This window comes from Anomaloglossus baeobatrachus, chromosome 9 (genome assembly GCF_048569485.1).
Source record: "Anomaloglossus baeobatrachus isolate aAnoBae1 chromosome 9, aAnoBae1.hap1, whole genome shotgun sequence".
Taxonomy (NCBI): Eukaryota; Metazoa; Chordata; class Amphibia; order Anura; family Aromobatidae; genus Anomaloglossus; species Anomaloglossus baeobatrachus.
This window is the reverse complement of record NC_134361.1, coordinates 127,490,132-127,634,310: the sequence shown is the minus strand read 5'-3', so window position 1 is coordinate 127,634,310 and position 144,179 is coordinate 127,490,132. Positions and strand designations below refer to the sequence as shown.

General features: G+C 45.8%; 1 protein-coding gene across 1 annotated transcript; it reads right to left on the bottom strand.

Annotated features, from left to right (window-relative positions):
• Positions 1–62,319: 62,319 nt before the first annotated feature.
• On the bottom strand, positions 62,320–141,524 carry STEEP1 (STING1 ER exit protein 1). The gene is made up of 7 exons (XM_075323996.1): positions 141,316–141,524; positions 118,125–118,242; positions 91,891–91,932; positions 88,009–88,147; positions 84,591–84,680; positions 79,692–79,784; positions 62,320–62,677 (listed from the first exon to the last, which is right to left on the bottom strand). The coding sequence occupies exons 1-7, from the start codon at positions 141,437–141,439 to the stop codon at positions 62,615–62,617; spliced, it is 669 nt and encodes a 222-aa protein (XP_075180111.1). The 5' UTR covers positions 141,440–141,524; the 3' UTR covers positions 62,320–62,614.
• Positions 141,525–144,179: the final 2,655 nt, after the last annotated feature.

Genomic DNA, 144,179 nt, shown 5'->3' with positions numbered 1-144,179 from the left:
AGTATGTAATTTTTGGCTTGCACTCATAATATATATATTAGTGCTCACTTCAGTTATCCTATTCAGTTATATGTAGTTTTTTTCTGAATGTGAACACAGCTCTGCCCCTTTCGGCCATGTTTTTTCCATCTCCTATATAAGAAAGTCCTTAGTTACCCCTCTCCACCCATAGCAGTTTTTAATTGCAATGAGATGACACACAGTTAGGGTCACAGAGCTAGGGACCCCAATATAGAGATATGCCTTGACGAGGCCTTGGGGCTCAGTTACATTGATCAATGCGATTGCTAAATATCTCCTTTTTCCTAATATTCATGGCAGGTATGCAATTCATTATTCACATGTTCAAATTAGCAAGTAGCATTTTTTCATTGTATATTCCAATATTTGTCCATATGCTTGAGGCATTATACTATTATCTAAGTTTGATGTGCAGCCTTATCCGTAAATAGTATGTAATTTTTGGCTTGCACTCATAATATATATATTAGTGCATACTTCAGTTATCCTATTCAGTTATATGTAGTTTTTTTCTGAATGTGAACACAGCTCCGCCCCTTTCGGCCATGTTTTTTCCATCTCCTATATAAGAAAGTCCTTAGTTACCCCTCTCCACCCATAGCAGTTTTTAATTGCAATGAGATGACACACAGTTAGGGTCACAGAGCTAGGGACCCCAATATAGAGATATGCCTTGACGAGGCCTTGGGGCTCAGTTACATTGATCAATGCGATTGCTAAATATCTCCTTTTTCCTAATATTCATGGCAGGTATGCAATTCATTATTCACATGTTCAAATTAGCAAGTAGCATTTTTTCATTGTATATTCCAATATTTGTCCATATGCTTGAGGCATTATACTATTATCTATGTTTGATGTGCAGCCTTATCCGTATATAGTATGTAATTTTTGGCTTGCACTCATAATATATATATTAGTGCTCACTTCAGTTATCCTATTCAGTTATATGTAGTTTTTTTCTGAATGTGAACACAGCTCCGCCCCTTTCGGCCATGTTTTTTCCATCTCCTATATAAGAAAGTCCTTAGTTACCCCTCTCCACCCATAGCAGTTTTTAATTGCAATGAGATGACACACAGTTAGGGTCACAGAGCTAGGGACCCCAATATAGAGATATGCCTTGACGAGGCCTTGGGGCTCAGTTACATTGATCAATGCGATTGCTAAATATCTCCTTTTTCCTAATATTCATGGCAGGTATGCAATTCATTATTCACATGTTCAAATTAGCAAGTAGCATTTTTTCATTGTATATTCCAATATTTGTCCATATGCTTGAGGCATTATACTATTATCTAAGTTTGATGTGCAGCCTTATCCGTATATAGTATGTAATTTTTGGCTTGCACTCATAATATATATATTAGTGCTCACTTCAGTTATCCTATTCAGTTATATGTAGTTTTTTTTTTCTCTGAATGTGAACACAGCTCCGCCCCTTTCGGCCATGTTTTTTCCATCTCCTATATAAGAAAGTCCTTAGTTACCCCTCTCCACCCATAGCAGTTTTTAATTGCAATGAGATGACACACAGTTAGGGTCACAGAGCTAGGGACCCCAATATAGAGATATGCCTTGACGAGGCCTTGGGGCTCAGTTACATTGATCAATGCGATTGCTAAATATCTCCTTTTTCCTAATATTCATGGCAGGTATGCAATTCATTATTCACATGTTCAAATTAGCAAGTAGCATTTTTTTATTGTATATTCCAATATTTGTCCATATGCTTGAGGCATTATACTATTATCTATGTTTGATGTGCAGCCTTATCCGTATATAGTATGTAATTTTTGGCTTGCACTCATAATATATATATTAGTGCTCACTTCAGTTATCCTATTCAGTTATATGTAGTTTTTTTCTGAATGTGAACACAGCTCCGCCCCTTTCGGCCATGTTTTTTCCATCTCCTATATAAGAAAGTCCTTAGTTACCCCTCTCCACCCATAGCAGTTTTTAATTGCAATGAGATGACACACAGTTAGGGTCACAGAGCTAGGGACCCCAATATAGAGATATGCCATGACGAGGCCTTGGGGCTCAGTTACATTGATCAATGCGATTGCTAAATATCTCCTTTTTCCTAATATTCATGGCAGGTATGCAATTCATTATTCACATGTTCAAATTAGCAAGTAGCATTTTTTCATTGTATATTCCAATATTTGTCCATATGCTTGAGGCATTATACTATTATCTAAGTTTGATGTGCTGCCTTATCCGTATATAGTATGTAATTTTTGGCTTGCACTCATAATATATATTAGTGCTCACTTCAGTTATCCTATTCAGTTATATGTAGTTTTTTTTCTTTCTGAATGTGAACACAGCTCCGCCCCTTTCGGCCATGTTTTTTCCATCTCCTATATAAGAAAGTCCTTAGTTACCCCTCTCCACCCATAGCAGTTTTTAATTGCAATGAGATGACACACAGTTAGGGTCACAGAGCTAGGGACCCCAATATAGAGATATGCCTTGACGAGGCCTTGGGGCTCAGTTACATTGATCAATGCGATTGCTAAATATCTCCTTTTTCCTAATATTCATGGCAGGTATGCAATTCATTATTCACATGTTCAAATTAGCAAGTAGCATTTTTTCATTGTATATTCCAATATTTGTCCATATGCTTGAGGCATTATACTATTATCTAAGTTTGATGTGCAGCCTTATCCGTATATAGTATGTAATTTTTGGCTTGCACTCATAATATATATATTAGTGCATACTTCAGTTATCCTATTCAGTTATATGTAGTTTTTTTCTGAATGTGAACACAGCTCCGCCCCTTTCGGCCATGTTTTTTCCATCTCCTATATAAGAAAGTCCTTAGTTACCCCTCTCCACCCATAGCAGTTTTTAATTGCAATGAGATGACACACAGTTAGGGTCACAGAGCTAGGGACCCCAATATAGAGATATGCCTTGACGAGGCCTTGGGGCTCAGTTACATTGATCAATGCGATTGCTAAATATCTCCTTTTTCCTAATATTCATGGCAGGTATGCAATTCATTATTCACATGTTCAAATTAGCAAGTAGCATTTTTTCATTGTATATTCCAATATTTGTCCATATGCTTGAGGCATTATACTATTATCTATGTTTGATGTGCAGCCTTATCCGTATATAGTATGTAATTTTTGGCTTGCACTCATAATATATATATTAGTGCTCACTTCAGTTATCCTATTCAGTTATATGTAGTTTTTTTCTGAATGTGAACACAGCTCCGCCCCTTTCGGCCATGTTTTTTCCATCTCCTATATAAGAAAGTCCTTAGTTACCCCTCTCCACCCATAGCAGTTTTTAATTGCAATGAGATGACACACAGTTAGGGTCACAGAGCTAGGGACCCCAATATAGAGATATGCCATGACGAGGCCTTGGGGCTCAGTTACATTGATCAATGCGATTGCTAAATATCTCCTTTTTCCTAATATTCATGGCAGGTATGCAATTCATTATTCACATGTTCAAATTAGCAAGTAGCATTTTTTCATTGTATATTCCAATATTTGTCCATATGCTTGAGGCATTATACTATTATCTAAGTTTGATGTGCAGCCTTATCCGTATATAGTATGTAATTTTTGGCTTGCACTCATAATATATATATTAGTGCTCACTTCAGTTATCCTATTCAGTTATATGTAGTTTTTTTTTTCTCTGAATGTGAACACAGCTCCGCCCCTTTCGGCCATGTTTTTTCCATCTCCTATATAAGAAAGTCCTTAGTTACCCCTCTCCACCCATAGCAGTTTTTAATTGCAATGAGATGACACACAGTTAGGGTCACAGAGCTAGGGACCCCAATATAGAGATATGCCTTGACGAGGCCTTGGGGCTCAGTTACATTGATCAATGCGATTGCTAAATATCTCCTTTTTCCTAATATTCATGGCAGGTATGCAATTCATTATTCACATGTTCAAATTAGCAAGTAGCATTTTTTTATTGTATATTCCAATATTTGTCCATATGCTTGAGGCATTATACTATTATCTATGTTTGATGTGCAGCCTTATCCGTATATAGTATGTAATTTTTGGCTTGCACTCATAATATATATATTAGTGCTCACTTCAGTTATCCTATTCAGTTATATGTAGTTTTTTTCTGAATGTGAACACAGCTCCGCCCCTTTCGGCCATGTTTTTTCCATCTCCTATATAAGAAAGTCCTTAGTTACCCCTCTCCACCCATAGCAGTTTTTAATTGCAATGAGATGACACACAGTTAGGGTCACAGAGCTAGGGACCCCAATATAGAGATATGCCATGACGAGGCCTTGGGGCTCAGTTACATTGATCAATGCGATTGCTAAATATCTCCTTTTTCCTAATATTCATGGCAGGTATGCAATTCATTATTCACATGTTCAAATTAGCAAGTAGCATTTTTTCATTGTATATTCCAATATTTGTCCATATGCTTGAGGCATTATACTATTATCTAAGTTTGATGTGCTGCCTTATCCGTATATAGTATGTAATTTTTGGCTTGCACTCATAATATATATATTAGTGCTCACTTCAGTTATCCTATTCAGTTATATGTAGTTTTTTTTTTTTCTGAATGTGAACACAGCTCCGCCCCTTTCGGCCATGTTTTTTCCATCTCCTATATAAGAAAGTCCTTAGTTACCCCTCTCCACCCATAGCAGTTTTTAATTGCAATGAGATGACACACAGTTAGGGTCACAGAGCTAGGGACCCCAATATAGAGATATGCCTTGACGAGGCCTTGGGGCTCAGTTACATTGATCAATGCGATTGCTAAATATCTCCTTTTTCCTAATATTCATGGCAGGTATGCAATTCATTATTCACATGTTCAAATTAGCAAGTAGCATTTTTTTATTGTATATTCCAATATTTGTCCATATGCTTGAGGCATTATACTATTATCTAAGTTTGATGTGCAGCCTTATCCGTATATAGTATGTAATTTTTGGCTTGCACTCATAAAATATATATTAGTGCTCACTTCAGTTATCCTATTCAGTTATATGTAGTTTTTTTCTGAATGTGAACACAGCTCCGCCCCTTTCGGCCATGTTTTTTCCATCTCCTATATAAGAAAGTCCTTAGTTACCCCTCTCCACCCATAGCAGTTTTTAATTGCAATGAGATGACACACAGTTAGGGTCACAGAGCTAGGGACCCCAATATAGAGATATGCCTTGACGAGGCCTTGGGGCTCAGTTACATTGATCAATGCGATTGCTAAATATCTCCTTTTTCCTAATATTCATGGCAGGTATGCAATTCATTATTCACATGTTCAAATTAGCAAGTAGCATTTTTTTATTGTATATTCCAATATTTGTCCATATGCTTGAGGCATTATACTATTATCTAAGTTTGATGTGCAGCCTTATCCGTATATAGTATGTAATTTTTGGCTTGCACTCATAATATATATATTAGTGCTCACTTCAGTTATCCTATTCAGTTATATGTAGTTTTTTTTCTGAATGTGAACACAGCTCCGCCCCTTTCGGCCATGTTTTTTCCATCTCCTATATAAGAAAGTCCTTAGTTACCCCTCTCCACCCATAGCAGTTTTTAATTGCAATGAGATGACACACAGTTAGGGTCACAGAGCTAGGGACCTTAATATAGAGATATGCCTTGACGAGGCCTTGGGGCTCAGTTACATTGATCAATGCGATTGCTAAATATCTCCTTTTTCCTAATATTCATGGCAGGTATGCAATTCATTATTCACATGTTCAAATTAGCAAGTAGCATTTTTTCATTGTATATTCCAATATTTGTCCATATGCTTGAGGCATTATACTATTATCTAAGTTTGATGTGCAGCCTTATCCGTATATAGTATGTAATTTTTGGCTTGCACTCATAATATATATATTAGTGCTCACTTCAGTTATCCTATTCAGTTATATGTAGTTTTTTTTTTTTCTGAATGTGAACACAGCTCCGCCCCTTTCGGCCATGTTTTTTCCATCTCCTATATAAGAAAGTCCTTAGTTACCCCTCTCCACCCATAGCAGTTTTTAATTGCAATGAGATGACACACAGTTAGGGTCACAGAGCTAGGGACCCCAATATAGAGATATGCCTTGACGAGGCCTTGGGGCTCAGTTACATTGATCAATGCGATTGCTAAATATCTCCTTTTTCCTAATATTCATGGCAGGTATGCAATTCATTATTCACATGTTAAAATTAGCAAGTAGCATTTTTTTTTTGTATATTCCAATATTTGTCCATATGCTTGAGGCATTATACTATTATCTAAGTTTGATGTGCAGCCTTATCCGTATATAGTATGTAATTTTTGGCTTGCACTCATAATATATATATTAGTGCTCACTTCAGTTATCCTATTCAGTTATATGTAGTTTTTTTCTGAATGTGAACACAGCTCCGCCCCTTTCGGCCATGTTTTTTCCATCTCCTATATAAGAAAGTCCTTAGTTACCCCTCTCCACCCATAGCAGTTTTTAATTGCAATGAGATGACACACAGTTAGGGTCACAGAGCTAGGGACCCCAATATAGAGATATGCCTTGACGAGGCCTTGGGGCTCAGTTACATTGATCAATGCGATTGCTAAATATCTCCTTTTTCCTAATATTCATGGCAGGTATGCAATTCATTATTCACATGTTCAAATTAGCAAGTAGCATTTTTTTATTGTATATTCCAATATTTGTCCATATGCTTGAGGCATTATACTATTATCTAAGTTTGATGTGCAGCCTTATCCGTATATAGTATGTAATTTTTGGCTTGCACTCATAATATATATATTAGTGCTCACTTCAGTTATCCTATTCAGTTATATGTAGTTTTTTTCTGAATGTGAACACAGCTCCGCCCCTTTCGGCCATGTTTTTTCCATCTCCTATATAAGAAAGTCCTTAGTTACCCCTCTCCACCCATAGCAGTTTTTAATTGCAATGAGATGACACACAGTTAGGGTCACAGAGCTAGGGACCTTAATATAGAGATATGCCTTGACGAGGCCTTGGGGCTCAGTTACATTGATCAATGCGATTGCTAAATATCTCCTTTTTCCTAATATTCATGGCAGGTATGCAATTCATTATTCACATGTTCAAATTAGCAAGTAGCATTTTTTCATTGTATATTCCAATATTTGTCCATATGCTTGAGGCATTATACTATTATCTAAGTTTGATGTGCAGCCTTATCCGTATATAGTATGTAATTTTTGGCTTGCACTCATAATATATATATTAGTGCTCACTTCAGTTATCCTATTCAGTTATATGTAGTTTTTTTCTGAATGTGAACACAGCTCTGCCCCTTTCGGCCATGTTTTTTCCATCTCCTATATAAGAAAGTCCTTAGTTACCCCTCTCCACCCATAGCAGTTTTTAATTGCAATGAGATGACACACAGTTAGGGTCACAGAGCTAGGGACCCCAATATAGAGATATGCCTTGACGAGGCCTTGGGGCTCAGTTACATTGATCAATGCGATTGCTAAATATCTCCTTTTTCCTAATATTCATGGCAGGTATGCAATTCATTATTCACATGTTCAAATTAGCAAGTAGCATTTTTTCATTGTATATTCCAATATTTGTCCATATGCTTGAGGCATTATACTATTATCTAAGTTTGATGTGCAGCCTTATCCGTATATAGTATGTAATTTTTGGCTTGCACTCATAATATATATATTGGTGCTCACTTCAGTTATCCTATTCAGTTATATGTAGTTTTTTTTCTGAATGTGAACACAGCTCCGCCCTTTTCGGCCATGTTTTTTCCATCTCCTTTATAAGAAAGTCCTTAGTTACCCCTCTCCACCCATAGCAGTTTTTAATTGCAATGAGATGACACACAGTTAGGGTCACAGAGCTAGGGACCCCAATATAGAGATATGCCTTGACGAGGCCTTGGGGCTCAGTTACATTGATCAATGCGATTGCTAAATATCTCCTTTTTCCTAATATTCATGGCAGGTATGCAATTCATTATTCACATGTTCAAATTAGCAAGTAGCATTTTTTCATTGTATATTCCAATATTTGTCCATATGCTTGAGGCATTATACTATTATCTAAGTTTGATGTGCAGCCTTATCCGTATATAGTATGTAATTTTTGGCTTGCACTCATAATATATATATTAGTGCTCACTTCAGTTATCCTATTCAGTTATATGCAGGAGGAGAGAAGTCTGGAAGCAGCCCCTATGTGGGGCTGGGGAGAGTGGTAGTCAGAGCCTCAGGAATAGGCCAGCCGCTTGTGGGACCCGAAGTGGACCGGGAGAGGGGAGTGGCCCCCCTTGTGCCAGCTGTCGGCACCCAGTCCGGACCAGTGTGCAAAGGAGACACAGACCTCGGGCAGGAAAAGAGCACCTGAATTACACAGCAGCGGGCCGTTGGCACCAGTTACCAGCAACTTGGTTAATTCCTGGACTCGTGTCAGTTATTGGTTTATACTGTGCATACTCCTGCACCACCTGGTCCAAGGCAAGGACTGCACCCAAACCACCTCTCACAATTGGGCCCCGGGACTATAACTCCCCCTACCCGTGGAGGGGATCCCACCATGCTGCCCCACACCATCAGTCCTGGGCACGGTCCCCAGAGGCAGCGGCGGTGCCACCACATAATCAGCGCTACCCACGGGTGGCGTGACGGACAATTCCCCCTACCTAATCCCCCTTTTATTGTGGAACCTATAATCATGAGTGGGGCACAATGAGAGAGATTCTTCATAAGCATTGGCCGATTTTAACATCTGACCCGGTACTTTCAAGTATGCTTACCGATACCCCACTCATGACAGCCAGACAGGCCCCCAATATTAAAGACATGGTAGTGAGGAGTCATTATGTTCCAAATATACAGAACCCCTTCAGTAACCGTGACCTACTCATTGGATGCTTCAAGTGTGGACATTGTCTAGCTTGCAGCAACATCATCCGCAGCAAGACCTTTTCTTCCTCTGATGGTAAAAAAATCTACACCATTCGCAAATACATCACGTGTGGCACCACACACGTGGTGTATTTTGCGACATGTCCATGCTCCCTGATCTACGTGGGGCTTACCTCCCATGAGCTCTGCGTCAGGGTCAGGGAGCATGTGCGTGACATAACAGCAGCCACGTCTATTGAGGATTGGTCATTGCTAAAAACACTCCCTCGCCATTTTAAAAAATACCATGCATGTGATGCCACGTTACTTCACATACGTGGTATCCATGCGATTAATGGCGGATCTAGGGGCGGGAATTTAAAACGACTACTGGCCCAATGTGAAACCCGATGGATTTCAACTCTTGACACTTTGGTTCCCAAAGGGCTAAACGAGGCCATTAGTTTCGCCCCTTTTTATAGGCCACCTCTCTGGTCTTCATCCTATATATATATCTTTTCACCATCACTTGTGAGATTTTTTATGAATTTTTATTATATATTCATATGTTTTTAATAACTGTATTTAAGAATATTGATAATATGCTTATACATAGATGCCCTATTTCTCCTTATATTTTCTCTGTTGGCTGCTTCACATAAATGCCTTTACTTATTGCATATGTTTTCAATTATGTTTACAGTGGATTACTATATAATGTCATCTCATATATGGCCCATTACATCATCACTGAACGGATTGAGTGCGGGATTGACAACCTGAATCTATCTTCTTATTATATATGGACTTGGAGATCCTACAAGTTATGAGAAGATTCCATTTAAAATACACTATGGGTTATAGAATTCTACAAAAATATGGACTTCTCAGCTTACATATACTTTGACAATGGAGACTCCGGGAATGTTTTGTTACCGCCCCTCTCTTATCATGTGACCGCCACCTCATTTCATTATATCACCTGACTTCCTGCTCCACCGCCCATCGATCTCGCTCCCCGGCCGGGCCCGCCCCCTTCACCGCCGCCACTGCTGGCTGTGGTGTCGGCGTGGGATATGGGTGACGCGTCCCCACTCCCTCGCTTGTACTCCTGGACCTGACGGCGCTCGCGTTGGTGTCGGGAGGCGGGGTCTGCCTCGGCGCGCGTCACCAAGGGCGCAGTGCACCCGGAAGCCAGTGGCTGATGGTATTATTTAATGCAGCCTTTCTAAGCCTCTACATCGCCTTTCCCTGATGAAGCTGTTGCCACTGTGATTCACCGTTTAGCGAAACGTACCTTGGAGGATGGCTTTAGGGCAGGTTGGGTGGCACTATTGCTCTGGGAGCTTTCTTTGTATGTGACAACTTTAATCCTATTAGGGTAATTGCTACACTATTATCCCCATGGTTCTATTATGACTCATGGTCCCTATTTGGCACATGCACTTTAGTGGACATAAATACTTAGCCAGAATCTGTTCACAGCATCTGATTCAATTTGGCTTTACTGCATTGTGACTCATTGTATTACATACTGTTGTTTACCTTTCATGGATTTTTTATTCTCTATGTAACTCTATATCCAGTGTTAAACCAAGGCACTCTGAGTCGTATAGTGCCACCACCCTTCCATGTGGTTTTAACCCTTTTAATCATGGCCCTGATTTTGTGTGTATCATTTTAATCATGCATTTCTAAATAAACGTTGTTATTATTTTGCACCATATATACTCCATTCCTCCTTTCTTTTCATGTATTCCATGGAGTAGGTGTTCACCACAGGGCCCCTCACTGGAGGAGGTCTCTGATGGTTTAATATCTATACTGGTTATGAGTAGAGTTGAGCGCGGTTCGCGGTTCGAGGTTCTCCAGTTCTAGGCTCGAGTGATTTTGGGGCCTGTTCTAGATCGAACTAGAACTCGAGCTTTTTGCAAAAGCTCGATAGTTCTAGAAACGTTCGAGAACGGTTCTAGCAGCAAAAAAACAGCTAATTCCTAGCTGGCTTTCCGCTGTAATAGTGTAAGTCACTCTGTGACTCACACTATTATGACATTTCAGTGTATAGTGTGCGTGAACAGCGCCTTCAGATCACTCCTGTTTCGCCATTTTTTTTTTTTTTCCTTGTCTTCCTTCCCTAAGCGCGCGCGTCTTGTGGGGCGGGCCAGCATGTCAGCCAATCCCAGACACACACACAGCTAAGTGGACTTTTAGCCAGAGAAGCAACGGCATGTGTGATAGGATGTCCATGTCACATGTCCCTGCATTATAAAACCGGACATTTTCCTCCAGGACGCCATTATCTCTTCTGCATCCTTGGTGTCAGACATCACTGTCGCAGCTCCGTCCTTTGTCCTATCGCTGATACAGCTGTATGCGCTCCATACACAGCGCTAGACAGCTTAGGGAGAGCACTTTCTATCACTCCTTTTAAGGGCTCAAACCGGCAGAGTCAGAGCCATAGGTGACAGGTCCTGAAAACAGCGACAGCGTCTGTGTAGCTAAGGTCAGGGATTTCGTCGCTGCATTTCACCATTAGGAGGGAATAGAAAGGCAGGCTTCCATTCCTCTACCCAGAGCCCCACAATCCTGGCACTGTACCCTCCTGTCCTCTGCACACTCCAACTCTTTTTAACTAAGCCATTATGCTAGCAAACAGTCAGTGTACCTAGTGGCATCCTAAACGAGGCTATTGGACTTTTGTGTAGTCACAGTAGTGCAAAGATATTTGCAGCACGTCTGCCTGCATTGCACACTCAAACTTTTTTTAACTAAGCCATTATACTAGCAAACAGTCATTGTACCTAGTGTGGCATCCTAAACGTGGCTATTGTACTTTTGTGTAGTCAAACTAGTGGAAAGATATTTGCAGCATGTCTGCCTGCATTGCACACTCCAACTCTTTTTAACTAAGCCATTATACTAGCAGTCAGTGAACCTAGTGGCATCCTAAACGTGGCTATTGGACTTTTGTCTAGTCACACTAGTGGAAAGATATTTGCAGCACGTCTGCCTGCATTGCACACTCAAACTCTTTTTAACTAAGCCATTATACTAGCAAACAGTCAGTGTACCTAGTGGCATCCTAAACGTGGCTATTGTACTTTTGTGTAGTCAAACTAGTGCAAAGATATTTGCAGCACGTCTGCCTGCATTGCACACTCCAACTCTTTTTAACTAAGCCATTATACTAGCAAACAGTCAGTGTACCTAGTGGCATCCTAAACGTGGCTATTGTACTTTTGTCTAGTCACACTATTGCAAAGATATTTGCAGCACCTCTGCCTGCATTGCACACTCAAACTTTTTTTTAACTAAGCCATTATACTAGCAAACAGTCAGTGTACCTAGTGGCATCCTAAACGTGGCTATTGTACTTTTGTCTAGTTAAACTAGTGGAAAGATATTTGCAGCATGTCTGCCTGCATTGCACACTCCAACTCTTTTTAACTAAGCCATTATACTAGCAAACAGTCAGTGTACCTAGTGGCATCCTAAACGTGGCTATTGTACTTTTGTCTAGTCACACTATTGCAAAGATATTTGCAGCACGTCTGCCTGCATTGCACACTCAAACTCTTTTTAACTAAGCCATTATACTAGCAAACAGTCAGTGTACCTAGTGGCATCCTAAACGTGGCTATTGTACTTTTGTCTAGTCACACTAGTGGAAAGATATTTGCAGCACGTCTGCCTGCATTGCACACTCAAACTCTTTTTAACTAAGCCATTATACTAGCAAACAGTCAGTGTACCTAGTGGCATCCTAAACGTGGCTATTGTACTTTTGTGTAGTCAAACTAGTGGAAAAATATTTGCAGCACGTCTGCCTGCATTGCACACTCCAACTCTTTTTAACTAAGCCATTATACTAGCAAACAGTCAGTGTACCTAGTGGCATCCTAAACGTGGCTATTGTACTTTTGTGTAGTCAAACTAGTGGAAAGATATTTGCAGCATGTCTGCCTGCATTGCACACTCCAACTCTTTTTAACTAAGCCATTATACTAGCAAACAGTCAGTGTACCTAGTGGCATCCTAAACGTGGCTATTGTACTTTTGTCTAGTCACACTATTGCAAAGATATTTGCAGCACGTCTGCCTGCATTGCACACTCAAACTCTTTTTAACTAAGCCATTATACTAGCAAACAGTCAGTGTACCTAGTGGCATCCTAAACGTGGCTATTGGACTTTTGTCTAGTCACACTAGTGGAAAGATATTTGCAGCACGTCTGCCTGCATTGCACACTCAAACTTTTTTTTAACTAAGCCATTATACTAGCAAACAGTCAGTGTACCTAGTGGCATCCTAAACGTGGCTATTGTACTTTTGTGTAGTCAAACTAGTGGAAAGATATTTGCAGCACGTCTGCCTGCATTGCACACTCCAACTCTTTTTAACTAAGCCATTATACTAGCAAACAGTCAGTGTACCTAGTGGCATCCTAAACGTGGCTATTGTACTTTTGTCTAGTCACACTATTGCAAAGATATTTGCAGCACGTCTGCCTGCATTGCACACTCAAACTTTTTTTAACTAAGCCATTATACTAGCAAACACTCAGTGTACCTAGTGGCATCCTAAACGTGGCTATTGTACTTTTGTGTAGTCAAACTAGTGGAAAGATATTTGCAGCATGTCTGCCTGCATTGCACACTCCAACTCTTTTTAACTAGACCATTATACTAGCAAACAGTCAATGTACCTAGTGGCATCCTAAACGTGGCTATTGTACTTTTGTCTAGTCACACTAGTGGAAAGATATTTGCAGCACGTCTGCCTGCATTGCACACTCCAACTCTTTTTAACTAAGCCATTATACTAGCAAACAGTCAGTGTACCTAGTGGCATCCTAAACGTGGCTATTGTACTTTTGTCTAGTCACACTATTGCAAAGATATTTGCAGCACGTCTGCCTGCATTGCACACTCAAACTTTTTTTTAACTAAGCCATTATACTAGCAAACAGTCAGTGTACCTAGTGGCATCCTAAACGTGGCTATTGTACTTTTGTGTAGTCAAACTAGTGGAAAGATATTTGCAGCATGTCTGCCTGCATTGCACACTCCAACTCTTTTTAACTAGACCATTATACTAGCAAACAGTCAGTGTACCTAGTGGCATCCTAAACGTGGCTATTGTACTTTTGTCTAGTCACACTAGTGGAAAGATATTTGCAGCACGTCTGCCTGCATTGCACACTCCAACTCTTTTTAACTAAGCCATTATACTAGCAAACAGTCAGTGTACCTAGTGGCATCCTAAACGTGGCTATTGTACTTCTGTATAGTCCCACTAGTGCACAGATATTTGCAGCACCTCTGCCTGCATTGCACACTCAAACTCATTGTTACTAAGCCATTATACTAGCAAACACTCAGTGAACTTAGTGGCATCCTAAACGTGGCTATTGGACTTCTGTATAGTCCCACTAGTGCACAGATATTTGCAGCACCTCTGCCTGCATTGCACACTCAAACTCATTGTTACTAAGCCATTATACTAGCAAACAGTCAGTGTACCTAGTGGCATACAAGAAGTGGCTGTTGTACTCCATTAGTGCCCCACTGGTGCAAATCTATGTGCAGCACCTCTGCATGACACCCTCCTGCTCTGTTTTTAATGAGCTATAATGATAGCAAAAAATACTGCCATTTAGTGGCATCATAGAACTGGCTGTTGTATTCCATTAGTGCCCCACTGGTGACAAGCTATTTATAGCACCTGTGCAGGACACCCTCCTGCTCTGTTTTTAATAAGCTATAATGATAGCAAAAAATACTGCCATTTAGTGGCATCATAGAACTGGCTGTTGTATTCCATTAATGCCCCACTGGTGACAAGCTATTTCTAGCACCTCTGCATGACACCCTCCTGCTCTGTTTTTAATAAGCTATAATGATAGCAAAAAATACTGCCATTTAGTGGCATCATAGAACTGGCTGTTGTATTCCATTAGTGCCCCACTGGTGCCAAGCTATTTATAGCACCTCTACATGACACCCTCATGCACATTTTGCTACGCTAATGTTATAGCAAACTCAGGGAATTCATTGCTGCATTTGATAATTCGGAGGGATAGAAAGTGAGGCTTCCTTTAGCTTTTCCTTCTGTTCATAGACAGCATCTCCAAGTTCTCACCCGAAGAGAAATTTCTCCTCCACGTCTAAGTGTGGAGAGGCAGCTAGTGCGCATGCGTGTGCCGATTTACCCCAGCTGCAGCATAACTACAGTGTTTCGCCTAGTGAGTATGCTCAGCCTGACTGTGCCATTCCTGACGCTAAGTCTTCATTTCGGGATACAGCGCATGCTCCCACACTAAGTGTGAAAAGCCTCTTTGCACAGGTACTTGCATTCCGTGCCGGGTCTAAGTCCTGTTTTGTGCCTAGACACCATGCTAAAGCTGATAGTCTTTTTTCAGAGACTGTATTTCATGCTACTGAGCATGCTCAGGCACTTACTGCATCAGAGACTAGGTCCGGTAATGAACTCTTTGGCCCTGCCCCTGATGTGGGGGTCCCATATAGACCACAGGGCATCAGGTGTCCTCCCAAATGGCTTGCAGAGGCCCACCCCTATGACTTGTCACCGCTTTATTGATGGTCAGACGATGACTGGTGAGGTGTTTGGGTCATGGCAGCCATGAGGTCATCATTGAAGTTGCGGTTCCAAATAGGACGCTAGTTATGCCACTCATGACGTGTCACTCTACTTTTGTCTCCAGGAGGTGCATTGTGGTTCACCCTGGTTTGGGGCGGACCCAGGTTATAAAAGGGGCTGGAGCCAACAAGGAGGTGCGCAGTCTTCTATTATGCTCCGAAAGAGCACACCTCCATGTGTTGAACCAATTGCGGCTTTAGGCCAGAGGTAGGCAGGGATAGGGTGTCGATGCAGGCCACTGTAGTGGGTGAGCATACCCCCTACAGGAGGGAGCTGAGATAACCCGGAATTGTAATTAATAAAAATGTTTGACTTTTATTGTATATTGTGATAGGGCACCCCTAGTGGCCGGGTGGGACGGCTGTCGCCACCGGGGAGGAGGAGCCGGCTGAATCACAGGGGAGTGTGTGTGTGTGTGAGAGGAGTCGGATCCGGATCCGGGATGGAAGAGTGAAAACATCGAGGGGCAGAGTGTGTGAGCGGGACCAGCAGGGGGCGCCGGAGAGTAAGGTGTGGAACGAAACCTCAGGGTGTGAAGCAACTGGTGTGGGTCCGGTGTGCATGAAACAAAAGAGTGGGAGCCCGGCGAAGTGGAGTACCCCGGGCATATCCCCACCAGAGGGTGCGTTAGGGCAGGCTGCCCCCAGCTCCACCGAAAGTGCCTGATTTTACTGCCGGATCGTGTTGTACAAATAAAGGATGTCGTTTGTTACCAGCACCCTTTGTCTAAAGATCGTTTGTACATCGTCCGGCGAATGCACCATCACACTCTGCCCCACCAAGCCAGTCCCCGACGTTCAGGTAGTGATGGAGTCAGGGGTAAGCCTTGACGCAACAAAGGCCATGACTACAAGGCCGGAGGCTCCCCTGGCTCATCATTACACCACCACCACAGTTGGTAACGCAGAACGGTTAAGACCAGCTCCTGTCCTACCAGTCCTGCTTGTGCAGCCCAGTGGCATTAACAGGCCTGCTGCTGCTGATGCGCCTGCTGTCCACAGGTGTGCCCCTACGCACACGGTCAGCGTACTCAATGGCCCCTGTGTTGTTAACAGGGAGTTCCTGGGCTGGGTGGGCATGTGGACCCTGTGACGCTAACAGGGCTCCCAGTCTCCATATCCGAATTGCGTCTAACTCGGTTCAGGCTACTATTAGTTTCATAGCCACACAGCTCTGTATCCTCCACCAAACCTTCCAATTGCCAACCTCTCCTTTTCCAACTGGGAGCACGGTGGACACTGACTGCTGATGGGGATATATACCTTTCTCTTTCTTTTCTTATTAATTTTCGTTATATAGCGGTAACATAGTATATACCACTTTATCCAAATCTGCCAGTCCCACTGTAACAGATGGTGTTTCTTCAGCAAATGTTACTGTTGCTTAACCACCAAATCCACGGACCAAAACTTTTTTCCCCTTTCCAACACACCTGTTCCCCTTTCCACCAGCATCTGTCCTTTTTCAACTCATTTTGGTATATGACCAAAAGTGCAACTCTGCAGGGACACCGTACTCAACGCCATCTCAGCACAGCAGCCATCCCTCGGTCCCTCCGATGTGGACAAGTAAAAGACCATTTCCTCCTATCCATGACAAAGCGTTGAGATTCACTCTGTGCAGCACTGGTGTTTAGTGGAAAAGCAGATCTAAGATTGCGTACCACATTCTGCAGATACTCCTGTATACGTGCGTCCATTTCTATGGCAGGAATTATTTCGCCAAATTTTGTCTTGTACAAGGGATCTAACAGTGTGGCAACCCAGTATTCAGGATTACTTCGAATTCGTACAATCCGAGGGTCATGTTGTAGGTAGTGCAGCAAGAAGGCGCTCATGTGTCTTGTGCATCCAGGAGGACCAAGTCCTTGGTGTGTTGGTGGCAGAGAGGTGAGAATAGTGCCTCCTTCCTCTGCCCTCTCCCCACAACCTCGCACAACCGAAATGTGAGCAAGCTCTCACTCATCTGCTGAATCTTCCATGCCCATCGCCAGTTCGTCCTCCATTTCTTCATGGGCTCCTGCACCTTCCTCAACACTTTTTGCTGATACTATGCGCCCTTGTTAATCCCTCTCCCTCACCATGACTGCCGCATAGGTGCCGCTGACCATCTGGACCTCGTAGATCTTGTTATCCCTTCCGCATATGACTCCTCCTGTACTTCCTCCCCTTCCTCTTGTCCCAACACCTGACTCCGAATAATAATTACAGTGTGCTCCATCATGTAGATGACCAGAATTGTCACGCTGAGAATGACATTGCCAGTGCTAAACATCTTCGTCGACATTTGTAAACTGTGTAGCAGGGTGCATAGGTCCTTGATCTGACACCACTCCAGCAGCGTGATCTGCACCACCTCTGGATCAAGTTATCTCAGGCTATATGTCATAACGTATTGCAGCAGGGTTCGGCGGTGCTGCCACAAACGCTGCAACATGTGCAGATTCAAATTCCTGCGTGTGGGCACATCGCATTTCAGGCGTTTAACCACCAGACCTAAAGACTTCTGTAGCGACGAAAGTTGTTGAGCTGCTGTGTGCGCACGATGGAAGTGAGCACATAGCGAGCGTGCCCGCTGCACAAGGCCATGTAGGCCGTGATGGTGTTTTAAAAATTGCTGGAGAATTAGGTTCAACACGTGAGCCATACAAGGCACGTGTGTCACATTGCCCTGACGATGGCCCGCAGCCAGGTTTGCATCATTGCCGCACACGGCTGTTAAGTCACCAACGGAGTACGCTCCGTCAATTTGTACTCCGGTCGCCAGGTGACAACGTGTTCCTTTCATGCATAGTGCTGATGATGGGAGAGGAGTCGATGCCAGCGGCGCAGGTGGACGCAGGTTATGCTCACCCACTGGGCTGCATTACCTTCACAGATGCAGAATCTCTGGCTGAATGTAGCTGATGGGTATCTCACAGATGAAATACCATCATTCAGCTACAACCAATGGGAAGACACCACACCCTTTTTTATGCCCATCCTGTCTGCAGACCACTGCCAGACATAGCTCTGCTTTTACCCCCAGTTCAGTTTTATGATTTTGTGTGCTTGTTACCTGACTACTTTTCCTGCTTGCTGTTTATGTACCTTGTTGGCTGATCCGTATTTCACCTCTGCTTGTTTTCTGATTAAGTCCTGGCCGTCCCATTCTGTTCCTGTTCCTCAATTAATGTTTTGACCCTGCCTGACTACTATTCTCTGGAACTGCAGCCTTCCACAGGTATTAATCACCTTGGGCCCTGTGTAATTCCTAATCCTTGTATAGGGGTTAAAGGGTTTCAGGGTTCTAGGGGTCCTGCTTGGTGAGTGGCTTCCCTCTAGCCTATCATTTACAGCCCATCTGAGTGTGTGGATCAAGGAAGGCGTTACACCGTGCTCTCTGCAGAAGGCCATGTGGGCCAGGATAGTGCTTTAAAAATTGCTGGACAACCAGGTTCAACACGTGAACCACACAAGGCACGTGTGTCACATTGTCCCAGCGAAGGGCCGCACCCATGTTTGCATCATTGTCGCACCCGGCCTTCCCTGGCTGCTGGTTGAGTGGAGACAACCATTGATGAAACTCGGTCTCCAGGGCTAACCGTCCACAACTTCTCAGCGGTGTGACTCACATTTCCCATACATTTCAAAGTAAACCTTTGACCGCCTGATGGCATTGAGCTCTGCTGCCAGCATAGTAAGGAGGTGTGTGGTATTCCTTGTGCGCAGTTACAAGGAAGGGTGGCCTGACCACACAGGGTTTGCGCCAAGGTGGAGGACCCACACGAGGTTGAAGAGGCAGAAGCAGTGTATTAACTTCTACATACAGAAGAAGGATTGAAACAACTCGTGGGGACGGCAAGACTTGTACAGCAGACCCTTCTCCATCTCTCCCCACAGTAACCCATTGCCCAGTCAGCGACATGTAACGCCCCTGTCCATGCTTACTGGGCCAATTATCTGTGGTGAAATGCACCCTGTCACACAGAGTTTCTCAAGGAATCAGTGATGTTTAGTGCGACATGCTGGTGTAGCGCGTGCACGCCTTTGTTGGAGAAGGAGTGGCGCCTGGGCATCGGCTCTTGGGGCACTGCGATGGGCATAAGGTCTCGAAAATCCTCGGTTAAAAAGGTTGGAAAGGCAGCATTTTGGTAGCCAACAGTTTCCAGATGCTGAAAGTCAACCTCTAAGCCATGTCATGCCCTTCTAAAAGCATGTAAAACACAGTAAGGGGACTCCAACCACAGTCTCCCTCGTTTCCACTAACTGGGCCACACACACCCCACTTGACTGGCATCGGTTGACCCCCCCTTTTGAAAAAGAAAAAGATGCTTTGCATGAAGCACTCTCAAAAATACGCGTGCCTTTCCCGTCCCCTGGCTGACCCAGGGGAAGAAAAGTCCTCTGAGAGCCATGACTTGTTCATCTTGGTTCTTTTAGAAACACAGCGAGGGGACTCCAACCACAGTCTCCCTCGTTTCCACTAACTGGGCCACACACACCCCACTTGACTGGCATCGGTTGACCCCCCCTTTTGAAAAAGAAAAAGATGCTTTGCATGAAGCACTCTCAAAAATACGCGTGCCTTTCCCATCCCCTGGCTGACCCAGGGGAAGAAAAGTCCTCTGAGAGCCATGACTTGTTCATCTTGGTTCTTTTAGAAACACAGCGAGGGGACTCCAACCACAGTCTCCCTCGTTTCCACTAACTGGGCCACACACACCCCACTTGACTGGCATCGGTTGACCCCCCCTTTTGAAAAAGAAAAAGATGCTTTGCATGAAGCACTCTCAAAAATACGCGTGCCTTTCCCGTCCCCTGGCTGACCCAGGGGAAGAAAAGTCCTCTGAGAGCCATGACTTGTTCATCTTGGTTCTTTTAGAAACACAGCGAGGGGACTCCAACCACAGTCTCCCTCGTTTCCACTAACTGGGCCACACACACTCCACTTGACTGGCATCGGTTGACCCCCCCTTTTGAAAAAGAAAAAGATGCTTTGCATGAATCACTCTGAAAAATACGCGTGCCTTTCCCGTCCCCTGGCTGACCCAGGGGAAGAAAAGTCCTCTGAGAGCCATGACTTGTTCATCTTGGTTCTTTCAGAAACACAGCGAGGGGACTCCAACCACAGTCTCCCTCGTTTCCACTAACTGGGCCACACACACCCCACTTGACTGGCATCGGTTGACCCCCCCTTTTGAAAAAGAAAAAGATGCTTTGCATGAAGCACTCTCAAAAATACGCGTGCCTTTCCCGTCCCCTGGCTGACCCAGGGGAAGAAAAGTCCTCTGAGAGCCATGACTTGTTCATCTTGGTTCTTTTAGAAACACAGCGAGGGGACTCCAACCACAGTCTCCCTGGTTTCCACTAACTGGGCCACACACACCCCACTTGACTGGCATCGGTTGACCCCCCCTTTTGAAAAAGAAAAAGATGCTTTGCATGAAGCACTCTCAAAAATACGCGTGCCTTTCCCGTCCCCTGGCTGACCCAGGGGAAGAAAAGTCCTCTGAGAGCCATGACTTGTTCATCTTGGTTCTTTTAGAAACACAGCGAGGGGACTCCAACCACAGTATCCCTCGTTGCCACTAATTGGGCCACACACACCCCACTTGACTGGCATCACTTGACCCCCCTTTTCAAAATGAAAAAGATGCTTGGCATGAAGCACTCTCAAAAATACGCGTGCCTTTCCCGTCCCCTGGATGACCCAGGGGAAGAAAAGTCCTCTGAGAGCCATGACTTGTTCATCTTGGTTCTTTTAGAAACACAGCGAGGGGACTCCAACCACAGTCTCCCTCGTTTCCACTAACTGGGCCACACACACCCCACTTGACTGGCATCGATTGAGCCCCCTTTTGAAAAAGAAAAAGATGCTTTGCATGAAGCACTCTCAAAAATACGTGTGCCTTTCCCGTCCCCTGGCTGACCCAGGGGAAGAAAAGTCCTCTGAGAGCCATGTCCACATTGTCAGTGGACAGACACGTGTGCTTATCTGCCAGCAGACCCCCAGCAGCACTGAAGACAGGTTCCGAGAGAACGCTGGCTGCAGGACACGACAAGATCCCCAAGGCGTACGTGGCGAGCTCAGGCAATTTATCCAGATTGGAAGCCTAAAATGAGCAGGGCTCAAGTTGCACAATAATGGAATCGATGTTTCCTTGCATATACTCATATATCTGTGTGTCCTCCTCTTTTTCCTTGTCCAGCTCTTTTGTTTTCGCATGAGTATATGTCCTTGTCACTTTCCCATGTGTTTGAGTTGTTTGTCACCTTTTGGACACCTTTGAGGGTGTTTTCTAGGTGTTTTTATGTGTTTGTGAATGCCTGCCATTGTTTTCTATGCAGTTCGAGTTCGGTTCGTCGAACGTTCGACGAACCGAACTCGAACGGGACCTCCGTTCGGCGAACCGCCTCGAGCCGAACCGGGACCGGTTCGCTCATCTCTAGTTATGAGGTCTTTTGTTTATCTAATCCCCCTTTTATTGTGGAGCCTTGGATCACAGACCGGGTCACGTCAGCGGGATACCTGCAGAAGTGACCCCTTGGCCCGGTTCTGAGTACCCCCCTATTCCTGGGCAACACAGCACTAGGTGGCAGCACAAAGAGCTCTAGGTGGCAGCACAAAGAGCTGTAGGTGGCAGCACAAAGAGCACTGACAGTGACAGCACTAGAAGGCAGCTCGGAGAGCATTAGGTGACAGCACTAGGAGGCAGCAGGGAGAGCACTATGTTCCCCACCACAGCTTTAAAACAAAGAACCCAATAAAACATTTATAAAAAAAAAAAACCACACACACACACATACACACATTATATCTGTGCATCTGTAGAGTAGTGCCATAATGGCGGCCCTGACCTACACTCAACCCTTTACCCCGCGAATTACGGTATGCAGAATTCATTAAATCTGTACAAAAGTTTGAAACCAAAGAACTTTTTTATTACAATAACATAAAATTGGGAAAACTATAACAAAAACAGTATAAATATTAAAACAAAATAAACAAAAACTATAAATTTTGATATTGGTTGCCAGAGTCGTTGAAATGTTGCCTCGGTGGGCTGAAAAATTGGTTAGTTGGAGGGAACATGGGATACTGCGTGGGGGGCAAGCTGGAGGTGTGGTGGAGGCTCCATCCTCATCCGTGGCACTTGGTCCCATGTGGAGTGTTGACGATGATCATGCTCGCACACAGTTGAGGAGTCTGTGAGTTTCCCCTCTGCCGCCTTGTTGAGGGCCTCCAGCATGACCCTTTCAACGTGACCTCTTTGTTTGTCATCAAGCTTACGGAGTCTTTCATCCGTAAGCTGGGCAAATCTGCAAATGGACGGTCTGCTGTGCTGCTCCAAAATCTTTTTAGCCATGTCCAAAAGATCGTTGGAAGACGAGGTGGTGGCCTGCCTTTTCCGGTGCGAGGAGAGCCGCCGCGGTAATGGAGCTTCAGGAGGCTCCTCCGAAGTCCCGGCGATTTCGTCTTCCCCGAAACCTGTAGCTGTTGGCACAGCTTCACAACGATCCTGCGGAAACAGAAAAATAATGTTAAACCCATATATCATGAGCAGCAGTCACAGGGATACACGTGCACTGGAAACTAATGGGAGGGGCGGACTAGTACTACAGGATATGAAATGTCATTAAACGGTATGAAAATAGAGTGGGGTGAAACTAGTAAAGGAGTATACTTATCTGAACTGGAAGGGATACATTTTGAAATCTGCAACAGTAATCATAGAAAACCGTAGTAACTATTTTCTATTTAATAATGCCATGTACATACAAAGTTTCAAAAAGGTACTTACATCTCCGACTGGGGTGTCAGGCCGGACCTCAGGCTGTGGTTCGTGACCCAATGTCAGGGATGACATTGTCCGCGGAACCTCTTGGTCTCTTGTGAAGGCCAGCAAATCGTAGTACCATAACTTTGGAACGTAAAGTTCCTCCGTTCCGGCACCAGATTTGCTGGCCTTCTCCACCTTATTTAGTTCCTTTTTGTAAACGGTCCGAAGACCCTGAATTTTTTTCCGCACAATGTCTTCCGTGATGGTCTCCATTGGGTTGTGTCTCTGGAATATTTCTATCAGCTGCGCATATGCCTGCTTCTTCTTGTATCGATTGCTATAATCGACTGACTTTATCCTCCACAAACATGGCAGGGATCTATACATATCGATCACCTCCCTTAAAAAATCCTGTTTATTGGAAGACATCTGAAAAAAACAAAGCAAAATAATATATTACTACATTGTTATATACTACACACTACGCACAAGAATATAACTGCTATAATACAGCCACCTATGTACAAGAATACAACTACTATAATGCTGCTCCTATGTACAATAATATAACTACTATAATACGGCCCCCTATGTACAAAAATATCACTACTATAATACTGCACCCTATATACAATAATATAACTACTATAATACTGCTCCTATATACAAGAACATAACTATATGTACAGCTGTATTGAATATATATATATATATATATATATATATATATATATATATATATATATATATATAATTACTATATACAGGAATATAAAAGCTATAATACATCCCCCTATGTACATAAATATAACAACTATAATACTGCCCCTATATACAAGAATACAGCTGCTATAATAATATCCCTATGTACAAAAATATAAGTATAATACTGCCCACAAATAATACCTACCTTTTAAGTCAGAAGAAGTTTGAAAATCCACGAAGAAATCAATAACAAAGTAGATGAAATCACTGCACCAAACTGCGTCTTGAAAAAACTCAGGTAGAATGAATGAAAACACTACTGCGTCTTCCTTTGTTTGACACAGTCACCCAATCAGGCGACGCTGTAGTGATCACCAATCGGAACAGAGGGGCGTGAAGAAAGGCACTGTAGCGATCACCAATCGGAACAGAGGGGCGTGAAGAAAGGCACTGTAGCGATCACCAATCGGAACAGAAGGACGTGAAAAGAGGCATCGCAAAACATGTCTAGGGGAAACACCATGCCTCTATCAAGGTCTGAGTCGTTGGACAGCGATGCGTGTGACACGTCCCCAACGAACGTCGAGATCGCTGTGATCGCTGCTAAGTCGCTGCTTTACATTACATGTTTGAAAGCTTACTAGCGATCATCTATGGTCGCTGTTACATCACAGGAAATGGTGACGAAACAGCGACGTCGTTGTCGCTATGTGTGAACCCAGCTTTAAACCCTTAAACTAATTGGTTGGTTCAGGTCAAATAATGTTTTTCCCACCATGAGCCCTTATTTGTGTAATGTTCCTGTACCCATTGTTCCCTTATCATGGTTATTTCCCAGGTATCATCCCTAGTCTAGAAATTCTCCATAAGGTTCTATGTGAGATGATCCAGCACTATGTGTGTTGTGACCCTCATTCTACTGGTACGATAGACTCTCTACACCGGCTGTTGTCTCCAGATGGGTTTTCCCTCAAGCTTCATGAAAGTTGCTGTGGTTGGAAAAAGCTGGATCTGATTCTGACTCATGGCTCATTCTGACTTGTCTTTTTAGGATCACCCAGTCTCCTGGCTTGAGACCACGTGCTCCTGACACTGATTTAGGATCTGGAATTGGAGGATACACATGTTTAACACTCTATATAGGCAGTTGTATAAGCCTCATACATCACTGGTCAGGACTGTATCTGAAGTATCTATGAGAAATATAATCACGTTCTAGGTGCTAAACCAGAAAATATCTTATATAAAGATCTAATTATTAAGGAAAACGAACATTTGTTACATGATTTGTCAGCGTTCACGATTATTTTGTGGATCGTTACATTTTTATGTTATAATCATTAAAATTCCAAACAACATACACCCATGTGAGTAACTATAGACACAATTAAATATTCCAATAAAGTAGGGGGCAGGGATTGGGGCAATAGTCCAAAACTCTCCCTACCTCGCAGTGGAGGTCGGCACCCTAAAAGGCGAATTGGCGTCCCCGCTGACCGACGGCTCACCCTCCCTATCCCTACACTGCTAAGCTAATACGTGCTGCTAATGTCAGTGAGGGAATATAGAAACCGTTAGATACAGGGGATAAAGAGGTTTCAATATGCAATTATATATATCCAATTCATTCCCAAAGATTAAATATTCAAACTCTGTATTTTAAATATCTGTTTGGTAGCTTAAGTCAATATAATATAGCAAATTCAAGGACCAAACCCTAAAACAAATTGAATAGTTCAAATGTATAACATGTATAACATGTATCTGTTTGTGTGCGTGCCTCTGGATAAGTGCCTCATAACTGTCAGAAATATACCAGAAATGAACCAGACGTGACCAGAAGGTAAACTTCAGCTCTTTCTAACTAAGTTTGCCACTGACACAACTTACTTGTTAAATCACATACTTACCACACTACTCCCACCATGTTCACCTATGCCCTCACAGTCTTTGCCCCTCTCCTCCTCACCCTCCTTCGCTATCCCCACACCCCAGCACCCTCTAAACAAATATTCATCTCCCCCTCCCTCCTGCCTTCTCATCTGTCCTCATCTGCTGACCTACTCCTGAACCTCAGATCGCTCCTAATATCACGCAGACCATGCCGTCCACTCTCCTTCTCCCACCTGCTCTCCCTTTCTCTACTCCTTCTCACTGCTGGTGACATAGCCCCCAATCCTGGCCCCCCATGGATGGTACACCCCTCTTTATCACCCACCCACCACTCTCCACATAATAGTAACTACCGCAATCTATCCAACATAAAAACTATTCCCCTCTCACCGACTCCGCCGCCCCCTCTCTCAGGAGCGCTCTGGAATGCCCGTTCAGTGTGTAATAAACTGCACATCATTCATGATCTCTTTACCTCCAGCAATCTATCCTTTCTGGGCATCACCGAAACATGGCTGACACCATCCAACTCTGCCTCCCCAGCTGCACTATGCTACGGTGGCCTGCACTTCTCCCACACTCCTCGCCCTGGCAATAGACAAGGTGGAGGAGTAGGCCTCCTTCTTTCTAACAACTACAACTTCACCACAATCCCACCTCTACCCTCCCTCGACCTGCCTTCCTTTGAAGTGCACTCTGTCCGAATCTATTCTCCCTCCAACCTCCAAGTGGCTGTCATATACAGACCCCCGGGCGCCACCACTGCCTTCCTCGACCACTTCTCTGCCTGGCTTCTACACTTTCTCTCTGCTGACATTCCCACCATCATCATGGGTGACTTCAACATCCCCACTGACACTCGCCAACAAGCTGCTTCCAAACTCCTCTCCCTTGCTTCGTCTTTTGGCTTAACTCAGTGGTCCACCTCTGCCACCCACAAAGATGGACACACACTAGACCTTATCTTCACCCGCCTCTGTCCCCTTTCTGACCTCACAACTTCCCCCCTCCCCCTATCTGACCACCATCTTCTGACCTTTTCAGCCCTGTCCTCCTCACCTACCCCCCCCTGTCCAGCACCTAGCACATCCCCGCAGAAACCTTGCACACCTCAACATGCACACCCTCGCCGACTCTATCCTCCCACTGTCCTCCATATCGTCCCTCCACGACACAGACAGTGCCACCACTTTCTACAACACCACCCTCACATCAGCTATTGATTCAGTCGCTCCCCTTGTGCATGGCAGAGTGAGACGAATCAATAGACAGCCCTGGCACAACAGCCTCACTAAAAAACTTCGGCAAAGGTCTAGGGCTGCAGAGCGGCGGTGGAAGAAAACGCACTCCCAGGAAGACTTCACCACATTCAAAAATGCAATTCACACATTTCGTTCAGTCCTCACCTCCGCTAAACACGATTACTTCAGAAACCTCATATCCTCTCTAACACACAACCCCAAACAGTTATTCAACACTTTCAACTCCCTCCTTCGCCCACCACTGCCCCCTCCAACCTCCCTCATTTCTGCAGAAGACTTTGCCACCTATTTTCAAGAAAAAATCGACCTAAGGCTATGTGCGCACTAGAGATGTGAAGTTTCTCAAGAAACTTTCTCGAGAAACTTCTTTGAGTGAAAGATTTCCGGACCTCCGGAAAAAATCCGCGTCAAATCCGCATGCGGATTTGACGTGGATTTGCCGCGGATTAGCCGCGGAATTGCCGCGGAATTGCCGCGATTTTCCCGCGGGTGGTTCCCTGCGGATTTTTGCAGGCTGTACTGCAGAAATCCGCAGGGTACCCGCGGAAATAATGGACATTTTCATTTTCTCGAGAAAGTTTCTCGAGAAAATCCGCATGCGGAAATTTCTCGAGAAAAATCCGCACCAGTGCGCACAGCTTTTTTTTTTGCCATAGAAATTGCTGGGAAATGTCTGCACAAAGATTGCAGACATTTCTCAAGAAATTTCCGCGGCAAATCCGCGGGCAAATCCACGGGTAAAAAGCTCTAGTGCGCACATAGCCTCATAAGGCAAGTCTTCTCTGCTCAGCCACCACAACCCCTTCATGTAACTGACCACTGCCCCTCTCCCATAAACTTCCTCCCCACCATCACCGAAGGAGAGCTTGCACGTCTTCTCTCAAAAGCGCACCTCACCACCTGCGCACTTGACCCCATGCCATCCCACCTCCTTCCCAACCTCACCACCATCCTTATTCCAGCCTTAACCCACCTCTTCAACCTATCTTTAACGACTGGAACCTTCCCCTCTGCCTTTAAACATGCAACAGTCACACCTATCCTAAAGAAACCTTCCCTCGATCCAACCTCTACTACCAGCTATCGCCCCATATCACTACTCCCACTTGCCTCAAAACTCCTGGAACAGCATGTCCATGCTGAACTTTCCTCCCACCTCTCCTCTAACGCTCTCTTTGACAACCTACAGTCCGGCTTCCGTCCACATCACTCTACCGAAACTGCCCTGACTAAAATCACAAATGACTTGCTTACTGCCAAAGTGAACAAGCACTTCTCTATACTCCTACTTCTAGACCTGTCCTCAGCCTTCGATACCGTTGACCACTCCCTCCTATTACAGACCCTCTCTTCCTTTGGTGTCAGAGATCTTGCCCTCTCTTGGATCTCTTCATACCTCTCAAATCGCACTTTCAGTGTCTCCCACTCTCACACAACCTCTTCATCCCACCATCTCTCTGTTGGCGTCCCTCAAGGCTCTGTCCTAGGACCCTTACTTTTCTCTATCTACACATTTGGCCTGGGAAAACTCATAAACTCCCATGGCTTCCAATACCACCTATATGTCGACGACACCCAGATCTACCTCTCTGGCCCAGATGCCACATCTCTGCTGTCCAAAATCCCGAAATGTCTATCTGCTATATCCTCCTTCTTCTCCTCTCGCTTCCTAAAGCTCAATGTGGCCAAAACTGAACTAATCATCTTTCCTCCGTCTCACCTACACTCTCCACCTGATCTATCTATTACAATAAATAACACCATGCTCTCGCCAGTACCCAAAGTTCGCTGCCTCGGAGTGACCTTTGACTCTGCCTTATCCTTCATACCACACATCCAATCCCTCACCACCTCCTGCTGTCTTCAACTCAAAAATATTTCCAGAATCCGCCCTTTCCTCAATTTGCAATCTACTAAAATGCTAGTGCATGCCCTCATAATCTCCCGCCTCGACTACTGTAACATCCTCCTCTGTGGCCTCCCTGCCAACACGCTCGCCCCTCTCCAGTCCATCCTTAACTCTGCTGCCCGACTGATCCACCTCTCTCCTCAATACCACCCCGCTTCTCCCCTCTGCATGTCCCTCCACTGGCTTCCAATCTTCCACCGTATCCAATTCAAACTACTAACACTGACCTACAAAGTTGTGCATAATCTTTCCCCTCCGTACATCTCCAAACTACTCTCCCACTACACTCCAACACGTCACCTCCGGTCCTCCCAAGATCTCCTTCTCTCCTCCTCTCTCATTCGCTCCTCACGCAACCGACTCCAAGACTTCTCCCGAGCATCCCCAGTCTCCTGGAACTCGCTGCCTCAACACGTCAGACTATCCCCTACCCTTGCAAACTTCAAACGGAACCTGAAAACGCACCTGTTCAGAAATGCCTACAATCTACAATGAACTCGCTGCCGCCCGACCACCGTGCGGAGCTGCCGCCCGACCACCGTGCGGAGCTGCCGCCTGACCTACACCCCACCTATTGTCTCCTCCCCATAATCCTATAGAATGTAAGCCCGCAAGGGTAGGGCCCTCTTCCCTCTGTACTAGTCTGTCTACTGTAACTTGTATATGTATTTTGTATGTAACCCCCTTCTCATGTACAGCACCATGGAATTAATGGTGCTCTAAAAATAAATAATAATAAATAATAATCTACTGTATCAATATAATAATAATAAGGCCAGGTAAAGTCATGAGGAGATCGTGTCCAATCACAGACCCTTCACTGTCCAATTGACACTCAGGCTAATAAAAATAAACGCATATTTGTCAAAAACTTAGCATGAAAGAAGCCCAACGCGTTTCTCTCCTCTTCACAATGGCAGACAGGGGTTCATCAGGGGCATCCCCAGGTCAGGACCGTTAGTGTAGCCAGTTTCCTAGCCTATCCAAAACAGCTGCAAATCCCCAGATACTGTAAGATCTCTATAATGACCTCTGCTATAGAATATGTACTTTTACTACTTTTAGGAACTCTATTTTTACATACCACCAGCATCATGAGTTTTTCAGCAGTAACATTTTCCATACTGGATATGTTTCAGAGCAGGCCTGAAAAGAAATTCACACAACATGCACAATCTCATATAAACCATGTGTAAGTTTATATGATTAATCTGCAATCACCGGAGTAGTAGAGCGGATGAGGGGTGTGTTTAACAGTTTTTCTACCTTAATAGGCACATGTCTTACAAGACTGGATGTGTCTAGCCATTTGGGTACTGAAGCAGTGGTGCTGCCCATATCTTGTCCACCACCACACTCTTTGTCATGTGTTCATAGTTACCTGGGCTATTATTGAGTAGCGAACTCATGGCAGAGAAAGATTACCGCCCTTTATCCACAGACCTTCCTCAGTTAGCTGGCTCCCTGCATCTCACACTCCTTTCCTTGCTGAATCGCTTGTTCCTGTAGGGATTTAAGAACACGAGGAGTGACAGGTGCCACCGAGGTATGGCACTGGTCTGCAATGGTAAAGGACTCTCAACTCTAGGCCCAATCAATGCTTCTTTGTTGTCTTCACCTATGCGAGCATCTCCTCCGGCTCCTTTGATAACAGGTGGGCCTCCACCGGGGCTCACACCCACTCTACGGTCTTTATAGGATTATCACGTCACACTAGAAAATATCTGCTACCTATATCCACATTTGACTATCTTACCCCCCTCCGCTCTACGAACCACAGCGATTGCAAATCTTCATCTCGTTCTCCTATTCCGATGGGAGAGGAGCGAGTGGTTGGATTTTTATTACCTCATGTTGTGTAACCTCAGCATATCCAGTGCAGAATCAACCAGCATCTTGGTATCTGGATCCATGTACGGAAAAACTCAAAATCTGCATTAGCAATGGGCTCATCCGAGACATGTTCAAAAACCTGACAATTCATGTTAATCAAAGCAATCATAAGCTTTATGGATGTCTGCTGTATCCTCCTTACAGATAACAATATAAAGTAAACTTAGAAGAAAAACTCAATCGATGAACAAATTAAAACCTTAAAAAATAGGTGTGACTTTCCACATCATCTTTCCCCCCTTTTTGAATCTATGATCCAAAACATAATTAGATTCAAAAAGTGTGTGGCACCAGAGTTCTACATTTAGGCATAAAAGTCACATTGTGTAGATTGTACATAACTCGGAACACCATCAACATTGTGTTATGTGTAACCTTATAATGGTAAACAATTTCAATGACTTTTCAAACTTCGCTTGATCCACAGAAATCTGCATTACAATCTTTCTTTCTATAAAAAGAAAGCAGACGATTCAATACATTAAATATCAAACACAGAATTCCATAAATCATCCACATACCTTAAACCAAATTATTGTAATTATTAATAAATTAGATTATTAATTATTATTACTATTATTACTACTATTATTATCATAATTATTATCAATAATAACAACAATAATAATAACAACAACAACGTAACACAACCTCTGGATATAGAGGCATTCATATTTGCAAAATTGAGGACATTATCAGCATCTCTGTGATACTGTACTATAACTTGAAGGGATAAAAGAATCTAGAACAAATAAACTGACCATGTGGGAACAGATATGAAATAAAAATTAATTTTCCAAACAAATCACCACAAAATGCTTATTTGCCATAGAAAATGATCTAACTAATAGAGATGAGCCACACTCTAGAGGCTCGAATTCGGTTTGTCGAACGGAGGCCGCGTTCAAGTTCGGTTCGGCGAGCCATTCGACGAACCTATCGAACCCCATAGAAAACAATGGGAGGCAATCACAAACACATAAAAACACATAGAAAAAACACCTTCAAAGGTGTCCAAAAGGTGACAAACAACTCACAAGACAACACAAACACATGGGAAAGTGACAAGGACAAATACTCATGCGAAAACAAAACAGCTGGAAGAGGAAAAAGAGGACGAGACACAAATATAGGCATGGCATGCCCTTCTAAAATCATGTAAAACACAGCAATAGGACTCCAAGCGGAGTCTCCCTTTTTTCCAAAAATTGGGCCACACAGACACCACTTCAGTGGCAGCACTTGTGCCCCAGTTGTACACTTCACAGGTACATTTGCATCAAGCACATTCAAAAATACGCCAGCCTTAACTGTCCCCGGGATGACACCGGTATAGGTAGCAAAGTCTTTGCTGATCCATGATTTGTTCATCTTGGATCATTTTTAAAAACACAGCAAGGGGACTCCAAGCGGAGTCTCCCTTTTTTTCCAAAAATTGGGCCACACAGACACCACTTCAGTGGCAGCACTTGTGCCCCAGTTGTACACTTCACAGGTACATTTGTATCAAGCACATTCCAAAATACGACAGCCTTTACTCTCCCCAGGATGACACAGTGTAGCGCCTGGTCCCACCAGACCCCGTGGGGAGCGCGCTCACAGTCCCAGCATGGCTCCCACTAGCACTCCCAGTCATAGCCCCAGGCAGCGACGGCCTTCCTCTTACCGGTCCCATGGCTCTGCAGGCGCTGCTCCTGCTCCCAGGCATGCTGCAGCCTCTTCCTGTCTCCTTTCCTTACACAGAGCTGCAGTAAGTGACTCTAGGCTGCGCGCGAGGCCACGCCCCCTTTCTTAAAGCGGTATGCCCTGTTTTCTGGAAGTGACCTCAGAGGTCCTATTGGGTATTTAGGTTCACCTCCCCCAGCAGCAGGCGCCCGAGCAACGCTTCCATTAGAGCCTGCCAGTGTCCAGACCCCTTGTGCTATTATCTGTTTTCTGTGCATTGTTACCTGGTTCTAATCCCTTGTCTCACTGTAGTGCCATCCGTACCATTCCGGCTGGGGACGTCACCGCTCATACCGACAGTGGACGTCACCGTGCCCTACCTACTATGGACATTATCTGTGCCGTACCTGCTGTGGACGTCACCGCTCATACCGACAGTGGACGTCACCGTGCCCTACCTGCCGTGGACATTATCCGTGCCGTACCTGCGGCGGACGTCACCTGCTGTGAACATCTCCGGTGCAGTTTCCGTGTTCTGCCGGCTGTGGACGTCACAACCTTGCTACACCTGGCCCTACAGAGACTCCTACTACCAGTTCCTGGCTGCCGTGCATTTAGGCCTTCTGGGGAGGCGCCGCACAGTCCCTGTATAGGGGTTCGCTGCTGGTCACCTTCTCAGGGGAGTCCGGTGCACGGTCCAGTGGGTCCACCTCCGGCCGCTCGCCGCTCCTCGGTGAGCGTAACAGTTTGCTCGGGCCCATGGACTCCGCCGGGATCAAGGTTAACCCGCTGACTGACCTGCAACAGGAGCTCTCCCGTCAACGCGAGACCCAAGCAAGATTAGTGGCTCACATGAAGTCTGTGGAATCCCGTCTGGCATCCATGCAAACCTCCGGATCCTCAGATGGCTCCCAGTTAAGTGAACTACAGAAGGAACTGTCCCGCCAGCATGAGGCCCAGAGACGCATGGCCGAATATATGGCGTCCGTGGATTCCCGTCTATACGCCCTGCAGAATCCGGCCTCCTCAACAACCCCCCGACTCTGTGGGATTATCGACATGCATGTCTCCTTCCCGCCTGGCCTCCCCACCCATGTATGGAGGGGATCCCCGTTCGTGTCGCGGTTTCATAAACCAGTGCTCCCAGCACTTTGAGCTGTCGCCGCTGCAGCGAGCGACTGATCGCTCGAAAATCGCATTTATCATGTCTCATATGACTGGTCAGGCTCTGGCCTGGATGAAACCGCTCTGGGAGAGGAATGACCCGACCGTTCAAGTCCTGTCCGTCTTTCTGACTACCTTCCGTAAGGTGTTCGATGAGCCAGGCCGTCTCTCGTCTTCTGCCTCTTCGCTCATGAGAATCCACCAGGGGAATCTCACCGTGGGACAGTATGCAATCGAATTCCGCACTCTGTCCTCCGAACTCAAGTGGAACAATGACGCCTTGGTAGCTGCCTTCTGGGAAGGGTTATCCGGTAAAATCACGGATGAACTGGCCGGCCGGGATGTACCTACCACCCTGGAAGAACTGATCTCTCTGGCTACCCATATTGATCTCCGTTTCCAAGAGCGTGCCAGAGAAGTCACCCGGGCGAGAAGAACCCTGCGCCTTGCACCCACCTTCCAAAGGCCGATGTCACCTCCCTCCACCCGGCCTACTGCTCCGCACGAGCCCATGGAGGTCGATTGCGTCAGTGAGTCCAGACTGCGACAGAGAAATCGAAGAATGGCAGGAGAGTGCTTCTACTGCGGAAGTGCCAAACATCTGATTCAGGACTGTCCAGTAAAGCCGGGAAACTACAGAGCCTAGGGTCCATCGGAGAGGCCACCCTAGGTCATGCCAAGTCCTCTCCTTTTCTCCATGTACCTGTATCCCTGTCCTGTGGTTCCATCCGGTTGTCAGAGCATGCATTCCTGGATTCAGGCTCTGCCGGGAACTTTATCCAACAAGCCGTGGTGGACCTACACCAGATTCCCGTCCGTTGTCTTGCTACCCCCATCAGTCTTTCTTCCGTGGATGGAAAACCGCTATCCGAACCCATCCGGTACATCACGGAGAACTGTACTATGCAAGTGGGGTTGCTACACGCTGAGACCATTGCCTTCCACGTACTCCCTGGCATGATGCATGCCCTACTACTGGGAATACCTTGGCTTCGGTCGCACAAGCCAGTACTGGACTGGGATTCTGGAGACATCCTGCAATGGGGTGTGTCTTGCCACAGCAACTGCCTGAAACCAGTGCATCCTCCGCACCGACCCGTTGAACTGGTCACCCTTCCCGGGTTACCCCCTGCCTATTGGGCCTATGCCGATGTCTTGACAAGAAGGAGACTGAGACGTTGCCGCCACACAGACCCTACGATTGTCCCATCGACCTGCTCCCCGGGGCAACCCCTCCGCGTGTGCGCATCTACCCTCTGTCCCGAGAAGAGACCCAAGCCATGTCTGATTACATAAAGGAAAATTTAGCACGAGGCTTCATCCAAAAATCCTCCTCTCCTGCCGGAGCGGGCTTCTTCTTTGTGGGGAAAAAGGACGGGGGTCTACGGCCTTGCATTGACTACCGCGGATTGAATAAGATCACGGTGAAGAACAGATACCCACTACCCCTGATACCGGAACTGTTTGACCGCTTTCTTTTTTATTCAACTTTTTATTTTGAAAAAGGTTTTTTAAAACATATTGTACAACAGAAAAGAAAAGAATAATACACAGATATGCAGTTACACGAATAAATGTACCATTTCACAGGTATGCTCATTAATGGACTATACCGCCAACACTCCAAGCGTGAAGTAGAAGGTGGAAGGTGTCCCCTGATACCGGTCTAAACCCCGAGTGTCGATCACTTCCTTCCCATATCCGACCCTACATCTGGTATGTGTCCACTAGGGCATCCCAAAGAGACCATGTCACTGTGAACTTATCCATTGTATTATGGAGCTGTGCTGTGAGCTTTTCCATATTCCTGACATCTTTTATTCTGGCATATAGATCTGAGACAGAGGGCGGGGCTACCCTTCTCCAGAACAGTGAAATTAGACACTTGGCCGCAGTAAGGACATGGAGTAAAAGCTTTAGTTCAGGTTTGCTAAGAGACGATGGGAGGGCATTCAGCAGGTACACTACCAGATCTCTGGTCACACTACCCCCCACCAATCTGCCAATCAAGGATTCCACCTCCTCCCAGAAGCCCTCAATGAGCGGGCATGTCCAGAATATATGGTATTGGGATGCTCCCCCAAAGCCACATCTCCAACACACATCTGGGTAGGTACGGTTAAATTTGTGTAGGAGTTCTGGTGTGTGGTACCATGTCATGAGGATCTTTACTTGGTTTTCCTTATAAAGAGTGCTAATCGAGGACTTAAATGTCCTAGCCCATATAACTGACCAGAGTGCATCTGAAAGGGGGCGTCCAACCCATCCCTCCCATCTCTTCATGTATGAATGCTTCAGTGCTTCCGGCGGGTCCCCGATTATCAGAATATTATAAATGGCCGAGATCAGTCCCCTGGTTGAAGTCCTGCCCGAGCAAAGAATTTCGAATGCTGTGGGACGTCGCGCCCCCGCCCATCCCATAATGTCTGTGAAAAAATGTGATACCTGTTGATATGAGGAATATAGGTGGAGGGGTAGGTTGTATTGATATCGTAAATCCGAAAATGGCTTCAATTTCAGTGTAACCGGGTTGACCAGGTCCCGAAAACAGTAGAGGCCCGCCTTCGCCCACTGCCCCATCACCCCCGAGTTCATGCCCTTTGTCAGATGTGGTGTGAACAAGAAAGGGGTCAGCAGGGAAGACTGTGAGGCCAGCTGGAAGTTCATTCTACACTGCCGCCACACCTCTCTTGTAAATGCCATCGGACCCAGGAGGTCTCTGGAGGGGGTTTCACTAGGGCGTCCCCATATTAGAGAGCTGGGGTGGAAAGGTGCCATCCAAAGCTTCTCTATTTCCGTCCACCTGTTAAAAGCCGGTAGGGTCGTCCATGACGCCAGGCTGCGCAGGTGTGCGGCATAGTAGTAAAGCCTAAGATTCGGACACGACAAGCCCCCTTTTGTACGTGGTGCGCATAGTACTGAATCTGGGATGCGGTGCCTTCCTGAGTGCCATATAAATTGCAAAAGTTTTGATTGGACTTTTTTCAGTACCCCCAGGGGAACCCGCACTGGGAGTGTTTCAAACAGATACAGAAATTTAGGGATGACTGACATTTTAATTGTAGCGATTTTACCCAAAAAAGAGATCTGAAGTGATGACCATTTTTTCAGGCTATTTTCCACTTCGCGTATCAGGGGCGGGAAATTGGCTTGGTATAATGTTTTATAATTAGGGGTTATTTTGACTCCTAAATATCGTAGGGAATCTGAATGCCAAGAGTACTTACAATTTTGTTTAAGGATCTGTAATTTAGTTTCTGGGATGTTAAGCGGCAAGGCCTCTGTTTTGTCGGAGTTAAGTTTATAACCCGAGAGTCTAGCGTATTGAGTGAGTACTGCGTGTAAGTTTGGTAGGGAAATGACGGGATTAGTCAGGGACAACAGGACGTCGTCTGCAAATAGGGCCACTTTAAAGGATTTATCCCGAACCTTGACCCCCCCAATGTCCGGATTAAGTTGAATATGTGCTGCCAGTGGTTCAATGCTTAGGACATATAGCAAAGGGGACAGAGGACAGCCCTGCCTAGTTCCATTTCGAATGGGCAGGGGATTGGAGTGTGCATGAGGGAGGCGAATTGTCGCCGCGGGGAGGGAATACAAGCCCCGCAGGGCTGAGACAAATGGTCCTGAGAGGCCAGAGTGGTCCAACACAGAAAACATGAAGGACCAATCCAGCCTATCGAAAGCCTTCTCCGCGTCTAGTCCCAGAAGAAGTGCTTCCACTCCTTCCCTATTCACCACTTCCACCAGATCTAAGATCCTTCGGGTGTTGTCCCCCGCCTGCCGATAGCGAACGAACCCTACTTGGTCTTTATGGACCAGCTGTGGTATCCAGTTATTTAGACGGTCCGCCAACAGTTTGGTGAATATTTTGAGATCAGAGTTTAAGAGGCTGATAGGGCTATAGCTCGCACATTCCATGGGATCCTTACCTGCTTTAGGTATGACAGTTATGTAAGAGTGTAAAAAAGTATTTGGGATGTCCTCACCCTTCATAAAAAGATTGAAAAGGTGAGTCAAATGAGGCGACAGTTCTCCCAGGAAGGTTTTATAATATAGATAAGTAAACCCATCTGGGCCCGGAGCCTTGTGGTTTGGGAGGTCTTTAACGGTCTGATGGATCTCATCCGGGGCTACTTCTCGATTAAGATCCTCCAGAGCTTCCTGGGACAGTTTTGGAAGGTGACAGTCAGCCAAATAATCATTCATTATTGTTGTTCTATCTGGGTGGGACATTGGTAGTGACGGAGGGATAGAGTACAGGGATGTGTAATATGCGTGAAATAGTTGTGCGATTTTTGTGGGATCATAATGAGGGATACCCAAAGTATCCTTTATGGCGCTAGGTGCGGAAGTTATCGTTTGGTCCCGGAGCCTTCTGGCCAGCATCGTATGTGGCTTATTGCCATACTCATAATACTTCTGGCGTGAGTAACGTAATAGCTTTTCTATTTTCCCGTGTGATATCTCTTTTAATTTAGATCTGAGATCTATTACCGCTTTCAGGCGGGTCTTAGAGGGGTGGGTGCGAAGGCGTTCCTCTGCTGCTCGGAGGTCTGTTTCACATTGACGATAAAGGTGCTGTGAGTCCTTTTTGAGCTTGGAAGAAATAGCTATGCACTCCCCTCTAATAACCGCCTTGTGGGCTTCCCATATCACTGGGAAAGATGGAGGGGTCTGAGAATTTTCCGCAAAGTAATTCTGTATAGCCTTACAGATAGATTCTCGAGAAGTAGGGTTAGTGAGTAGGGATTCATTTAGTCTCCAGTGGGTTCTTTTTGGGGGAACATTTGTTAAATTAAGGTGTAGTAGTAAAGGGGCATGATCTGACCACGTGATATTGCCTATTTGTGCTTGTCGGAGTGTTCTAAGAGTAAGAACATTACCAAAGACATAATCTATTCGGCTATAGGAATTATGAGGGTGTGAGAAGAAGGTGTATTGTCTTGCTGTCGGGTTATCAATTCTCCACAGATCAAATAGTTGGTATTTATGGATCAACTTGCGAAATCCCGTAGACAAATGAGATGACCTACTTAGGTTTGTGGATTGCGAGGGTGCTAGCATTTTATCGGCTCTGTGTGAAAACACCATATTGAAGTCCCCTCCTATAATGTGAATGACCCCCCAATCTGGCGGGAGGCGCGAGATGACCGAGGAAACAAATCTATTCTGATTAGAGTTTGGAGCATAGAGGTTACATAGGACTAATTTCATCCCATTCAGCGTACCCTGGATGATCAGGTAGCGACCTGAGGGATCTGCTTCCCACTTACTCACTTGGAGCGGGCAAGTGTGAGAAATTAGTATAGCCACCCCAGCTTTCTTTTTTGTATTTGTAGCCGAAAAGGATTAAGGAAACCAATGGCGGGCAAAGTTAAAAGAGCTTTTTTCCGTGAAGTGTGTCTCTTGCAGAAACACCACATCCGCCAGTGATTTTCGCATCTCCTGAAGAACCAGCCTCCTTTTAACATCAGAATTCAACCCCTTCACATTAAGGCTCATCAACGTAGCCATCCCGGTGTCTTAATGTAAGCTAATGTCAGGGCTAGTGTTTGAGACTGTCGCTTGATGTGTATGGTAGATATACTCCCTGGGCCCTTTCGAAACAGAGCGCCTCTACTATAGCGAGTTGCATACCTGTGAGTACAACCAGAACAAGAAAGAATAAACCAAAACATACCTACGTTCTACCAAAAATAGAAACTCTTCAATTATGTAATAAGGGTATGGAATCAACCCCAACCGTCCACTACCCCACCAGCAGAGTCGACTTACTTTTATACAAAGTTAGAGATACCTCACTAAATATAACCTGCACTATAAACCAAAGTGCGAATCAATTGGTATGACTCTGCAGAAGGGTTAGTGGCGGAACCTCACAAACTGGACCAGGGATCCAAACCTCCCCCCCCCCGGGGTTTTGTATAAAGGAGGATGTCTCAGGAAAATGGGAAGCAATATAAGCAAGTCAGTTGACCCCCTGGAATTCCCATATGAGATCAAAAAATGACTATAAAGTCACGGAGAAAAGCAATCAGGTAGGTCCTTCTGCTCTTGGGCCTCTAGATCGCCGTTTACGTGCTGCCGTGGCCAGCTGCCAGGTCTGAGGAAGCTGCTGTATCTGTTGGGGCAGAGTACAGTCTGGCAGGTCCAGGACAGGAAGGTCGAATGTCCGGCAAAATGACTCCAGATCTGCAGGGGTCCGAAGGCTGGCCGACGTCTCCCCTCGCCGTGCAGACAGACTGAACGGGAACCCCCATCTATAGAGGATATTGTTAGCCTTTAGGGATGACAGTAATGGGCGGAGGGCCCTCCGCTGCTGTAGTGTCAACCATGAAAGATCCTGAAACAGTTGAATCCTAGCATCTTGGTACATCGCTTGTTTTGGCGGTCGTGCTCTGAACATTATTTCCTCTTTAAGTTGGAAGTCCACAATATGACAAATAATGTCTCTCGGGTTCCCTGTCAAATTTTTGGGGCGCAGAGCCCTGTGTGCTCTGTCCATAGGAATTGGGCTATCAGGAGGGCGCTGAAGGAGTGAATTAAATATGGTCTGCAGAATTTTTGTAACGTCCTCCTTTATTTGGGCCTCCGGAACGCCTCTGACCCTTATATTATGGCGTCTGCCTCTGTTGTCAAGATCTTCAATATGACGCTCTAATTCTCTTATGGCGTCAGCTTCGGAGGAGGCATGGGACTGGAGGTGGCGAATGGTTGTTCTAGCATCATTGTGATCAGTCTCCAGCTGGTTTATTCTTTTAGAGATAGATACTACATCCTGTCGGACCGCCGCTATTTCAGACCTGCAGGTATCTTTTACTTCAGAAATAAGTGCTTGGAAATCCGTTTTTGTAGGGAGCTGACGTACAAATTCCCACCAATCTGCTGGAGGGCATGCAGGCTGCGGAAGCACGGGTCCAGCAGTCAGGTTTCCCGGTGGCCCCCTCTTGGAAGCTACTCTGCCAGGCGGGCTCAGTGGGGTCTTAGAGGTCTCTTTATATTGTGTTACAGGGACTGGGCTCTTTTGCCCTGCCTCCCCAGTTGATTTCTGGTGCCTTTGGGGCATTGGGGTGAGAGTCTCACTCTGTAATATTGGTGGTCCCAGTGGGGAGGACAGGGGGGCATCTTTATGAGATTCTGGGTCGTCCCACACAGGCTGGGGAATTATTGCAGGCTGCCGGGTCTCACTCCTGGCCTCCCGGGCCTCCTCCTGTGCCTCTCCCCCATCCCCCATTAAGCCATCCACTATCCCACTACCAGAGCTCTCCCAGTCCTCAGCTCCATCGCCCCAGGCTAAGTCACCGGTCTCCCCCTGTGGATTTGCAGTTAGAGCCGACGGACTCCAGCCGCCTCCACTTTCCAGGATCTCTAGTGGGGGTAGGAGCGGCATTTCCCCCATCTCCGTGTGACCGCCGGAGCTCGCCTCTAGGGAGAACGTATGCCTCCTACCCGGTCCTGCAGTCCATGGGCGTGCGACCTCAGCTTGCTCACCGCAGTCCTGATCCCGGCCGCGAGCAGGTGAGTCACCGCGCTTCTCCTCCGCCGCCGCCATCTTAACCACGAGGTCAGCTCCCCTCCTGCCGGCGTCCGCGGGATCTTCATCTCTTCCTCCGCTTGCGCCGCCGACCTCTCCAGTCTCCTCACCTCCTCCTCCATCTGCGGTATGCTCCGGTTCCCTCCGTCCGCTGTCTCCCATACCTCCCGGAGCCGCAGCAGTCTGTGGAAGCAGGGGATGCGGCGTTCCCGCCATCTTGGCGTCCTCCTGTTCTTGCTCCCCTGGCAGCTCCTTTACTAGATAGGAGTCCAGGGTGAGCGGCGCTGGGGTTCCCTGGTCTCTGGCAACCTTAAGGGCCTTTCTCTTCCCCATCCTGGGCACTCCAAGCTAGTGCAAATGGGCTTATTTTACTCCCGGGTGAAGGAGCTCAGTCCCTAAACGTCCTGCTCCATGAAGCTCCGGCCACGCCCCCCCTGTTTGACCGCTTTCAAGGTGCCAAGATCTTCTCCAAATTAGATCTCCGGGGTGCGTACAATCTGGTCCGCATTCAGTCGGGAGACGAATGGAAGAATGCGTTCAACACTCGGGATGGGCACTATGAATATCGAGTGATGCCCTTCGGGCTCAGTAACGCTCCAGCGGTCTTCCAGGAGTACGTGAACGACGTCTTCCGTGACCTTCTATACACCTGTGTGGTTGTGTATTTAGACGACATCCTTATCTTCTCTCCGGACTTGCATACCCACCGGAGACATGTCCGTCTTGTCCTGCGGAGATTGAGAGAGAATCGCCTTTATGCCAAACTCGAGAAATGCCTGTTTGAGCAGACCTCGCTACCCTTCCTTGGCCACATAGTCTCTGATACTGGCCTGAAGATGGACCCCGATAAGGTATCAGCCGTACTGAATTGGTCCCGTCCGGAAGGGTTGAAGGCTATCCAGCGATTCCTGGGATTCGCCAACTATTACCGGCAATTCATTCCACACTTCTCGTCTCTGGTGCGTCCCATATCCTCTCTCACTCGCAAAGGGGAGAACCCTAAGAAATGGACCCTGGAAGCTGAAGAATCGTTCATGTCCCTTAAACGAGCCTTCGCTTCTGCTCCAGCCTTACACAGACCCGACACTAACAAGCCGTTTATCCTTGAGGTAGATGCCTCCTCATCCGGAGCCGGTGCGGTTCTTACATAGAAAACGTCAGAGGGTAAGACAGTAACCTGTGGCTTCTTTTCTAAGGCTTTCTCCCCAGCAGAACGAAACTACTCAATCGGAGACCGTGAGTTGCTGGCAATCAAGCTGGCACTGGAAGAGTGGCGATACCTGCTGGAAGGGTCATTACATCCAGTTACCATCTATACTGACCACAAGAATCTGGCATATCTCCAGACAGCCCACAGGCTAAACCCCCGACAGGCCCGATGGTCATTATTCTTCGCCCGCTTTGATTTTGTTCTGCATTTCCGTCCAGCCGAGAAGAACCTGAAGGCCGTTGCGCTGTCTCGATCATTCCTGTTAGAGGATCAGGAAGATGAACCTCGGCACATCATTGAACCTTCCAAGCTAATGGCGGCACCAGTTGACATGCACCACCTTCCTCCCGGTAAGACATTTGTTGCTGAGGTCGATAGGGAACGTGTACTCCGGTGGGGACACTCTTCCCGAATAGCAGGTCATGTGGGTCAAAAGAAATCTCTGCAATTGATATCCCGATATTATTGGTGGCCAGGGCTACGTCAAGACGTCCAGGACTTTGTTTCATCATGTTCCTCCTGTGCCCGGAACAAGGTCCCGAAGACTCTTCCGGCGGGCCCTTTGCTTCCTTTACCCGTACCATCCGCTCCATGGCAACATATCGGCATGGATTTCATCACGGACCTGCCAAAATCGCCTGGCTGCACAGTCATCTGGGTGGTGGTGGACCGGTTCTCCAAGATGGCCCACTTCACACCACTCTCCGGGCTACCGTCCGCTCCGGTTCTTGTTGACTTATTCATTCAACATATCTTCCGGCTTCACGGCTTGCCTCTCCATATCGTGTCCGACAGAGGGGTCCAGTTCACCGCTCGGTTTTGGAGAGCAGTCTGCAAAATGATGGAGGTACAATTGGACTTTTCTTCTGCCTACCACCCTCAGTCCAATGGGCAAGTGGAGCGCATTAACCAAGTCTTGACTAATTATCTTCGCCACTTCATGGACGAACACCATAGCAACTGGGTCAACCTGCTTCCATGGGCCGAGTTCTCCTACAACAATCATGACAGTGAGTCCTCTGCTAAATCCCCGTTCCAGGTGGTGTATGGACAGCGACCCAAAGTGCCGTGCCCTGTGACATGTTCTTCCGGCAACCCTGCAGCTGATGACCTTGTGAGGTCCTTCTCCGCCGTCTGGGCTGAGACCAAGTCGGCTCTGGAACATTCCTCTGTCCGCATGAAGAAACACGCTGACAAGAAACGTCTGGATGTTCCTTTCTTTCGACCCGGAGATAAAGTCTGGCTCTCATCCAAGTATGTCCGCCTGAAGATGCCGTCCTACAAACTGGGTCCCCGCTTTATTAGTCCCTTTGAAGTGCTCCGACGGATCAATGAGGTGTCCTAAAGTTGAAGCTGCCGTCTACACTTCGCATCCCGAACTCCTTCCATGTGTCCCTCCTCAAGCCAGTGGTCCTGAGCCGTTTCCAGAGTGATCCTGGTAATACGCCTCCTCCTGTTGGTGATGACGACGTCTATGAGGTAAAAGCCATCCTTGCGGCTAAGGAGGTCCGAGGTAGAACCTACTATCTGGTAGACTGGAAGGGGTTCGGTCCTGAGGAGAGGACGTGGGTACCTGCGGAGGACGTGGATGCTCCTCGTCTCCTCCGGAGCTTCCTGAGGAGGGGGGGTCTTCAGGGAGGGGTACTGTAGCGCCTGGTCCCATCAGACCCCGTGGGGGGCGCGCTTCCTCACATGTGCCCAGTCCCAGCATGGCTCCCACTAGCACTCCCAGTCATAGCCCCAGGCAGCGACGGCCTTCCTCTTACTGGTCCCATGGCTCTGCAGGCACTGCTCCTGCTCCCAGGCATGCTGCAGCCTCTTCCTGTCTCCCTTCCTTACACAGAGCTGCAGTAAGTGACTCTAGGCTGCGTGCGAGGCCACGCCCCCTTTCTTAAAGCGGTATGCCCCGTTTTCTGGAAGTGACCTCAGAGGTCACCTGTTACCTATTGGGTATTTAGGTTCACCTCCCCCAGCAGCAGGCGCCCGAGCAACGCTTCCATTAGAGCCTGCCAGTGTCCAGACCTCTTGTGCTATTATCTGTTTTCTGTGCATTGTTACCTGGTTCTAATCCCTTGTCTCACCGTAGTGCCATCCGTACCATTCCGGCTGGGGACGTCACCGCTCATACCGACAGTGGACGTCACCGTGCCCTACCTACTGTGGACATTATCTATGCCGTACCTGCTGTGGACGTCACCGCTCATACCGACAGTGGACGTCACCGTGCCCTACCTGCCGTGGACATTATCCGTGCCGTACCTGCGGCGGACGTCACCTGCTGTGAACATCTCCGGTGCAGTTTCCGTGTCCTGCCGCCTGTGGACGTCACAACCTTGCTACATCTGGCCCTACAGAGACTCCTACTACCGGTTCCTGGCTGCCGTGCATTTAGGCCTTCTGGGGAGGCGCCGCACAGTCCCTGTATAGGGGTTCGCTGCTGGTCGCCTTCTCAGGGGAGTCCGGTGCACGGTCCAGTGGGTCCACCACCGGACGCTCGCCGCTCCTTGGTGAGCGTAACACACAGGGGTAGTAAAGTTCTTGCGGATCCTTGACTTGTTCATCTTGATGAACGTTAGTCTGTCCACATTGTCATTGGACAGACGCGTGCGCTTATCTGTCAGCACACACCCAGCAGCACTGAAGACACGTTCAGAGACAACGCTGGCTGCGGGACACGACAAGATCTCCAAGGTGTAAGTGGCGAGCTCAGGCCATTTTTCAATATTTGAAGTTCGAAATGAGCAAGGCTCCAGTTGCAAAGTCATGGCATCGATGTTCATTTGCAGATACTCCTGTATCATCCTCTCCAGCCGTTGACTGTGTCAGACTTCTTGTCTCTTGTGGCCTTGCAAAGGATGATCTAAAAAAATTATAAAACGATTCCATAAAATTGCTGTTACCAGCACCAGATACTGTGTTGCTGGTACGATTTGACTGATAATGACCAGACAGTCCCATGCTTGGCAAGTGACAACTGGGAGATTCACTCCATGCACCACTGGTGTTTGGTGGAAAAGCCGAGCTAAGATTGAGTAACAGCTTCTGCTGATATACTCCTGCATACGTGCGTCCCTTTCTATGGCTGGAATTATTTCTCCAAATTTGGACTTGTACCGAGGATCTAATAGTGTGGCAACTCAGTAGTCATCATCACTTCTAATTTTGACAATCCGAGGGTCATGTTGTAGGTAGTGCAACAAGAAGGCGCTCATGTGTCTTGCGCATCCATGCGGACCAAGTCCTCGCTGTGTTTGTGGCATAGAGGTGATAACTGTGCATTCTTCCTCTGACATCTCCCCCCAACCTTGTTCAGCTGAAATTTGACCAAGGTCTTCCTCATCTGCTGAGTCTTCCATGTCCATCGAGAGTTTGTCCTCCATTTCTTCATGGTCTCCTGCACCTTCCTCAACATTTTGGCTGCTACCATGTGCCCTTGTTAAGCCCTCTCCTCCACCGTCCCATGCCTGCCGCCTTGGTGATGATGAACGTCTGGACCTTGGTGATGTTGGTATCCCTTGCACATATGAATCCTCCTGTACTTCCTCCCCTTCCTCTTGTCCCACCCCCTAACTACGAATAGTGTTTAGCATGTGCTCCAGCATGTAAATGACTGGAATTGTCATGCTGATAAACATATCTGTGCAGAAGGGTGAATAGGTCCTTGATCTGAGACCACTCTAGCAGCGTGATCTGCCCCACCTCTGCATCTCGTTGGCCCAGGCTATACGTCATAACGTATTGCACAAGGGCTCGGCGGTGCTGCCACAGTCGCTGTAACATGTGGAGAGTCGAATTCCAGCGTGTCGCCACATCACATTTCAGGCGATGAACCGGCAGGCCGAAAGACTTCTGGAGCAATGCAAGTTAGTCAGCTGCGGCGGTTGAACGGCGGAGCCCTGTGCAGAAGCCCATCCAGGCCAGGATAGGGGGTTAAAAATTGCTGGACAACAAGGTTCAACACGTGAGCCATACAAGGCACGTGTGTTACCTTGCCCCGGCGAAGAGCCGCACCCAGGTTTGCAGCATTGTCGCACATGGCCTTCCCTGGCTGCAGGTTGAGTGAAGACAACCATTTAGTCCTGCATATTTCCTATTGAGCAAATGCTTCACTTCTGTTATCCATGGCTTGTTATTTGCAAAACACCTAATCTTTTTAACAGGCACCAGCATATCAATGCAGAAGTTAATGTAATCAGTCACTCTACCAACAACTTCATTAACATTTGTATACTCGTCCATTGTCCCTAGTAACACATCCAATCCCAAATATAGCGGTATTAAGCAGGGTCTATACAATGCAATGTAATGTGGTTACTGTATGGTGGTATTATGCTCATGGATAAGATAAAGTGGGGTCTCCCAGCAGCACAAAGCATTTCAGTAGAGAAGTGTGCTGACCTTAGGTCACAGACAGAGCTTCATAGTGGGAGAAGGGTCTCCCATCAGCACAGAGTAATTCAGCAAAATAACATCAGTCTTATAGGAGGTCAGAGGCAGAGAGTATTTCAGGAAATCAGCAAGCTGATGTGGTAGATCACAGATGGAGCATAAACTGTGAATGATGCAGGGCCCCCTGGCCACACAAAGGATTTTAGGATAGGAATAGTGTGATATTGAGGAAGGTTACAAGCTGGAATGTGCAGGTTCCACCCACAGCACAGAGTATTTCAGGGGTATGATAATCTTGTGGCAAGTAACAGACAGAGTTACACAGTGAAAGAAGAATTGTGTTCCAGCAGCAGAGTGTTTCAGGAGTATGATAATCTTTTGGTGGATCAGAGACAGAGTTACACAGTGGACGTAGGCTTATCTTCCAGCAGCACAGAGTATTTCAGCAGGTGAGTGACAAGATATTGTAGTAGGTTACAAGATGAATAGTGCAGGTTCCACCAGCAGCACAGACACGGAGTATTTCAGGGATATGATAATCTTGTTGTGGGTCACAGACAGTTACATAGTGGAAGGAGAATTGGTTTCCAGATGCACAGAGTATTTAAAGAAATGAATGTTGAGATTTTGCAGTAGGTCACAAGCTGGAAAGTGCAGGTTCCACCCAAAGCACAGAGTATTTCAGGGGTATGATAATCTGGTGTCTGAACACAGAGTTACACAGTGGGAGGAGAATTATCTTTCAGCAACACAGAGTATTTCAAGAAATAAATGTCGCAATATGGTACTCCCTCTCTCTTCACTCCTGATGAGAGCCCCCCAGACCTCCTGGGAAGATCTGCCGGAAAAATAACTTACATTATGCTAGTTAATCAAGATAAGCACTCAAGCATTACAAATTGCTTGACTCGAGTAACGAGCCCCCAAATATTTTAGTGCTTGCCCATAACTAATTAACACTCTTTCTGAACATTTGAGAATATTGCATGTAGTGCACATTTTGCAGTTTGTATTATACCTTGGAAGAAGGTATATCTCTACTCTAAAAAATAAAACAAACAACTGAACAGCAAATTAAGATTCCTAGGTATAAAATAAAAAAGTGCACCAGTTAAGGCTTTGCTCCTTATTCGCTGAACGATATGGGGAACTTACTTGGCTGGGGTTTTCCTTCCATTGAGACCAGGAATAGAGCACACCAAAGAAACAGATATTTAAAACTGGCACTAAAAAAGTGAAGAAAGGTGAGTGGTACAGACCCCGTAACTGACAAAAAAAAATCCTCCATGCTAATGCAGTCACACGCATCAGATCCTGAACTTTAGAAATCCCTCAGTAAAGGAACTTCTCTGTTGAGATCTCTTGCGTCTTGCTCCAATGTGTTTCCCTCACAATCTAGAGGTTCATCGGGGGCCTTCCTAGCATTAGATATCTATGGAATGCAGTTATTTGCACAAACTTGCACATTTATACTTTTCTTGTCAACAAATTGTGACATTTAATATATTATTTTCCTGACATTTTTGCTGAAGTTCAATGGAAACTTGAAAAAGTAAGTGACATTTAAAAATATGCTATAAATGAACACACTATAAGAAAAAAAAAAACTGAAACGGAAATTAAAGGCAAAGAGGACAGTTGTGAAGTAATAAGCGGAGTAAAGGCCCCGTCACACACAGAGATAAATCTTTGGCAGATCTGTGGTTGCAGTGAAATCATGGACATATTGTTGCATTTGTACACAGCCACAAACCTGGCACTGATTGTCCACAATTTCACTGCAACCACAGATCTGCCGCAGATTTATCTCTGTGTGTGACGGGGCCTTAAGAGTTAAGTTTCATGTAGAATGACACCCAGCTATGTGTCCTCTCTTCCTGTGGCTGCAGGCAGATATCTGGTGGAGATGAAGACTTACTGTGTACCAACAGATGCTGCTACTGCTGTGCAAAGTGAAGCTGTCAGACCTTATTAAGATGCCAAGTGACAAGGGACAGGATGCAGTATGTCAGCTGACACATCAGTATGTGTTATATACAAGTAAATGAGCAGAGACAAGAGGCAGAGAGATAAAAAAAAAAATACCCTGCAAGAGTCCTCACTATAGCCTCAAAGGGTAGACTTTAAAATAAATAAACAAACAAAAATAAAACAGTGCCTAAGCACTAGCGGGTGGGAATTAGCCTATTAGTTCTTAGCCACCCTTTAAACTTCCATCCAGATTTTTTTTCTGCCATGTTTATATAGTGGAAGGTGAAAACCCTCTTGAAGCCGAAGTCATTATTCCTAATTTTGGTGGAAAAAACCCTTTTCTTGATCAACATTCTAATTTCTACCCTCCTCAACATTGAAATCACAACATCAAAATTGACAACCCGTAGGGGTATGCAAATCAAAGAATATGATGAAGGTGCACAGATCTCGCCAAAACGTTTTGTCGCTGCTAGATTGCAGAGATATCCCTAATTGCTCTGTCTAGAAAACTGGAATGGATTTTTAAAGTGGATTAATAAAGCTATTTTTTTAAAATATTTTTGAGTACGACACACCTTACTACGAGTGCCTGCCGATAAGTCTTTGGCTTTACCCAGAAAGAAACGATATAGGATGATGAAACTATTTATTCCACATACTCTCCACTGATGCCAACACACTTCTTACATCGGTATTCCAAGTTCTGGAAGCCTAGCAAAAAGAAGGATTTCGGTTGTGCCTCAAACCAGGCATCCGTAGTAGCCATGGCATCAGAAATGGTGTGAAATGCTGTACCCTTGAGGGGTTTCTTCAGGTTTGGAAACAGATGATAGTTGGAGGGAACTACCGTATTTTTTCGGACTATAAGACGCACCTGACCATAAGACGCACCCTGATTTTAGAGGAGGAAAATGGGAAAATAAAATTTTAAGCAAAAAATTTGGTCATGACACACTTATGGGGTGAGGATCTGCTGCTGACACTTATGGGGTAATGTCCTGCTCATATACTCCCCATCCTGCTCATATACTCCCCATCCTGCTCACATACTCCCCAGGCTGCTCACATACTCCCCAGGCTGCTCACATACTCCCCATTGCTGCTCATATACTCCCCATTGCTGCTCATATACTCCCCAGGCTGCTTATATACTCCCCAGGCTGCTCATATACTCCCCAGGCTGCTTATATACTCCCCAGGCTGCTCATATACTCCCCAGGCTGCTCATAACAAATCCCTATCCTGCTCATATACCCCCATCATCCTGGTGTATGGCCGCATCCTGTGGCACATAAAAAAAAAATTAACGTTCATACTCACCTTATCTCACCTCACTCCCTGCAGCACCGCTCCTCTTACCATCTATGTCAGCGGCAGCACCGCTGAGTGGAGCCGTCCCCATTCCCCTGCAGCATCGTGATCTCCTCCTGTCTGTCCCGTGTGGACACGTGCGCACAGCGATGACGTCATCGCTGTGCACGGCGCTAGTCTCCACGCAAGTCAGCTGACCGGAGGAGACAGGAGGAGAGCGCGGTGCTGCAGGGGAACAATGAGTAATGTCTACTGATTCACTGCACCCCGCGCTGATGATGATGATGTGCGGGGAGCAGTGAATACAGCCGCACATGATCACTCCAGGCTGTAGTTGTCAGGGGTGATCATGCGGGCCGGCTGTTTATCCCCCGCCCATCATCCCGCCCACCTGTCAGTGCCAGCTTCAGCGCTGAGAGATGATGGGCGGGATGATGGCCGTGCATATTAAATGAGCGGGTCCACGTGGTCACGGCAGGCTGCTACAGCCTGCTCGTGCCCCTAATGACCCGCTCCACCGCAGCACCCTCATTCCCCGCAGCCCTGTATTCAGACCATAAAACACACCCCCCACTTTCCCCCAACATTTGGGGGAAAAAAAGTGTGTCTTATGGTCCGAAAAATACGGTAGATCTGGTGAACAAGGCGGGTGGTCAACTAGTTGGAAGCCCAGCTTTGCCATGGTCGCTTGTGCAGTATTAGTGGAGGCTTGTCTTGCAGGACAATATTTCTTTGGACAGCGTGTCACGCCTTTTGGCCTTCAGAGCTGCCTTCAATTGGTCCAATAGTTCAATGTAATACCTTGCATTGAACCCTTTAGAACAGTGTTTCTCAACTCCAGTCCTCAAGACCCACCAACAGATCATGTTTTCAGGTTTACCCTCGATATTAGAAAGGGAATAATTCCATCACCTGTGCAACCTTAAGGCAATCCTGAAAGCCTGCTTGAGGAAAACCTGAAAACATGATCTGTTGGTGGGTCTTGAGGACTGGAGTTGAGAAACACTGCTTTAGAAGGTAGTCCACTAGCAGCACGTCCTCCTTATCCCAGAACACAGACGCCATCACCTTAGTGGCTTATTTTTGTACCCTGGACTTCTTTGGATGAGAACTACTGTCCTTCCACTCGTTTGACTGTTGTCCATCCAACGGAGACGACGTCCACACTAACGTTTTTTGTGTACGTCGAAAAAACGGACAGTGAGGGATTCCTTTGCCGTCCGTCATTTGGTAGAATGGAAGCCTATGGGCACAGGATCCGTCGTCATCCATCAAATGTTTTTTTGTTACTGAGCATGCTCAGATGGGTATAAATCTTGCTCTCTCTCTATCTCAAGATGGGGGTGATATAGGTTTTCAACGGCAAATAACCTTCGGCCTGAAATACCGTGTACGACGGATCTGTTTTTTTACAGGGATCTGTCTCATCAGTTTTTACACAATCTGCGACGGAACCATCGAAAAAACGTATTGTGACTGATGGTAAAAAACTGATGTGTGAAAGGGGCCTAAGGCTTTCAAGTGATGTAAGATTTGTTATCATAGGAACAAAAAAGATCACAAAGCCAAAGACTTATCAGCAGCCCCTCATATTTCTGCTGGATTCTGCCTTGTTGGTTTCTTTTACTTGTTTAACTTCTTCACAACCGCCGATTTTGCTCTTTCCTTTTATTTTTTCGCCATTTTTCTTCAGAGACGTAACTTTTTTATTTTTTCGTCAATATGGTCATGTGAGGGCTCTTTTTTTGGGAAACGAGCTGTACCTTTAAATTAAACCATTAGTTTTACCATATAGTGTACTGGAAAATAGCAAAAAAATTCCAAATACGAGAAAAATTGAAAAAAAAGGTGTGATTGCACTATTGTTTTTGAGATATTTTATTCAGTGTTCACTATATGGTAAAACTGATGTGTCAGTGTGATGCCTGAGGTTGGTGCAACACCAAACATGAATAGGTTTACTTTTATCTAAGAGGTTAAAAAAAATAAATCAGAAGCTTGTCCAAAAAAAGTGGCGTACGTTTTGCGCCATTTTCCACGACCCATAACATTCACATTTTTCGTGATCTATGGTTCAGTGATGGCTTAATTTTTGCTTCTCAAGCTGACATTTTTAACGGTACCATTTTTGCGCTGATGCTACGTTTTGATCGCCTGATACTGCATTTTGTGCAAAATTTGTGGCGACCAAAAAACGTAATTTTGGCGTTCGGATTTTTTTTACCGCTACATCGTTTACCGACCAGATTAATTGATTTTATATTTTGATAGATCGGGCATTTATGAACGTGGTGATACCAAGTATATGTATATTTTTTTTAGCCTTTAGCTCTTTAATTTTCAAGGGGGCGAAAGGGTGTTGGAACTTTTATTTAATTTTTTTTTTTTTTTTTTAATTTTTCAAAACTTTTTTTAATCTTCTTCTTCTTCTTCTTCTTTTTTTTATTGTATTGGTAATCCTAGGGGGCTATAAGGATTAGCTGTCTGATCGCTCACTCATTTCTCCCGATCAGAGCGCACCGCTCAGCTCGGGAGAAATGATCATCCCTTGTAACTGCCAGTACTCGCCTGTTTTTTACAGGACCGGAGTCATGTGAGCTACAGAATGCATCACATGCGCCTGTGTGTTACAGGAGGCATCACATGACCCTGCGCTAACATTACAACCACCGAATCCATGTGATCACATCAAGTGACTTCCGGTATCGGCCTGTGAGTACAGATCTACCTGCGATTGCTGTTAACAAGGCACTGTCACATCAGGACAGCGCCATTTAAAGGGTTAAAAAGCATGGGCGGAACGCGCTTCCACTCGTGGCTGCAGGCACACGTCAGCTGTCAAATCAACTGACATGTACGCGGATCCCCGCCTGCAGCAGCGACTACGACAGCAGGGATGTCATATTACTGCCCGCAGTCGATAAAGGGTTGATTTGTTATGCAATTTCTCCTGTGTACATCGATAACCCATATGTAGTGGAAAACAGAGGGCAGTGCCCTTGAGGTGCCAGAAAAGCAGACTCCCCCCATACATGACCCCACTTCAAAACGACACATCCTCAAATTCATCTGGGGATGCAGTGACCATATTGATATCACACATGCCTCACATAATTTTATACCATTGGGTGGTGAAGAATTAATAATTACATTTTTAGCACTAAAATGTTGTTTTAGTCCCACGTTTTTAATTTTTATGATTGAAAAAAAATGGACCACTCAGTTTGTTGTGCGATTTCTCCTGAGTGCGCCAATACCCTACATGCAATCAGGAATTACTTTTCAGGCACAGTGAAAAGCTCAAAAGTGAAGGAGTGCCATATTATAGTGCAGATTTTGGTGTTATGATTAGTGGGTACCATATCGCATTGACAGAGACCCTGCAGTGCCAGAAATGAAGAACCCCTCCCCCCCCTATAAAAGACCTCATGTTACAAAATACACCTATGAATTAATTCAGAGAGGCAGTGATCATATTGATACCAAAGGTGTGTCCCAGGATTGTGCTCCATTGTATGGTGAAGAAAAAAATAATTACATTTTTACCACGATGAAACTTATGAGGGAGGGAAGGAGCACTATTAGACAGGTGAAGAACATTTTCCTAGAATAGTTTGCAGAATCCATATACAGAACCCCTAAGTGCCATAGCACTTTTCCGAAGCCTTTGTGCTGACAGTAATATGGAAGCCCCTTATATTTCCATTGACAGACCGGAGTGGAGACTAGCTTTTGTTTTTTTTTTTTGTGTGGAATGAGTTGAAGATTTTATTAAGAACATTTTCTTGACATTTTGGATCACAATTAACCTGTGCTCTAGGTTGAGCACTTATTTTTGAATTTACATTTAAATCTCCAAATGATGTGAACCAGATGAAACCCACTATAGATCTGCTCACCATAAAGAGGAAGACAGTGATACTCTGGACTTTGACCTCTGTTTGACAGTGTCCGTCTTTTCAGAAGAACTATGGTCGACTGCGCTTTTATGAACGCTTAAAAAGTCGGACACTGCCAGATTATAGACAAGATATAGTCCAAAGTGTCTCTATCTGCCTCATTATGGTGAATGTACACTACAGTTCAAAAGTTTAGGGTCACAGATATTTTCTTATTTTTAAAAGAAAACCACATTTTTTTTCAAAGAAGCTAACATTAAACAGAAATACACTCTATACATTGTTAATGTGGTAAATGATTATTCTAGCTTCAAACTTTTGGTTATTAATGCAATATCTACATAGGTGTATAAAGGCCTATTTCCAACAACCACCACTTCAGTGTTCTTATGGTACATTGTGTTTGCTGTGTTAGAAGGCTAATGCATGTTTAGAAATCTCTTGAAAACCCTTGTGCAAGTATGTTAACACAGCTGAAAACAGTTTTGCTGATTAGAGACGCTATAAAACTGACCTTCCATTGAGCTAGTTGAGAATCTGGAGCATTACATTTGTTGGTTGCATTAAACTCTCAAAATGGCCAGAAAAAGAGAACTTTCATGTGAAACTCAACACTTTCATGTGTCCTGCACCCTTTGCTTGTACCCAAAGAATCTTATCTTTATTTTTGCCGCCGTGTGGGTGTCAGAAGTGTCTTTTCCCCTGGCCAGTATTTGTACTACTGGGCTACGACGGTTAACTGTCCTATGATTATGACCACCCTTTGACTTTTCGCTCAGGGGGTACACTTCAAATAGCGTTTGCAGCCTCTCTCTAAAGTCGCTCAGGGTATGTGACTCCCCTGAGTATTGCAGTAACCTAGCCGCTCCCGAGAGGTATGGCATTGTGAGCAGCATAATGGGCACTGCAGCTGGGGCTGTAGCGGCAGCCTCATCTCCACCTGGGGTGGACATCTTCCTCCTCCTTAGTGGATCTTACCAGGCTCCGAGTTTCTCTTCCGGTTGGCGCAGGGTTAACTGTCGCTTTGATGGCAGGCTTTCTTCGTGCTCTTTTTGTGGCACGCCCACTTTCTCTCTGCTTGTCACAGGTTTAATGGCGGTGACAGTTTACTATTGCGCAGTTTATAAACACAGTACTTAGGCACACAGTACCTGGTGGTACTGGGCACGAGAATCCTGTTCGTGATGCCAAAATTGACACGTCCACTCCAGGGCCGGGAGCACTCGGAACCAGGCCGGACAAGTCCGGGGACGTCAGCAGTGGCGGGGTCCGGCTCTGTGACCCTGGCAGTGTTTTTAATAAAGGGGAAATGATGATGGGAGTTGTAGTCAATATTAAATAAAGTTTGTGACGCCACCTGTGGATTGTGGCTATGGCGCTGCGGCTGCTGGACGGGACTCCCAGGGCTGATGTTGTGGCAGCTGTGGTGTTTCTGCTCCCCACAGGTGGAGCGGGTAACCCTGGGGCAACAGTTAGGAGAGTCTGTGGTAGGGACTGGGTTGACTTTAGGGTGCTGGGCCAGGTGGAGGACAGTAACAGACACAAACAAGGATTTCTTTACCTTCTCCTTTACTTGGCTTAACTGAAGTCCAGGGAGCCTGTTACAGGTGGTGGTGGTGGTCCAGTAGCCAGGATGTAGTCCGGTAAACTTACACTGGCCAGGAGAGTAATGAGGCCTGATCCCTACGCTCTGTCTGTTTATGCAGGGCCCCACTGCTTTAGCTATGCTGAGGCCCATTCTGCTGTTCTCTGAGGTAATTTTTACCTCACCCGTATGGCAGGCTACGTGGACCGACACAGGTGTCGCTTTGCTGGTCGCTGCAGCTGTGCCTCTGGGGGTGTGGTGGGCAGGAGACCTGAAATACTTCTGTCCTCCGGAAGCGTCCACCGGTAATCGAGTGGTTCCGAATTCTGGTATTCGAGCGGTGACTTCGGAGTGAGCTGGCTACGCTCCACTCCCCGATGTCCTTCTCCTCTTTGCCTCACTGTGAACCGTACTTTACTGGGCTGAGCGGACCGGCTCCAATTCTAGCGCGTACGTCCACACTACTCGACCTCTCTCACTCAGCTCTCCTCAGGACTGACTGACTCCTACCCCAGGTCAGAGCTTAGGGAATGCTCCTTAGAACTCCAGCTTTAGAGCTCCCCCTGCTGGCTCGGAGGAAGAATTGTGTTGTATGATGGTACTCACTGGCCAATGGACTCCCCCATCTTCCTCCAGGGGCAGGTTTACCCTTTTTAGGGAGGGCAACACTACTGTGGCATCCAGACCACAAGGGTGCCACATTATATTTTCTATTCATTATGCAACTCATTTGATAAATAAAAGTATGATTGTTCATGAAAAAGACAAAATTGTCTGGGTGACCCCAAACTTTTGAACTGTAGTGTACCATTGGGGAGTTCCATGTGAATTACATATTTCAGACATTTACAGTTAGGTCCAGAAATATTTGAACAGTAACACAAGTTTTGTTATTTTAGCTGTTTACAAAAACATGTTCAGAAATACAATTATATATATAATATGGGCTGAAAGTGCACACTACCAGCTGCAATATGAGAGTTTTCACATCCAAATCGGAGAAAGGGTTTAGGAATCATAGCTCTGTAATGCATAGCCTCCTCTTTTTCAAGGGACCAAAAGTAATTGGACAAGGGACTCTAAGGGCTGCAATTAACTCTGAAGGCGTCTCCCTCGTTAACCTGTAATCAATGAAGTAGTTAAAAAGGTCTGGGGTTGATTACAGGTGTGTGGTTTTGCATTTGGAAGCTGTTGCTGTGACCAGACAACATGCGGTCTAAGGAACTGTCAATTGAGGTGAAGCAGAACATCCTGAGGCTGAAAAAAAAGAAAAAAAATCCATCAGAGAGATAGCAGACATGCTTGGAGTAGCAAAATCAACAGTCGGGTACATTCTGAATAAAAAGGAATTGACTGGTGAGATTGGGAACTCAAAAAGGCCTGGGCGTCCACGGATGACAACAGTGGTGGATGATCGCCGCATACTTTCTTTGGTGAAGAAGAACCCGTTCACAACATCAACTGAAGTCCAGAACACTCTCAGTGAAGTAGGTGTATCTGTCACTAAGTCAACAGTAAAGAGAAGACTCCATGAAAGTAAATACAAAGGGTTCACATCTAGATGCAAACCATTCATCAATTCCAAAAATAGACAGGCCAGAGTTAAATTTGCTGAAAAACACCTCATGAAGCCAGCTCAGTTCTGGAAAAGTATTCTATGGACAGATGAGACAAAGATCAACCTGTACCAGAATGATGGGAAGAAAAAAGTTTGGAGAAGAAAGGGAACGGCACATGATCCAAGGCACACCACATCCTCTGTAAAACATGGTGGAGGCAACGTGATGGCATGGGCATGCATGGCTTTCAATGGCACTGGGTCACTTGTGTTTATTGATGACATAACAGCAGACAAGAGTAGCCGGATGAATTCTGAAGTGTATCGGGACATACTTTCAGCCCAGATTCAGCCAAATGCCGCAAAGTTGATCGGACGGCGCTTCATAGTACAGATGGACAATGACCCCAAGCATACAGCCAAAGCTACCCAGGAGTTCATGAGTGAAAAAAAGTGGAACATTCTGCAATGGCCAAGTCAATCACCAGATCTTAACCCAATTGAGCATGCATTTCACTTGCTCAAATCCAGACTTAAGACGGAAAGACCCACAAACAAGCAAGACCTGAAGGCTGCGGCTGTAAAGGGCTGGCAAAGCATTAAGGAGGAAACCCAGCGTTTGGTGATGTCCATGGGTTCCAGACTTAAGGCAGTGATTGCCTCCAAAGGATTCGCAACAAAATACTGAAAATAAAAATATTTTGTTTGGGTTTGGTTTATTTGTCCAATTACTTTTGACCTCCTAAAATGTGGAGTGTTTGTAAAGAAATGTGTACAATTCCTACAATTTCTATCAGATATTTTTGTTCAAACCTTCAAATTAAACGTTACAATCTGCACTTTAATTATGTTGTAGAGGTTTCATTTCAAATCCAATGTGGTGGCATGCAGAGCCCAACTCGCGAAAATTGTGTCACTGTCCAAATATTTCTGGACCTAACTGTACAAGTAAATCCCGATGGAAGCGCTCAGCACAGGATAAATGTGAGCTGAGCCTTAAGCGGGCTTCACACGCAATGGCATCACTAACGAGATGTCGTTGGGGGTCACGGAATTCGTGACGCACATCCGGCCTCGTTAGTGACGTTGTTGCGTGTGAAACGCACGAACGACCGTTAACGATCAAAATTACTCACCTAATCGTTGATAGGTCATTCTAATCCCGATTATCGTTGCTGTTGCAGGACGCAGATTGTTTGTCATTCCTGCAGCAGCACACATTGCTGTGTGTGACACCGCAGGAACGAGGAACATCACCGTACCTGCGGCCGCCCGCAATGAGGAAGGAAGGAGGTGGGGGGGGATGTTCGGCCCGCTCATCTCCGCCCCTCTGCTTCTATTGGGCGGCCGCTTAGTGACGCCAAACGAACCGCCCCTTTAGAAAGGAGGCGGTTCGCTGGCCACAGCAACGTCGCTAGGCAGGTAAGTATGTGTGACGGGTGTAAGTGATGTTGTGCGCCATGGGCAGCGATTTGCCCATGACGCACAACCGACGGGGGCGGGTGCTTTCACCAGCGACATCGCTAGCGATGTTGCTGTGTGTAAAGCCCCCTTTACTTTGATCTTTGGGAGGCAGAATAAACTAATCAGCAGCTGGTAAAGAAATGGTTTTATTTTTTATGCCGTTCTCGGTTCAATATAGGATTAGACCGTTTCATTCTTCGGGTCAGTACGATATCAGATTTACATAGAGTTTTTATGTTTGGCTACTACTGCACGCTAAAACAACACATTAAAAGTTCTTGCATTGCCATATTTTGAGTGCTATTTTTTATATTTCTGCTGACAGTTGTGTGACGGCTTGATTTTTTTTATTGGTAGCACTATGCGGTACAAGACATTTTTTGATTGCTTTTAATTTCAATTTTGGGGACGCAACATTTTTTTAATGCCTCACTGTTTGGTATTAGTAATAAGAGCTTTATTCCTTGGGTTAATCCGATTATAGCGATACCACATTGATATAGTTTTATTTATGATGTTTTGCCTCTTTCACAGTAAAAACAATTTTATGTAAAAAAAAAAAAATATATACTCCGGTATAGCTTGTTTTTCTGCTGATAAAGATGAGTGGAGGCTTGTTTTTTTGCAGGACAAGACTACCTTTTTAGGGATTCCATACTTATTTACATTTGACTTTTTGACTGCGTTTTATCCCACTTTTTTCTGGCAGTGTGCTGAAAAAGTAATTTTTGCCACAACTTTTACTGTTTCACGATATTCACTGAATGGGTTAACTGGTGTGAGATTTATAGGTCAGGTCTTTCTGGACGCGGTAATACCAAACGTGTACTTTATTTATTTTTATTATTGCATAAATATTTATTGCCATCATTTTCTTTTTTTTTGTTCTTTAATTGATAGATTTTTTAAAAATCATTTTGCAATTTTTTTTATTTTTTTACTTGATCTCTCTATGGGACTTTAGCTAGTCTGATTACTGGTCTAATGTACTGCAACACATATATTACAATGCAGTAGAACTGTCAGTGTGACACTGGCAGAATGCTTGTTAACCCCTTCACGACCTTGGACGGATCTATCCGTCCAGGATCGTGTCGGGTTAAGCCCCGCCCCCTGCCGCGGGCAGGCGGCGTGGATCGGCACACATATCAGCTGTTTTCAACAGCTGACATGTGTGCCTACTAGCCGCGGGTGGAATCGCTTCCACCCGCGGCCATTAACCCCTTAAATCTTGCTGCCAAAGTCTGGCAGCAAGATTTAAATGCGCGCGGCCATGTTTGTTACTCACCGCCGCCCCCACCGGAAGTCACGTGTGTTATCACGTGACTATCGGTGGTTGCCATCGTAGCACAGGGTCATGTGATGACGCCTGCTGCTACGATGTTTCACTTTCATTTTCCCTCGGCCGAGAGCAGAGGGAAAACCAAAGTGACTGAATCTGCTGATTACAGCGGTATAGCTGTGATCAGCAGATAGCGATCAGCAATCGGATTGCTGATCGCTATAGCCACCTAGGGGGACTAGTAAAATAAAATAAAAAAGTAAAAAAAAAAGTTTTAAAAAATAAAAAAAAAAACAAAAACCCTAAAAGTTCAAATCACCCCCCTTTCCCCCCATTGAAAATTAAAGGGTTAAAAAATAAATAAATATACACATATTTGGTATCGCCGCGTTCAGAAATGCCCGATCTATCAAAATATAAAATCAATTAATCTGATTGGTAAACGGCGTAGTCGCAAAAAAATTCCAAACGCCAAAATTACGTTTTTTGGTCGCCGCAAGTTTTACGCAAAATGCAATAACAGGCGATCAAAACGTAGCATCTGCGCAAAAATTGTACCATTATAAACGTCAGCTCGAGACGCAAAAAATAAGCCATCACTGAGCCATAGATCCTTAAAAATAAGAACGCTACGTGTTTCGGAAAATGGCGCAAAACGTGCGCCACTTTTATTGGAGAAACTTGTGAATTTTTTTTAACCCCTTAGATACAAGTAAACCTATACAGGTTTGGTGTCTACAAACTCGCACCGACCTGAGGCATCACATAGATACCTCAGTTTTACCATATAGTGAACACAGTGAATAAAATATCCCAAAAACTATTGTACGATCACACTTTTTTTGCAATTTTTCCGCACTTGGAATTTTTTTGCCGTTTTCCAGTACACTATATGGTAAAACTTATGGTTTCATTTAAAAGTACAACTCGTCCCGCAAATAACAAGCCCTCATATGGCAAGATTGATGGAAAAATAAAAATGTTACGCCTCACGGAAGAAGGGGAGCAAAAAACAAAAACGCAAAAACGGAAAGTGCCCGGGGGCTGAAGGGGTTAAACTATGCTCTAGGAATGGTCTGACAGGCCACGGTAGCCGACAGATTAGGATGTCATTATTTGACCTCCTGCTGTCATGTTAACCATTGGGCCCCTTTGATCGTGTTATGGGAGTCCCGATAGAGTAAAGGCCGCTTTACACGCTGCGATATCGGTACCGATATCGCTAGCGTGGGTACCCGCCCCCATCTGTTGTGCGACACGGGCAAATCGCTGCCCGTGCCGCACAACATCGCCCAGACCCGTCACACTACTTACCTGCCTAGTGACGTCGCTGTGACCGGCGAACAGCCTCCTTTCTAAGGGGACAGTTCGTTTAGCGTCACAGCGACGTCACTGAACCGCCGCCCAATAGAAGCGGAGGGGCGGAGATGAGCGGGACGTAACATCCCGCCCACCTTCTTCCTTCCGCATAGTGGCCGGGAGGCAGGTAAGAGAGCTTCCTCGTTTCTGCGGCGTCACACGGAGCGATGTGTGCTGCCGCAGGAGCGAGGAACAACTTCGTTACTGCTGCAGTAACGATAATTGAGACTGGACCCCCATGTCACCGATGAGCGATTTTGCACGTTTTTGCGACGATGCAAAATCGCTCATAGGTGTCACACGCAACGGCATCGCTAATGCGACCGGATGTGCGTCACGAATTCCGTGACCCCAACGACTTCGCATTAGCGATGTCGTAGCGTGTAAAGCCCCCTTAAGAGTAGGCTTCTTCTCACCCTATCAAGTTTCTAAATGCTGCAATTACTATTGATCTCAGCATCTAGAGGGTTAAATAGCTAGGGGCGGTGCGGGCACTGGCCCTATCTGGGACAGCCGGAACTTGCTTATCACTTAAGCAGAGCTCCGGCTCACGATTGTGTGAGCACAGCTCCTGTGCGCACACGAACGTCAGGATGTACAGGTGCGTCCATTTGCGGGAGTGTAGTGGAAAATTGATCGTACCAGTACGTCCAATGTCGGGAAAGGGTTGAAACCCCATTTCTAAATTTTGCTAAGCTTTGTTGTCTGCTTTACATCTGTTTTGAGCTTTTTTCTATTTTCTATTTTGTTAAAAGCACAGAAGTAAATCTCATGAGGAAAAAAAGGATCTTGTACAAATTAAACTGAAAAGGTCCCATTCACTGAAACAGGATCTGCCTGGTTTTAGCTTTGTGCTGCAGTACCTTTACCAACCAACCCTAGTTGGGAAACCGTACAATAACCACATATGCCACAAAATGCCAGGGTCGCCAAACAAATACATCTTTGAAATTCAAAACTTTTACTAAAAGAAATAAAGACTTTTGTTTTTAATTTACAGAAATCAGAAAAAAACAACAATAAATACTTGCTTGATCCCTCAAAAATAGGGGCTCAACAATGCTTTCTGGTCCATATTGTGCTTTATATGGATTAGAGCCTCTGCGATCTTGGGCAGCATACTCAGAAGAGACATACTAGTGGTGGCCATGTCTGCCGCAGCGGCCATAGCACAAGTAAGCAATATGTGATGGCTGATGAGTTATTCTACTTCACGTTCCAGGAGTGCATTTCATTTATTTGAACTGGTTGTCAATCAACGTTCCCTTCATTTTGGCCTTCTTCGCTTCTAATTCGGCCTGTGGAAAGAAAACACCAGTAAATAAAAGAAGTATAAACTGAACCTTGACCCAAACATCTGGCGTTCAGAAAGCCCCTGGGTAATCACAGAAGTGGAACATATGTCACATGTACCTAAGAAGCAGCATCCATTACGACTGATTCAGGTCTCCTAATAAATGACTTGATGTTTATGCAGGGCGGGATGGCATAGAAAATGGGCTAAATTAATGAGAGATGCTGCAACTGGTTATGTTTACAGTATCAGTGGTATCAAGAAAGAGGATCACAGGGGACATTTACCTGTAAGTGTCAGAGCTGAAGGATTAGGAACCTTCTGTTCAAGTTTTTTTTACAAAAATACTGCATTAACCATTTCAGAATTACAATAATTTTAGCTCAATTTGCATAGGCTCAAACATAATTGGAAAAAAATAAATGTAAATAATATTTTTATATTAACACTTGGATGCAAATATCAGTAAATGGCTATAGTCTAGAACACACAGACACCAAATACTGAGTTTCCTTCCTTGAGATACTTTGCCAGGCATTCTTCAGTTGCTGCTTGTCTTTGGGACTTTCTGGCTTCAGTTCTTTCTTTAGATGCTTCTAGGTTACTTTTGCCATATGTTTAGGTCTGGAAGTACAATCAGTCAGGTCAGCAGCTTCTGACTGAAGCAGAAGATATTGCTCTGGACAGGTCAGACTTCATTCTGCATCTTCTATCTGCCGTAACCAGTAATCACAGTCCTGTTGGCAGCCATACCTGTCCATACCTCCATTATCCATGAGCCCTTGTCTTCATCGGTTGATTGACTCTTGTTAAAGAACAGGGCAAGACTTCGGCCGCTTTCTAGCAAAGTCTAATCAGATCTTTGTTTTCTTGAGGGTTAGAGAATACTTGCATTCACAGTGCAGTCTTGATTGTGGACTCTGGCAATGATACTCCGGCTTCCATGAGAGTGCTCTTTGCTAGCTCAGATGTTAGAAACGGGTCTTTTTTGCCAAGGGATGAATTCTGGGATCATCCACCTTAGTTGTCTGACCTGGACTACTAGTCCTTTACATGTTGCTGTGTTCACGAAACTCATATCTGATTAAAAATGGATCAGATTGTTGATTTGCCTTCTCTTAAAGTCTTGCTATTTCTATGCAAATGTGGTAGTTTTGCAAATTGTGTTTTTCAAACTTCTTTTATTAAAAATATACCAACATAATCTTTATTCTGGCAGTGTTTCTTTACCGTTACTTTTTGGGTGTTTGACGGGGTTTTTTTTTTTTTTTGCTTTTTTTTTTTAAAACACGGCATGCTTGGTGGTTCTTCATAGAAACAGGCCACACCAGACCATGAAACACTTTACAGTGAGTTTTCCAATTACTTTAGAGCCTGTGGAAATGTGGTACAATACAAATACTGCCTGTACGTAAATCACTAATGCAACATTGTGTAAAACCGCTGGAATTGTAGCTGAAAGTCCGTCCACACTTTATAAACAAAAAACTGTTTAATCACCCTCTCAGGTTCATCGCCAAGACTCCACTCCTCATGCACCTAACCCGTGAGCTCAGCGGCTCGTGCCATTAACTCGGGCACAGCTCACTAACTGGCTGCAGGGCTGTCTAGGTAACGTCAGCGTTGCAGACAATAAAAGTGACAGAGTAGCAGTGAAGACTCGGTGCTGGACCCAGGGATGGTGAATAAATCACAATTTGTTTTGTAAGACAAGCTGTACTTGGAGACAGAAGATTTCTGAAAGTGTAAAACTGCTTTAATGGTTTTATTTCAAATGCCACTGTCCAAATACACCTGGGTCCACCGATATACAAATTTGTTATTTTGGGAATAACCCCTTAACCCCTTCAGCCCCCAGCCTGTTTTCACCTTAAAGACCCGGCCATTTTTTGCAATTTTTATCAGTGTCACAGGTTATAACTCTGGAACGCTTCAACGGATCCTGGCGATTCTGACATTGTTTTTTCGTGACATATTGTACTTCATGTCAGTGGTAAATTTAGGCCGATATATTTTGTGTTTGTGAAAATTTCGGAAATTTGGCGAAAATTTTAAAATTTCACAATTTTCAAAATTTGAAATTTTATGCCCATAAATCTGAGAGATATGTCACACAAAATAGTTACTAAATAACATTTCCCACATGTCTGCTTTACACCAGCGCAATTTTTGAAACAAAATTTTTTTCCGTTAGGAAGTTAGAAGGGTTCAAAGTTCATCAGCAATTTCTCATTTTTACAACAAAATTTACAAAAAAAATGTTTTTAGGTACATCACATCACATTTGGAGTGATTTGAGAAACCTAGGCGACAGAAAATACTCAAAAGTGACCCCATTCTAAAATCTGCACCCCTCACTCTGCTCAAAACCACATCCAAGAAGTTTATTAACCCTTTAGGAGCTTCAAAGCAATGTAGGAGGGAAAAAAATGAAAATTTTACTTTTTTTTTTTTTTTTTTTACACAAAAATGTTACTTTAGCCATAAAATTTAGCATTTTCACAACGGTATCAGGAAAAATGCACCATAAAATGTATTGTGCATTTTCTCCTGAGTACGCAGCACTCATATGTGGTGGAAATCAAATATTTGGGCACATGGCATGGCTCGGAAGGCAAGGAGCGCCATTTGAATTTTTTAGTGCAAAATTAGCTGCACTCATTAGCGAACGCCATGTCGGGTTTGATGACCCCCTGAGGTGCCTAAACAATGGAGCTCCCCCACAAGTGACCCCATTTTGGAAACTAGAGCCCTCAAATAATTTTTCTAGATGTTTGATGTGCACTTTGAACCCCTGGGGGCTTCACAGACGTTTATAACGTTGAGCCGTGAAAAGAAAAAAAAAAAAGTTTTACCACAAAACTGTTGCTTCAACTAGGTAGCTTTTTTTTCAGAAGGGTATCAGGAAAAAATGCACCATAAAATGTATTGTCCATTTCCTCCTGAGTACGCAGATACCTCATATGTGGTGGAAATCAATTGTTTGGGCGCACCGCAGGGCTCAGAAGAGAAGGAGCGCCATTTCACAGCAAAATCGGTTGGAATTATTAGTGGACGCCATGTTGCGTTTTGAGACCCCCCTGAGGTGCCTAAACAATGGAGCTCCCCCACAATTGACCCCATTTTGGAAACAAGACCCCTCATGGAATTTATCTAGCTGTTTAGTGAGCACTTTGAACCCCTGGAGGCTTCACAAACGTTTGTAATGTTCAGCCGTGAAAATATTTATTTATTTATTTTTTTTTAACCACAAAATTGTTTTTACAAACAGGTAGCTTTTTTTTCACAAGGGTATCAGGAAAAAATGCACCATAAAACGTATTGTGCAATTTCTCCTGAGTGCGCAGATACCTCATATGTGGTGGAAATCAATTGTTTGGGCGCACGGCGGGGCTCAGAAGAGAAGGAGCGCTATTTACAGCAAAATTGGTTGGAATTATTAGGGGACGCCATGTTGCATTTGGAGACCCCCTGAGGTGCCTAAACAATGGAGCTCCCCCACATGTGACCCCATTTTAGAAACTAGACACCCCCCCATACAAAAAAATTAGTTTGGCGAAATAAAAAATACGGACGTCAGTAGAAGAAAAAAAAAAAAATATGAGCGCCTGAAACTGACACTAAAGGCAGCTTTACACTCTTACGCTCTACGATATCGGTACCGATATCGCTAGCGTACGTGCACGCCCCCATAGTTTGTGCGACAGGCATATCGCTGCCTGTCGCGCACAAAATTGTGCGGACTCGTCACACTACTTACCTGCATAGCGACGTCGCTGTGACTGGCGTACCGCCTCCTTTCTAATGGGGCGGTCCGTTCGGCGTCACAGCGACGTCACTAAGTGGCCACCCAATCAAAGCGGAGGGGCGGAGATGAGCGAACGAACATCCCGCCCACCTCCTTCCTTCCGCATTGCTGGCGAGACGCTGGTAAGTGGAGGTTCCCTGTTCCTGCGGTGTCACACGTAGCGATGTGTGCTACCGCAGGAACGAGGAACAACATCGTTACTGCAGCAGCAACGATAATCGAGATTAGGAGGGGATGTCACTGTTAAGCGATTTTGAACGTTTTTGCAACGATTCAAAATCGCTAATAAGTGTCACACGCAACGACATCGCTAATGCGGCCGGATGTAACTCACATATCCGTGACCCCAACGACATTGCATTAGCGATGTCGTAGCGTGTAAAGCGGCCTTTAGGCAAGTGCTACATGTGAGAGCGATGCACGAATCTGGCATTGCATCATCCGGCACAGCCGCACACTCCTGTCTGGAAGAGAGCGACCATGCCGGATGATGAGATGTGAGACTCGTGCATCGCTTTCATGTGTGGCACTGTAATATATAGGTCAGGTAAAGAGAAAACCGGTTTAAATGCCGCGCTAAAAACCACTGATGCTGTAGATGAAAAAGATTTCTTTTATTTCATAATTCTACGTGTTTCAGAGACATTCCGTCTCCTTCCTCAGGATAGGAAATCATATTACAAAAAAGGGGCAACAGAGCCTATATAAAGGAAAACCAGTAGCCACATATGAATCTGAAAAGTGAACAGCCCATATGACTCAGAGCCGATGACTCACCGCCACATGGAGAAGAGGAAAAAAAAAAAAAAAAGAAGAAGAAAGCACACAGGGAATCATCACAAATGAACCGAAGGAATTACCGTGAAATAACATGAACATCTCAAGGAGAAAATTAGTGGATCAGTGAAGGATCAATAAAAAACATAAAAATAATAATTATTGCGTGTTACTTAATAAAAGAGTATATGGAAAAAGAAAAAAGTGGGGACAAGGGGAAAATGTAAAGCACAAAGCAGATGGTGTGCGAACCCAGAAAGTGTAGGTGATAGCACGGGGGCCAAACCTCTCCACTAAACAGGAATATGGTCACCGTGGATTTGTACTTGGGGAAAGTGAACATAAATAATATGTGGAACAAGGTGGTGGGATTAAAATACATAGAAAGTGCATATTTGCTAAAATAAATCTCTCTTATGTCTTTTGAATATATAAAAACGGCATATTTACATGTGAAAGGGACAGGAAGAAAAAAAAATTGTTTTTATAAAACTTGAGTTGCAAGAAAATATATATATATATATATATATATATATATATATATATATATATATATATATATATATATATATATATATATATATATATATATATATATATATATATATATATATATATATATATATATAATATACATATACACACATATAATATGCACAGCCGCTGTCCATCAGAAGCGTGGTGCTGAAACTGCATCGCGCTGATGGGCTGGGGGAGCTGCACATATTATATCTGCCTGCGCTTACCTTTGATCGCACAGGATCCCCCCTCCCCCTGTGTTAGCTATAGCCTCCCGTGCTGCTGCCCATAGTAAAATAATAAACTCTTTACTCACCTCCTCCAGCGTCTGCCCGGTCTCCATCCTGCTGCTGTGATTAGGCACGCAGAGATATCTCTCTGCTGTCCCGATCACATGACCTGCACTACAACCAGGAAGTAGGAAGTGCAGGAGACACTGGAGGAGCTCACCCCGAGGAGGGAGACACAAGACAAGACAGTGCTGCAGAAGGTAAGGAAAGAGTTTATTTTACTAAAAGCAGCAACATGGGGGCGATATGCCACAGTGGGCCCGTCTGCCTGCCACAGTGGGCCCGTCTGCCTGCCACAGTGGGCCCGTCTGCCTGCCACAGTGGGCCCGTCTGCCTGCCACAGTGGGCCCGTCTGCCTGCCACAGTGGGCCCGTCTGCCTGCCACAGTGGGCCCGTCTGCCTGCCACAGTGGGCCCGTCTGCCTGCCACAGTGGGCCCGTCTGCCTGCCACAGTGGGCCCGTCTGCCTGCCACAGTGGGCCCGTCTGCCTGCCACAGTGGGCCCGTCTGCCTGCCACAGTGGGCCCGTCTGCCTGCCACAGTGGGCCCGTCTGCCTGCCACAGTGGGCCCGTCTGCCTGCCACAGTGGGCCCGTCTGCCTGCCACAGTGGGCCCGTCTGCCTGCCACAGTGGGCCCGTCTGCCTGCCACAGTGGGCCCGTCTGCCTGCCACAGTGGGCCCGTCTGCCTGCCACAGTGGGCCCGTCTGCCTGCCACAGTGGGCCCGTCTGCCTGCCACAGTGGGCCCGTCTGCCTGCCACAGTGGGCCCGTCTGCCTGCCACAGTGGGCCCGTCTGCCTGCCACAGTGGGCCCGTCTGCCTGCCACAGTGGGCCCGTCTGCCTGCCACAGTGGGCCCGTCTGCCTGCCACAGTGGGCCCGTCTGCCTGCCACAGTGGGCCCGTCTGCCTGCCACAGTGGGCCCGTCTGCCTGCCACAGTGGGCCCGTCTGCCTGCCACAGTGGGCCCGTCTGCCTGCCACAGTGGGCCTGTCTGCCTGCCACAGGGGCAGTGTGCCAGCCATAGGGGAAATGTGGCATCACTGGGGGACGTGTTCAATATAAGGTGGCCATATCCAGATTAAGGGGGCTAATTTTAGGATGAGGGGGCTATGAGGGACATATACCCTATATTATTTGTTAGACGGACACTGGCATTATAAGACTGACCCCATTTATTAAAAAATTCTCTATTCCTTCACCAAATTTGGGGGTGCGTCTTATAATCAGGTGTGTCTTATAAAGCGAAAAATACGGTAGTTTACAGAAAAAAAAAAATCAGGACGCACGCATGGATGTGCTGCAAAAAGGAGGGGGGGACTAGGTGGGATGGAAAAGAAGCTGGATGGAGGATGGGAGAGTGCACGGCAGAGGATGGGAGAGTGCACGGCAGAAAATGGGAGAGTGCACGGCAGAAAATGGGAGAGTGCACGGCAGAAAATGGGAGAGTGCACGGCAGAAAATGGGAGAGTGCACGGCAGAAAATGGGAGAGTGCACGGCAGAAAATGGGAGAGTGCACGGCAGAAAATGGGAGAGTGCACGGCAGAAAATGGGAGAGTGCACGGCAGAAAATGGGAGAGTGCACGGCAGAAAATGGGAGAGTGCACGGCAGAAAATGGGAGAGTGCACGGCAGAAAATGGGAGAGTGCACGGCAGAAAATGGGAGAGTGCACGGCAGAAAATGGGAGAGTGCACGGCAGAAAATGGGAGAGTGCACGGCAGAAAATGGGAGAGTGCACGGCAGAAAATGGGAGAGTGCACGGCAGAAAATGGGAGAGTGCACGGCAGAAAATGGGAGAGTGCACGGCAGAAAATGGGAGAGTGCACGGCAGAAAATGGGAGAGTGCACGGCAGAAAATGGGAGAGTGCACGGCAGAAAATGGGAGAGTGCACGGCAGAAAATGGGAGAGTGCACGGCAGAAAATGGGAGAGTGCACGGCAGAAAATGGGAGAGTGCACGGCAGAAAATGGGAGAGTGCACGGCAGAAAATGGGAGAGTGCACGGCAGAAAATGGGAGAGTGCACGGCAGAAAATGGGAGAGTGCACGGCAGAAAATGGGAGAGTGCACGGCAGAAAATGGGAGAGTGCACGGCAGAAAATGGGAGAGTGCACGGCAGAAAATGGGAGAGTGCACGGCAGAAAATGGGAGAGTGCACGGCAGAAAATGGGAGAGTGCACGGCAGAAAATGGGAGAGTGCACGGCAGAAAATGGGAGAGTGCACGGCAGAAAATGGGAGAGTGCACGGCAGAAAATGGGAGAGTGCACGGCAGAAAATGGGAGAGTGCACGGCAGAAAATGGGAGAGTGCACGGCAGAAAATGGGAGAGTGCACGGCAGAAAATGGGAGAGTGCACGGCAGAAAATGGGAGAGTGCACGGCAGAAAATGGGAGAGTGCACGGCAGAGGATGGGAGAGTGCACGGCAGAGGATGGGAGAGTGCACGGCAGAGGATGGGAGAGTGCACGGCAGAAAATGGGAGAGTGCACGGCAGAAAATGGGAGAGTGCACGGCAGAAAATGGGAGAGTGCACGGCAGAAAATGGGAGAGTGCACGGCAGAAAATGGGAGAGTGCACGGCAGAAAATGGGAGAGTGCACGGCAGAAAATGGGAGAGTGCACAGCAGAAAATGGGAGAGTGCACGGCAGAAAATGGGAGAGTGCACGGCAGAGGATGGGAGAGTGCACGGCAGAGGATGGGAGAGTGCACGGCAGAGGATGGGAGAGTGCACGGCAGAGGATGGGAGAGTGCACGGCAGAGGATGGGAGAGTGCACGGCAGAGGATGGGAGAGTGCACGGCAGAGGATGGGAGAGTGCACGGCAGAGGATGGGAGAGTGCACGGCAGAGGATGGGAGAGTGCACGGCAGAGGATGGGAGAGTGCACGGCAGAGGATGGGAGAGGGCAGCAGAGGATGGGAGAGGGCGGCAGAGGATGGGAGAGGGCACGGCAGAGGATGGGAGAGGGCACGGCAGAGGATGGGAGAGGGCACGGCAGAGGATGGGAGAGGGCACGGCAGAGGATGGGAGAGGGCACGGCAGAGGATGGGAGAGTGCACGGCAGAGGATGGGAGAGGGCGGCAGAGGATGGGAGAGTGCACGGCAGAGGATGGGAGAGTGCAGCAGAGGATGGGAGAGTGCGGCAGAGGATGGGAGAGGGCGGCAGAGGATGGGAGAGGGCGGCAGAGGATGGGAGAGTGCACGGCAGAGGATGGGAGAGTGCAGCAGAGGATGGGAGAGTGCAGCAGAGGATGGGAGAGTGCAGCAGAGGATGGGAGAGTGCAGCAGAGGATGGGAGAGTGCAGCAGAGGATGGGAGAGTGCAGCAGAGGATGGGAGAGTGCAGCAGAGGATGGGAGAGTGCAGCAGAGGATGGGAGAGGGTGGCAGAGGATGGGAGAGGGCGGCAGAGGATGGGAGAGGGCGGCAGAGGATGGGAGAGTGCACGGCAGAGGATGGGAGAGTGCACGGCAGAGGATGGGAGAGTGCACGGCAGAGGATGGGAGAGTGCACGGCAGAGGATGGGAGAGTGCACGGCAGAGGATGGGAGAGTGCAGCAGAGGATGGGAGAGTGCAGCAGAGGATGGGAGAGTGCAGCAGAGGATGGGAGAGTGCAGCAGAGGATGGGAGAGTGCAGCAGAGGATGGGAGAGGGTGGCAGAGGATGGGAGAGGGCGGCAGAGGATGGGAGAGGGCGGCAGAGGATGGGAGAGGGCGGCAGAGGATGGGAGAGGGCGGCAGAGGATGGGAGAGGGCGGCAGAGGATGGGAGAGGGCGGCAGAGGATGGGAGAGGGCGGCAGAGGATGGGAGAGGGCGGCAGAGGATGGGAGAGGGCGGCAGAGGATGGGAGAGGGCGGCAGAGGATGGAAGAGGGCGGCAGAGGATGGGAGAGGGCGGCAGAGGATGGGAGAGGGCGGCAGAGGATGGGAGAGGGCGGCAGAGGATGGGAGAGGGCGGCAGAGGATGGGAGAGGGCGGCAGAGGATGGGAGAGGGCGGCAGAGGATGGGAGAGGGCGGCAGAGGATGGGAGAGGGCGGGGTGGATGGAGGAGTAGAGGAGGATGGGAGAGGGCGGGCAGCAGATCAGGGTGAGAGCTGGTGGAGAGGGCAGCAGATCGGGAAGGTGAGATGGGGAAGGGGGCAGCAGATCGGGAAGGTGAGATGGGAGACGGGGCAGCAGACCGGAAGGTGAGATGGGGAGGGGGCAGCAGATCGGGGGGGGTGGGAGATGGTAGAGGGGGCAGCAGGTGAGCATGGGAGAGAGCGCGCAGCAGATCGGGAAGGTGAGATGGGGGAGGGGGCAGCAGATCGGGTGGGGGGGTGGAGATGGTGGAGGGGGCAGCAGATGAGCATGAGAGAGAGAGAGCGCACAGCAGCTCACGGAGGGGGGCAGCGGCGGATGGGGGAGAGCGGTGGCAGATGGAGGTGGCTGCAGGAGATCGGCGGCGGTGGCAGGGGCGGCCGATTGGGGGGGTCAGAGACTTACCAGGGCACTTGCAGAGATCGCTCCCCTCAGCTTCCACGGACGGAGTAAAGCTGAGGGGGAGTGGTCTCCGGCCCCAGATCCACGGTGATTGGAGAGATCGGTCACAAGGCCGATCTCTCCAATCAGAGCTTGGGGCGGGTGAAGACCAATCACCCAGCTCCAGCCAATGATCACAGCTACAGCTGTTCTGATCAGGGCTGGAATTCAATGTTTCAGCTATTTTCAATGGCAGAAACATTACAGTGGCTGTGATTGGCTGACGAACGCCGCTCAGCCAATCACAGCCTCCGTAGGTCCGGGGAGGAGGCACCACCCCTCCTGCAGGTCAGGCAGAAGTCCCCTCCTCCCCGAATCTAAGGTTTGTGTGCACAGATTGCACTCACCGGAGCTCCGGGACCGCGATTTCGCCATGACGTACTGGGTACGTCATGGCTCGTTTAGCAGCATGTCACCATGACGTACCCAGTACGTCAAGGGTCGTTAAGGGTTTAAAGGGAACCTGTCAGATCCAATATACACCCAGAACCATGAGCACAGTCCTGGGTGCATATTGCTAATCCCTGCCTAACCGTCTATGTATACACTAGCACAGATAAAGGGATCTTTAGAAAAAGTATTTCTAAAGATCTTCTTTTGTATGTTAATGAGCAGGTGGACTAGTCCCAAGGGCATTGCTTACCTTGCTAATCGGCCCCATTGGCATATTAGTGTGCCTCTGTGGTTGTACTAACATGCTAATGAATGTGCAGCATCAGAGGATGATCTCACTCACCTCTCCGCTGCCATCACTGTCAGACGCTGGATTTGGGCTCAGTGTGCATGACACCGGACTTTCGATCTATATTTGTTGTTGCTAGATAGAAGCTATTTGATCTGTATATGATCATCTACCTATATCTCCCAGCCCACTTTCTGTAGCGGTGTGTGCTGCAGTCTCTGCTGTGCTGCAGAGTTTCCAGGGCACCACATCCTTTCAGCCTCGTCAGTGTGAGAAGCCTGCACACACATCAGTGAGGAGGCGGGTACACATGACATGGGACGCCGAGCATGGTGTCTCCAGGCAGCGCGGGCATTGAGGCAGCGCCGAACAAACTGCTGCACCTAGACTGGAGGGCTATTTATAGCCCTGATTCAGAACCCTCACATACGCCCCTCATGCAAAAGCAGCTAGCGAAACGTGCGTCAGGGAACTCCGTACACATTGCTGGACTTTGCACTGGTAATTAACTCCTTATTACCCTTCTGTTCTGATATTGTTTCAAACCACCATGTTTGTTCAGCTTATGCAGCTGTGCCTTCTGTTTACTGTTCAACATCAATTCATAAGGATTTTTCTGTCTTTCGCTATATTTGAAAGTGTCCTTTAGCACAAAGTACTTGCTATTGTATATATTGCACTAGGCATTACATACTTTGCTTTCTGACACAATAATGTTTATTTTGAACCTCTACTTAGTAGAATCTATTGTATGGCTTTAGTTTTTTCTAACTTTTTTTCAATATTATATGAACTGCACTAGGCACTTTATGTAGTGTTGCATTTGCTTATATGAATACTCACTGGTATTGTTTTTTGTGAATTTTTTCAGTAATACATTTTTGTAATGTATTTATTCATTGAATATTTATTTTTATCAGAATGTTTACATACATGAATTTCAGCCTTAAGTACAGTCTGTACATTCTACCTTCCTTTTTAATGTAATTTTTAGGATTGTTTAATAAAGATTGTAAATTATTAGATTTCCAAAGATTTCTTTGGTATTTTGTTGTTTTTTTTATTTTTGGAATATATAGTTTATGGCTTTTGTTTTGGTTCAGACTATAAATTATATAATTTCAGACTATAATTATAAAAATATAATTTCAGAACCTTCTAACATATAATAAAATTAGACCCTATACAGCTTATTGGACACCTTTTTATGTTTATATAATTAAACTACCTGTGGTCCCCTCTATCTCTGATAACCAGCAAAGAAAGCAGACAGCTGAGCGCTGACATTATTAGGCTGGCAAGGTCCATGGTTATTGGGCCCTTCCCAGCCTAAAAAAAGCAGCTCACAGCCACCCCCAGAAGTGGAGCATCACATTAGATGCTCAAATTCTGGTGCTTCACCTCAGCTCCTCCCGATGTGCCTCGTGTGATGGCAATCGAGGTAATGGTAGCTGGGGTTGATGTCAGCAGTATAGTGTCAGCTGGCATCAAGCCCTGGAGTTTGTAATGGATGGGCGTCTATCAAACACCCCCATTTCTAAACCAGTAAGTAAAAAGAAAAAAAGAAGAAAAACCATACAAAAAAATTGCTTATTAAAATGAACACTCCCCCCACGCTTTCCCTGGTTCACCATAGTATAAAAATATTAAAATAAAAAATAAATAATAGTTTCCACACAGGTCAGACGTAGTGCAGGGAATCTGAAGCAGTCCACAAATTGAAATCTGAAAAACATAAACGAGAAATAAAAAACAAGAGCCGGTCCCTCATTCACCAATTTATTAGAAAGCAAAGTTTCCACACAGGTCCGACGTAGTCCACCTTAATCTGACATAGTCCAGAGCACTGAGTGAACAGACACGTCTGAAGAGCAGTGAGTTCACCGCTCTGCAGAGGCACTTAGTATAGCGAGCGGTCTTCAGACGTTCCTGCTCACTCTGGACTACATGGGATTCAGATGGACTATGGCGTATCTGCTTTGGAACTTTGCGTTCTAATAAATTGGTGAATGAGGAAGTGTCTTGTTTTTAATTTTCTCTTTTTATGTTTTTCAGGTTTCCATTTGTGGACCACGTCAAATTCCCTGTACTATGTCGGAAACTCTGGACTACATTAGAATGGCATGGGATTTATTTTATAATAAAAAAAAAAAAAATTCCATATTTTGCGGCTCATAAGAAACACTTTGAAGCAAACAATGTGGTCATGACGCACTGTTATGGGAGGAGGTATCTGCTGTTGACAATGTTATGGGGGTTGTTGCCTTCTCACCAGGCTGCTTGCCTAGTGTCCTGTAGCTAAACCAAGCCTTGTGCAGGTCTACAATTTTGTCTCCTGTATCTCTGAACAGCTGTTTGGTCTTGGTCATGGTGGAGTTCGGTTGATCGAGTATGTGGACAGGTGTCTTTTATACAGGTAACAAGTTCAAACAGGTGCAATTAATACTGGTAATGAGTGCAGAGTAGATGGGCTTCTTAAAGGAAAAGTAACAGGTCTGTGAGAGCCAGAATTCTTGCTGGTTGGTAGGTGATCAAATACTTATTCCATGCAATAAAATGCAAATTAATGATTAAAAATCACACTGATTTTCTTGATTTTTTGGATTTTCGGATTCTGTCTGTCACAGTTGAAGTTACCTACCATATAAATTACAGATCTCTCCATTCTTTGTAGGTAGGAAAACTTGCAAAATCAGCAGTGTATAATATTTATTTTCCTCACTGTATATGTCCCTAATCCTGGTATGTGTCACTTGTCATCATCGGCGCATCCTGTTAGATATGTCTCCCACCTTGGCTGAGACATTAAAAAATAAACAATTATATTCACCTTACCTCCGTTCCCCTGCAGTGCGCTGTACTTTCCGACATCCCAACATCCGATGTCACACAAATCCCTAGCGGCCGCTGTGACCTTGGGTGTGCACAGTGATCTGCCTGTGTGAAATTACCCTGGCATCACACTGCACATCCGAAGTCTGCCTGGTCAGTATTTGTCAGCTCAGCGCGATACACAGCAGTGTAGCACATCTGCTGTGAAAAGAGCTGGGTTTTTGTCTGTGCTGTGATTTTCTCCCTGTGTGCTGCTACATGCCAGCTCAGTATTATACGCTAGTGCAGTTGCACACAGGGAGAAGATCACAACGCAGACCGGAACCAGCTCTTCTCACAGGACATGTGCTGCGCTGCTGTGGATCGCGCTGAGCTGGAATGTAATGTCACATAGAAGTTCATGTACGAGCCACTGCCCTCCAACTCAGCATGGTAACAGATAACAGAGGGAAGCGCTCAGCCAGTCAGCCTTCGAGTGTGCAGTGTGACGGCACATGGTAATAGAAAAAAGGTTTTATGTCAGCTCACCAGTTAGGTTGTTATTTGAAAAGTCCAAATCTCTTGTGATCCATGCCCAGAAAGGTAGAGGTAGAGATGTAGTAAGAAGAGGGAAAAAAAAAAAAAAAAAAGCGAAGAATCCACGTGGGGGGGTATATATTATATATATATATATATATATATATATATATATATATATATATATATATATATATATATATATATATATAAAAAAACGTATTTTTCGCTTTATAAGACGCACCTGATTATAAGACGGACCCCCAAATTTGGTGAAGGAAAAGAGAATTATTTTTTTTTAATGTTAAATGGGGTCCATCTTATAATGCCAGTATCCGTCTAACAAATCATATAGGGTATATGTCCCTCATAGCCCCCCATCCTAAAATTAGCCCCCCTTAATCTGGATATGGCCCCCTTATATTGACTATAGCCCCCTTGTGCTGGGACACGTCCCCCTGTGCTGCCCATGGCCCCTATAAATGGTACACCTCCCCTGTGTTTGATATGGCCCCCATGTTTGCTGCCCATGGCCCCTATAGATAGTACACCTCCCCTGTGTTTCATATGGCCCCCATGTATGCTGCCCATGGCCACTATAGATGGCACACCTCCCCTGTGTTACATATGGCCCCCATGTGTGCTGCCCATGGCCACTATAGATGGCACACCTCCCCTGTGTTAGATATGGCCCCCATGTGTGCTGCCCATGGCCCCTATAGATGGCACACCTCCCCTGTGTTAGATATGGCCCCCATGTGTGCTGTCCACGGCCCCTATAGATGGCACACCTCCCCTGTGTTAGATATGGCCCCCATGTGTGCTGCCCATGGCCCCTATAGATGGCACACCTCCCCTGTGTTAGATATGGCCCCCATGTGTGCTGTCCATGGCCACTATAGATGGCACACCTCCCCTGTGTTAGATATGGCCCCCATGTGTGCTGCCCATGGCCCCTATAGATGGCACACCTCCCCTGTGTTAGATATGGCCCCCATGTATGCTGCCCATGGCCACTATAGATGGCACACCTCCCCTGTGTTAGATATGGCTCCCATGTGTGCTGTCCATGGCCACTATAGATGGCACAGCTCCCCTGTTTTAGATATCGCCCCCATGCTGCTGCCCATAATAAAATAAAACACTCTTTCCTTACCTTCTCAGCGCTGTCCTCCTCGTGTCTCCCACCTCGCAGTTGAGCTCCGGCTTCCTTCTTCCTGGTTCTTGCTGCCGGTCATGTGATCGGCACGGCAGAGTGATATCATCTCTGCGTGCCTTATCACAGACAGCAGCAGGAGACCGGAGATCAGCGCTGGAGGTAAGTAAAGCTTTTTTTATTTTACTATGGGCAGCAGCACGGGGGCCATATCTAACACAGGGGGGGGGATCATGTGCGATCAAAGGAGGGCGCAGGCAGATATAATATGCCCCGCTGCCCCAGCCCCTCAGCGTGATGCAGTTTCAGCACCAAGCTGCTGATGGACAGTGGCTGTGCATATTATATGAGCGGGAGCAGGAGATCAAACTTATAATCAACTTGGCACAGGGTAATGGCACAAAAGCAGATCACGGTGCACATTCGAGGTCACAGCAGCTGCCAGGATGTTGGAAGGAAACATGGGAACTTCAGGGCCCATTAAAATGTATCCGCGGACATACGATTGCTCCAGTCACTGCATACGATTGCCTGCCCACCCCGCCCCAGCAAACCAGGTACATCTGCACAACAAAAAGACTCCCCCCGAACTTCCTTCCATATTTCTGGAAAGAAGTTAAATCTTAAAGCCTGCAAAATACAGTAAATTGGTGAACCAGGGAAAAGTCGGGCAGTGTTTTTTCAAATAAACTGTTTTTGGGTGTTGTTTTTTCCCTTCATCATGTCCGCTCCGTACGTGAGAGTGACTGCCCTGTTCCTGGGAGCGGATGCCTACAGACCGTGCTGCCTGAGGAAGGTTCTCCAGGAATACCTGAATTCTCCCTCGGTCGCGCGGGCCAGAGGAGGATTGCTGAAGATGCTGCGACGGCCGCAGTCTGCATCTCCTTGTGTAGCAGCTGCCTCCCTTCTGGTGCGTACCGCTGCCACTGCAAACAGATTCAGACGACCAGGTTTTGCCAGCTAATCTGAGAGCAGCATAATGTAGAGTAGGCGACTTGGATTCCAGATGTGTCACTTACTGGGTTGCTTAGCAAAGTTTTGATAAAATCACTGTTTAATCAGCAGTATATTATCATTAGAGGACTACTTGGTCTGCTACCAGGTAGTCCAGCATATTCATGAGCTCTGTATAACTGCGAGATCGGCAGAAGAGGAAATATTGATTTTATCAAAATGACAGCAAACAGCTCAGTAAGTGACGCCTCACTGAAATCAGGCTCTCTGCCCCAACGTTACGTTGCTCTCTGATGGGATAGTAATAACTTGGTGACAGAGTCCTTTTAACACCAGGGCATGATGACAGCTGACATCAACCCCAATGCATCAGGGTACTCTGTAAGAGCCGAGGCAAGACCCCAGAATTGGAGTATTAATATGATGCGCCACTTCTGGGGCTGGCATTTTTAGGCTGGAAAGGGCCCAGTAACCAAGGACCTTTCTAGTCTGATAATACCAGCCCCAAGCTGTCTGCTTTATCTTTGCTAATTACAAAAATTGGGGGGGACCCCAAGTAGTTTTCATCATTTATTTATTTCATTATAAAAATCTGTCCAATTAGCACCACTGGTTGCAATTTTATTATATGTTAGGGGGTTGTGCAATTATATGTCTGTCTATATATATTCTATATCTCTATAGCATTCATTGAGGTCCAAAAACGCTAGAAAAATATAGCTGAAAAACCTAAACAAAAATGTAAATCGAAAACGTACATTTCTGCAGCTGGGTTTTTCAAGCCAATAGATGCAGAAATTTCTGCACCAAATACCCAGCGTGTGCACATACCCTAAACTTGTGTTTTCAAGCAGTTTTGTCTGCATAATGAAAAGAAAAGACTGATGCAAACATAATTGACAGTCACACATGACATTGGCATAGTCGGATAGGTTTACAGTGTGAAGTCGCCAGGTCGCACTGACTACATACCAGCTCCTGCAGTCGTCTCTTGCTCATGCCTTTTCTCTCCAATTGCTTCTCAATCACTTTAGCATTCTGGGCATAGGAGTCCGCCACCTCTCTCTGTAAAAAGCAGGGAAAAACTCACAGTAATTAAGTAATAAAATGAGACTTTAAAGTGTGTGATGTCCAAAATGTTGGTAGACAGGAGTTTATAATAAAAAAAAAAAAAAAAAAATCCCTATACTTTATCAGAAAAGCTGTAAAATAAAATAAAATAAAATATAGCGTCGCACAATCCGCTCTACCCTCACCTACTGTATCCTCACATATCCCTTGCAGACTGTGAGCCCTCATGGGCAGGGACCACTATCCTCCTGTACCTGTCTGTGCCTTGTATTGTTTATGATTATTGTACTTGTCCCTATTATGTATACCCTTTCACATGTAAAGCGCCATGGAATTGATGGCGCTATAATAATAATAATTATTATTATTATTTATTATTATAGCGCCATTTATTCCATGGCGCTTTACAAGTGAGAGAGGGTATACGTACAACAATCATTAACAGTACAAGACAGACTGGTATAGGAGGAGAGAGGACCCTACCCGCGAGGGCTCACAGTCTACAGGGAATGGGTGATGGTACAATAGTTGAGGACAGAGCTGGTTGCGCAGTGGTCTACTGGACTAAGGGCTATTGTAGGTTGTAGGAAGAGGTGGGTCTTGAGGTTCCTCTTGAAGCTTTCCACGGTAGTGGAGAGTCTGATGTGCTGAGGTAGAGCATTCCAGAGTATGGGGGATGCGCAGGAGAAATCTTGTACGCGATTGTGGGAAGAGGAAATAAGAGAGGAGCAGAGAAGGAGATCTTGTGAGGATCTGAGGTTGCGTGCAGGTAGGTACCGGGAGACTAGGTCACAGATGTAGGGAGGAGACAGGTTGTGCATGGCTTTGTATGTCATGGTTAATGTTTTGAACTGGAGTCGTTGGGCGATGGGAAGCCAGTGAAGGGATTGGCAGAGTGGCGAGGCTGGGGAGTAGCGAGGGGAGAGGTGGAGTAAGCGGGCCGCAGAGTTTAGGATAGATTGGAGGGGTGCAAGAGTATTAGAAGGGAGGCCAGAGAGGAGGAGGTTGCAGTAGTCGAGGCGGGAGATTATGAGGGCATGCACTAATGTTTTTGCAGATTCTTGGTTAAGGAAAGCACGGATCCGGGAGATATTTTTGAGTTGTAATCGGCATGAGTTGAAGAGGGCTTGGATGTGTGGCTTGAAGGATAGAGCAGAGTCGAGGGTTACTCCAATAAAAAAAGGAACTCCCCAAAAAAGCTTAAAATTGGTATAGGTCAGGACAAGGTGTATATACACACACACACAATAGAGAATCCGAAATAGGGAATAAATGTAATATATTAGACTAACCGCTGTAAAGTTTATAGATGCCATAGGGTTTACCCTACCTAGCGGTGAAGGTTGGCACCCTAAAAGACAATGCAAATGATGGCGCTCCCACTTAAACATGGGTCTGCCCCTAGTATGCCCGATATATCCCTTAATTGATAATATACAAAATAAGTCTATACCAAACAAGACACCAATGCAGCTACAAAATAGCTGTACCAAAATAGCCCTTGGCAAAAATGGACACTACGTAAGTAATTGTTGTTAGGGTACATCTGGCAAAATTAGCTATTAGGTCAATATACAACCATGTGAATAGTTATCGGATAAATATGGTTTAAGATACACATAGAATGCACCCCTCAAAAACACACCAAAGTAACACAGATAAAATCAAGGGGCTATGATAAGAGGAAATGATGGTACTTCCCTACAACTGACGAACCAGAACATGGAGGGGAAGCGCATCAGGGAGCCGGGTTAAAATAGACTGATGTCCAGGTCAATGAAAAGGGAAAAAACAAAACAAAAACAGATGATGCTGTGCCTGATACAAAACTGTTGGTTTAAATAGTATATGGAGGCAGATTCCAGATTCTAGAGAACAAGGCAAAGGATTAGCCTGTCCCATAGTGCGGAACACACATGCTCCGGATCATGCAAGCACTAGTCATGTGACTAATTAGACAGATTACGCAAATCACTTAATAGGTCACATGGCAGTGGTGATGGGCGGACGGCTAATTCAGTGACACAAATCATATCATAGAACACATGACCTATCATGTGACTGAAAAAAAGGGGTGACCTCTTGTATAGTGATCAAATGACACAATTCACATCATTACTCACTAATGCAAGGCATGGCAGTACAGGCGCGTCACAAATCATGTGACAGTGATGCAGCCCTTGACTTTGTCTGCTCTAGTTTACCAAGTGGATTGTAACAACCGTGGCTAGAGTGGCCCAACATAAAGCATGAGCAACGCATAACTAAGCCTTGCATGCATAATAGCAAACTGGCGTACAAACAAAAAAGGGGTTGAGCCCCCTGGACTTTGGGATCCTAATTTAAAAGTCCATTGGCACTTCTGTAATATCTTTTTCTTCCAATCCCCCTTCCTCAGACTCTGCCTAATGACTTTATTGACACAAAAGGATACTGCTCCCTCATCCCCTGATGGAATTCCTGTATATGACCAGTGATAGGTGTCCTTTTTATGTCAGATATCACCAAGATGTTCCCCATTTCGTCTTTTAAGCCCCCTCTTTGTCTTTCCAATATAATCACATGGCCAAGTGCAGGTGGTCTTCTACGACTCCAGTGAATTTGCAATTATCAAAATCCCTTATATAATAATGTCTATCTGTGCAGGCGCTAAGAAAATGTTTAGGAGGGTTTAACCCAATTGCAGAAACTGCAGTCTTCACATCTGTATCTAACAATAGGTTTCTGTCAAGCCATGTGCCAGGTTGCCCCCAGCCTACTGTAAAAGCTATGCACCAACTGATCTCCAAGGGAACTTCATGTCCACCTGATTATCAAATATACCAATCACTCTGAAGGGTCCCATCCTCAAATTTAGTTCTCCCTCACAGAATCTGTTCTTCAGATCCCTAGATTGTATATAAAAAAAAAATCATGCCCCATAGAGCAATTCCTTTTCATCCTTACATATTGCCCTGTAGGATGCTTTATTTGAGATGTACAGGGTTAAAGCTATCCCACCTAAGTAGACTATTCGTAGGGGTGAGCTCTCTATAGATGCTTAAAGAAAGGGTCCTTTTTATCCTTTCTGAATAAAATATCCAAAAACGGTAGACATGAATTATGAATCTCACTACTAAATCTAAGACCCAATATATTAATCTTGATACATTCTTGTGCAGACCCTGACCACAGGACAAAGATATCATCTATATATCTCCCTAATACATTATCATAGTTAACCACGAGGGGGAATCATCCGGGAAGATCACAGTCTCATCCCACCAACCCAGGAAAAGATTGGCTTATGATGGGGCACATTATTATTATAGTCCCATTTATTCCATGGCGCTTTACATGTGAAAAGGGGTATACATAATAAAAACAAGTACAATAATCATGAACAATACAAGGCACAGACTCGTACAGGAGAGAGGACCCTGCTCACAAGGGATCCCAGTCTACAGGGGATGGGTGAGGATACAGTAGGTGAGGATGGAACTGGCCATGCAGTGGTATGGTGGAAAGAGGGTTACTGCAGGTTGTAGGCTTGTCTAAAGAGGTGTGCCCCAGAGTTGGTGGAAGTACTTGCCATCAAAAAGGAAGTAATTGGGGGTCAGAATGAAATGAAGGAGTTTGACAACCAGGATATTATATGAGATTATGAACTGCTCTAGACCTGAGATAATGCTGCACAGCTTCAATTCCCTTATCGTGTGGGATGGTACTACATTGGGATTCATTGTCTATGGACTCTAGAAAGCTATTTTCATCAAGGGTGGCACCTTCTATCTTCATTAATAAGTCCGATGTATCCTTTATAATGGATGAGAATGCCAAAACAAAAGGATTCAAAACCTTATCAAGATAAACACTCACAGTCTGGATGATCAAATTAACCCCAGAGACAGTAAAGCGTTCTTTTAACAGATCCAACCTCTTATGAATATTTGGTAGAGCATATAAAGTGGGAACCATGGGATCAGCTGGCAGCATAAAGTCAAACTCATTTTTAGATATTATTAGTCAAGTGTCTCCACTAGGAGGTATCTCATGATATCCCTAAAGAAAGAAGTAGGATTATCATACAAGGTCCTATAGGTATATCATTAGTCTTCACAAAGGTGTAAGACATTGACCTGGACATCTCACAATCCAGGATGACGGAATTTCTCCTTGTCATATGTTTTTGTTATTATATTTTGATTTTTCTTCAAATTCCACAGAGCAGGCCTTTCTGTTCTCAGACAAATTACTGTGATCCTGAGCACCGCAGATAAGCTTTAGTTTATCCTCAACTACCTCGACAAAAATATTGATACTAGATAGATCATTTGTATTTTCCATTTTATTGCTAGTTAGTTTGACATCAGAAAAGGTGCCAATACTCAATACTGTCACATTCCCCTCCACTAAAAGGTACCCTTCAAAACAATGCATGTTAACCCCCAGCTTGTTGCACTCTTCTTTGTCATGATTTATGAAAAATGTGTTCCACTTGCGTTTTCTCCCAAAGAGGTGGATATCTTTCAACCAATTAAATGTGTTAAAAGGGACAGCCTCATAGAAACATATAAAGCTGTCACGCTCTAGTGTGGAGATCCGCGGCCAGTCCGTGCATTGTGGTCTGTGCATGGACCGTATTGCTCGGACGTCTGAAAGAGCCCTAAGTAGTTATTGTTCTAGGTACATCTGACAAAATTAACCATTAGGTCAGTATACATCCATGTGGATAGTTAGGGGATAAATATTGTTTAAGATACACATAGAAAGTACCCTTCAAAATCACATCAAAGTAACTAAAGGTAATAATGCACCTACCGCCTCTATCTCCTCCTCTTCTTCATCAATGGTGGAAACCGTAACAGAGCTGAATTTGCCCATGTCTTTGGTGCGTTTAGTCATCATCACCTAAAAAGAAAAGGGAATATTATTAGTAGCAGATAAGTGATGTAACGCTTGCATGGAGATGTCACAGCACATCTGACCACAACAGGAACCTGTCCTTGAACTTTGTCTAAATGCAGGACTCAGCCGCTGAGTTCACTTAGTGCTCAGGGAAGAAACTGCACGCTGACTGATTAACTGTCTCTCTGCCTTATATAATACCACATTCTGACCCGATACATCATGTGCTCCTCCTGTTAATACAGCAATCAAGAATATTTTAATCAATACATTAACCCTTTACCATGGGCAATTTTCCATTTTTTCCTTTTTGCTTCCCTTCTTCAGAGAGCCGTAACTTTTTATTTTTCCATTAATCTTGCCATATGAAGGCTTATTTTTTGCGGGACAAGTTGTATTTTTAAATGAAACCATAAGCTTTACCATATAGTGTACTGGAAAACGGCAAAAAAATTCTAGGTGCGGAAAAATTTCAAAAATAGTGCGATTGAACGATTGTGAATTAAATATCCCAAAAACAATGTTCACTATATGGTAAAACTGATGTGTCAGTGTAATGCCGCAGGTCAGTACGAGTTCATAGACATCAAACATGTATAAGTTCACTGTTATCTAAGGGGTTTAAAAAAATTCAGACTTTTGTCCAACAAAAGTGGCGCACTTTTTGCACCATTTTTTGAAAACCGTAGCGTTCTCATTTTTTTAGGATCTGGGGCTCAATGACTGCTTATTTTTTTGTGTCTCAAGCTGACGTTTTTAACGGCATCATTTATACGCAGATGCTACGTTTTGATAGCCTGTTATTGCACTTTGCGCAAAATTTTCAGCGACCAAAAAACATAATTTTGTTGTTTGCAAAATTTTTATTTCTGAATGCGGCGATACAAAATATATGTATATTTTTATAACCTTTTTTTTTTTGCAATGGGGCAAATGAGGGGTGATTTGAACTTTTAGGTTTTATCATTTTTTTTTAAATTTTGTAAACTTTTTTTTTTTTTTACTTTACTAGTCTCCCTAGGGGACTATAACGATCAGCAGTTTGAGCGCTCATTTATTTCTGTAGATCAGACCATGATCGCTCTGATCTACAGAAAAGCTGGTCTGCTCTCACACACGGCCCTCTGCCGGCTGGAAGATGAACTGACTCATGATAGCTACAGGAGTCATCACATGACTCTGTGCAACCATCGGATCCACGTGATCATGTCACATGCCTTCCGATGGAGCCAAGTGAGTGCTTACCGCAGCTGCGATGTACACCGTGCTGTCACATTTTGACAGCGTGGTGCAAGGGGTTAATAAGCAAGAGTGGAGAGCAGATCCACTCGTGCCTGATAGCTGCACACGTCAGCTGTTCAAATCAGCTGACATGTGCGGAGCTCATCGCCGGCTGCCCGCGACAGCCAGCAGGGAGTATACCGACATGAGGCAGGATGTACCCAGTACTTCCAATGTCGGTAAGAGGTTAAAAAAAACCAAAGAATGACTCAAAAGTCCATGATTTACACAGATTGCATGACACCTAATAGAAGCAATTACTTAAACCTGATCTGCAGACACAATAAAAAAAAAAAAAAAAAAAAAAAAAAAAAGGCTCAGAAAAAAAAGGCAAAAATTCAGGCAGAAATTTGTAAAAATTAATTTTTTATTATTATTAAATAGTAATTAAGAGTTAAAAAAATGAAATAAAAAAGGTGAAATCTCTAGAAAAGGGGCAAAACATTATTATGGGAATAGGGAATTATACAAAAGTGATTAATAGGAGCCGAGAATTACATACATAAATACCTTTGTACAGCATCAAAATCGCATGACATGTAAAAAGATTACAAGTGGCGATCGCGAAATGTGCGTCGATGTGTTGGGGGCTTGCCGCCTTGGCTTCTGGCTAGCAGCGGATTATTAATACAGAAGATAACCCTTGTTTAGCACTATAGCACTAGAGGAGTCACTTGTGTCTTTATTAATTCTCTTGTTACTTCTGTATTTTTGGGTTTCCTTATTCACTGCAATAACAGCCACTTGCGCTTCATTTTAACGTGCGGTTTTCTGTTATATCCGCTCCCAGGATTTCCCCAGGGTGCAGGGTTTTATTAGGATCTCCACTTGTAATCTTTTACATGCCATACAACTTTTTTTGCTGTACAACAGTATTTATGTAATTCTTGGCTCCTATTAATAACTCTATAATTCGCTACTACAATAATGTCGGTGTCCCTTTTCTAGATATTTCCCCATTTTTGTTTTTTCTAACATTCTTTTAATTATTATTCAATACACAAATTAATCTTAACCAATTTCAGTATGAATTTTTAACTTTTTATTGGAGACCCCTTTTTATGGAGTCTGCAGATCAGGTTTAAGTAAATAAAGCGCACTAATCACCAGGATTTTCTTATATAGCCCAAAGCCAGTGTTATTCTGGCGCTATCATGCGGATTCTATACATACCTGTAGTTGTCAGCTAGGCTGTAATGTTTTAGAAACACAAGCAAGTAAAGTTTGTAAAATGAGCAACTTTTTGAATGGCAGCAGCTGCCGATCAGCTGATAGCTGGGGTGGGTTTTGATAGTGATTCCTGTCCCCCCTGTGCAGATGTCATACCGATGTGACCAGAAGGGGTGGAGCCTCAGCCAACATAGCTGATACCAGAAAACAAAATTATTTTTCTGTTGGCTGAGGCCCTGCCCCTTCTGTTTCACATGGGTATGACATCAGCACAGGTCCTTCTAGCCACATAGTAAAACAATTCTATAATAGAATTAGCATAAATAACAGATAGGAGGAGGACAGACAGGCCAGGAAGTGACAATCACTATTAAAACCTACTTCATCTACCATTTGATCGGCAGCTGCTGCCTTTCAAAATGCTGCTCATTTCACAAACTTTACTTGCTTGTGTTTCAAAACATCCGAGCGGACAACTAAAGGTATGTAGAGAATCAGCATGATTGTGCCAGTATAGCACTTTAGGTTATATAGGAAAATTCTGATGATTGGTGCGCTTTAAAGAAGCAAATATAGCCTTTGAAAATAAAGAAATAACGTTCTTTACCCCTCCAATCTAGCATTGCTCTGTGGTCTCTACAGAGATAGGAAATAATAAAGTGCTAAACAGCCATCTGACCTTGAAGGAAACAGTGGCCTCAGTAGTCATGTGACTGACAGATGGAACTGCATCATATCCGCTCTTGACAGAAATCATTGGTGTGATGTGGAATTGGAGTGGTAATAGTGATTTCTTAGACTTACAAGGTTACATTTGATCCTGCAAAGTTTGAAAACTTTCAGAGAACCCTTTGATTGCACTCATAGCTTAGATACGTACCTTTTTAGGTGGATCAGGTTTTTGGGTGTAGATATTAGTTTTGCCGAAACCTTGTCCAAACTTGACCAGAGCTCCATTAAAAATAAAGGTTGCGGGGGCATTCTTTTGCTGGTGCTGGTAGAATAGAGGAAGGCTGCACCTATGGATGAGCACAAGCACATGGTCAAGGTCAAAACCATTCCAGTGCTACTTACTATTACTATAAATATACATTGTGCAGGGAACAGCAGGGTCTGCCAATCAAAGTGATGCCTGAGCACCTAATGCCATGCACGTTCAGTTTACAAAGGATGTCCGTTTTGTTCTGATTAAAAGGGGAGCATTTTACATTGCAGTCAATATTTTTTTTTCTTTAAAGAGGACCTGTCACTTTCTTAACAAAATTAGGTCAAATACCTTGTAGGTAAACCCAGTGAGCCATCTCAAGACCTTCAAAATCTTATTGTTGCATCACATACTGATGGCATTGGTTACAGAAGAATTTCTAAACTACTGAAGGCTCCAGTGAAAACTTTTGGGCTTATAATCTGGAAGTGGAAGAACATAATTTTACCATAAATTGGACCTGACCAAGTGCTCCCCCACAAGAATTCAGACAAAGGAGTGAAAAGAATTATCAGTAGAGTTGTCCAAGAGAAAAGAACAACCAGGGGCGAGCTACAGGAAGACCTGGAATCTGCAGGTACAATTATTTCAAAGAAAGCAATAAGTGGCAGCACAATTCAGGGTGTTCTTGCATTCATGAACAGCAGGGAGTCTGACCACCGCAACAGATGATTGATAGTTTGCTCTTTATTACTGTGGATAGGGGAAAATCTGGTGGGGTTAGCCCACCACCAATCAACATGAATACCATCACACTGCGTGCACATCATTGGCACTTCTGGCTTAAATTGTTCATCAGATAAGATGTTAATTTTAGAAACTCCAGCAAAATGATAACTTATACACAGTGCTATAATCACTGTGTTGGTTACTACTTTATGCTGGTACCAAATGCTCCCCAACCTTTCCCAATGGGTGACATAACAATTTGTTACATATCAGGTTTGGGTGTATAAAGTGGGCTCAGGAGCTTGGCGCCCTCCACACATAGGGGGTGCGGAGTGTGGTGAACAGCCAGCCAGGAATTGGACCTAGATCAATGAAGAATAACAGCATCCAGCAAAGGAGAAATGTCCAGAATTCTTTATTCTGCCAGGATGCAATGTTTCAACCTGTGTAGGCCTTTCTCAAGCATACTTAAGAAAGACCTACATAGATCGAAACGTTGCATGATGGCACAGTAAAGAATACAGGACATGTCACCTTTGCTTGATGCTGTTATTCTTCATTCATTTATGGCAACTCCAAGTAGACTCCTTGGATATTGAACGTGCCTCCTTATGTGGCTAATTGCCCAGACTTAGGTCCTTGAAAGGATTACTGTGGACCGTTCTTTTCTTTTTGACAGGAATCGGACCTAGCTCTGAGCACTGTTGTTTAGCTCCTTAAATGCCATGGCCATTTTCTCACAGTGGTATTTAAGTGGCACAATTCCAACGATGGGCAGTTGCAAGAGCTCATCTGTGCCAATGGGTTGCCATTACAGCCAGAGGTTTAATGAAGGCCACATTGATGCTCCTATGAAGCCCAGAACTGATATGCTTTGATCAGCATAACTCCATAACCAAATGCAAAACTAGCTTTAAGGCCCTGTGCGCACTAGGCGTTTTTACCCGCGGATTTACCCGCGGTTTTGCTGCGGAAATTTCTTGAGAAATGTTTGAAATCTTTCTGCAGACATTTCCCAGCAAAACCTATGGGAAAAAAAAATAGCTGTGCGCACGCTGCGTTTTTTTCCTCAAGAAAATTCTTTGTGAAGATTTTCTTGAGAAAATTTCTTGAGAAAAAGTGCATGTCACTTCTTTTATGCCCCGGTATTTCACTCCATTCACTGTAATGTAATCGCGAAATTCCGGGGGTATACCGCAGGTAGCAAATGATGTGCAGTATACCCCCGGTATAGCCGCGATTTACCTGCGGTAATGCTCATCGCTGCCTGCAGTTTTGCAGCAAGTGGTCATTATGACAGAAGAGGAAGCGGAGCAGAGTATACACACACACACACACACACACACACACACACACACACACATCACACTCCCTGGACGCCGCACAGAAGCGCTTCCGTGTGACCTCCAGGTGCCCGTGCAGTCTGTGTCCCGCTCCAGCCCCGCGGCTGCCCACCCTGCAGTGTGTCAGTGTCTGCCCGCAGTGCCAGCAGCTTGTCACCCTGCAGCGCAGGCAGACACTGACACACAGCAGTGCGTGCAGCCGCGGGGATGCCGAGCGCTGCTGTCAGGAGGTGAGAGGAGATCATTACCTGCTGTGACGATCTCCTGCCTCCTGACGTCACCGTTGTCACTGCCGTCTATGCCCGCGGCCCGAGACTGTCACTGGCGGTGACGTCACGAGCTCTCGCGATACTGCTGAGAACGCGGCGGGCACAGAAGGCAGTGACAGCGCTGATGGCAGGACTGCAGGAGATCATCACAGCAGGTAATGATCTCATCCAACCTAGCTCAGGTCACAGCATTGCTCTCCCAGCCAATGGGGAACATTCTGTTCTTCACTTACTGGGACAGTGACTATGGTATGGATCGTTGTGGGACCCCCCCCCCCCCCTTATTGGATTACGCCGGACCTGGATTTCATTGTCCTTGTCAATAAATTGGTGAAAGAGGGAATGTGGGGAGTGTTTTTTCAAATAAAACTTTTTTTGTTGTCTATTTTTTATTTCTTACTGACTGGGTTGGTGATGTCGGGTATCTGATAGACGCGTGCCATCACTAACCCCAGGGCTTGATGCCAGGTGACATTACACATCTGGCATCAACCCCATATATTAGCTCGTTTGCCACCGCACCAGGGCAACGGGATGAGTTGGGGCGAAGCGCCAGGATTGGCACGTCTAATGAATGCGCCACTTCTGGGGCGGCTGCAGCCTGCTATTTTTAGGCTGGGGAGTGTCCAATAACAGTGGACCTCCCTAGTCTGAGAATATCAGACCCCAGCTGTCCGCTTTACCTTGGCTGGTGATCCAATTTGGGGGGGGACCCCACATTTTTTGTTTTAAATTATTTATATAATGTAGAATAACAGCGTGGGGTGCCCTCTGTTTTGGATTACCAGCCAAGGTGAAGCTGCCAGCTGTGGTCTGCAGGCTGCAGCTGTCTGCTTTACCCTAGCTGGCTACAAAAGATGGGGGGACCTCACGTCATTTTTTTTTTTATTTATTTATTTTTTGGCTAAATACAAGGCTAGGCACCCTTTAGTGCCACATGAAAGTCACTAAAGGGTGCCAGCTTAGAATATGCAGGGGGGTGGGACATTATATAGGTCTTTCTCATCTATCTATCTATTCATCTATCCATCTTTCCATCTATCTATATTATTTATTGCAGTTCAGCATAAAAAAAACGCAGGGACCAACCTGCGGAAAAACCGCGGCAAAAACGCATGCGTTTTTCCCGCGGTTTTGGTGCGGTTTTTTACCGCAGGTGCGGTAATCTTCAACTCCCAGAAGTTTCTCAAGAAATTTTCTTGAGAAAAATCACTTTTCTAGTGTGCACATAGCCTAAAACTATTTTAGCTTACTTGGAAATTCTTTCCCCTGTTATTCAGAACATTACATTGTAAAATTAATGATTCAAAACAAAAAGATATAAAATAAAAGTCACAGATCTTGTAAGGAACGGAAAAAAATTGAAACTACTTTGTTGTGAAGGGGTTAAGAGGACTGAGATTGTCTTTATATGCGCTTGAAATGGAAAAAGACAAAGTTGTTTTTTTTAAATATGAATATTTATAAATTGTATTATTAATAGATTGTCTGCTTACTTGCTGCATTTCTTCCGATACTGCCGCTCAATGCCATCTGGCCTGTGAAAAATAAAAAGAAACATGACAAATGTTAATTTATTAAACCTGACATACTGAGCTGTCTCCCATCACTGTGCTGGTGGAGGGCCCGTCACTTCTGAGGTAAACACTTCTGCATGCTGCAATGTTCCTCTAGTCACAAACCTCAGGGGAACTGAACGGACCTTACTGAAGGTCAAGGAGGTCTGTCAGGAGGAGGGGATGCCACAGTGCAATTTCCAAACCATACAGCTACAGTATATGACAAAAGTTACTACACCCCTCACATTTTGTAAATATCTAACTTTTCAACACTGAAGATATGACGCTTTGATACAGTAAAAAGTAGTCAGTGTACATCTTGTATAACAATGTAAATTTGATGTGACCTCTAATAACTCAACAGCCAGCCATTAATGCCTAACTGCTGGCAACAAAAGTGATTACACCCCAAGTGAAAATGGCCAAATTCTGCCATATTACCCATTTTCCCTCCCTGGTGTCGTGTGACTCAGTGTTACAAGGTCTCAGGTGTGAATGGGGAGCAGGTGTATTACATTTTGTGTTATCGCTCACACAGTCTCTCACACTGGTTAATGGAAGTTCAACATGGCTCCTCATGGCAAAGAATTCTCTGAGAATCTGAAAAAAAAATTGCTCCACATAAAGAAGGCCTAGGCTAGAAGAATATTGCCAACACCCTGAAACTGATCTGTAGCACGGTGGCCAAGACCATACAGCGGTTTAACAAGACAAATTCCACTCAAAACAGGCCTCACTATGGTCGACCAAAGAAGTTGAAGGCACGTGCTCAGCATCATATCAAGAGGTTGTTTTTTTTTCAAAATAGACGTATGAGTGCAGCCAGCATTGCTACAGAGGTTACAGGGGGGTTAGCCTGTCAGGGCTCAGACCATACTCCACAAACTGCATCAAATGGCTGTCATTCCAAAAAGAAGCCTCTTCTAAAAATAATCCACGAGAAAACCGACAAATAGTTTTCTGAAGACAAGCAAATTAAGGACATGGATTACTGGAACTATGTCCTGTCGTCTGATGAGACCAAGTTAAACTTATTTAGTTCAAATGGTGTCACCCGTATGTGGCAACGACCAGGTAAGGACTACAAAGACAAGTGTGTCTTGCCTACAGTCAAGCATGGTGGCAGGAGTGTCATGGTTTGGGGTTGCATTCATTGAGGGAACCATGAATGCCAAAATGTACTATGACATACTGAACCAAAGCACGATCCTCTCCCTTTGGAAACTGGGGCGCAGGACAGAATTCCAGCATGATAATGACCCCAAATACACCTTCAAGACGACCACTGCCTTGCTAAAGAGACTGATGGTAAAGGTGCGAGACTAGCTAAACTCCAGACCTAAACCCTACTGAACATCTTTGGGACATCCTCAAAAAGGATGGTGGAGGATTGCAAGGTCTCTAACATCCACCAGTGCCGTGATGAGGTCATGGAGGATAGATGAGGACTCCAGTGACAGAATAAAAACAAAATCCAGAAAATCACATTGTATGATTTTTAGGCTATGTGCCCACGCTGCGGAAAATGCGCAGATTTTGCCGCGGATTTCTCGCGGAAAAGCCGCGGATTTCCGGAAAATCTGCACCTCAGGCACTTCCCAGCCATTTCTATGGCATTTTGGAAATGCTGTGCCCACGATGCGGATTTTTCCGCAGCGGATTTTGTGCGGATTTTGATCCGGAAAAATCTGCAACATGTCAATTATTGTTGCGGATTTTCATCCGGATTTTGGCTTTAAAATTGTGAAGAAATAAAAAAAAAAAATCTGCACCAAAATCCGCAGCCATTCCGCGGTAAATCCGCGGCAAATCCGCACCTTTGAAAAGGTGCGGATTTTGCGGGAAAGCTGCGGATTTTGATGCAGAAAAATCCGCAGCTACATTCTCCCGTGGACACAGCCTTAAATACCATATTTTTCGCTTTATAAGACGCACCTGATTATAAGATGCACCCCCAAATTTGGTGAAGGAATAGAGAATTTTTTAATAAATGGGGTCCGTCTTATAATGCCAGCGTCCGTCTAACAAATAATATAAGGTATATGTCCCTCATAGCCCCCTCATCCTAAAAGTAGCCCCCTTAATCTGGATATGGCCACCTTCTATTGAACACGTCCCCCAGTGATGCCACATTTCCCCTATGGCTGGCACACAGGCCCCCTATTGCAGCACATGGCCACCTGGGGCAGGCACACAGGCCCACTGTGGCAGGCACACAGGCCCACTGTGGCAGGCACACAAGCCCACTGTGGCAGGCACACAAGCCCACTGTGGCAGGCACACATCACCCTCCGTTAGATATCGCCCCCATGTTGCTGCTTTTAGTAAAATAAACTCTTTCCTTACCTTCTGCAGCACTGTCCTGTCTCGTGTCTCCCTCCTCGGGGGTTGAGCTCCTCCTGTCTCCTGCACTTCCTACTTCCTGGTTCTAGTGCCGGTCATGTGATCGGGACAGCAGAGATCACAGCAGCAGGAGGGAGACCGGGGAGACACGCAGGAGGAGGGGAGTAAAGAGTTTATTATTTTACTATGGGCAGCAGCATGGGGGCCATAGCTAACACAGGGGTGCATGTGCGATCAAAGGTAAGCACAGGCAGATATAATATGCCTCGCTGCCCCAGCCCCTCAGCGCGATGCAGTTTCAGCACCACGCTGATGGACAGCGGCTGTACATATTATATGAGCGGGAGCAGGAGATCAAACGCTGCCGCCCGCAGCTTCACCTGCCCCCACCAGTGTTCAGCACTGCTCCAGAGCTGCCCGCACCTCCACTGGACTCTGTAAATATATACACCCCCACCTCCCGTATATTCGGATTATAAGACGCACCCCCTACTTTCCCGCAAAATGTGGGGGACAAAAGTGCATCTTATAAAGCGAAAAATACGGTAATTAATTTGCATTTTATTGCATAAAATAAGTATTTGAGCACCTTCCAGCCAGCAAGAATTCTGGCCCTCACAGACCTGTTAGTTTTTCTTTAAAAAAACCTTCTCCTCTGCACTCATTACCTGTATTAATTGCACCCATTTAGACTTGTAACCTCTATAAAAGACACCTGTCCACACACACTCAATCACCTCTCCACCATGGCCAAAACTAAAGAGTTGCCTAAGGACACCAAGGACAAAATTGTAGACCTGCACAAGGCTGTGATGGGCTACTGAGCAATAGGCAAGCAGCTTGGTGAGAAGACAACAACTGACGGCACAATTTTTAGAAAATGGAAGAAACACAAAATGACTGTCAGTCTTGATCGGTTTGGGGCTCATGCACAATCTTGCCTCAAGGGGTAAGGATGATTCGGAGAAAGGACAGTAATCAAACCAGAACTACACGGGAGGACCTGGTCAATGGCATGAAGAGATCTGGGACCACAGTATCAAATATTACCATTAGTAGCTGTAACACCTGCCTGGATCCACAGACTCAGACTGGCTCTCACAGACAGGCTAGAGGAAAGCAGCAGAAAACAGAAAAGACGTACCTAATAGATGGGATCCCCACATATGAAGTATCAAAAAAAAAATCAATATTTTATTATAAATAGAACACACATGGAAACACATGACATATGGTGCAAAAAATACAGATATACAACCAAATACACAAAGACAAATACAAACATCTAAAATCAATTAAAAGCACTGATGCACTTGAGTGATACCCACATTGAAAAATATTTTTAGTCCAAAACCAATGAACTATGGTCAATATTCACAGGCCCTGTAATAACCCTATATGTATGCCACAAAGAGGAAATTCCACAAATTAAGTTTGAGGCCTGCGCCGGGGATCCCACAGGTATTCATATAAAATTAACTGGCTGACCCATGGCAAAGTGAACAGCCAAGATATATGTATGAGATTGGGTTGTAAAATTCACAAAAACCAAAACAGAAAACCCAGCAGGCATTCCAGCATGTTTCAAGCAGTCAAGCAACCGGGCTACAATAGAAAAAGGAAGTCCAGGGAGCAACTGAGGAAAATCCCACAAGTAAACATACCAAACCTCAGCAAGGCACAGCAAGGTAAAAAAATGTTAAAAAATCGTCCAGGGCAGGGCACGAGGGGGTAATGGACCAAATATGGGTGACCCCACGCGTAGCGCTACCTCTTGGTAGCTTTCTCAAAGGCAGACAAGGGTTTATTTTCATTCTCTGGATGGAAAGGGTTCTTAGCAGCATTTAAACATACGTTATATCACAGAATTCTAGTGTGTCATCCATTCCCATTCACACTGGTGTATAAAATCCAGCCTCTCACCTTACAGTCTCAAATTACTAACATTTGTGAAAAAATTGGTCCTTCTAAAGAGCTCACCATATTGCAGTGATGGCATCCTGTTACCGTACCACACTCCAACATGTCCCATCAAGAAATTTACGCCCTCCAAAATATTCCACATTCAGTGGTGAGTGAGATTATTGAAGATCTGCAGCAATTCAGCTATGTACTGACAGACCCTATAGGGTTACAGGGCAGTGTCGCACAAAAGTCACAAATACTCTGCTGACACAATAAGAACAGAGGTCTGAACCTCACAAAAAACCTGTATTACACATACCGCAAATTTGGGAAATTTTGGATGTTTAGGGAAATCTCCATTTTGAAATGTTAAGAATTTGTTTAAAGGTTTTAAACTGATGACTGTGCTGCAGGAGCTATTGTTTTTTTTTGTAGAAATAGTGAAATAAAACCTCTTTCTTCATCTGGGGGAGTTGGCAGTGTGATAGTGTGATATTGTGGGATATGTACCATTTTGTGTGGGTTCACGTTTTGGGCGTGGTGGTCTGTCTATTCGATATATTGTTTGTCCTGTTAAGTCAGGTTATATCCCCTTGAAGGGCTTCTGTCCCTAGTGCTGGGGGAGGGGGCCTGGGATCCACCTAAACTCTCTGTTTATCTGGGGGATTAGTGATTCTGGGTGAAACTTAGGCTATGTTCACACAGAGCTTTTTTGGTAAGATTTTTCCTGACCAAAACCTGATCTTGTGGCAGGAAATCTCCTTTGAGTCATCTGCATTTTTGGTGCATTTTTCATGCGTTTTTTAGTGGCATTTTTGGTGCAGATTTGGTGCGGATTTGCTGCTTTTTTTCTCCAAAATGGGTTGTATCAATGAAAAACCACAGCAAATCTGCAGCAAAGAATTTACATGCTCATTCTTTAAAAACCTGACCAACAATGCAGGTATTTGACAAAACAGTCAGGAAAAAAAACCTGATGTGTTTGTGTGTGTGTCACAATCATTGGAAAGGAGGAGGGGAGGGAAACCTATCCAGCACCATGTCTTTAAAAAAAAAAATTCACATTTATTAATTCCAAGTAAAAAAAAATGTTCATATATGGGCTAAAACAATCTCTCCATATGCCTTATAGCGCCTTACATGTTTCAGAGAAGAACTCCTTAATCACAAGCAAATACTATGCAATACTAGGCAATAGTTTGCCTATGATTAAGGAGTTCTTTTCTGAAACATGTAAGGCGCTATAAGGCATATGGAGAGATTGTTTTAGTCCATTTAAAAAAAAAAATTTACTTGGAATTAATAAATTTGAAGCTTTTTTAAAGACATGGTGCTGGATATGTTTTCCCTCCCCTCCTCCTTTCCAATGATTGTGACAGGTGTGGACGCCAACCACGGATACCGTGCACCGACCCAGGTGGAATCTAGACACAGAGACTGGTGAGCTGGATATATTGCATTTTTGTTATCTTTACTTTGTGTGTGCGCATGAGATTTCAGAAGTCTCAGACTTTGTTGGGACTGTAAGAAGCAGCTTTTAATTAGCATGGATTTGCATAAAACCAAGGCAAATCTGCAGCTAAACAACGCAGCAAAAACTTACCAAAAAAGCCCTGTGTGAACATACCCTTACAAGAGAGAAGAAGCAAGATTGAACATCTGAGGGAGATGCTGAGGCTGTGGCCAGCACCACAGAGAGACTGTGAGAAACCCAGATTTCCCTGGAGAAAGACTGCTGGAGGATTGTGACTTAACTCCGGGACATTTATGCCATTTCTGGACTATTTTTATCCTCCGTGTGGTGGATTATATGATGCTCATTCTGTACTGCATGGAATAAATATGCTTTGGATTGTTCACTCATCTCTCACTCTGTTGATTGTGTGATATTGGAGAAGGACACGTCACAGGCAGTAAAACCCTTTTTCTAAAAAGGGAGAACATTTCCTTTTCTATGGCATGCTGACCTAGATAAGACGAGAACCACAAAGCTAGTAGAAGCAAGAGAACGGGAATCGAGCTTTACTCCTGAATGAAGTCCATATTCCTCCCATTGTTAACTCCATCTGCAGCCCTCCGTTTCACCTTATTTGCTGCGAAAGAGAAGTTTGATAATAAAAATAAATCTTATTTTGGGTGGAAACTTTAGAGGAATACCTCTTTTTAACACCAGCGTAAAATTTCACCCAAGACTGCCCTGAACAGGAAGCCTCTATTACAGTTGCACAAGTGACCTTTTGAACGTTCCCCCCCTGACCAACTGTTCCGCCATATAGCCCATCTAGCGGAGTTTGATAGGATCCTCAGCTACATCAGCTGCACTAATGCATCCATAGACGCATCCACAAGGAAACCTGCTGCTCCGCAAAGCAATGGCATAGAAGTAAATTAGCTCTAGAAGCTTTCTCTGAGTAAGTATTTCTAATTGATTGAGCCACACTGGGATCTACGCAAGTAGATGATACATGAAGCTTGAAGGCAGCGTAGCAGAATCCAAAGCTTTTTTAAGGAAACTTCACTCTATCGATATGATCCTTAAGGGACCTCATGTCCTCAAAAGGCAGACTAGTTCTACGGGATATTTTGGCAAACAAAACCTCAATTTTTGGGGCAATGTCCCAGATACTAGTGTGGTCCTCGTTGAAATGGAAATATTTTCTTTTTTTACAGATAAAGGGGGGAAAAAGTATCCTCTCTGGTTTCTACTATTCTCCTTTTTCTAATGGAACAAATTGTTTAATGGATGGAAAAACTCAGTTGTCCTTGGACAACACAGAGCCCCTTATTAAAGCAGATCATTCTACTATGGAAACAAGATCCAAAAGAAGACACATCCAATGCTATTTTTTTTCTGGCTTTAACCGTTTTTTTTCAATTGGAGCAAAAAAACTGCTGTAAATAAAATCAGTGAGGGAGGAAAACGCGAGGACATTTCTGCCAAATTCTGAGGCTTTTTTAATAAAGCTGCAATGGATGGATCAGTCTAAAGAATCTGGAAAAACCACTGACGTTTTAGTCAGCAAAGCACACAAAGACGACTTTCATATAGTTGCAAATTGTTTGATGAATGTGATGAAATGAAAAGAAAAAAAAAAAAACAACAACAAATTAATGGAGATATTCATGTAAAAAAAATTGCAAAAATCGCAGTGATGAGTCAGGTCCATAATATTTGGAAGCTAAAAAATACAAGTTTATTAATATCGGTTACAGGGCTAGCTATGAATATTAATGATTAATGTCTGCCTCCACTATTAATAATTCATATTTCGATAATTACTCTGTCTGTCAAGACCGATATATTAAAGCGGAACTGTTGCAGGGGAGTTCCGTATATTGTTAGGCTATGTGCACACGTTGCTTTTTTTTCAGCGCGGAAAAAACGCACCCTCTGGCAGAGGGGAGAATTGTAAACAATGCTTTTTGAGAAAAAGGCATCGAAAACGCATGCGTTTTTCATGCGTTTTTTAAGACTTGTCAATGTTAATAAAGTTGGTTGAACACAGACCTTTGGGAAAAAAAAACCTGTGATGTCATTTCCTTCTCCACATTCTGTTTGGATAAATGGGAGGGCTTGGAATGGAAGGAGCACCATTTGAATTTTGGAAAAGTTGAAATAAACTTCGCGCACCAAGCCCCTTAGGTACCTATACGTCAGAAAACCCCCACAAGTGACCCCATTTTGGAATCTGCACCCCTCAAGGATTTTATTCAGGAGTATATTAAGCATTTTGAATCCACAGCTACTTCACCCAAAATGTTGCTGTAGCAACAATATTCTCACTTTTAGGCCCGTTTCACACGTCAGTGAAAAACACTGACGTTTTTCACTAGCGTGTAAAACACGCACATGTCCCTCCGTGTGCCGTGAATCACGGCACACATGGGTTGTCTAAGTGCAATCCGGGCTCCGTTCTCCGTGGCCCGTGATTGCACTTAGAGATTAACTCACCTGTGCCCGCTCCCGCTCTCCATGGTGCTGATCGCTCCCGCGGTGCAGCATCCGGCCGGCGCTGACCCCCGCAGCAGCTGCTTCCGGGTCGGCTGTGTCGTGCATCATGAATATGCGCGACAATAATGAGCCGGCTCAGAAGCAGCAAGCTGCACGGGCTGCAGAGGACATCGCTGGACGCCGGGTGAGTTAAAATGATTTTTATTTTAAAAGCACGTTTTTTTCTGGCACGTGTTTCACGGATCACACCACTGCGTGGTCCGTGGGACGTCAGTGATGCCAGAAAAAAATGGACATGTCTCCGTGCGGCAATCACGCACACGCGGGTACGCCGCACGGAGACACGTGCAGTGAAAAATCACTGACGTGTGAGCAGACCCATTCATTACAATGGGTCTGCGTATGTCAGTGATCCTGGTACGTTTAAAAAAAAGCACAAACGTGAAAGAGGCCTAAGGCTATGTGGCCATGATCCAGCGACACGGCGTCTAGTACACAGTGCCAGCCTTCCTGCAGCTGCCCATGCCCACGATTTGGGTTCAGGATGCTGTGGACTTTAGCTCTATGCTACCTGCAGAGAACACTCTCGTCTCCGCAGCATAAATTGACATGCTGAGGCTCGGGAAGCTGCGCCACCGGTCAGTTTATGCTGCGGAGAAAAGAAGCACAGTGGGCATGGGATCTCCAAAAACCCTTCCACTGTGCTTCTACTGCACAACGCAGCGTTATGGACGCAGGGAAAACACTCAGCGCCCATAACGCTGAAAACCCTGATTGTGGGCACACAGCCTAAAAAGCGTCAATGGATGAAGGGATGTCAAATATATAGAACGTCCCACCCCCGCCTGCATATTCTAAGCTGGCACCTTTAGTACCTTTCATGTGGCACTAAAGGGTGCCTAGCTTAGTATTTATCCAATAAAAAAAAAAAAAAAAAATGAAAAAAAATGGCGTGGGGTCCCCCCTATTTTTGATAGCCAGTCAGGGTAAAGCAGACAGCTGTAGCCTGCAAACCACAGCTGGCAGCTTCATCTTGGCTGGTGATCAATTTGGAGGGCTCCCCAGGCTTTTTTTTTATTTATAAATAAAGAATTAAAAAAAAAAAATAACGTGGGGTCCCCCCAAATTAGATCACCAGCCAAGGTGAAGCTGACAGCTGGGGTCTAGTATTCTCAGGGTGGGAAGAGCCATGGTTATTGGACTCTTCAAAGCCTAAAAATAGCAGGCCGCAGCCGCCCCAGAAGTGGCGCATCCATTAGATGCGCCAATCCTGGCGCTTCGCCCCAACTCATCCCGCGCCCTGGTGCGTTGGCAAACGGGGTAATAAATGGGGTTGATACCAGATGTGTAATGTCACCTGGCATCAAGCCCAGCAATTAGTGATGTAACGGCGTCTATCAGATACCCGACATAACTAATTGACAGTAAACAAAAGCAAAAAAAAAAAATGACAACATTTTTTATTAGAAAAAACACTCCCCAAATCATTCCCTTGTTCTCCAATTTAATAAAAAAATTTGAAAAAAATGGGTCCGCAGAAATCCATATGGACGTCCCACGTCGCCTCTGGACCTTCTAGAATATGGGGGCACGCTCAGGGAACGTATCCCCCATTTTCTAGGAGGGCAGACCCTTCATTTGAGGAGAGTGGGTGCCAAAAATCTGCACCCACTCTCCCCGGGTCACAGCTGCACAGTGCGAGCAGCCAGCACAGCTCTCTGAACACAGTGCTGGCTGTCAGCTGCTCTGCACATGTGACCGGCCGGCGTGCACTGTGAAGGAGGAGGGGGCCGCGGGGGATCAGCGCTGTGACCGGACAGGTAAGGGGGAATACCGGGGGAATAGGGGGTGACCGGGCAGGGCCTGGGGGGCATTTTTCTGTCGCATGTGTTATTGCACATGCGACAGAAATCATAGGAGCAGGGCGGCCGGTGCGCTACTGTGCGCGCGGCCATGTTGGATTTTCGGGAGGGGGGTCGGGGCGGGCACTTTGGAGACACCGGGGGGCTTTCCTGGACTTTGCCAAGAAGTGAGGTCAACAGGAAACCTCTTGACCTCACTTCCAGGTAAATGCCTGCGTTTTGGCATGCCGACAAAGGCCGCGGACCGCAACAAAATAGCAGCTCACTGCGGTGTAGCTGCGTTCTGACCCCACATCATTGATTCAATGGGGGAGAGAACGCAGCTACACCGCACAAAAGAAGTGACATGCTGCTTTTCTTTCCGCACCGATTTTTGGCATCCAAAACGCTGCGTTTAGAAACGCAGCATGTGCACTGATTTTTCGGCTTTCTCATACACTTTGCTGGGAAAGCTGAAAGCATGCAATTTGCCACTGAAACGCTGCGGTTCTAAACGCAGCGTTTCCGCGGTAAAAAACGCAACGTGTGCACACAGCCTTAATATCAGCTTCGACTAATAACTTATATCAAATATGCGTAACACTTTACATTGCTATGCTAGCCTTATATATATCTACATACACACACACTAATTATATATATATATATATATATATATATATATATATATATATATATATATTAGGCAGACATCATTATATATTATATATATATATATACACACACACACGGTATATATTATTCATACGTGCGTGTATATAATATATATATATATATATATATATATATATATATATATATACACACACATATATACACACACACACACACACACACACACACACACACACCAAACGTTCGGACACAGCTTCTCATTCAAAGAGTTTTCTTTATTTTCATGACTATTTTCATGAACATTGTAGATTCACATTGAAGGCATCGAAACTGTGAATTAACTCATGTGGAATGAAATACTTAACAAAAAAGTGTGAAACAACTGAAAATATGTCTTATATTCTAGGTTCTTCAATGTAGCCACCTTTTGCTTTGATTACTGCTTTGCACTTTCTTGGCATTCTCTTGATTAGCTTCAAGAGGTAGTCACCGGAAATGGTTTTCACTTCACAGGTGTGCCCTGTCAGGTTTAATAAGTGGGATTTCTTGACTTATAAATGGGGTTGGGACCATCAGTTACAAGTCTGGTGGATACACAGCTGATAGTCCTACTGAATAGACTGATAGAATTTGTAATATGGCAAGAAAAAAGCAGCTAAGTAAAGAAAATAAGGGCCATCATTACTTTAAGAAATGAAGGTCAGTCAGTCCGAAAAATTGGGAAAACTTTGATAGTGTCCCCAAGTGCAGTGGCAAAAACCATCAAACGCTACAAAAGAAACTGGCTTATTCAATCTGCGGTACAGCTCACCCCAAACCATCTCGACTGGGTTCAGGTCTGGTGACTGTGGAGGTCATCTGTGTAGCACCTCATCACTCTCCTTCTTAGTCAAATAGCACTTACACAGCCTGGAGGTGTGTTTGGGGTCATTGTCCTGTTGGGAAGAAAAAAAAAAAAGAAAAAGATAGTCCAACTAAACGCAAACCAGATGGAATAGCATGCCGCTGCAAGATGCTGTGGTAGCCATGCTGGTTCAGTATGCCTTCAATTTTGAATAAATCCCCAACAGTGTCACTAGCAAAGCACCCCCACATCATCACACCTCTATACTTCACGATGGGAACCAGGCATGTAGAGTCCATCCGTTCACCTTTTCTGCGCCGCACAAAGACACGTGGTTGGATCCAAAGATCTCAAATTTGGACAAATCTGACCAAAGCACAGATTTCCACTGGTCTAATGTCCATTCCTTGTGTTCTTTAGCCCAAGCAAGTCTCTTCTGCTTGTTGCCTGTCCTTAGCAGTGGTTTCCTAGCAGCTATTTTACCATGAAGTCCTGCTGCACAAAGTCTCCTCTTAACAGTTGTTCTAGAGATGTGTCTGCTACTAGAACTCTGTGTGCCATTGACCTGGTCTCTAATCTGAGATGCTGTTAACCTATGATTTCTGTGGCTGGTGACTCGAATAAACTTATCCTCCGCAGCAGAAGTGATTCTTGGTCTTTCTTTCCTGGGGCGGACCTCATGTGAGCCAGTTCCTTTGTAGCGTTTGATTGATAGTGTCCCCAAGTGCAGTGGCAAAAACAAAGTTTTCCCAATTTTTCGGACTGACTGACCTTCATTTCTTAAAGTAATGATGGCCACTCGTTTTTCTTTACTTAGAATTTGTAGCCAACAGTCTATTCAGTAGGACTATCAGCCGTGTATCCACCAGACTTCTGCACAACACAACTGATGGTCCCAACCTCATTTGTAATGCAAGAAATCCCACTTATTAAACCTGACAGGGCACACCTGTGAAGAGAAAACCATTTCTGGTGACTACCTCTTGAAGCTCATCAAGAGAATGCCAAGAGTGTGCAATGCATTAATCAAAGCAAAAGGTGCCTACTTTGAAGAACCTAGCATATAAGACATATTTTCAGCTGTTCCACTTTTTTGTTAAGTATTTCATTCCAGATGTGTTAATTCATATAATTCATAGTTTTGGTGCCTTTAATGTGAATGTACAATTTTCAGAGTCATGAAAATAAAGAAACCTCTTTGAATGAGAAGGTGTGTCCAAACTTTTGGTCTAATATATATATATATATATATATATATATACACACACCTCCACACACACATCTATACATTATCTATCTATATCTATCTATATCTATCTATCTATCTATCTATCTATCTATATCTATCTATATATATATATATATATATCTCTATACCAAAAGTTTGGACACACCTCATTCAAAGAGGTTTCTTTATGTTCATGACTCTGAAAATTGTACATTATATATATATATAACACACACACATTATATATATATATATTTTGTGTAATAAACTATTTAAGTGGCAAAAAAAAACAGTTTTCAACAAAAACATACTAAATAACATTTGTGCAGTGTATGAATTTGTTGTAAGAAATAGAATTGCTTCCATCAGATCCTCCTTCATAGATGACCTCAAATCTGACCTAATAATTTTAAGGCTGGAGAACAACTTCTCTACACTAACTTGGGTTGGAGACAAAGCCATAACCACATGGGCAACATCCCTAACAATTTCCAGGTATAAAGGAATTTCCCCATGCACAGTCAGTTTTGATGAACGGTTGAATTTTTCTATTTCTTTAAGAGCAAGTGAAAAATTCTGCTGAAATCTGGTCAATCTGCTGCTATAGGAGACGGAGTGAAATCTTTTTCCTTGCGGCAACGCTTTGCCTGCTCAATGTCATCCAAATACTTGTCAAAGTTAAACTCCTCATCTGATGAGGATGAAGATATGGCAGCAGTAGCACTGTCAGGACCCAAGTCCTCTTCTGCCTGGCAGTCCTGTAGGCCACTCATTTTAACAACTACCTCAGTCAGAGCTTCTTTTCCTTTATTAAGCTGTTGATCATCAAGCAGTATACGATGACTTGGGTCCACCTAAACAGCTGCCCGAAGAATTTTATTTTCCAATAACTGTGTCTCTCTCAGTTTCATTGAAGCAGAAATGCCATCTGCGATTTCCTTCAATTCAGCTACCTGTGTCCATTAACCTTCATTTAGGGTTACCTGAGGGTTCGCCATATCTATAACAAAACGGTTTTAGTTCTAGCAATACCATTTTATACCGACTCCACCAAAATGAACACAGACTCCGAATCCGACTCCACAGCCCTGATTGTAATGGACAATGCTTCAAACATAAGAACAATTAAACTGATGAATGGGAGTAAATGAACCACAGCTAGAAGAAAATTTAGGATTCCATATGTTGATGAAAGGCCACAGAGCTCTTCATGTAACTGAGGAAGAAACTGATATTACAACAGAAGAAAAGCAAAATGATACTTTAGGATTAGATGATCTTGTTAAAGCTGCTTCAAAACACTTTCATATTCATCACATGCGCTGTGTTGTGCACATGCTGCAGCTGGCAATAAAAGATAGTCTGCAAGAGGGACATGCTGGAAATCTGATTGGAAAAGTGAGGAAATTGGTTATTGCCGCCAGAACCCCTAAAATTGATTCCATCTTGAAGAGACATGCTGGGAAAGGGGCAATTGTCGATCAAGCCACTCGGTGGGGCAGCACTTATTTAATGATTGAGCGATTGCTTGAACTAAAATCGTTTCTTATAGATATGGTGAACCCTCAGGTAACCCTAAATGAAGGTCAATGGACACAGGTGGCTGAATTGAAGGAATTGCTTAATCACCCATTTACAGAGACTAAAAAATTACAAGCTGAGGATTTAACTCGTGTCATTTTCATAAGGGAGTGGAAGAACTTGCTATTTTGCCTGTTCAAAAGAGCAGGTTTAATCGCAGATGGCATTTCTGCTTCAATGAAACAGAGAGAGACACAGCTATTGGAAAATTAAATTCTTCTGGCAGCTGTTTATGTGGACCCATGTCATCGTTACTGCTTGATGATCAACAGCAAACTAAAAGGAAAAGAAGCCTGGATGAGCGGCTACAGGACTGCCAGGCGAGAGAGGACTTGGGTCCTGACAGTGCTACTGCTGCCATATCTTCATCCTCATCAGATGAGGAGATTAACTTTGACAAGTATTTGGATGACATGGAGCAGGCAAAGCGTTGCCGCAAGGAAAAAGATTTCACTCCGTCTCCTATAGCAAGCAGATTGACCAGATTTCAGCAAAATTTTTCACTTGCTCTCGAGCTCGTGCTGCGAGAGTGTCTTGGTGGCAGGTGCATTGAGCTGACAATCAGCTCAATTAAAAATCGGCAGTGATTGACGCGATGAATTTCAAGAAAATGGCCGCAGAGGCAGCGCATGCACAGATTGACACAATGGACTTCAAGAAAATGGCCGCGGAGTCCTATCTGCACAAGCGCCGCCTCCACGGCCATTTTCTTGAAGTCCTTCTCGTCAATTGCGGGCGATTCAATGTAGCTGGCAGTCAGCTCAATGCACTTGCCGCTGAGACATCCTTGCAGCCCGCCTGCCGCCGAGACACCCCGGCTGTGAAACCTCCACAGACCGCTCTTGCCCGCAGATCAATGGCGCCCACCGCAATCCCCCTGAGTGCGTCCTGTGACCTGCCTCCTATGACCCTGCTAGCCAACTATTGCCATGGTAAGCCATACCTGGAAAATTCAATTGCGTCCGCCGCAACACCCCCTCCTCTGAGCCTGCAGCATTGCCTACCCGGCCTCCTGTGACCTTCCTGAGCTGCTCCACCACTGCCGCTCACCCCTGATGAGCATTAGGATTAAGACTCACTAGGATTATAAAACGGACCCTTATTTTAACATTAAAAAATATTTTTCCTACTTTTATTCCAAATTTGGGGTGAGTCTTATAAAACGAAAAATACGGTATATAAAAAGACTGACCCGCACATCTAACAGGTGTGAAAAGGTGCTAAATGAAAACACATAACTACAAAACACATACAGCTGCACTGTAAAATGCTAACAATTAATAAGGGAACTCTGGTATTGCATTAGTGCTATAGGAATATTTGGAAAAAAAAAAATGGATATTTAGCTTATGTATTGGCCAATGCATATGAGCCCAGTCACCATGGAAAGGTAATCTCTGTATACTGGGAACCTAACTTGAAATGCCACTATCTGAGTTAAAAACCTAAATGTGTGGGCAGCTAGACTCCTGCTATTGCAGTAATGCAATACCAGAGTTCCCTTATTCATTGTTAGCCTTTTAGTGTGCAGCTGTATATGTTTTGTAGTTATGTGTTCTCAGCTAGCACCTGTTCACACCTGTTGGATGTACAGATCAGTCTTTTTATGTATTTATAGTGCAAAAAATAAGCCCTCACACAGCCCCAGAATCCGAAAAATAAGAACGCCACGGGTCTCGGAAAATTGCACGATTAGCTCAATTCTTTGTTTAAAAAAAAATAAATAAATATATGTTTTCACCGCAACTATACATGTTTGGTATTTCCGAACTCATACGGACCTGGGGAATTAGGCTAGTCTCACACTTGCGTTCAGCGGAGTCCGTCACTATGGAGAATAGCGCAGTCAGTTAACGCACTGCGCTATTCTCCATAGACTTGTATGGATGACGCACTGTAACGCAAGTGTCAGCGTTGCATCCGCCGGACGACGCAGCGTCGTTATTTTGACGCTGCGTCGGGCGGAAGGAACGCAGCATGTAACGTTTTTTTGAGCAGCGGAATCCTTTGGATTTCCCTGCGCATGCTCTCTCTGGCTCCCTGCACCCGTAACCAGGGTACACATCGGGTAACCAAGGAACCTTTGTTACGTGTGCCGGGAGCCCGACACTTCCCTGCTCGGCTCCGCCCCCTCCCCGCACTCCGTATGTATACACACAATCGCACGCACACACTCACACGTCCCCCAGCGATGCAGTCCCCGCGGCACTGACGTCCTCAGCCATGGCCCTGCTCGGCTCCACCCACCGCACTCCGCCCCCCCCGCACACATTGTCGGCGACCGAACGATCAGCTGATCACCCGGCGGCCGGCTACTGTGAGTGATCGGCTGATCACCCTGCGGCCGGCTACTGTTAGCAATCAGCTGATCATTCACAATAGTCTGCCGACGGTAAAACTGTAAAAAAAAAACAAAAAAAAACCAAAACGAATTGCGTTGTTTTGCAGCATCCGTTGCATCCGTTGTGCCACTATATGCAACACATCCGTTGCATCCATCATACAACACAATGCAACGGATGCCGTTCAACGCAAGTGTGAAACTAGCCTTATACTGCCAGGTCAGTTTTAACCATATAGTGAACATGATAAATAAAAAAATAATTGTGCTTTTCTTTTGAAATTTCACTGCACTTGTATTTCTTTTCCAGTACAATTTGGGGCAAAGTGAATGGTGTAATTGAAAAGAACAACTCATCCCGAAAAAAACCCAAGATTTCATATGCCTATATTGACAAAAAAATAAAAACAAGTTATTACTCTAGGAAGAAGGGGAGGAAAAAACTAACACATTGCCAGGAAGGGGTTAAAGTCATTTCAGAAGAATTTGTAGACTGTCTGCCTCTAGCTCTCTTTCTCCCTTCCCTTTTTCCATAGAATCTTATAAAGGACCAACTGCGATCTTCTAGTTCAGTAATGGGAAAGTCTGTCCACACTGAATACAGATTTTACCCCTGAATTAAAAGTGAAAGATCAGTCCCGGGGGAAAAAGAAGCAGATTTGTCTAATAAAATATATTACAAAGTGGCTTATTTGCATGTGTGCTATTGCTTTATGAAATAAAATTGATTGTTACACTATAGCACTGAAAGCAGTTTTAGGCTATGTTCACACACTGCGTTTTTTACCTGCGTTTTTGGTCCGTTTTTGCTCCAGAAATTTATTGAGAAATTCTTGTAACCGTTCTGCAGACATTCCCCAGCAAAACCTATGGCAAAAAAAATTAGCTGTGCGCACACTGCGTTTTTTTCTTAAGAAAATTCTTTCAGTAGATTTTCTTAAGAAAAAGAATGAGCATGTCACTTCTTTTCTGCAGCTAACTGCGTTATTTGCCATATATAATTGGCACAATAACGCAGGGAGCAACCAGCGGTAAAAACGCACCAAAAACGCACCGAAAACGTGGCAAAAACGCAGGTGCGTTTCTTAAGAAATTTCTTAAGAAAAATAATTTTTCTAGTGTGAACATAGCCTTATTGTAAAGAGGTGGCTGCACATACTGTCCTCATTATGCATATACATTACAAAGGGCTAACAAGCTAAAAAAAGATGCTGTAAACACTAATAAAAACTGTGCTAATCTAACTTCACAGACATTATTCATAACATAACATAGGGTGTATCATGAAGCCGGTTCTCACAACTGGAGAGAAGCCCAAGAAAAGTTAAGAATCTCTCGTAGTAAAGCCTATTTTTGCAGTACCAACTGTACCAGTATAGCAGAATGGGTTTTTTTTCTTGTAGATTCTTACTAATTTTTGGTTATTTGAAGCATAAAAAAAAATTGTATTCAGTAATCAAGGTCAGTTAGCTGAAAAATAAATGACGGGAAGACGCACACTGCGGAAGAGGAGCGGCTCAATTGACCTCCTACTGCGACTAATAAGAATTAGCACGCTGCTCATTCACACATATCCCGTCTAGAATACAGTGACACTACAGTCTGCCAGAGACGGCCGCCCAAGCACAGGGATCGAAAAAAGAAGGAAAAAACAGCTCTATACCAGGGAAGAGCACAAACATATCAGGTAGAGCCAAACAGGAACGGCAGTGTAAGAACACATTTATATTACGAAGGGTATAAACAATCAAAGTCGTTCAAACATCTTAGAAATTTGATGAAAATTGGGAAGAGCAAACAGGGACACAGTTCCTATGAGCAGAGAAAAATAGAAAGGCCGGACATCAACTATTGATGGGACCTTAAAGGCCGCTTTACACGCAACGACATCGCTAATGAGATGTCGTTGGGGTCACGGAATTCGTGACGTACATTTGTTCTCGTTAGCGACGTTGTTGCGTGTGACACGTACGAGCGACCGCTAATGATCAAAAATACTCACCTTATCATTGACACGCTGTCCATTTCCCAAATATTGTTGCTGTTGCAGGACGCAGGTTGTTCGTAGTTCCTGCGGCAGCACACATCGCTATGTGTGACACCGCAGGAACGAGGAACCTCAGCTTACCTGCGGCCGTCCGCAATGAGTAAGGAAGGAGGTGGGCGGGATGTTCGTGACGGTCCGGGCAATGTTGTGCGCCATGGGCAACGATTTGCCCGTGACGCACAACCGACAGGTGAGGGTATGCACGCTAGCGAGATCGCAGCGCGTAAAGTGGCTTTTAGGCTAAGAACACATAGGCATTTAGCATAGAATTGCGAGAGTATCGGATGCCTTAAACTAATGACCCCCGTCTCCGGCTCTGCTGCTAGTGTAAGCTGAGTGTCATTATAATGTAATGCGATTCTGCAATCGGAGCACAGCTGCGGAGGAGAGGCAGGGATTAATCTTCCTATCTCCTCCATTATCAGCTGATGTGATTATCTCACTGCACTTCGGTGTAATGCGAGTGCAGTGCAATGTTTCTCTCGCACCCATAGACTTGAATGGGTGCAAGTGAAAACTAATTGGATTCCACCTGCAACATGCTGCAATTGTTTTCTCGGTCCGCTTAGGGCTGAAGAAAAAAAAAAAAAATCGCTTACTGGAGCTGCCCCATAGAGTAACATTGGTCAGAGTGGAATACAATTTTTTATCACATTTCACATGCTCCGTTTTACTCGCCGTGTGACCTTACCCCAATTCTTACTAACTATGGGGAGGGGGGTTTGCAACTTCCCTGTTTTGGACTTAAACAGGACCTATCTGTTCTGACACAAACAATAACACAAAACACAACACAAACACAACACAAAAAATAACAGTACATAAAATTATAAGACTTTTCTAAAATGCAAAAGCTATAGTGTTCTTCACAATAACAGACGCAGGCTTTCCTTTTCATTTTATGAGTTAGCTTAAAATCTGGTGAGATTCTCTCCTCTAAGGAGATATTCCTGTAAGGGTAGGAACTTAAGCCCGCTTTACACGCTGCAATGTATCTTACAATGTGTCGGCGGGGTCACGTCGTAAGTGACGCACATCCGGCATCGTAAGGTACATTGCAGTGTGTGACAGGTACGTGTGATTGCGATTGAACGGTAAAACGTTCATCGCATACACATCGTACCTTTCTCTAGAATTGCACGTCAGATTGTTCATTGTACCCGGGGTAGCACATATCGCAGTGTGTGACACCCCGGGAACGATGAACAGATCTTACCTGCGTCCTGCGGTTCCCGACCCACAATGCGGAAGGAAGCAGGTGGGCAGGATGTTTACGTCCCGCTGAGCTCCGCCCCACCGCTTCTATTGGCCGGCTGCCGCGTGACGTCGATGTGACACCGAACGTCCCTCCCACTCCAGGAAGTGGACGTTCGCCGCCCACATCGAGGTCGTATGGACGGGCAAGTACGTCTGACGGGGTTAATTGTTTGTGCGGCACGTTCAACAAATTGAACGTGCCACACATACGATGCGGGCAATGCAAATCGCATACGATATCGTATGCGACATTGCAACGTGTAAAGCAGGCTTAATTCTTATTCCTCCTGCTCCACAATACTTGAGTCCATCTTGTTATTGCCTCTCACACAAGAACACTCAGCATAAAGAAAGCCGATCTCCCATGTGTTTCCATGCTGCTCCCTCCCTGTCTTCCACATCTAAAAAATAGTTTCTTCTAGTTATGCCTTTATGAAACAGAAGTCTCACGCAATGGACAAATTAATTAGATAGTATACAGACAAACCTATATCCCACTGCTGGTGGAACAGACTTCCACCCGTGGCTGTTAGCCAGTAAAATTCCGCTATTAAGTGCTGACAGTCGGATTTAACAAGCACCAGTGGGTAATACGCCATTCCCAGCTCCCACTGGCAGTCTCGTGACGTGATCATGGGGCACCGATGAGTTGTCCTGACAGCCAGGGGTCAGCTGATGACCCCTATTGTCTGTCATGACAAACTTCCTGTGAACACCGGCCGTGATAAGCTGTGCAAATGAAGTCAAAATGTATGCTGTACAGAAAACACAAAAAAGTGTAAAAAATTTGTACTGTAAGGCTATGTGCGCACAGTGCGTTTTTCGCGGCGTTTTTCGGGTGCGTTTTTGGCCTCAAAACTGCAGGACTTTGCTTCCCCAGCAAAGTCTATGAGTTTTCATTTTTGCTGTCCGCACACATCTGGTTTTTTTACCTGCGTTTTTGAGTTAAAAAAAAAAAATGGACATGTCAGTTCTTTCCTGCGTTTTTCTGCGTTTTCCCCCCATGCAATGCATTGGAAAAACGCAGCAAAACGCAGAGATCAAAAACGCAGCAAAACGCAGCCAAAAACGCACCAAATCGCGGCAAAAACGCATGCGTTTTTTTATGCGTTTTTTCGACGCAGGTGCGTTTTTGTGCGTTTTTAGCGACCAAAAACGCACAAAAACGCAGCGTCAAAAAGACGCAGTGTGCGAACCTAGCCTTAAAACGATTAAAGAAAAAAGTGAAAACGTTTTTAAAAATATGAAATAAAAAACATTTAAAAGTTCAATCATCCCCCTTTTTCCCCATTGAAAAAAAAAATACACATTTGGTATCGCTGCATTCAGAAATGTTCTATGTATCAAAAAATAAAATAAATAATCTGATAAGTAAACAGCGTAATGGAAAGAAAAATTAAACGCCAGAATTACATTCTTTTTCGCAGCCGCAAAATTGAAATAAAATAAAATGTAATAAGAGGCGATCAAAACATTGTATCTCCCCAAAAATCAGATCAGTAAAATGGTCTGCTCAAGGTGCAAAAAATAAGCCCTAAGAGGCTAAGACAGCCCCAGATCCCAAAAAATGGAAATGTTACAGGACTCGGAAGATTGTGACAAAAAGCAATAATTATGATTTTTTTTTTTTTAAACAAACTTTTGAATTTTTTATTTGTCAATTATATAAAAGAAAAACTATACATTTGGCATCTACATACTCGTAGCGACCTGGAGAACCATACTGCCAGGTCAGTTTTACATTGTAGTGAACATATAAATAAAAAATCTAAAAAACAATTGTGGATATTGCTCTTTTTTTTTGTAATTTCACTGCAATTGGAATTTTTTCCACATGCTTTAGTACACTGCGTGATAGAATTAATGATTTCATGCAAACATACAACTTGTTCCTCAAGTTATGGATCTTGGAAGGGTAGGAAAAAAAGAAAACTAGCTGGGTTGTGAAGGGGTTAAAGCTCTCAATTTAAAAGGAATAGCTCACAGCTCCTCAGCCTCCTAGTTTTCAAAACCAATAGATGCCCCAGTAATCAGACCATTACAGATCGCACATTACTACCGTGTTTTTCCAAAAATAAGCCCTCCCCCAAAAATAAGCCCTAGCAGGGATTTTCAGCATTTTCGGAGCACGGCTTAAATATAAGCCCTACCCCAAAAATAAGCCCTAGTCATGGTTCAATAATGAAGTGTCCATGCAGCTAAAAAAAGATACAGATACTGCAGGATACTTCATTATATAGACAGCGGCACCCTGCAATCACTCACCCGATGCTGAGTTGCTGGACCTGCAGTGATCACACACACACCCACACACACACACACACACACACACACACACACACACCTCATCCAGCGACACCGATCTCTTCTTGCTGGCAGAATCCTGAGAGGCAGTGCGATGGAGCGCAACGACCTGCAGAACAGGCCGGACACGTGACTTGCTCTCATCATTCCCTGCGGCCGGAAGCGCTGGATGTGATGCGTGCGTGTGTCTGGGATCTGCTGTGTGCGTGCGTGTGTCTGGGATCTGCTGTGTGCGTGCATGTGTCTGGGATCTGCTGTGTGCGTGCGTGTGTCTGGGATCTGCTGTGTGCGTGCGTGTGTCTGGGATCTGCTGTGTGCGTGCGTGTGTCTGGGATCTGCTGTGTGCGTGCGTGTGTCTGGGATCTGCTGTGTGCGTGCGTGTGTCTGGGATCTGCTGTGTGCGTGCGTGTGTCTGGGATCTGCTGTGTGCGTGCGTGTGTCTGGGATCTGCTGTGTGCGTGCGTGTGTCTGGGATCTGCTGTGTGCGTGTGTCTGGGATCTGCTGTGTGTGTCACTATAACCACAATTTCAATGTAAGAGGTAGTAATTAATCCAAAAAACCACCTGATTCAACTCCTCTTATAAAAATATACACTTTATTCAATATTACTAAAATCAGAACACTTGGGATGTTCTCTCTTTCTACTCTAAAAACCACATACAGGACAAGGACAGTTGTGCATGTGCCAGTGTTCAACCCACGCCAGGATTCAGCTCAGGACAAATGGTTTGTGAGGGAGAACAGGGTTCAGAGGTTTCTCAGATAGATATCCAGGTGATACTGAGTCACATATATCCTAGTTATTTACCCCCTGTTCATTCTCCCGGGGTCCTCGACCTCTGTTCCTATAATAAGCTCACCCTCACTCTCTTAGCAGCTTAGGCGGGGGTGACCATCACCAGAGTGATAACATGTAGTGCAGGACAGAACCACAATTAAAGCAACATAAATCATGCGTTAGTTTTCAAGGTTCCTCATGGGACATGGTATCCCTAGTATGAATATAAATCTGTTAGGTAGGAGTCAAGAGGCCCACTTAACTTATGGACCCCCTTAGACTCTCCCGACGCGTTTCTCCCCCCCTAACGCAATATAGGGGATCATCAGGGGACCAATTCTGATTCACTTCATAAATTATCACACACAGGGAACTATTCTTGATTTTTCAGCCAATCAGTAAAAATTAGTCCTTATCTGATGTATGGCTTCGTTAGGGGAAGGCTTGATAGACCTCTCCGTCACTACTGACTAGTCCCTGCGCTAGGATGTCATCAAACCTCTTAACACGTAGCGGTGGTTTTGGGTTTGTCTAGACGGACGAGCTTATGTCCACTCAAAAAACCAGCAGTCGAGGCTGAGAGTCCTGTCAAGGGAGTCAAGCAACATACACGGAACAAATTTGCAGTTTTACTAGTGTGTCTGTGCATCCCCTCATTGACCTGGATAATGTCTGGCCACAATCAGTCCCTGTAAGGAAAACCATATGCAGAGGAGGAGGAAATAGCTCCCTGTCCTACGAATTTATCAGACAGACCCTTTTGCAATTGGATCATTTGTATTCTCGGGTAGTGAACTCCACCAGCAAGGACTGTCAGTCCCGAGTATCTGCTACTCTACGACGCTGGGAGCTCACAGCCGATTCCTCCAGGGTAAGGTGTAGTGTGGTCAGATCGTAGCCATCGTCCAGGCTGTTTTTTTGAGTGGACATAAGCTCGTCCGTCTAGACAAACCCAAAACCACCGCTACGTGTTAAGAGGTTTGATGACATCCTAGCGCAGGGACTAGTCAGTAGTGACGGAGAGGTCTATCAAGCCTTCCCCTAACGAAGCCATACATCAGATAAGGACTAATTTTTACTGATTGGCTGAAAAATCAAGAATAGTTCCCTGTGTGTGATAATTTATGAAGTGAATCAGAATTGGTCCCCTGATGATCCCCTATATTGCGTTAGGGGGGGAGAAACGCGTCGGGAGAGTCTAAGGGGGTCCATAAGTTAAGTGGGCCTCTTGACTCCTACCTAACAGATTTATATTCATACTAGGGATACCATGTCCCATGAGGAACCTTGAAAACTAACGCATGATTTATGTTGCTTTAATTGTGGTTCTGTCCTGCACTACATGTTATCACTCTGGTGATGGTCACCCCCGCCTAAGCTGCTAAGAGAGTGAGGGTGAGCTTATTATAGGAACAGAGGTCGAGGACCCCGGGAGAATGAACAGGGGGTAAATAACTAGGATATATGTGACTCAGTATCACCTGGATATCTATCTGAGAAACCTCTGAACCCTGTTCTCCCTCACAAACCAATTGTCCTGAGCTGAATCCTGGCGTGGGTCGAACACTGTCTGGCACATGCACAACTGTCCTTGTCCTGTATGTGGTTTTTAGAGTAGAAAGAGAGAACATCCCAAGTGTTCTGATTTTAGTAATATTGAATAAAGTGTATATTTTTATAAGAGGAGTTGAATCAGGTGGTTTTTTGGATCTGCTGCGCGTGGGACCTGCTGCGCGTGGGACCTGCTGCGCGTGGGACCTGCTGCGCGTGGGATCTGCTGCGCGTGGGATCTGCTGCGCGTGGGATCTGCTGCGCGTGGGATCTGCTGCGCGTGGGATCTGCTGCGCGTGGGATCTGCTGCGCGTGGGATCTGCTGTGCGTGTCTGCGATCGGGCTGTGTGAGTCAGCATGTCAGCCAGCAGCAGGGGAGAACGGCGTGCAGCAACCACTGGAGATCACAGAAGGTCCTGGGAACCACGCAGACGTCCGGGTCTGGCGAGTATGACTGTCCTGGGAAGTGGGGGGGGGGTCTGCTTTTTTTGGGGGGGGGGTAAACTTACCCCCAACCGTGTTTCTCCAAGAATAAGACCTCCTCCAACAATAAGCCCTAGTGCTTTTTTGGGAGGCAAAAAAATTATAAGACAGTGTCTTATTTTTGGAAAAACACTGTAGGTCAAAGATGTCTCCTACTACAAAAGTCCATTAACCCCTTAATCACTTGTGACATACATTTTCGGCACAGGCCAACTGCAGGGTGTATAATGCAAGCTAGGGCAGGACCTGAGCCAGTTCTCTGTTCTCAGACTGTGAGTTGGATGTTACTAACAGCACGAAGCAGGCCACACGCCCTGATGTGGGTTGTCCTAGAAGGGAGGTGGGGAACCAAGGAGCAGCTCCAGCGGTACACTGAATTACAGGTAGTGTGAGGATATAAAACTGCACTGTGCATCTCATCTTTATAGATGATGAGTGACAAGAAAAAATTCATCTATCTCCCCGGAGTACCCTTTAAAAGCTTTGTCCAGGAAAAAAAGTAAAGTTTCTTGGCTGCTTGGAGCTGTAAAAAAATATATATAAATAAATAAATAAAATAATGGATACTCCCCCCACCGGCACCCACTTGGATCGAGCAGAGGCCACTCCTGGGTCTTTGCTGACACAGGAATAGGAGAAATCACAGTTCCACCAGCCGCAGGGCCGCTGTGGAGGGTGATGTCCCGCTGCAGCCAATCAGAGGCTGCAGTGGTCTTGCTGCTGGTGGAACGGTGACTTCTCCTATTCCTAGGTCAGTGCAGACCCAGGAGCAGTCTCCGCTGGATCCAGGGTAGGCGAGATCTCTTAGTTTGGTATTTTTTACAGCTCCAAAAACCTTGAGAACTTTTCTTTTTCTCCACATCATGAACTGATGAAAGGAGCATGCTTCTCATCCATTAGCAAACTGCAGAGAACGTTGTGAATAAATGACTTTAAGCTGCTGTCTTCACAGACACACAAGAAAATTCACAAAGGACAAATATAGGTAAAAACAATAAAATCCACATGGACAGCAATAGAACATACATTGCAACAGTGCAAATGAAGGCAAATGAGAAGACGAGCCCCGGGGGAGATACCTGCGCAGATACACCGCCTCCTCCTCCTCGGTGTTACAGAACTTGTGAGCGTGTTTTGCTGCATCGATAACTCTCGCTCTGTCCCGCGGCCTCATGGGAAGTTTTTCCAGCTGGCAGTCTGAAAGCGAAGAAGCAGAGGCGAATAAATATATAACACAGGAACATTACCAGCGATAGGTCCTCAACAGTAATGCGGCTACACGGCATTAACCCCTTCAGCACCAAGCGATTTTCTGTTTTTCTTTTTCGTTTTTCCTCCCCTTCTTCTGAGAGCCATATCTTTATTTTTCCGTTAATATTGCCATATGAGGGCTTATATTTTTGTGGTACTTTTGAATGAAGCCATGAGTTTTATCATGTACTGTACTGGAAAGCAGGAAAAAAATTCCAAATGTGGAGAAACCGTGAGAAAAGTGAAATTCCACAATGGTTTTGTTTATTTTTTCTTCACCATGTTCCCTATATGGTAAAACTGATGCATTTGTATGATTCCCCCGGTCAGTATGTGTTCATAGATAAAAGTATACATTTGGTGTCTAAGTGGTGAAAAAAATTCAGAAGTTTAAATAAAAAAAAAAAAAAATGCTTTTGTCGCCATTTTCCAAGACCCGTAGTGTTCTCATTTTTCAGGATCTGGGGCTCAGTGATGGCTTATTTTTTGCATGTTGAGCTGATGTTTTTAATTATACCATTTTTGTGTAGATGTTACGTTTTGATCGCCTGTTATTGCATTTTAAAGAAATGTTGCGGTGACCAAAAAGAATTGGAAGTTTGGAATTTTTTTTTTCTTGCTACGCTTTTTACTGATCAGATTAATTTTTATAAAATAACTTTGATTTTTCAATGGGGCAAAAGGGAGATTGTTTTTTTATTTTTTCATAGTTTTAATAAAAGTTGTTTTTTTTTTTTTGTTTTTTTTTTACAATTTGTTTATTTTACTAGTTTCTCTAGGGGACTTTATCACTGCACAGTCCAGAGCATCACTCAGAGCAGAAATGCTCATCTCCTGTGTGTGTCAGCGCGGTGTTAGCATTCACAGGAAGTGAGTTATAGCATTGTCAGTGGTCATCAACTACCATGACAACACATTAGCGCCCCGTGATCGCACCACTGGGCTGACGATGGCGGCGGGAAACGTTGCGATCCCCGCCGTGGCCCTTTACATTGCGCGGTGAATGTTTGACAGAGCGATCTAAAGGGTTAATAGGTGCTGGTGGATCTTCGATCCCCCTGCGCTTGTCAGCCAGACATGTTTGCTGATCAGATCAGCAGCCATTTGTGGGGAATACAGCAGGCTCGCTGCCAAAGCCCACGGTAACCAGAGGGGGGAACCAAGGACGTAAAAGTACGTCCTTGGTCGTTAAAGGGTTAAGTGACATCTTCCGTTCTACAAAAACTATCACCCACCTACTGGGTAGAATAAATCATTTTGGGACCCACTGCTGGATTTGTGCCCCCAGCTGTCCTCTGACTACAAGGACTTGAACAGAGCAGTTGGTGGGCACCCTGAAAAAAGATAGGCAACGGCAGTAACTGGAGACGTGGAGCCAGGGAAAGACCAAGGAAGAAGGAAAACATGGCCATTATTCTCCTGCTTATTGGGGTCCCTGAGGAGGGACTCACACTAATCCAACAATAGTCAATTATATAGTGTGAATAAATGTAGACCAGAAAATCCCTTTAAAGGGAATCTGTCAACAGGTTTTTGCTACCTCACCTGAGAGCAGCATGATGTAGGCAAAGAGACTCTGAATCAGTTGTTGTATCACTTCGATTACTGGCTGCAGCTGTTCTAACACAATCAGAGTTTTTAGATTTCGCCATGCAGCAGAGCTCAGAGACCTGCCCCTGTCAACACCAGGCTCTCTATAGACATTGTACATTGGCAATGAGGTGTCAATTAGAGGAGGGGGCAGTGTCAGATGATGGGCAACATGCCACAAGCCAACTAATGACAGCAATGATAAGGTTTGGCTGCTAAAACAAACATTACAAGTAAATATCATGGAACTTGACAAGAGGTATTGCTGAATTTTATGTTTCAACCCTTACAGCATGTTGTCTTCAGATTATATAGCAAAAACCCGCTGACAGATTCCCTTTAAAATAAGTCAAATTTGAACTTTAACAGACAAGTGCAAAAAAGAGGAAAGCATTCACTATTAGGACCCCATCGTCTTCGGATCCAAGTCCTGTAAGCAGTACCGCTAGCTAGAAACAATTATCACATGGCCTCTGCATATCGGGACATCACTCCCTACACCTATACTATTGTCCCCCCCGGATCTGCTATGTACCCAGAATATTCAGAGCTGCTAACGTCAGGACAGTGGCACATGCGGGGCCCCTGAATCTGTGCGGTGATTTCTGGAAGCCACATAGAAAGGCCTCAAGGACTCGAAGGGGTTATAGTTTTACAATTCTCCAGGGCTTAGCATGCATCATTATTCCCTGCTTAACGCAGGCAACAGTAATGGGGTTCTGGTCACAACATTAAAGCTGAGAATCCTTATCGGCGTGGCTCGGAGCTGGGTCACACATTAAATAATTACTGCAGCACAGCAGGCAGTGGGTCCCGACACACAAGGACTTAAATCCAATTACATTACCGCACAACTCGAGTGCTGCCAGAACAAAAAGCCAAGTTCACAAGACTTCATCCAGCGATGAAACGCAAATAAATGAGTTGATGTTATTTTAAAAATACGTTTATTTCAGGGAAAGTTCCAAGGGCAGATAAAATGGCACAGCTAATGTCAGACTAAGAAGACTGCAGGGCTACATGCTGCAGAGAGCAGCAATGGCTCCGACACAGAGCGATCAACGTCAGCCACGCAGAGGGGGACGGAATGCTATAAAAGGTCTCTCCCTTCCCCCACACCCAGGGGACAGGCACAGTGCTGAAAAAAACTCAAGTATTATTTAAAGGGATTGTCCAGGAATTTTAAATATTGATTACTTATCCTTAGAACAGGTCATAAATATTATATAATGGGGGACCAACACCTCACAACCCCACCGATCAGCTCCATTGGTGGACGGATCTCTAAGCTGGGCTAGCACAGCTCACAGTGTAGTTGCCAAGAACCGACGCTCAGGTAAGGAAAGGACACCTACACCACAAGCCTGGGCAACCCTTTATTGGGAAAGATAAGAATTTACTGAGAAAATTGTGGAAGACTTTTACCACCTGCCTGTACAGCTAACTTTGATTTTTACAGGGGTGGTCTGACAGATCATTTTCATCCTACATGACTAATAATTCTAACAGCTTTTCTAATGTGCTTTAATTAAAAAGTCTCTGCCATTCGAATTCTAATCGGCTTTATTTTTTTACATACTTCCTGTTTTATGACATTCTATTTCAGAATCCCTAGTGCATGCTGGGATACTCAAATGAGGCGTCATCAAGTCACTGGTACAGCCGCTGTGCTCACCCCCAAACTCAAGCATCATCAGTGACCTCCGTCAGAGGCTGGGCTAGTCCCTGCTGTACTGAGTGTGCCGTCCCCGTGGCAGCAGCCAAGCTGCTCAGATCCGGGTTTGCGGTGGCCTCCAGACCCGGGGGTCGTGCGGCCACTCAAATGAAGGGGGTATTTACAAGGGGGATGCATGTATAGTTCAAGACGCCACCCGTGGTGTACAGTAATTTGGGGAAACCGTGACTCAGCTGCGATCTCGCTAGCGATCTCGTTATGTGTGAGGGTACCTTAAATGCACACCCACTGTGCGCTCCCTCGCAGTCTCTGATGAGAGCTAGTAAGAGATCGACACCGTCAATGCACATTGTAAGGCGAGAATGTGGCAATCAGGAAGGGCAGGGGCCAGCAATGCCCCCCCCCCCCCTCCCAAATGTCACTTTCAGGATGAGGCCTTGTCTTAGTATGCTGCGTTATCGCTTTACAATGCACACTGACACTGTGCTCTGTTGCCAGCTTGTTACTTCCCAGTGCATTAAGAAGAATATTGCAATTACAAGATCCTACTGAGCATAAGTCGTAATGGACACCTGACGCTTGCCCAGAACATCAAGGACTAGCCCGGCCTCTGTAATGGAGGTCACTGATGACACTTCATTTAAGGGTGAGGACAGTGGCTATAGCAATGACCGCAGCCTATGCACACTGATGGCATCATGTTTGAGAATCCCAGCATACACTGGGGGATCACAAACACAATGTAATTAAACCAGAAGTAGGAAAAAATAAATAAAAAAGCAGTTAAATTAGAAAGGGGAAGGTAGGGAATTTTTAATTACGGTAAATTATAAAAAAGTACTTAGATCATTACTTTAAATAGAAAGACATTTAGGCTATGTGCGCACTAGAAAAAGGATTTTTCTCAAGCAATTTCTTGAGAGTGAAGGATTAGCGTACCTGCGTTAAAAATGCAGGTTGGGCCCTGCATTTTTTTTTAATTCTTTAACAGCAATCTAATATATAAAGCTCAGTGTAAGTGTGTCTGTATATGTCTGCTAAAGGAATCCGTACCGTCGCATTTACAATCACGAACTTTTTCACAGATGCCTCATATGACCCAGGGAACGTCATAGACTATGTTTTGACGGGAAAATATAACCCCAAGCTTTACAGTTACTCTCCAAAACCCTACCTCCATTAAACTGAATGGGGGGAGCTACAGGCTATTAATAGCAACTGTCAGTGGTTGCTATAGGAACAAAATAAACTGTTAGTATAGGAAGCTTATGTGTGAGGTAATAAGATGTCGGTGGTGAGACGAATAGACAACGACAGACCTGGGAAAGCGACAGACCTGGGAAAGCGACAGACCTGGGAAAGCGACAGACCTGGGAAAGCGACAGACCTGGGAAAGCGACAGACCTGGGAAAGCGACAGACCTGGGAAAGCGACAGACCTGGGAAAGCGACAGACCTGGGAAAGCGACAGACCTGGGAAAGCGACAGACCTGGGAAAGCGACAGACAAAGAGACAGGGATAGAGACAGACAGGGAAAGAGAGCGACAGACAGACACACACAGAGACAGAGAGAAAGACACAGAGATGGAGACAAATTCAGACAAAGAGATAGACAGACAGTGACACATAAACAAACTGGGAGAGAGACAGTTCTATACCGGGCAACGCCCGGGTACTACAGCTAGTATTATATAGAAATGACATGATTGATATGTCACTCCAGGGGAATGGCAACACGCTTAGCAGGACATAACAGGTAATACAAGTTATCTACATACATAATTGGCAGTTGCGCAGCCGCAGTTCGAACGATGCTCCGGCTTCCAAGTCCTCACCACACGCGCACACACACACACACACACACACACACACACACACACACACACACACACACACACACACACACACACACACACACACACACTTGGACTGGCTACTGGAGGAATCTCCAGTAGTAGCAGGCCTGGCTGCAGCTCCAGAGATCAGGTGAGAGCTCCGGAGTGCAATGCAGATAACCGCAGCCAGGACTGGTATTACTGGCGGTTCCTCCGGTAGCCAGTCTGACGCATACACACACATAGGTCTTCATACACACACTGCTGCATACTCACCTGTCCGGGGCCGCCGCCGCTTCTGCTGTCAGCGCTTTACTGCAGTTGAATGCTTTGTGGCGCTGTAAAGCATTCAACTGCAGTAAAGCCATGACAACATCCTGCCTGCCGCGGCTGCTCCGTACACCGGATGCTATCACAGAGGGGTCTGTGTGCCTGAGGACTGAAAGAAGCAGCTGGAGGTAGCGCAGTCATTGTGAAGAGGTGAGATTATCTTTTATTGTGGAACCATCAGGAGCACATTACTAAACAATGGGCTCATTACAGCAGGGGACATTACAGCAGGGGACATCAGCCCCCCCACACCAGATGTGTATGCCCCCTGCCCCCCCCCCACACCAGATGTGTATGCCCCCAGCCCCCCCCCCCACACCAGATGTGTATGCCCCCAGCCCCCCCCACACCAGATGTGTATGCCCCCAGCCCCCCACACACACCAGATGTGTATGCCCCCAGCCCCCCCCCACACCAGATGTGTATGCCCCCAGCCCCCCAAACACACCAGAACTGTATGCCCCCAGTCCCCCCCCACACCAGATCTGTATGCCCCCAGTCCCCCCCCCACACCAGATCTGTATGCCCCCAGTCCCCCCCCCCCCACACCAGATCTGTATGCCCCCAGCCCCCCCCACACCAGATCTGTATGCCCCCAGTCCCCCCCCCCCCACACCAGATCTGTATGCCCCCAGTCCCCCCCCCCCACACCAGATCTGTATGCCCCCAGCCCCCCCCACACCAGATCTGTATGCCCCCAGCCCCCCCCCCACACCAGATCTGTATGCCCCCAACCCCCCCACACACCAGATCTGTATGCCTCCATCCCCCCCAACACCAGATCTGTAAGCCTCCATCCCCCCCAACACCAGATCTGTATGCCTCCAGCCCCCCCATACACCAGATCTGTATGCCTCCAGCCCCCCCCCCATACACCAGATCTGTATGCCTCCAGACCCCCCCATACACCAGATCTGTATGCCTCCAGACCCCGCCACCAGATCTGTATGCCTCCAGACCCCGCCACCAGATCTGTATGCCTCCAGTCCCCCCCACCAGATCTGTATGCCTCCAGACCCCCCCACCAGATCTGTATGCCTCCAGACCCCCCCACCAGATCTGTATGCCTCCAGACCCCCCCACCAGATCTGTATGCCTCCAGACCCCCCCACCAGATCTGTATGCCTCCAGACCCCCCCACCAGATCTGTATGCCTCCAGACCCCCCCACCAGATCTGTATGCCTCCAGACCCCCCCACCAGATCTGTATGCCTCCAGACCCCCCCACCAGATCTGTATGCCTCCAGACCCCCCCACCAGATCTGTATGCCTCCAGACCCCCCCCCCCCCAGATCTGTATGCCTCCAGACCCCCCCCCCCCCCCACACTAGATTTGAATGCCTCCAGACCCACTCACCACTGCTCCTGTCAGCACCACTAAGCATAGACAGGTGTTTATTTCACTGCACTCCTGATGCGATAGCATCGGGCCTATTTCTAGTTCTTCATAAGTACCAGCATATACATAGATAACCACTGATGATCCTGAGATCAGTCATATACCTGAGAGTATAGCCCGATATATAGATTGCACTGATCAGTAATATTTATGGACAATGCCACAGTAAGGGTCGGAGGATTGGAAAATGTCACTGTACAGATACAATGTGCCAGGATGTGGCTGTAAATGTTCAGTACTGATATCATGCAGTACAGGCTATGATGTAATTACAGTAGTGACTACCCCTGCAGGCATGCTGCCCACCCCAGATGCATGTTGGCCTAAACCTTCTTCTGGACTTAAAGTAACACATCATCACCTGTACTGCATATCAGTACTGAGCATTTATAGCCAACTAGGTTGACTCCCTGATGAAGGTGACGCCGAAACGTGTGCGTCACGGTTTGGCGTTACATGTGCCCACAGGTCCTCTCTATCCAGGGATCTTTCTTCATCATGAATTTCTTATGAGTTTTTTCCTTGCTGCATTAGGGTATGTGCGCACGTTGCTTTTTACCTGCTTTTTACCTGCTTTTTCTTCTGCGCTGTTTAATGCCAAAATGGATGTGTTCTTCTATTCAAGCAAAGTCTATGGGAATTTGGGTTTCTTGTTCACACTATGTTGTTCAAAATGCTGCCTTTTTGTGGCAGAACTTTGGTCAAAAACTCAGCTTTTTAAAGAAGCAACATGTCAATTGTTTTTGCCATTTGGGTTTTGCACTGCAAAGCTGAGTTTTTGACCAAAGTTCTGCCACAAAAAGGCAGCATTTTGAACAACATAGTGTGAACAAGAAACCCAAATTCCCATAGACTTTGCTTGAATAGAAGAACACATCCATTTTGGCATTAAACAGCGCAGAAGAAAAAGCAGCAAAAAAGCAGGTAAAAAGCAGGTAAAAAGCAACGTGCGCACATACCCTCACATTTTGTTCCTTGGTTCATTGTACATCAGGGTATGTATGCTGAAGCCGCAGTTGCTTTATTCTCCTTCGGCATACCACTGCTCTGTACATGTTCCAAGTTGCTTAGCTGCACTGGTTTTGACACCATCATAATTTTTTGTTTGATTAGCAGGTCGCTATTGTTTTACCTTTCTATTCTATCTCAGTGGTCTTCATTATTGCTCTTTTTTTCATATTTCTACCTGCTTTCAGAAATCATACAGTCACACCTATCATGCATTAAAAAAGTGGTCCGACAAACTCTAAAACATTTTTTAAGCTAATCTGTGCTGTATTGTCATCTAAAACATACCTACATTAATTTTTTTTTGTTTTCTGACTTTTGTTCCTCTTGAATTATCACTTTATTCTCTACATCTCTTTGTTTACCTTCAGCTCAAACAAACTTGACTTTTTCCTTTCCTTGGTTGCTAAAGTCCCTGGGCTTGTGCAAGCGTCGGTTGTAAAGACGCGAAACGGCCGTCGTCCGACAGATTGTGTGTACCCACCTCCCTCACGCCTTTCCCCCTGACCTGATGGTCGAATAAAACAGCTTTTTTTTACCGCATATCTGGTGAGTGCCTTCCGTCTCTTTTCACATGGACTGTATGGATTGTTGTCGTTTGGAATGAGCACCGTGGCCAGAATGCAAAGAAATTTACAAGCCATACATTGCGTGTATAAACCTGAAATAGGAAGATTGAGCGGTTAGCTCGCTGAATGGTGCCAGTGTTTCCTCCTTTCTCTGTCTTGGAAACACGGAAAATGGATTTTACCTCAGAATTTGGAAAATTAATGATCCGTCCGGGTGGAAAAGGAACACTTTCTCTGATAATATATCTTACAAAGTTACTTATTTTCATGTGCACTATTGATTTATGGAATAAGCATTATAATGAGGCTTACGCTTTAATGCTGAGTAAATTCTCTCCTCGCTTCTAGAAATCCACAGTTGATCTTGTATGTTAATGAGTAGTGAGTGCAGCGGTTTTGTCCAGACTTCCAGCCCTCCTGTCCGCGCTCCCTATTACTCACCGCTGCCTGCCAGGTCACTGACGTGAGTGGCAGTCAGACACCATACACAGGCAGCGTCAGGGACTAGGGAGCACGGACAGGAGGGCTGGAAGTCTGGACAAAACCGCTGCACTCACAACTCATTAACATACAAGATCAACTGTGGATTTCTCTAAAACAGCTAAATGGATTTTCTTCAAGCACAGTAATGATTTACCCAGCACTATAGCGCCTTTAGGTACACAGGCCATTAGTTTGGAGTATAACGTCCAAATGACAGGTTCTCTTTAAAGGAATTTTCTACTGTCAGGAAACCTGTGTCCCCGGCTTTAGATTGTTTGAAGAAAAAATAAATGTTCTTTTCTCACCCTCCCCAGGTCCAGCAGTGAGCCTCTGCCAATGCTCCCTGGACCTATTATTGTGTGCAGTGTGGACATCATGTCGGCAGCATTGCAGGACAAAGCACATCATAGCGCTGACTCCCGCAGAGCCGCTGAGCTCACTCCCTGGCTGCAGCAAACAACGTGAGCAATGCCGGGGATCCACGGAGGATAAATAAACTGCAGCTAAAAGATAGAGGTTTTCCAACAGAATAGCCCTTTAAAAGGGAACCTGTCACCAGGTTTGTCCCCTATAACTTGGGGCCACCGCCAGTGAGCACTTATATACAGCATTTTAGAATATAGTATATGTGTCCAATCCCATCTGTATAACTTAAAAAACAGCTTTTATTATACTCACCTGCGGGGCAGGCGGATCCGATGGGCGTCGTTGGTCTCAGTCCAGCACTTCCTCTCTTCATGCAATAGCCATCCTCCTTTCTTGCTTTGTGTGGATGACACATCCTACGTCATTCACACAGAGTCCGCCATTGTGCTCCTGTACACGCGCATTTCTCTCTACCCTGCTGCGGGCAGAGAAAAGATCTGTAATGTGCAGGCGCAGGAAAAGGTCAAAGAAAGCCGGCACATGTGTACTACAATACTTGATCTGCTTTCAGCAGGGCAAAGAGAAGTGCACATGTGCAGGAGTGCTATCTCTGTGTGGATGACGTAGTATAAGGGATTACTGGTGGTGGCCGCCGTTTATGAGGGAAAAAACGGTGACGTGTTCCCTTTAAGTATTTGGCTCATAGACTTCTCCACTTTCTGCTGCAGAAATAAAGTCTGAAACAGTAGCATGTGAGCAGAAACTAGAGACGAGACCAGCAGAGGATTCTGGAAGCTCCACAACAGGAGCAGCAAGAGATCTGGGAGGAATCACGCCAGTCTGACCAGTAACAATATATCAAATACCGTGTTTTCCAAAAATAAGACACTGTCTTATACTTTTCTTTCCCCCCAAAAAAATGCTAGGGCTTATTTTTGTAGAAGCATAGTTGGGGGTAAGTATACCCCCTGTGAGACTGTGACCGGGGTTATCTATGACGGCCGGTATGTCTCGCCCCGGTTGTGCTCACTCCATGATAGAAAGTAAATCCACTCCAGGGTTAATGCTGTTTCCCTACAGGCTGAAGGAAGGGTTAAATGGAAACAGGAACGAGGGCAGGTGTGCCGGGTGTGGGGGAGTGAACAGAACTCCCTGAGTCCTCTGCTGGAGAGGCACATGTATATTGTTGTGGACTTTTGTTTGGACATTAAAACCGTGTGCTGTGAACCTTAATGCCTGGATCCCGTGTCTTCTGCTGCGCAGCCGACCGTGCTACCTCACATATGGTGGAGAATCGGCGGGCATGACAGCCGGTGAGGTGTAGCATCCATCCCTGGTGACCCAGTAGCACATGTCCTGGATTCGAGCGGCTATTCTACAGCCCAAACCCGGTGACGCCATGGAGGACATACTAAAGCAGCAACAACAGACTAATGCACAGCAGCAACAGACCAATGCACACCTGCTCCGGGCGTTGGAACGTCAGCAGCAATCCTTGCAAATGCAGGAAAAAAGGCACCAAGAACAGATTGTTCTCCTGGCCAAGTCGATCCGTGCCGGACCGGCAGCAACAACCCCGGGGCCGGGTGACGACGGCAGCGTCCGGAAAGCGGTGAGACAAGCGTTGCAAAAGATGACCCCGGGGGATGATGTGGAAGCGTTCCTGGCGGTGTTTGAGCGGGTGGCCGAGCGGGAAAAGCTGCCGACCCCCCAGTGGGCTGAGGTATTGTCGCCCTATCTGACGGGGGAACCCCAAAAAGCGTACCTGGACCTCTGTACCGAGGACACCATTGACTATGTGACCCTGAAAGCCGAAATACTGGCTCGGTTGGGGGTGAATACCTATGTACGGGCTCAGCGGGTAAATCAGTGGTTCTATGAGGAAGCCAAACCCGTACGCTCCCAGGCCTATGACTTGTTGCATCTTGTAAAAAAGTGGTTGCAGCCTGACACTCTGAGCCCGGCGCAAATGGTGGAAAGGGTAGTAGTGGATCGTTTTGTGCGCACTTTACCCGTCACCGTTCAACGGTGGGTAGGACAGGGTGACCCGAGTACCCTGGACCAATTAGTGTCCCTGGTAGAGCGGCATGTGGCTACGCAGGACTTGATACGGGACACTGAGACTTTGCGTACCGCCCGTCGGTCCGGCCCCTCCAAGCCTAGGGCCAAGGACCCACCGCTGACAATGGTGCAGGAGTCCCCTACCGTCCCGTCTGAGGCCGCGGCCACCATTCCTGAGGTCCGGAAGGTTCTGTACCCTAAACGACAACCCATCAAGGGGGTTTCCGTCCCCATTAGATGTTGGCGGTGCCAGCGGGTGGGACATATGGAAGCCCAGTGTCCACTCACCACGGAGCCCATGGATTGTGGGGTTACCCGGCGGGGTTCAATGTATGCTCAGGTGGTGTGTACCGCTGACCTGGTCTCCCCAGAGACTGAGCCCCACTTGTGCCAAATACAGGTGAATGGATGTCCGGTTACAGGATTGTTGGATTCCGGAAGCTTAGTGACCCTGGTGCGATCCACCTTGAGGGCTAAAGTAAAGGCCGCAGGACGTACCGTGGGGGTGGTTTGCATACATGGGGACCGCCGAGACTATCCCACGGGGATTGTCACCATCACAGCACCTTGCGGTCAGGTGCAACATGAGGTGGGACTTCTTAACACTCTTCCCTATGACGTGATCCTAGGAAGGGATCTGCCCTATTTTTGGACTTTATGGAAGGGACCCCCTAAGTCTCCTCAGATATTGGTCAGTCCGGGACCTGAGCCCTACAATCCTGAATCCGGGACACCTGCCGTAGGGGTCCCCATGATAGGGACAGAATGTGAACCCGATAGGTCACCCCTAGAGGTATTGGCAGGAGAGGCTGAGACGGTCGAACCCATCCCGGAGTTGGAGGAGTCCCCGGATACGTTTGGGACAGCCCAACTCCAGGACCCTACATTAATACATGCCCGGAGTCGGGTGACAGTAATTGACGGGGTGGCACAGCTGCCCGGTGCCCAGGTAAGGTACCCCCATTTCGCTCTTAAGCAGGATTTACTCTACAGGGTAGATGAAATACGGGGCGTGGGGGTAGAACAGTTGGTGGTGCCCCAGCCGCATCGCCGGCGGGTCCTCGACTTGGCTCATAAACACCTGATGAGTGGCCACCTAGGGGTCAAGAAAACGCAGGAGCGAATATTGCAAAGGTTCTATTGGCCCGGGGTCTTTGGGGAGGTAAAACGGTTCTGCGAAACCTGCCCGGAGTGTCAGCTTACCGCACCCCTGACCCATTTTCGCAGTCCGTTGGTACCGTTACCCATTATAGAAGTCCCTTTTGAACGGATAGGGATGGATCTGGTGGGGCCCCTCGTAAAGTCCGCTCGAGGGCACCAACACATCCTAGTGATCGTTGACTATGCCACCCGGTATCCCGAGGCGATACCTCTCAGACATACTGCAGCAAAGCTTATAGCTCGGGAGTTGTTTGCTGTGTTCTGCCGGGTGGGGTTGCCCAAGGAGATCCTTACGGATCAGGGGACCCCATTCATGTCTAAAGTGACCAAAGAGCTATGCCGGCTACTCCAGATCAAGCAGTTGCGTACGTCTGTGTATCATCCTCAAACGGACGGTTTAGTCGAGCGTTTCAATAAAACCCTGAAAACCATGCTCAAAAGGGTGATTTCAAAAGACGGGAAAGACTGGGATATGATGCTTCCCTATTTGATGTTTGCCATCCGTGAGGTGCCACAGGCATCCACGGGGTTTTCGCCTTTTGAATTGTTATACGGGCGACATCCCCGGGGATTGTTGGACCTGGCAAAGGAAACATGGGAGCAAGAGCCCACCCCCCATAAAAGTGTGATTGAACACATTTTAGGAATGCAGAACCGCATAAGCGCGGTCATGCCAATTGTGAAGGAGCATTTACAGGAGGCTCAGGCCGCGCAAAGCGGCCGCTACAATAGACAAGCCACCGTGCGGACCTTTAAACCCGGGGATCGGGGGTTGGTATTAATCCCCACGGCGGAGAGTAAATTCCTGGCTCAGTGGCAAGGCCCCTACGAGATAAAGGAAAGAGTCGGGGTGGTTAACTATAAAGTATTGCAGCCCGGTAGGCGGAAACCTGAACAAATATACCATGTCAACCTATTAAAACCTTGGCAGGAACGGGAAAGCCTGATGGCTGTTTTTTCCCCATCTCCCTCCTCTTCGGGTCGTTCACCTCCGGCTCCAGCGACCTCCGGAGAGGATGAACCGGAAGTAAGGATTGGAGAAGCCCTCACCAAGCAACAGAGGCGAGAGGCCAGACGGTTGGTTCAGCAGAACCCCGATGTCTTCTCCGAGCTGCCCGGTAGGACCAGTCTGATACGACATGATATTGTCACCGAGCCCCACCTGAAGGTACGCCTGAAGTCATACCGGGTACCGGAGGCTCGACGACAAGCCATATCGGAGGAAGTAAAGACAATGTTACGCCTGGGGGTCATCGAAAAATCCCGGAGTGAATGGGCTAGTCCGATTGTCCTAATACCAAAACCCGATGGCTCCTTAAGGTTCTGCAACGACTTTAGGAGATTGAACGAAATATCCAAGTTCGATCTCTACCCCATGCCCCGGGTGGATGAGCTGATTGATAGGTTGGGACAGGCGCAATATTTTACCACGCTCGACCTGACCAAGGGGTACTGGCAAGTGCCACTGACGGAGTCCGCCAAGGAGAAAACCGCTTTTGTTACGCCGGAGGGTCTCTTCCACTATGTTGTCTTGCCTTTTGGGTTACATGGCCACGTTCCAGAGGTTGATGGACTTAGTGCTGGAACCCCACCAGGCGTATGCATCAGCGTACCTTGATGACATCATTATTTATAGCTCCGATTGGCAGACCCACTTGGAACAGGTACAAGCGGTGGTGGACGCGCTTCGAACAGCCGGATTGACAGCCAATCCCAAGAAATGTGCGTTGGGACTCACGGAAGCCCGCTACTTGGGCTACGTGATAGGCCAAGGAGTGATTAAGCCCCAAATTAACAAGGTTGAGGCGATCCAGAAGTGGCCTAGACCCCTGACCACGAAGCAGGTTAGGGCCTTCCTGGGTATCGTGGGGTACTACAGGAGGTTTGTAAAGGATTTTGCGGGACTATCAGCCCCCTTGACGGACCTTCTCAAAGGCAAGAAGTCCGTCATGGTGCGCTGGACTCCGCAGGCCGAGGACTCCTTCCGGGCCCTGAAGGGGGTCCTGTGCGGACAGCCCGTTCTTGTACACCCTGATTTCCGGAAGGAGTTCATAGTACAGACTGATGCCTCAGAGGTTGGCCTGGGGGCAGTGTTGTCTCAGGTGGTTCAGGGGGAGGAACACCCCGTCACCTTCTTAAGTAGGAAGCTCACCCCTCCCGAGCGGAATTATAGCGTAGTGGAGAAGGAGTGCCTGGCGATCAAGTGGGTCTTTGAGTCCCTACGCTATTACCTGCTGGGACGGCAGTTTCGCTTGGTGACGGATCACTCTCCACTGGTCTGGAGGAGGTCCGCCAAGGAACGGAATGCCCGGGTTACCCGGTGGTTCCTTTCTCTGCAGAACTTCCGGTTTACGGTTGAACATAGGGCCGGTGGGTTGCAGGGCAACGCCGATGCCTTGTCCCGCGGCCCGTGTTTGATGGCGGGAGTTCAACCCCGCACGCTTGAACTGAGGGGGGGGGTATGTGAGACTGTGACCGGGGTTATCTATGACGGCCGGTATGTCTCACCCCGGTTGTGCTCACTCCATGATAGAAAGTAACTCCACTCCAGGGTTAATGCTGTTTCCCTACAGGCTGAAGGAAGGGTTAAATGGAAACAGGAACGAGGGCAGGTGTGCCGGGTGTGAGGGAGTGAACAGAACTCCCTGAGTCCTCTGCTGGAGAGGCACATGTATATTGTTGTGGACTTTTGTTTGGACATTAAAACCGTGTGCTGTGAACCTTAATGCCTGGATCCCGTGTCTTCTGCTGCGCAGCCGACCGTGCTACCTCACACCCCTTAAAAAAGCAGATCCCCCTTCACAAGAGAATCATACTTACCAGACCACGGACATCTGCGTGGCTCCCAGGTCCTCCTGTGATCTCCAGCGGGCCCTCCCAGCAGGTAAGCTGCACACTGCCTCCCCTGCTTCTGGCCGACACACTCACATACATCAGATTGCACACACTCACTCATCGATCAGATCACACACACTCACTAGTCCCTCCTCACATCCGGCTGTACAGAATGCCTCCGGCCGCAGGGAAAGATAGGAGGAAGTTACGCATCGCAGGTCCTGTAAGCATTCCATCCGCAGGTCCCTGCGCTCCACAACACTGCGATTCAGGATCCTGCCGGCCAGAAGAAATCGGTATTGCTGATTCTATCTGTGATATGATGTGTGCAATGAATCACTGCAGGTCCTACCGCTCAGTGTCTGGTGAGTATGACTGCGGGGTGTCCTGTATATAATGAAGTGTCCTGCAGAATTCTTTAACTTTTTTGGCTGCACGGACACTTCATTATTGAACCAGGACTAGGGCTTATTTTTGGAGTAGGGCTTATATTTAAGTCTTGCTCTGAAAATGCTGAAAATCCCTGCTATGGCTTATTTTTGGATGAGGTCTTATTTGTGAAGAAAAAACCAGTACATACTGTATGTATAATATAAATATCTAATATATAAAGCTCAGTGTATGTGTATGTATGTATGTCCGCTAAAGGAATCCGCACCGTCACATTTACAATCACAAAATTTTGCACAGACACCCCATGTGACTAAGGGAACGTCATAGACTATGTTTTGAGGGGACATTTTAACCCTGCATTTACAGTTATTCACCAACAAAAACAGTTTACTGACTGTTTGGATGTGTGACCTAATATATTGGCTGTTTTGACAGTTAGCCTGGATATTTATCAAGTGGCCTATAAGCAACCAATCACAGCACTGCTTCTATTTTGATACAAGTCATTAATAGGAGCTCTGATTGATTGCTATAGGCAACGAAGGACATTCTTGGTATAAGAAGCTTATGTGTGAGTTAAGGTGAGAGAGACAGAGAGGCCGAGGGGGACAGAGAGGCCGAGGGGGACAGAGAGGCCGAGGGGGACAGAGAGGCCGAGGGGGACAGAGAGGCCGAGGGGGACAGAGAGGCCGAGGGGGACAGAGAGGCCGAGGGGGACAGAGAGGCCGAGGGGGACAGAGAGGCCGAGGGGGACAGAGAGGCCGAGGGGGACAGAGAGGCCGAGGGGGACAGCCTCAAGACTAGAAAAAAACCAAGGAGAAAATTGTAGAAAAAATACCCTGACTATAAATAAATAAATTGCAAGTGCTTAATAAACAGGGTACTTAGTATATACATTTTTGCAAAAAGGTAAGAAGCTGTCTCTCCTCGTCACGGTGTACCCATCTGAGACAGTCCCTAACCTACTAAAGTTAAAAACATATTCTGTACCTGACTAGTGTCATGTCAAAACTTCAATATGGATTGGTTTTGTTTTTTTTCCTAGTCTTGAGGCTGCAATTCACATGCTTGTAATGTTGCATGTTTTTTGAACATTTGTCACAGCTCAGTTTTTTGGGGTTTTTTTTGTCTGTTATCTTGCTTTAATGCAAGTTGGGGGTGCAGCCCTTCTGATACTGAGGCTGAACAATTACCTGCTTCTCACTTTTTGCTGTGTATTTAATCTGGGACCCAGCTAACCACTTTACCATCCATATTGAAGTTTTGACATGACACAAGTCAGGTACAGAATATGTTTTTAACTTTAGTAGGTTAGGGACTGTCTCAGATGGGTACACCGTGACGAGGTGAGACAGCTTCTTACCTTTTTGCAAAAATGTATATACTAAGTACCCTGTTTATTAAGCACTTGCAATTTATTTATTTATAGTCAGGGTATTTTTTCTACAATTTTCTCCTTGGTTTTTTTCTACACTATCCATTATGCAGTATTTCTGCAGCGACTTGAAGCACACATGCACTGCCAAATCACTGCAGAATTTGCAGCATGGACACTACGCCACGTGCACACATAGCCTGAGGGGTGCAGTTTTTAGAATGGCGGCACTTTTGAGTATTTTCTGTCACCCAGGCCTCTCAAAGTCACTTCAAATGTGATGTGGTTCCTAAAAAAAGGTTTTGTAAATATTGTTGTAAAAATTTGCATCATTAAGTACAATAGATCATGAAAAAACACTGGGATCCGATGAAGTGTTCCAGAGCAGGGTTGGGCGGCCCCAAACTGTAAGTCAGGATCCGCGCAGTGTCAAATGTATTCGAGTGCCGGACCTGGGATTCTCAGGGAATTCCAGTTAATGAGCTCACCGGCCATCCTGGCATTTGTGATTGGTTGCAGTCAGATGCACTCCGTCTGACTGCAATGTGAACAAGTTGCTAGCTCAGACCTGGGAAAGGGGCGGCCCGTGGGCCGGATCCGGCCCGCCCAATGTCTGTGACCGGCCCGCCCATCTTGCTGAGAGTTGGAGGCGTGGCCTGATCTATGCCTCAGTCTCGCTCTCACTGCCGGGAGCTATGTATCCCCCAGTGCAGTGATAAGCAGCTGCCACGCCCCCACTCTGCCAGTCATGCCCCTTCTGGATGCTGATCACACTCTCTAGATGCCTTCTACGACATCTATGCTGCTAGCCACGCCCCCTTTTGCTGTCATCCATGCCCCCTCTCAATGCTGGGCACACACACTCCTTGGATGCCTCCCTTGTCCCCTCCTCCTGCTCTGTCGATGCTGGCCACGCCCCCTTTGCCTGCCCCTTCTACCCTGGGATCCTCACGTGACCGGCTCATCTCCACAGCGACCTCTTCAAAAACGTCTGTTCTGCAACTGAGGTAAGTGCACTAGTAGCAGCAGGGAGAGTGCAGAGTGGCTGCAGGAGGGGAGAGTCCAGCACTTGTGTCTTCTCAGGTCCCCCCTGTGCCTGCAATAGAGGACGCAGACACACAGGGGACTCAGAGAAGGCAGCCAGAGGAGCCCTCAGGCTCTGCTGCTGCAGTGCTGCCTGCCTGTGCCCTCAGAGTCCCCAGGGCCAGTATGCAGGCCCCACCGGCCACCGGGGCCAGTATGCAGGCCCCACCGGCCACCGGGGCCAGTATGCAGGCTCCACAGGCCCCAGTAATGTGTATGCCCCCCACTGATCCCAGTATTGTGTATGCCCCCCACCAGGGTGGATTTGATTTAAATCTAACTGATTTAAATCACGATTTAAATCACTAGTCAGTAAGGCTTGATTTAAATCAGTGATTTAAATTAAAGTTTCTACCTAAACTAGTTCTTGCTACTTTAACATGCAAGTAGATGAAGATTTTTAGAATCACTTTTTATATTACTTTTTTCTCCCCAGTTTAATGGGTTAATCATTCATATTTGGACACCACTGTTCTGTTGTACTTACGAAGGAGAAAAATAATCCTCATGATGTTGCCTCATTCGCGCCACCAGGCTTTGCATCTCTTTGTTGCATCGTTTGCATTTTGCACGCATGCCTGCCTTACCGATAGGCGAAGGAGCTTCATTAAACTATTCCCAAACTGGGTCTCTTTCACGGCCTGCTGCCATTATAAGGAAAGAATGTAATAAACCTCAGATCGTACACACAAACAGATCCAGACTTGTCTGTCTGTGGCTATGCTGCAGTATTGTGCTCAAAGTTTCACTTTCATTTTCTTGTCTGCTTGCCCTTCCTCCTCCTCACACTTAGGGCTGGTTCACACTAAGCAACAGCGACAACGAGGTCGCTGTTACGTCACCATTTTCTGTGACGTAACAGCGACCTTGTAAGTCGCTGTTATGATCGCTGCTTAGCTGTCAAACACAGCAGCCGAAGCAGAAATCATAACCGCGAGAGCAGGGAGCCGCGCACACTGCTTAGCACTGGCTCCTTGCTCTCCTAGCTACAGTACACATCGGGTTAATTAACCCGATGTGTACTGCAGCTACATGTGCAGAGAGCCGGAGCCGGCAGCACAGGCAGCGTGAGAGCTGCAGAGGCTGGTAACTAAGGTAAATATCGGGTAACCACCTTGGTTACCCGATGTTTACCCTGGTTACAGCTTACCGCAGCTGCCAGATGCCGGCTCCTGCTCCCTTCATTTCGTCGCTCTCTCGCTGTCACACAGCGATCTGTGTGTCACAGCGGGAGAGCGCCTTTGAAGAAAACGAACCAGGGCTGTGTGTAACGAGAGCGATCTCACAGCAGGGGCCAGATCGCTGCTCAGTGTCACACACAGCAAGATCGCTAATGAGGTCACTGTTGCGTCACCAAAACCGTGCCGTAGCAGCGATTTCGGTAGCGATCTCGCTATGTGTGAAGCACCCCTTAGATTCACATTCTTCTTGTGTTGTGCAGATCTATTCCACTCCAAACCATCAGAAACATATTGTCTAACTTCTTGGACTTGGCACTAAAGGGGTTGATTCTGTATTCATAGTTTGTAGAACAATAGGATTAAGGTCTTTTTCTCAACTCTGTTCATGTTGTAATATTTTTGCCGTAAAGAAGCGGCTGGGACCTCTGCGGAGTCAAATTCAGTTTTGAGAACTGCGTAAGTAAAACGAGCGTCTGTGATAATATAGGAGAGAAACTGCCCACTAGTCCTACAGAAACCTCTGGAAGAGCATGGCATTGTGAATGTTACACATATACAGCCTTTATTCTACTGAGTTAAACAACTCAGCTCTCTCAATCTCAATCTCATGATGGAAGAACCTTTGGATGGTAAAATATTTTCCTCAAAAAGCAGTTTATTGAAAAAAATCCGATTTAAATCAAAAAAATCCGATTTTTTTTTTAAAAAAAACATTGATTTTTATCCACCCTGCCCCCCACTGATCCCAGTAATGTGTATGCCCCCCACTGATCCCAGTAATGTGTATGCCCCCCACTGATCCCAGTAATGTGCATGCCCCCCACTGATCCCAGTAATGTGTATGCCCCCCACTGATCCCAGTAATGTGTATGCCCCCCACTGATCCCAGTAATGTGCATGCCCCCCACTGATCCCAGTAATGTGCATGCCCCCCACTGATCCCAGTAATGTGCATGCCCCCCACTGATCCCAGTAATGTGCATGCCCCCCACTGATCCCAGTAATGTGCATGCCCCCCACTGATCCCAGTAATGTGCATGCCCCCCACTGATCCCAGTAATGTGTATGCCCCCCACTGATCCCAGTAATGTCTAAGCCCCCCCACTGACCCCAGTAATGTTTATGCCCCCCACTGACCCCAGTAATGTTTATGCCCCCCACTGACCCCAGTAATGTCTATGCCCCCCCACTGATCCCAGTAATGTTTATGCCCCCCACTGACCCCAGTAATGTCTATGCCCCCCCACTGACCCCAGTAATGTCTATGCCCCCCCACTGATCCCAGTAATGTCTATGCCCCCCACATTTTCATTGTATCTTTTTATTGTTTAACTTACTGTTTGTTTATGAAGGGATAGTATATAAACTATATACAGTATTGGGTAGAACTGAGCTAATTATATTAGTCCAGCCCTCTAAAACCATCCCAATTTCTCATGCGGCCCCATGGGAAAATTAATTGCCCACCCCTGTGCTAGCTGAAAAAACATTACAACTACAAAATATATACAGCTGCACACTGTATAGTGGCATTAGGTTAGGTTCTCGGTTTATAGAGACGCACCTTGCCGTGGTGACCGGGCTCACATGCATTGGCCAATACATGAGCTAAGTGTCTCTTTTTTTGAAATATTCCTATAGCACTAATGCAATACTAGAGTTTCCCTTTTTCATTGTTAGGATTTTAGTGTGCAGCTGTATATATTTTGTAAATGTCGGGGGGGGGGGGTGTCTGACTGCAACCAATCACAGACGCCAGGACAGCCAGTGGGCAGGGAAAGCAGCGGCCGCAGTTACAGCCACGGCAGAGACTCAGTAACAGTACAGCCCGCTTGCTCCTATCACCATTTTTAATTGCGGATTCTGGTCTCCATAAGCGGACTTTACACGCTATGATTTCGCTACAGCGATCTCGTTGGGGTCACAGATTTTGTGACGCACATCCGGTCGCTGTAGCGATCTCGTCGTGTGTGACTCCTAGGAGCGATTTTGGATCGTTGCAAAAATGTCCAAAATTGCTCCTCAATGACATGGGGGTCCGCTGCCAGTTATCGCTGCTGTCGCTGGGGCGAAGTTGATCCTCGTCCCTGCGGCAGCACACATCGCTCCGTGTGACGCCGCAGGAACGAGGATCATCTCCTTAGGCTGCTTTCACACTACGTCTTTTTAACATGCGTCCTGAACGTTTTTTTGCTGCAAAAGCGGATCCTGCTTTTACAGCAAAAAACGCATGCTAACGCATGTGTTACTTTGCAGGATCCTGTCACTGGATGTTTAGGGGCGGGCATTGGACTCATGTGATCGGGAGTGAGGGGAACTAAACGTGCCAGACTGGGAGCCGGCATCTGACAGCTGCGAGGCTCGTAACCAAGGTAAACATCGGGTATACTTGCTTGGATACCCGATATTTACTTTGGTTACAAGCGTCTGCAGCTGCTAGGAGCCGGGCTCCCTGCACACGTTACCAACGTAAACATCGGGTAACTAAGATAAGTGGTTACCCGATATTTACCTTGGTTACGAGTGTCCGCAGCTCTCAGGTGGAGGAGAGGGAGGGGGAGAGACAGAGAGAGAGGGGGAGAGAGATAGACTGATCACGGAGGCTGGTTTCTGGGCATGCTCAGTAGAGCAAGCAGGATCCTGCCTATCAGCACGCCAGCGTTTGCATGCTGTTTAGTCAGGATCCAGCAATTTGCAGAAGTTGGACGCAGCTCAAAAACGCTACAAGTAGCGTTTTTGAAAGATGTTAAAAAACTGCAAGTCGCTGGATCCTCACTATAACGCACGCAAACGCAGGTGAACGCATGCTAACGCGAGTCCATTGCAAATGCATTGAAATGAAAACGCATTTGCACTGGATCCGTTTCTGCGTTAAAAAAACGTTCAGGACGCATGTTAAAAAGACGTAGTGTGAAAGCAGCCTTACCTGCCTCCGGCCACAATGCGGAAGGAAGGAGGTGGGCGGGATGTTACATCCCGCTCATCTCCGCCCCTCCGCTTTCATTGGGCGGCCGCTTAGTGACGTCGCTGTGACGCCGAACGGACCGCCCCCTTAGAAAGGAGGCGGTACGCCGGTCACAGCGACGTCGCCATGCAGGTATGTGTGACGGGGGTGCCGGATTTTGTGCGCGACAGGCAGCGATATGCCCGTTTCGCACAAACGATGGGGGCGGGTCGCATGCTAACGATATCGGGCCGGATATCGCAGCATGTAAAGCCACCCATAGACTTATATGGGGACCGGTGTCTGGCCAGATATCCGATCCCGGTGATCTGCGAGTCCACCTATCACTTATTCCAGACTTATTATATCATAAAGTGACAGTGGTCAGAAAGGTGAAAACAGGCTGGGGGTGAAGGGGTTAAAGTGGAGTGTCACATGGTCAATACCTGCTAAGCCCTCTAGTCTTCCATGTGGGAACTGCAGCCCAATTTATTAATGTGGATAACAATTATGTTGTGCTTGTATTGAGCCTGCGGACACTGGCTGATGGAAGCTTCTCCCAGCACCGTGTGCCCCTGCCTGGCAGCGCCCGCCCCACACAATAACCCGGAGGCCCGGTATGCGGGACAGTGCAGGCAGCTCCCCATACCGCACTGGGCGGCAGAGCACACGGATGGTGACAGTTATCCCCCGGAACAACGCGACTCACAATAACCACTGAGCAGACTTACCCAGCACGAGCACCATCTGACCGCACAGACAGTAGTATACGTGTAATGGCTTCTCTCCATCGTCATACTCCTCCCGATCGCGGGTGTCGGAGCACACCACCGACCGAGACACCACCTTAGGCATCGCGACACACCGACCGCAGTCAGGATCTGTCCAAACTACAGCGATCTCACATTCGTCGCAGGAAGATGACGTCACGGCAGATGCTGGAAACCATCGGGCTGCAATTTGCACACGCCCCATCACGTGACAAACATGTCATGCATGGAAGGATCCCATACATTCTTTCACATACCTTGTCCAGGAGATAGAGCGCTCTCACATTCGTCGCAGGAAGATAACGTCACCGTAAAGGTTTCTTTAGGCTATGTGCGCACTTACCGGATTTTGCCGCGGATTTTTCGCGGATTTGCTGCATGTTTCGCTGCAGAAAATGTTCATAACATCTCTGCAGTGAATCACCAGCAAATCCTATGGAGAAAAAAAATCCTGTGCGCACTGGGCGGAATTTGACAGCTGCATGTTTTGCTGCGGGATTCCCGCAGCAAAAACAAGTGCATGTCACTTCTTTTCCGCACATCGCTGCGGGATTTCACTCCATTGACTCAATGTTAATCATGAAATCCCGCAGGGAATAACGCAGGCAGCAAATTCTGTGCGGTTCACTGCGTTTTCCTGCGTTATTCCCTGCGGTATTTCGCGGTTTACCTCCGGTAATGTACATCGCCTGTCTGCGGTTTGCAGGGAAGTGATGTCATTACAGGAAGAGGAAGCCGTGCAGAGAGTAAACAGTCACAGACGTCACAGACGTCACAGACATAGAACACAGACACATAGAACACACATAGAAAGAAAACGGAAATATAGAAAAAAAAGAACGTGGGCTCCGCTGCATATTTACCTTCCAGCCGAGGTAAGCACACAGCGGCAACCCGGTATTCTCAGGCTGGGGAGGGAGAGGGGCAGGGTTAATGTCCCCCGCCTCACTCCCCCTCCCGCAGCCGAGAATATCAGCCGCAGCTGCCCCGGCACTGTCGCATGCATTATGCGGCAATGCCGGCGTGTCCTCGGCTCTTCTTGCCACCGTGTAGCAGTGGTGGCAAGGTAATACAAGGGGTTAATGGTGATGGGGGACCACCGCCATTAACCCCAGGCTTGATCATGGCAGCGTCTATGTGACAGCTGACATGATCAACCCGTAAGTAAAGTGAAAAAAACACAGACACCGAAAATCCTTTATTTTAAATAAAACCAACAAGCCTCGTTCACCATTTTATTAACCCCCCCAAACAAAGCTCCGGCGTAATCCAGGTCCGACGTCCTGCGCTGCTTCCATCCAGCCGCGACTGAGACACAGGCTGAATGAAAGCAGCAGACAGCAGAGGTAATTACCGGTCATTTCCCACGGCCGGTAATGTGAACTCACTGCCGACCGTGGGAAATGCAGCGATCTGTCCTCTATCCATCTATCTATCCCTCTATCTATTCTTCTATCTACTATCTCAGAATTAAATGACTTTTTTTTTTTTTTTTTCTTTTCAATGTGCTTTATTGCATTGAATGCAATAAAGCACATCCCAACCCGCACGCGGCAAAACCGCGGCAATACCGCGAATAATACCGCGGTAAAACCGCGGCAAACCGCATGCGGTTTTCGGGTGCGGTTTCCCGCGTTTTTTTACCGCGGGTGCAGTAATCTTTGAGGGCATGCGGAATTTTCTCAAGAAAATTCCACTTCCCAGTGCGCACAGGGCCTTACAACTTTATTGGTGCTTCTAACAAGACTATTGCATAACTAGTGATGACTGCATAAAAGCTTCAGAGAAGCCACCAGGCCGGCTCAAGGTTTATGTGGGCTCCTTGGCGAAATAGTCTCTGGCTCCTATGCACACACAGACCACACACCTACATACATATATATATTAGAAGACAAATTCATAAAAATACATATAAACAGACGCAAATAGATACAGACGTCATACGTGCACACACGGACACAGAGATAATATTAAAATGGAGAAGCCAGCAGCAGCCTCACCTCCCTGCTTGTCTCCATCCAACTCCGCCCGGGCATGGATATGGCTGTCACTAGCAGACATGGCCACACACAGTGCAGTGAGACTGCTGTATATACATCTTAGGAGGGGCTGGGGCTACAGTATATACACATCACATGAGAGGCTGGGGGCTACAGTATGTACATCACAGGGGAAGCTGGGGACCAGAAGCGTAACTAGAGTTTGATGGGCCCCGGTGCAAAGTTCAGACCTGCCCCCCCACCTCCACGTACACAGACACTTGGGGTACGGGATAATGATACTGACACTCGGGGTACAGGATAATGACGCTGACACTTGTCTCTTACCCACAGCACCAAGGTTTCCCATGATCTGAAATCTCTCTATCAGCACCCAGCTTTCCTATGTTCTGATATCCATCTTGTCCTCGGCACCCAGCTTCCCTATGCTCTGCTATACATCTTTCCCTCAGCACCCAGCTTTCCCATATTAGAGCATGGGAAGCTGGGTGCTAAGAGAAGATGTATAGCAGAGCATGGGAAAGCTGGGTGCTGAAGGAAAGAGCCTTTTTCCATCAGCACAAAACGTTCCCATCCCCTGATTGTATCTTTGACCCCCCCCCCCTTGTATATAGTTCTCCACCTTCATATATAAGAATGCACCTCCATAGTCCTCCTTTTATTATAATGCATTTCCCATAGTTCTCCATGTATTATAATGAATTTCCCATAGTCCTCCATGTATTATAATGCATTTCCCATAGTCCTCCATGTATTATAATGCATTTCCCATAGTCCTCCATGTATTATAATGCATTTCCCATAGTCCTCCATGTATTATAATGA

Bases quoted from the DNA above. Each gene is read 5' to 3' on its own strand.
- STEEP1 (XM_075323996.1), bottom strand. From the start codon at position 141,439: ATGCCTAAGGTGGTGTCTCGGTCGGTGGTGTGCTCCGACACCCGCGAT. The intron at 84,681-88,008 runs GTACGTATCTAA...TTTTCTTTTTAG, and splicing joins AACCTGATCCACCTAAAAAG to GTGATGATGACTAAACGCAC. The intron at 79,785-84,590 runs GTAGGTGCATTA...TGCTTTTTACAG, and splicing joins AAGAGGAGGAGATAGAGGCG to AGAGAGGTGGCGGACTCCTA.